This window comes from Euprymna scolopes, chromosome 42 (genome assembly GCF_053919585.1).
Source record: "Euprymna scolopes isolate OS-2025 chromosome 42, ASM5391958v1, whole genome shotgun sequence".
NCBI lineage: Eukaryota > Metazoa > Mollusca > Cephalopoda > Sepiida > Sepiolidae > Euprymna > Euprymna scolopes.
This window is the reverse complement of record NC_136523.1, coordinates 67,657,484-67,801,662: the sequence shown is the minus strand read 5'-3', so window position 1 is coordinate 67,801,662 and position 144,179 is coordinate 67,657,484. Positions and strand designations below refer to the sequence as shown.

At 32.2% G+C, this 144,179-nt stretch overlaps 1 protein-coding gene across 4 annotated transcripts; it reads right to left on the bottom strand.

Annotated features, from left to right (window-relative positions):
- Positions 1–26,675: 26,675 nt before the first annotated feature.
- LOC145267124 (uncharacterized) lies at positions 26,676–108,627 on the bottom strand. 4 transcript variants are annotated; one of them, XM_080123156.1, is made up of 8 exons: positions 108,471–108,627; positions 98,358–98,450; positions 84,997–85,071; positions 54,778–54,930; positions 45,838–45,888; positions 45,308–45,415; positions 39,130–39,261; positions 26,676–27,680 (listed from the first exon to the last, which is right to left on the bottom strand). In XM_080123156.1, the coding sequence occupies exons 1-8, from the start codon at positions 108,530–108,532 to the stop codon at positions 27,467–27,469; spliced, it is 888 nt and encodes a 295-aa protein (XP_079979282.1). In that variant the 5' UTR covers positions 108,533–108,627; the 3' UTR covers positions 26,676–27,466. The 4 variants fall into 4 exon arrangements, with proteins under 4 accessions (XP_079979282.1, XP_079979283.1, XP_079979284.1 ...); XM_080123157.1 differs by lacking the exon at positions 108,471–108,627 and adding an exon at positions 106,355–106,672; XM_080123158.1 differs by lacking the exon at positions 84,997–85,071.
- Between the last annotated feature and the right edge of the window lie 35,552 nt (positions 108,628–144,179).

Genomic DNA, 144,179 nt, shown 5'->3' with positions numbered 1-144,179 from the left:
ATTTGTTAAACTTACAATTAAACAATTGCCTAAAATTATTTGTTCCATTTCTAAAGCAACAATTACCTAAACAGATTTGTTACATTTAAAATTCAACAATTACCTTGAAATATTTGTTACACTTCAAATTACAAATTACCTAAAAAGATTTGTTACATTTAAAATGCAACAATTACCTAAAAATGTTTGTTACATTTCAAATTCAACAATTACCTAAAAAGATTTGTTACATTTCAAATTCAACAATTACCTAAAAAGATTTGTTACATTTCGAAATTCAACAATTACCTTACAATATTTGTTACATTTGAAATGCAACAATTACCTAAAACTGTATGTTACACTTCAAATTCAACAATCACCTAAAAATATTTGATACATATCGAATTCAACAATTACCTAAAAATATATGTTACACTTCCAATTCAACAATTAACTAAAAATATTTGTTACACTTTAAATTCCACAATAACCTAGGCATATTTGTTACATATCAAATTCAACAATTACCTAAAAATATTTGTTACACTTCACATTCAACAATCACCTAAAAATATTTGATACATTTCGAATTCAACAATTACGTAGAAATATTTGTTACATTTCAAATCGAACAATTACCTAAAAATGTTTGTTAAACTTACAATTAAACAATTACTCAAAAATATTTGTTCCATTTCTAAAGCAACAATTACCTAAACAGATTTGTTACATTTCAAATTCAACAATTACATTAAAATAATTGTTACACTTCAAATTACAAATTACCTAAAAAAGATTTGTTACATTTCAAATTCAACAATTACCTTAAAATATTTGTTACATTCCGAATTCAACAATTACCTAAAATGTTTGTTACATTGGAAATTACAAAATTACCTAAAAATATTTGTTACACTTCAAATTCAACAATTACCTAAAAATATTTTCTATATTTAAAATTACACAAATACCTAAATTATTTGTTACATTTCCAATTTAACAATTACTTAAAAATATTTGTTACACTTCAAATTCAAAAATTACCTAAAAATATTTTTGTATATTTCGAATCCAACAATTACCTAAAAATATTTGTTACACTTCACATTCAACAATTACCTAAAAATATTTGTTACATTTCAAATTCAACAATTACCTTAAAATCTTTGTTACATTCCAAATTAAACAATTGTCCAAAAATATATGTTACACTTCAAATTCCAAAATCACCTAAAAATATTTGATACATTTCGAATTCAACAATTACCTAAACATATTTGTTATATTTAAAATTCAAGAATTACCTGAAAATATTTGTTACATTTCGAATTCAACAATTACCTAAACATATTTGTTATATTTCAAATCCAACAATTACCTAAAAATATTTGTTACATTTCGAATTCAACAATTACCTAAAAATATATGTTACACTTCAAATTCAATAATTACCTAAAAAATATTTGTTACACTTTAAATTCAATAATAACCTATGAATATTTGTTACATTTCAAATTACACAATTACCAACAAATATTTATTACATTTCAACTTCAACAATTACCTTAATATATTTGTTACACTTCAAATTCAACAATTATCTAAAAATATTTGTTACATTTAAAATTCAACAATTACCTTAAAGTATTTGTTACACTTCAATTACACTATTACCTAAAAAGATTTGTTACACTTCAAATTCAACAATTACCTAAAAATATTTGTTACATTTCAGATTCAACAATTACCTAAACATATCTGTAACATTTAAAATTCAACAATTACCTAAAAATATTGGTTACACTTCAAATCAAACAAATACCTAAAAATACTTGTTACATTTCAAACTCAGCAATTACATAAAAATATTTGTTACATTTAAAAGTCAACCATTACCTGAAAATATGTGTACATATGAAATTCAACAATTACCTAAAAATATTTGTAACATTTAAAATTCAACAATTACCTAAACATATTTGTTACATTTCAAATTCAACAATTACCTAAAAATATTTGTTACACTTAACATTCCAAAATCACCTAAAAATATTTGTTACACGTCACATTCAACGATTACCTAAACATATTTGTTATATTAAAAATTCAACGATTACCTGAAAATATTTGTTACATTTCGTATTCAACAATTACCTAAACATATTTGTTATATTTCAAATCCAACAATTACCTAAAAATATTTGTTACATTTCGAATTCAACAATTACCTAAAAATATATGTTACACTTCAAATTCAATAATTACCTAAAAATATTTGTTACACTTTAAATTCAACAATAACCTAAGAATATTTGTTACATTTCAAATGCAACAATTACCTAAAAATATTTGTTACACTTCAAATTCAACAATCACCTTAAAATATTTAATACATTTCGAATTCAACAATTACGTAGAAATATTTGTTACACTTAACATTCAACAATTGCCTAAAACTATTTGTTACATTTCAAATTGAACAATTACCTAAAAATATTTGTTACACTTACAATTAAACAATTACCTAAAATTATTTGTTCCATTTCTAAAGCAACAATTACCTAAACAGATTTGTTACATTAAAAATTCAACAATTACCTTGAAATATTTGTTACACATCAAATTACAAATTACCTAAACAGATCTGTTATATTTCAAATTCAACAATTACCTAAAAATGTTTGTTACATTTCAAATTCAACAATTACCTAAAAATATTTGTTACATTTTTAATTCAACAATTACCTAAAAAGGTATGTTACACATCAAATTCAACAATCACCTAAAAATATTTGATACATTTCGAATTCAACAATTACCTAAAAATATATGTTACACTTCAAATTCAACAATTACCTAAAAATATTTGTTACACTTTAAATTCAACAATAACCTAAGAATATTTGTTACATTTCAAATTCAACAATTACCAAAAACTATTTGTTACACTTCAAATTCAACAATCACCTTAAAATATTTCTACGTAATTGTTGAATTCGAAATATATTTCGAATTCAACAATTACGTAGAAATATTTGTTACACTTAACATTCAACAATTACCTAAAAATATTTGTTACATTTCAAATTGAACAATTACCTAAAAATATTTGTTACACTAACAATTAAACAATTACCTAAACATTTTGTCCCATTTTTAAAGCAACAATTACCTAAACACATTTGTTACATTTCAAATTCAACAATTACCTTATAATATTTTTTACATTTCAAATTCAACAATTACCTTAAAATATTTGTTACATTTCAAATTCAACAATTACCTTACAATATTTGTTACATTTCAAATTCAACAATTACCTAAACATATTTGTTACACTTAACATTACACACTTACCTAAAATATTTTTACATTTCAAATTCAACAATTTCCTAAAAATGTTTGTTACATTTAACATTCAACAATTACCTAAAAATATGTGTTACACTTCAAAATCAACAATTAGCTTAAAATATTTGTTACACTTAACATTCACCAATTACCTTACAATATTTGATACATTTCAAATTCAACAATTACCTAAAAATATTTTTACATTTAAAATTCAACCATTACTTAAAAATATTTGTTTAACTTAAAATTCAACAATTACCTAAAAATATTTTAACATTTAAAATTCAACAATTACCTAAAACTATTTTTTATACTTTACAGTAAAACATTACCTACAACTATTTGTTACATTTCAATTTCAACAATTATCTTAGAATATGTGTTACATTTTAAATTCAACGATTACCTAAAAAATATTTGTTACATTTCAAATTACAAATTACCTAAACAATATTTGTTACATTTCAAATTCAAAATTTACCTAAAAATATGTGTTATATTTAAAATTCAACAATTACCTAAAAATATGTGTTACATTTCAAAGTCAAACATTACCTAAAAATATTTGTCACATTTCAAATTCAACAATTACTTTAAAATATTTGTTACATTTTAAATTTAACCATTATCTACAAATATTTGTTGCATTTAAAATTTAACAATTACCTAAACATATTTGTTACACTTCACATTCAACAATTACCTAAAAATATTTGTAACATTTAAAATTCAACAATTACCTAAAGACATTTGTTACATTTCAAATTCAACAATTACCTAAAAATACTTCTAACACTTAACATTAAAAAATTACCTAAAAATATTTGTTACACTTCACATTAAACAATTACCTAAATATATTTGTTATATTTCAAATTCAACAATTACCTGAAAATATTTGTTACATTTCGAATTCAACAATTACCTACACATATTTGTTATATTTCAAATCCAACAATTACCTAAAAATATTTGTTACATTTCGAATTCAACAATTACCTAAACATATATGTTACACTTCAAATTCAATAATTACCTAAAAATATTTGTTACACTTAAAATTCAACAATAACCTAAGAATATGTTACATTTCAAATTACAAATTACCTAAAAATATTTGTTACACTTCAAATTCCACAATCACCTAAAAATATTTGATACATTTCGAATTCAACAATTACATAGAAATATTTGTTACACTTAACATTCACCTAAAACTATTTGTTACATTTCAAATTGAACAATTACCTAAAAATATTTGTTAAACTTACAATTAAACAATTACCTAAAATTATTTGTTCCATTTCTAAAGCAACAATTACCTAAACAGATTTGTTACATTTAACATTCAACAATTACCTTGAAATATTTGTTACACTTCAAATTACAAATTACCTAAAAAGATTTGTTACATTTAAAATTCAACAATTACCTAAAAATGTTTGTTACATTTCAAATTCAACAATTACCTAAAAATATTTGTTACATTTCAAATTCAACAATTACCTAAAAAGATTTGTTACATTTCAAATTCAACAATTACCTTACAATATTTGTTACATTTGAAATGCAACAATTACCTAAAAATGTATGTTACACTTCAAATTCAACAATCACCTAAAAATATTTGATACATATCGAATTCAACAATTACCTAAAAATATATGTTACACTTCCAATTCAACAATTAACTAAAAATATTTGTTACACTTTAAATTCAACAATAACCTAGGAATATTTGTTACATATCAAATTCAACAATTACCTAAAAATATTTGTTACACTTCACATTCAACAATCACCTAAAAATATTTGATACATTTCGAATTCAACAATTACGTAGAAATATTTGTTACATTTCAAATCGAACAATTACCTAAAAATGTTTGTTAAACTTACAATTAAACAATTACTCAAAAATATTTGTTCCATTTCTAAAGCAACAACAGATTTGTTACATTTCAAATTCAACAATTACCTTAAAATATTTGTTACACTTAAAATTACAAATTACCTAAAAATGATTTGTTACATTTCAAATTCAACAATTACCTTAAAATATTTGTTACATTTCGAATTCAACAATTACCTAAAAATATTTTCTATATTTAAAATTACACAAATACCTTAATTATTTGTTACATTTCCAATTTAACAATTACTTAAAAATATTTGTTACACTTCAAATTCAAAAATTACCTAAAAATATTTTTTTACATTTCGAATCCAACAATTACCTAAAAATATTTGTTACACTTCACATTCAACAATTACCTAAAAATATTTGTTACATTTCAAATTCAACAATTACCTTAAAATCTTTGTTACATTTCAAATTCAACAATTGTCCAAAAAATATATGTTACCCTTCAAATTCCAAAATCACCTAAAAATATTTGATACATTTCGAATTCAACAATTACCAAAACATATTTGTTATATTTAAAATTCAAGAATTACCTGAAAATATTTGTTACATTTCGAATTCAACAATTACCTAAACATATTTGTTATATTTCAAATCCAACAATTACCTAAAAATATTTGTTACATTTCGAATTCAACAATTATCTAAAAATATATGTTACACTTCAAATTCAATAATTACCTAAAAAATATTTGTTACACTTTAAATTCAACAATTACCTAAAAATATTTGTTACATTTCAAATTCAACAATTACCTAAAAATATTTGTTACACTTCAAATTCAACAATCACCTAAAAATATTTGATACATTTCGAATTCAACAATTACCTAAAACTATTTGTTACATTTCAAATTGAACAATTACCTAAAAATATTTGTTCAACTTACAATTAAACAATTACCTAAAATTATTTGTTCCATTTCTAAAGAAACATTTACCTAAAAAGATTTGTTACATTTAAAATTCAGCAATTACCTAAAAATGTGTGTTACATTTCAAATTCAACAATTACCTAAAAATATTTGTTACATTTCAAATTCAACAATTACCTAAAATATTTGTTACACTTCAAATTCAACAATTACCTAAACATATTTGTTACATTTCCACTTCAACAATTACCTGACAATATTTGTTACATTTCAAATTTAACAATTACCTAAAAATGTATGTTACACTTCAAATTCAACAATCACCTAAAAATATTTGATACATTTCGAATTCAACAATTACCTAAAAATATATGTTACACTTCAAATTTAACAATTACCTAAAAATATTTGTTACACTTTAAATTAAACAATAACCTAAGAATATTTGTTACATTTCAAATTCAACAATTACGTAAAAATAGTTGTTACACTTCAAATTCAACAATCACTTAAAAATATTTGATACATTTCGAATTACACAATTACGTAGAAATATTTGTTACACTTAACATTCAACAATTACCTAAAAATATTTGTTAAATTTCAAATTGAACAATTACCTAAAAATATTTGTCAAACTTACGATTAAACAATTACCTAAAAATATTTGTTCCATTTCTAAAGCAACAATTACCTGAACAGATTCGTTACATTTCAAATTCAACAATTACCTTAAAATATTTGTTACACTTCAAATTACAAATTACCTAAAAAGATTTGTTACATTTCAAATTCAACACTTACCTAAAAATATTTGTTACATTTCGAATTCAACAATTACCTAAAATGTTTGTTATATTGGAAATTACAAAATTACCTTAAAATATTTGTTACACTTCAAATTCAACAATTACCTAAAAATATTTTCTATATTTTAAATTACACAGATACCTAAATTATTTGTTACATTTCAAATTTAACAATTACTTAAAAATATTTGTTACACTTCAAATTCAACAATTACCTAAAAATATTTTTTTACATTTCGAATCCTACAATTACCTAAACATATTTGTTACACTTCACATCCAACAATTACCTAAAAATATATGTTACATTTCAAATTCAACAATTGTCCAAAAAATATATGTTACACTTCAAATTCCAAAATCACCTAAAAATATTTGATACATTTCGAATTCAACAATTACCTAAACATATTTGATAAATTTCAAATCCAACAATTACCTAAAAATATATTTTACACTTCAAATTCAACAATTACCTAAAAATATTTGTTACACTTTAAATTAAACAATAACCTAAGAATATTTGTTACATTTCAAATTCAACAATTACCTAAAAATATTTGTTACACTGCAAATTCAACAATCACCTAAAAATATTTGATACATTTCGAATTCAACAATTACGTAGAAATATTTGTTACACTTAACATTCAACAATTACCTAAAACTCTTTTGTTACATTTCAAATTGAACAATTACCTAAAAATATTTGTTAAACTTACAATTAAACAATTACCTAAAATTATTTGTACCAATTCTAAAGCAACAATTACCTAAACAGATTTATTACATTTCAAATTCAACAATTACCTTGAAATATTTGTTACACTTCAAATTCAACAATTACTTAACAATATTTGTTAAAATTATAATTCAACAATTACCTAAAACTATTTTGTATACTTCACAGTCAACAATTACATAAAACTATTTGTTATATTTGAAATTAAACAATTATCTTAGAATATTTGTTACATTTTAAATTCAACAATTACCTAAAAATATTTGTTACATTTCAAATTACAAATTACCTAAAAAATATTTGTTACATTTAAAATTCAACAATTACCTAAAAATATGTGTTACATTTCAAAGTAAACAATTACCTAAAACTACTTGTTACATTTTAAATTTAATAATTATCTACAACTATTAGTTGCATTTCAAATTTAACAATTACCTAAAAATAGTTGTTACACTTCAAATTCAACAATTACCTAAAAATATTTGTTACACTTCAAATTCAACAATTACCTAACACTATTTTTTACATTTCAAATTCAACGATTACCTAAAAATATTTGTTACATTTGAAAGTCAACAATTACATAAAAATATTTGATACATTTCGAATCCAACAATATCCTAAAAATATTTGTTACACTTCACATTCAACAATTAACTAAAAATATTTGTTACATTTCAAAGTCAACAATTACATAACAATATTTGTTACATTTCAAATTCAACAATTACCTAAAAAATATATGTTACACTTCAAATTCAACAATCACCGAACAATATTTGGTAAATTTCGATTTCAACAATTACCTAAAAATATTGGTTACACTTAACATTCAACAATTACCTAAAAATATTTGTTACACTTAAAATTAAACAATTACCTAAAAATATTTGTTACACTACAAATTCAACAATTACCTAAAAATATTTGTTAAATTTAAAATTCAACAATTACCTAATAATATTTTTTACATTTAAAATTCAACAATTACCTAAAAATATTTGTTACATTTCAAATTAAACAATTACCTTACAATATTTGTTACATTTCAAATTCAACAATTACCTAAAAATGTATGTTACACTTCAAATTAAACCATCACATAAAAATATTTGATACATTTCGAATTCAACAATTACCTAAAAATATATGTTACACTTCAAATTCAACAATTACCTAAAAATATTTGTTACACTTTAAATTCAACAATAACCTAAGGATACTTGTTACATTTCAAATTCAACAATTACCTAAAAATATTTGTTACACTTCAAATTCAACAATCACCTAAAAATATTTGATACATTTCGAATTCAACAATTAAGTAGAAATATTTGTTACACTTCAAATTCAACAATTACCTAAAAATATTTGTTACATTTCAAATTGAACAATTACCTAAAAATATTTGTTAAACTTACAATTAAACAATTACCTAAAATTATTTGTTCCATTTCTAAAGCATCAATTACCTAAACAGATTTGTTACATTTCAAATTCAACAATTACCTTAAAATATTTGTTACACTTAAAATTACAAATTACATAAAAATATTTGTTACATTTAAATTCATCAATTATCTAAAAATATTTGTTGCATTTCGAATTCAACAATTACCTTAAATGTTTGTTATATTGGAAATTACAAAATTACCTAAAAATATTTGTTACACTTCAAATTCAACAATTACCTAAAAATAGTTGCTATGTATAAAATTACACAATTACCTAAAAATATGTGTTACATTTCAAATTCAACAATTATCTAAGAATATTTGTTACATTTCAAATTCAACAATTACCTTAAAACATTTGTTACACTTCCAATTACAAATTACCTAAAAAATATTCGTTACACTTTAAATTCAATAATTACCTAAAAATATTTGTTACATTTCAAATTCAACATTTATCTGAAAATATTTGTTACACTTCACATTCAACAATTACCTAAACATATTTGTTGCATTTCCAATTTAACAATTACCTAAAAACATTTGTTGCATTTAAACTTCAACAATTTGTTACATTTCACATTCAACAATTACCTAACAATATTTGTTACACTTCAAATTCGACAATTACCTAAAAATATTTTTTACACTTCACATTCACCAATTACCTAAAAATACTTGTTACATTTCAACTTCAACAATTACCGAAAAATATTTGTTATATTTCAAATCACACTTTTACCTAAATTATTTGTTACATTTCAAATTTAACAATTACCTAAAAATATTTGTTATATTCAAATTCAACAATTACCTAAAAATATTTGTTACATTTCAAATTCAACAATAACCTAAAAATATTTTTTGTATTTCAAATTACACAATTACCTAAAACTATTTCTTACATTTAAAAATTCAACAATTACCTAAAAATATTTGTTACACTTCACATTCAACAATTACCTAAAAAATATTTGTCACACTTCAAAGTAAACAATTACCTAAAAATATTTATTACATTTCAAATTCAACAATTACTTAAAAATATTTGTTGCACTTCAAATTCAACAATTACCTAAAACTACTTGTTATATTTCAAATTCAACAATTACCTAAAAATATTTGTTACATTTCAAAGTCAACAATTACTTTAAAATATGTGTAACATTTCAAATTCAATAATTACCTAAAAATATTTTTTACATTTAAAATTCAACAATTGCCTAAAAATATTAGTTACACTTCAAATTCAACAATCACCTAAAAATATTTGATACATTTCAAATGCAACAATCACCTAGCAATATTTATTACATTTCAAATGTAAGAATTACCTAAAAATATTTGTTACATTTCAAATGAAACAATTACCTACAAATATTTGTTACACTTCAAATTCAACAATTACCTAAAAATATTTGTTACACTTAAAATTCAACCATTACCTTAAAATATTTGCTCCATTTCTAAATCAACAATTACCTAAAAATATTTGTTAAACTTCAAATTCAACAATTACCTAAAAATATTGTTACACTTAAAATTCAACAATTACCTAAAAATATTTGTACCATTTCTAAATCAACAATTACCTAAAAATATTTGTTACATTTCAAATTCAACAATCACCTAGCAATATTTATTACATTTCAAATTTAACAATTACCTAAAAATATTTGTTACATTTCAAATGAAACAATTACCTACAAATATTTGTTACACTTCAAATTCAACAATTACCTAAAAATATTTGTTACACTTAAAATTCAACAATTACATAAAAATATTTGCTCTATTTCTAAATCAACAATTACCTAAAAATATTTGTTACACTTTAACTTACACAATTACCTAAAAATATTTATTTCGAATTCAACAATTACCATAAAATATTTTTTACACTTCACATTCAACAATTACCTAAAAATATTTGTTACACTTAACATTCAACAATTGCCTAAAAATATTTGTTACATTTCAAATTCAACAATTACCTAAAAATATTTGTTACACTTCAAATTCAACAATTACCTAAAAATATTTGTTACATTTCAAATTCAACAATTACTTAAAAATATTTGTTACACTTCAAATTCAACAATTACCTAAAAGTATTTGGTAGTGGGGTGATGAGAATTTTTCTACGTAAAACCCAGCCAATCTCACCCCTACATCCAATGTCAACAAAGGCTCTTTTTAACCCTGTCAATTGATACTATCTCTTTTTTGCCACTAATGTCAAGGGTGGAAAGTTTGTCAGTTCATGAAAGCACACAATAAGAACCAGTATAAGGTGGAGTGAGAGAGGCTTTCTATCATCCAGTTAGAAGCTGGGTGATAGCTTGTTGTAGGAATATGTGTGATCCCTAAAATCCTGGAATAGGTGGGATTCAAACTGTACACCACGGTCAGGAGTAATGACTGTAGAACCTCTGTAATGTGATATACCAGTTTGATATAAAGGTTTACACTACAGATTCAGCCAAAATGTCATTTAGGGGAATGGTTTTACTGTGTGAAACGGTCTAAACAGGTCAGGAGATAATAAAATCTCTGACTGACTAGTCATGGTTCAACCAGATCAATATGAACATGACTGAACCAAGCATCTGAGGTGCTGAATGTTCCAAGCGGTGCACAAATATGCTTGTGCACCTTTGACTTTTTGGCAGGAAACGCAAAATTTGTCCAGGCAGTTCCAGAAAAATTTAACTATAATCAACTTGTGTTCAGTCTGTTTTGTGCCAGATTATGTAGAGTGTCCAAGTCATCAGAACAAAAAGTCTCGGTGAAATATTTCAAATATATGCACAGGCATATATTTGAATTTACAAGTTGCAAATTCAGGGTACAACAAATCCAAAGTGTCCATTTGTTATAAGTCAATATCTGAAGAAGATGAGGACAGAGAATTAATAGGAAGGTGAGATAAAGTATCAACTGCTGCATTCTGTTTACCAGAGATATGTTGGATATCACTGGTAAGTTGCAAAACAAAATCCAAGTGATTAGTTTCGTGAGGAGAATATTTGTCCAGCTTAGAACACAGTGCAAAGTGGGCAGTGATCAGTGTGCATTACAAATTAACGGTCCTCGAGTAAATGCTGAAAGTTTTTACTGCAATGTATGTTTCCAAACATGCTGTAATGTTGTTTGTCAGCTAACTTGGTTGTAGCTGTTGTTGGTACTGCTGTTGCAACACTGCATCTACAGCTGTGCCCGATGAATACTGGGCATCAGATACAGGATGTGCAAGTAATGAGGACATGAGAACACAGGAGCATCTATGGTCTCGATATGATGTTTTGTTGAGTGAGTTGGTTTGTTCACAACAAAATTCAGGTTAGTGAACTTCGAGTAGGAGTGTAATAAGGTTTGGTATGGGTCGTCAGCAGCGACAATGAAAGATACGAGGTTTCAAACCCGAGAAAGGAATTCTGTACGAACATCTATCAGCCAATATCTATCTTGAGTGCTGGCAACTCTTTTACCTTGTGTGTGTGGCACTGTTGGGCTTTTTGAATGTCATCTCTCCTGCAGAAGTTAGACCATCTGGGGCTAAGCAGGTTCAGGTGGGTTGGGATATTGGTTCTAAGTCGTCTTTCCAAGAGCAACTCACTTGGGCTGAGATTGCAATCCGTTAGGGTTGTTATATGTGAGCAATAAAAGGATCTTCCGCTTTTTTAAACATTTTCTTCATGGTTTTACACAGGCCTCAGCTGCCCCGTTGCTTTGGGAATAACATAGACTACTTGTGATGTGCTGGAAGCCTTATTTGGATGTGAACTTAATGAATTCCATGGAGGTGTATTAGGTTCCAGGGTCTATTCTCAGGATAGCTGGTATTCCTTGTCTAGCAAATATAGATTTCAGGCATTTTATCGCTGCTTGGGATTTAAAAGATGCTAGCAGGGCAACCTCTGTATACCTGCTGGGTTCTGCCATATACAAATATGTCCTTCTGCATGCATATGATGCTGTCCATGTTGGCTCATATCTGTTACATGCGTTTTTGATAGACCTCACTGGCTGATGAGATCTTGAAGAGAGAGGGGCAGCGATTAAATCGGTATCTCCCAAGCAGTCTGATGAAGGTAGTCAGTGTACAAGAATCTTTTGTAAGTAGAATTTGCCAGTACCCACTGTTAGCCTCCAATTTGTTCATTATTTTACTTTGCCCAGTTGAGCCAACCGTGGGTAACCTTGAGTAATATGTGTGACTCACGTTACACTTTTGTTCAGTTTGATGAGGTGAACACATATTCTGACCTTTCATTTAGGTGATTTTCAAATTTAGTCATTTTGACCCTGAGTCTGGAGATCTGTTCTTTGACAGTGTGGTCAACAGGGAGCAAAGTGGTGTGGACGATTTAAAATTTTGTCATTTCATCCCTGAGACAGGTCCGTTTCTTAATAACATTGAGTTAGGTGAGCAAGCAGAGCAAAGTCCGGGCAATTTTCAACCTTGAGTCTGAGGATCAATCACTAAATAGAGTCAGCGGAGAGGAAAGTGGTCTGTGCGATTTTCAATTTAGTCATTTCAACCTAAAGGTCAGTCTCTTAATGTAGTCAGGCAGGTGAGCAGTGCAAAGTCTACGCAATTTTCAAGTCTAATCATTGTAACCATGTCTAAATGGTATGGAATCAGCAGGGAGTAATGCAGTCTGGGAATTCACAATTCAGTTATTCCAACCCTAAGTCCAAAGGTCCAGTCACTTAACAACGTGGAGTTGGGCGGGCGAGCAGAGGAAAGTCTGTATGATTTTCAAGTTTAGTCATTTTAACCTTGTCTGGGAATCAAAGGGGTCTGTTTTCATTTCAAACTTAAGTCCAAAGATCAGTCTCTTAATGGCACAGAGTCAGATGAGTGAGCAGAGCAAAGTCTGAGTGATTTTCAAATTCAAACCCTTCTTTTAACAGCATGAAGTTGACAATGAGCAAAGCAGTCTTGGTGATTTTCAAGTTTTTCATTTCAACTTTAATTCCAAAAATTAGTCTCTTAACAGTGTGTAGTCAGGTGAGCAGAACAAAATATATGCAAGGGTGGCATTGAGATGAAACTTGTCAAATTGCCATTTCTGATATTTTTGGGAGACATTTTATAATCCAAAATGCCAGCTTTTTCAGCTAGTGTGTTTTTAATGGCTGTTGGGTGTCATCCCAATTATTAGGGAAGAAAACAGCTTTCTTCTTTATCAATTCAATATATCCACAAATAATTGTGTGTATTAAATAAATATCATAACAACCTTTCTTAACATCATCATCGTCAGTATTGTTAAATCCAACGACACTGTAACATAGGTCTAAAGATCGATCTTTTAATGACATGGAGTTGGTGAGGAGCAAAGCGGTTTGCTAGATTTTCAAGTTTAGTCATTTCACCCCTGTGTCTAGGACTCAATCCATTAATGGCATGGAGTTAGCATGGTGCTGGTCTGAGCGATTTTCGAATTTTTGTTTGAATCATAAGTCCAAAGGTTAATCTCTTAACGGCATGTAGTCTGGCATGATGTAATTTTCAAATTTAGTCATTGTAACCCTGAAATTTGAGATTGGTCTTTTAACAGAGTGGAGTTGGCAGGGAGCAAAATGGTCTGGGCAGTTTTCAAGTTTGTCATTTCAAGTCTGTGTCTAAAGGTCATTCTCTTGTCTTCTGAAGTGGAGTTAGATGGGCCAGCAAGGCAAAGTCTGCAATTACCAACTCTGGAGTTTATCATTATCAAATCATGAGTAGCTAACGAACTTTTAGGTTGATACCTCTCATTTCTTCTCCTTCATCTATTTTACTTCTCTCTCTACCACTTGACTCTGAGCCAATTTTCGCCAGGATCATCTCACTACATAACTACATACAAGGGAAATTTTGCTTTTATTCCAGCTACTTGCAAGAGCAACCTTAACTTTCCAGCCACTTGCATCTCACTGACTAACCACCAGATCTGGGGGTTCGTGCGATGCCAACGTCTGATGTACTTCTAAATGAAGAAGGTGGACGTTCTAGTGTTGATCAGCACCTTTACCTGCATGGTCTCTATCAACACATTACAGGGGAGTCCTTTCTTTTCAGTAAGAAGAGAGAACACCTAGGCTCTTCTTTACATGTTTTGGGTATTTCGCTATTGTAGACAGCAGAGCCCATAACAACATTCCTCCCTCAGATTTGATTTATCTGATTATCTAAACCTCTCTTTCTATATCGGTTCGCCTCAGACTCCTTACTTTCAGATGATCTCTTTTCTCCCTGTGGCGTTTTCTCCAGTCAGCAGAGTTCTTATGTGGCTAATCTCTTCATTTTTTAAATTGGCAATGGATGGAGAAATGGCTGTTTTTGCCATACATCCAACATGCTTTGGGTCTAGTTCTTTTCAGGGCCACCCTGCTTTTCATTTTCTGTCAGAATGACCCATTGGTTTTTCCCCGACTCTCCTTAGTGGCTTTGCCTTGTGCATCAACATCTAGTGTCCTAACCTCTGATTCTCTGCTATTCTGCATTATCAGCTCTTTTGTCCGAACTGTCCACATTTGATACAGTTGACCCAAATGAACAGGGTTTGCCACAATTATTGGGACACTCTCTTGCTTGATGCTCCTCACATCTGCAGGCCCAGCATATCAGTCCTTCCCTGCTTGAGGTGAGCTTATGGAAACCATATTGAAGGTACCATGCCCTTCTCCTGGGATTTGGCCTCCACAACACAATCTTCTACAACATTGACCCTAGGTTTTGCTTTTGGACTCCTTCTGCTCTCTACCTTTCACTCTGCTCTGCTGAACAAACAGGATGTACTCCCTCTAAGGTGCATGAATTATTCCTATCCTGCAGCATATCAATGTATTGATTAGAATAGCTTGTGTCACATCCGTGTTACAGTACTCTGCCTTTATGATTTTGGGACTGCCAACTTCCGTATCAACGTTTATCTATTGACAATATTTAATCAGGATAGCTCCCGTACGGCTTTTACTGCAATTCTTTTCACCGTTGTATTCTTTTTTTAACCATCAAAAAAGTTCATTTTTGGACTATCTTTATAAACAGTGCATATGAATTTAGAAACTGGCCTCGTCACACCTTCACAGGCCAACAGCACAAGTCACCAGCACATCTCCCCCCATAAGGAGGTATACTTACTTCCGATATCGGTTTCTCCATCTTCATAGGTAATTTACAACAACTTTCCTTGCCCAACTAATCTTCCTCTATCAAATATCCTATCTTGAGAACCCATCATTTATCTCAATATTGCTAGTATTACCCCGGACAACAGAACTACTCATATTATTGAGATAAGTATTATTTATTAATTTATTTTTTTTGTTTAACGGCATATCAACCTTTTGTGGGTTATTTAATGCCACATCCAGTCAATTTGGGAATAGTATTCGATGTTGTATCCAGTTATTTTATGAGATTTTTATTCTTCAAGCTCTTTGTATTTTCAATCGTTAGTTTGTAGCTTTTGATTTGGTTGTTTTATAGTGGATTTTGTCATTTTTGTTCTCTGCCTTGCAGAATATGATTGGATTTTACAATGGGAGGGGGGAAAGGGTTACAGTATTATTAAGTCCTGCATTATGAATGTTGATAGTGTTTTATATTCAAATTGTCCTCATTCTTAAGGAAGGTTTCTTGGACATAAATAACCAAAGGATTAAATTTGGTTTGCAACAATAAAATTTCATTGTAATTTGCCTTCAATCCACGGTAATTCCATTGGATTTTCTTGTAATTCATGAGGATTTTTTTTTTTTTTTTGGTTTGAGGAGTAACTTCAGTTTCCATATCTTCTAATTCCGTAAATCTATTTGTAGTACCTATTTACTATGCCTCCCCACGGGACAGAGTTAGACACCAGGGTCGTTTTTTAACGTGGAGAAAAGGTAAAAAATAAAAATTGTCTCAGTCGTGAAGGATTTCTCCTCCACCGAAAGAGAACAAGAAATAGAAGTGCAGCATCTGAAGAACAGATACTACACTTTGATCTTGTCCCGAAGGCCAAGTAGTGGCTTCGGTTTGTGGTAATTTCTTTATATTATTTTGTTTTTTGATAGATGTATTTTTTGTTTGTTTTTTTTCACCATGGGGAGACGTATTGGTAACCTGTGTGGTTTTCTTTTAACTGATTTTGTTTTTCCTTAGTTTTGTCTTTTTCAGCATCTGCACGACGTACTGGTGATTTTTGTGGTCTTTCTTTTGATCGACTTTGTTTTCTTGGATGTTCTGATTTTGGTTGAGAATTTGTTTTATTGGTAACATTAGTTTGATGATTTAATGGGATGATTAATTTTTGATATGTTTGGTTTGATTTCATTTATAAATTTGGGCCAATCGTTTGGTCCCAATTGTAACAATTTGTTTATTAGTATTTTGAGTCTTGGTTAGTGATGTTGGATTATATACAACTTGAGAGTACATCTTTTCCTTCTTGTATCCATCTACTATTTTCCTGGCTTCGAGGAAGGAGATGTTTTTGGTATGTTTTATTGACACTACTTCCTTTTCTTTCTTCCAGATTCTGCATAGCATAAGCAAGATGGTTTAATTTATTTTATTGCGGACTATTATCCTCATCTTTTTAGTTGTTTCACGACGATTCGGCGAACTATTCCTCTGGCCTTCGTCAGGCTGCGACGGGATAGAAACTCCAAATCTCCTAACTGCATCCTCAGCAATTACTGCCTTCAATAATAAATAATACTCATCTCAATAATACATTCCAATTAAATAATATCTATACCATTCGTTATGAACCTGGCCATAGAATATTAGATAATAAAATAAACGTGGATTTATAAATCCAACCCTGATCGCCCTTTGGGGCCTATGGCGCAGTGGATAGAGACGTTGAATCTCTACAGTTCCAAGTGAACATTGTATGAAGATAGCAGTTTCGATCCTACCCAAAGCTGGCCAGAGGCTTACTTGGCCAAAACGTGGTGAGGTGACAACTATGGAAGGCTGAGGATGCAGTTAGGAAATTCAGAGTTCCTATCCCGTCACGCTTAGCACCTGACGAAGGCCAGAGGAATAGTTGGCCGAAACTGTGAAACAACTAAAAAGACGAGGACACAATAAAATTGATACCCTCAACTCCATGAAAAGTTGAATACAAAATCAAAATCAAACACAAACAGAGCAAAGTCAAGAAACAGAAGCAAACAAAGAAACTTATCCTCTTCTTGGTTATCTGCTTGTTCTACTGCTCAGTGGCTGTTTTGGCAATTGATTACAGTTTGTAGTCTGGCTATGCTTCTCCCCCTTTTTTTTTCTAAAGAAAAAAAAAAAAAAAAAAAAATGGACGAAAAAATGAATATCTGTTGTATGTCCGTCAAATGTATCCCAAGATTTTGATTTCATGGTTGTAATGGCATCCCTTCTCTCCTACTACAACGTCCAATGAATGACATAAAATTCAGCTGTTCTGGATCCCGTTGGTCACTCGGTACCTAGTGATCATATGATACCTGCTTTGAAGTGAACGATCTGACAACTTCAGCAAACACTTCATTCCTTCATCCTACATCAAAGTGGAATTGATGTGGGGCGCTGACTAGTTTCTTATATCATTGGGAGATGCCACACTGATTGCATTTCAATGTACAAACACCTTTACAAATATCAATAAAAGAGGAACTGCCCATAAAGTTCAGCAAATTTTGGCTGTTAGCATCACACATTAAGAAATGCACATATACATGCATTTAAAAAAAAAAAAAAAAATTTTTTTTATTAGATTTTTCACCGCAAACAAGACACATTGCCACTTTGATGTAGGGGCACAGGCTACAGGGGTACTAGGTGGGGAGTTGGGTAGCCAGATGTTGGTTCCCGTTACACTTGAACTTCTGCATATCAGTACAATTGGGGAAGCAGGAACCTGGCAGGGAGTTCCAAAGTCTAGTGGTTCTGGAGAAGAAGGCTCTCTTACCTCTAGGGATCTCTACTGTGAAGGGGTGGGATTGTACTGCTTGTCGGGTTTGTCAGGGGTATAAGTGTTTGCAGCTCGTCGGAACATACACCGTTAAAGTACTTGTAGAACAGGCAGAGGGATGCTACATTAGGTCGATGGGACAGAGGCTGAAGCTTGGATGATAGTTCAGGACCTATTAGGTTGGCGACTCTTTTGGACCTTGTCTAGGAGTGAGACACTAGTAGAAGATGCACCGGCCCAAATATGACAACAATACTCCATACATGGGCAAATGGTGGCCTTATAGAGGTACAGGATACTTTCAGGGGTCAGTAGCTTTCTAGCACGGTAGAGAGAACCTACCTTTTTCACAGCAGTCCTGTTCTCAATGTAATTGTTCCAACTCATGTTTCCTGTGAACATTATGCCGAGGAGTTTAAAAGATGTGCTTTCAGATAGAGTCTTTGGCCATTGCTATTGGTGGTAGAGAAGGTTTCTTGTAGTTATTGAAGAAAACAAGTTTAGTCTTGGCAGCATTAAATGTGACCATCCATTTTTGTCCCCATTCCACTACAGATTGGAGGTCATCCTCTAATGTTTCTGTCATTTCTTTAGATATGTGTTCATTTGTTTTCCTGTTGTGTCTGTTATAGAGCGTGGTGTTATCAGCATATATACCCATCTCACAGATAATTTTGTCAGGGAGGTCGTTTATGAATATTAGAGGTCTAAGGAGGCACTCCCACATTTATATCATTGTTTAGATGTACGGCCATCGAGGACAACCTGGATTTTTCTCTTATCTAAGAAGGATTTAATTATGTTAAGTATTCTTCCAGTGATACTGTATGATCTGATTTTCCTGAGAAGACCATCGTGCCATACCCTGTCAAAAGCCTTAGATATATCTAGAGCTACTGCTCTACCCTGCCCTGCTTTGTCAAGTGAATGGTATATACGCTCGGAGATTACAGTTAGGATGTCTGCTGTGGAACAGCCTTGCATAAATCCATATCGTTGGTCAGTAAGAAGTTTAGCATCTGTAAGGTGATAGACTAGAGCTTGGTTAATTATGAACTCAAATATTTTGGCAAAAAGTGGGAGAAGCCTAATGGGGCGGTAATTTGCGGGGTCAGTTCTTTCACCAGAATTCTTGAAAACTGGTATCACAGAAGCAGTTTTCCAGCAGGCAGGAAAGCAAGATTCATTAAGGCATTTGTTGTAAAGTTTGGAGAGGATTGGAGCTACTTCAGCGGAGCACTTTTTTAATAGCACAGATGGGATGAGATCAGGTCCACATGCTTTTGCAGTGTCAAGATTTTTTATGATGGCATGAGAAGGGGTGATTTTCAGATCGTCAAGTGTGGCGTCTGTCTGCAAAGGAAAGTCTGGGAGAGGGTGGTTAGCAGGGTCTAGTGTGGAGTTGGAGGCAAACATGTTAACCTTCTCGGTTACTGAGCAAACAACTTCATGATTGGGGAAATTGTTGATTGCTCATTATTTACTACACTATTATAGATTTTCCAGAAGTCCTGATTTCTGAGCTTCGATGCCTTTTTGGGTGGTTTCAGTAAATTCTCTCTTAGCTGTCGCTATTTCTTTCTTACAGTTACTTCGCTTCTATATACTTCTGTCTGTTTGAACTGGATTTATATCGGTTAAATCTGTGGTACGCGTGCTGCAAAGGCGCGATGGCAGCTGCACACGTGGAAGTAAACAAATGGGGAGAGTGGGGCTCGCTATAAAATTTCCGTGTGGGGACATGTGCTTCAATTGTTGTTTTGAAACATTCAGTGGTCTCATTTGCGCACTGTTCAGCGGGAAGTGAAAAGATATTTCGCCATGGGGCGTCTCTAATGAGATCCCTGATGGCTTCCCAGTCGGCCTTTTTATAATATCTCGTTTTGAGCAATGGCTCTTCCATTTTGGCCCTAGAGCTTAGGGTAATTTCAACTATTATTAGTAGGCAAGAAAGTATTACTTGTCTAAATTAATAACCTTGTTATGGAAGGCTCATCAAGGAGCTACCTGATTTTTGTGAATTTCTACTGAAGTAAAATGCAAGACAAAGTGAAAACCCTACAATATCTACCGATTTTAATCGATCTAATTAGATGCAATTTAAAATTAACTCCAAGTAACTTTTTTTTCTTACACAGGCATCACCACATTATCAAAGCCAAGAGGCCACTCAAGGATAAGGGTTAAAGAGTGTACTCATCCATTAACTTTCTGTCTATCATTTTCACCTTCTCTCACTGTATGTTGTTTGACTCCTCTCACACTCTCCTATATAAATAAAACAGTAGATGTATATAAATTTTAATCGATTAACTATTGGTTATATAACACTTATTAATAGGAAATAGTAATCATACATCATGTATGGTTTATAATTGTTGTGGTCTAAGAAATGCTAAACAGAAAATGCGACTTTACGGAGAAGATATGCCAAATTAATATTCATGAAGAAAAAAGAAGTGACGTATATGGTTTAAACAGAAAAAAAATGTTCAATTTTCTACAGAGAACAAAAGACAATGGAAAATTTATTTTAACCCTCGAGAGAACAAAAAAAAAAAAAAAAAAAAAAAAAAAGTGAACAATGGAGTCCAATTTGGAATAAAACAAATTGAAATCTCTTTTCGTAGCAAAAATCCAGTCAAGTATTCATGTTGTCCTGAATTCTCATAATGGAGTGAATGCGGTTTTGATCCTTCGTAGAGATAGACTATCACAGTAACTAAGGACAAACAACAAACAAAATGAAGGAAAAGGAAATGTATAGTATGAAGGAAAAGTCATTGGAAGATATAAAACCGGAATTCCATATACATCTGCCTTACTTTTAATGCTAGGTTTATTTATATAGGTTATTTATATAATAAAAACCCTTCCCAATATTTGCTGATGAGGAAATTTTGTTTGTTAAAAACACTATATGTAAAAATTATTGTCCGTAACTTGATGTCTACCATAATAAAAACACTGTTTGCCGAAACGATCGTACAAATTATTGATTTTGTTGTTGTTCCTTCTTATGAAACGGATTTTTAATTTAATTATAATTTGATTTTTAAATTTATCAATCACATTACTAAATATTAAATTAGCTCTAGGATATTTACCTATCGAGCTTATTATATATCTAAATTACAACAAGCACTTTTTCTTTCCCTGTATTTTAATTAAACTAGTAATTTTACTATTAAATTAAAATACACTCTGCTCTTTAGACTATTGTTCTAATCTCCTTTAAATTATATATATATATATATATATATATATATATATATAATAAGGTTGACCATTTTGTCATATCTATAAATGTTCAACTGTGAGTGCATATTTTTATGAGTAAAAGGTATATCTAAATGTATCATGCATATATTATATATATACATACATTATCTAGTGAATGTACAGCACACCTATTGTGTGCATATTATATATTATCCTGAAATAAATGTTATTGAATATATTAACAAACACACACCCACTTCTCATGTTGCAGGATGCTGAAATCAGGCACACATCTTGTTTAGCTTCCTTTTCTTGGTTACCACACTCTTACTTCAAAGGAAAACCTGCCATCCAATCATATTTTTGTAACTCACATCTGCTATCTAACTGACTGAATTCTAAAGCCTTTTATAAAATTCCAACTGTAAACATGTTATGGAGAGGTGTCCGGGTGATCAAGGAACACAGTAAATCAATCCCAGAACAGGTAACCTATAATAGTGTTACGGAGTGTATCCGGGCAAACAAAAGAACAGAATGGGAAATCCTGGGATTTAAAACAACCTATATCCATGACGTCAATCGGGCAGGAAAGCTAACAAATATTAAATGGACCAGACCAAAACCAGCAAAAAGTACAATAAACAAATACTAGCGGAAAACAAGGTAAACAGGTCAATCAACAGGAACTATGACTCAGAGTTGCAAAACAATAAACAAGTTGGCAAGAAAAAGGTCAACAGGTCAAAGTGATATCAATAAAAGAGCAGAGAGAAATCAGTGGGGGAGATACAAAGCAAAAATACAGGTTGACAGAATTCTGCGACAAACCCTCATCCCTAACTTTCACCGCGATGATGATAGTTATCACTGCTACTTTTGAAGTGTAAATAAACAAATCTGTATTAGAAACAATAAAATGTTCATTTTAAAATGAAACAACTGTCTATTTATACAACCAAGACAATCATAGCAATTCATATATGTAACAAATGTTTTTGTTTTGCTGGCTTAAACATAGAAACTTTTAAATATTTCATTTTGATAACAATTGCAGACCGCTGCCATGTGACATTGTTGTTGGATGTAACAATAATGAGGATATTGATGAAAAGAACATTGTTAAAATTATTATATACACAATTTTAAAAATTACATATACACAATTTTTTGACATAATGAATTGATGAAAGAGAAAACCTTTTTCCTTCCATGGTAATTGGATTGACATAAACAGCCATTACAAATACACTAACTGAAAAAGTCTTGGATTATAAAGACATCTTGAAAAATGTCAGAAATGGTGCCTTTTGGCAATTTGATAACTCATCTCAATGCCACCCTTGTTATAAAAAAACAAGTAATCTTATTTCTGGGGGTGACTGAAATTTGTGGGCCACCTAAAACATAGGTTAGATATGAGTTTTTTTTCAGAGGAAAAACAAGATTCAAGTGATCATTAATTGCTGTTGGTATAACAAGACCGACACTGCAACATCCACACCAGGTGTCTCTACCCTTGCTGAACTGCACCCGATATGACAGGTGCTCTTTTGATCATACGTTGTCTCGTCACAAGTTGGTCTAGTGATAGTCTCCACATGTGTTTCCCTGGTGGGGCGCTTTGCCTCTCGACCGAATCATCTCCTATCCTGTTTAGTCTCAAGGTACATTGATCCCTCCACTGGTCCCTGCAAAATGAAGAGAGTCCTCACCACAAACAAAACTTTGGTTTCTAACAATAACAACTATTTATTAAGTTCATTGTCATCACGGCTACTGTCTAGATTGAGGTGACTGACTATAGCAGTGAACGATGTATAACCAGACAGATTTCCCATTAACACAGGGTAGTTAACATCAGGCCTCGACGGCCCCCAAGTTGGGAGCGCTTGACCAGCTACTCAGTTTGCTGACTACGACTACTCTTTTTTTTAAATTCCTTTTTCTGAATCCAACCCTTTTTCCTCACCTCTCCCTTTCAGAGTAGTTAAAAAATTCTCTCTCTCAGAGCCTCCCCTTGTCTCATCCACTCAACATCTTTTCTCGGAAGGTGGGTGGTTGCTTTTGGCAGTCCCCTGGGTTTCTTTCGTCCAGCACTGTGTGCGACCTTTATCTAATGTCACTTCTAATACAAACATCTTTGAAGCCCATAATGATATATTAGCGGTGGGTCCTATTTTGCTAGCTAAGCATTTCTCTGCACTCCTCCACCCCATCCCGTCAAACACCTCCCCTCACCACAATATGCACCTTGCTGCATGCATTCATGACATCAGTGTCACAGTTGGGAAATTTGGTTATCCCTAAAAATAACCAATTTATTTTTTTTACTTCTATGACATAGCATTTGAGAACAACCCTTGATTATGCAAATGAAGAGAAAGAGAGACATTCCAACATGAGTAATGGTGAAAGGTAGAGAGCTAATAGAAGGTGAAGGCAATGGATCCCTCCTGTTGAGTCACAGATTTGAGGAAGAAAAGGAAAATTTTTTTTTCAGGGTTTAAGATTTTCAAAAACTAATATTGGCTTACTAAGAATTATGAAATATTAGTTAGATTGGGAGGCGGGGGTCAAGCCCACCTAATTCTCAATATAATGAAAGGCAAAAATCGCCTCAAGGACATGATCTGCCTTACTGTTGGGGGATCCACACCATTCAGTCCTCAACTTTACTAATAGAAGCCACTAGTTTCTGGGCAAAAACTTGAATGAGCAGAGTTTTGTAACTTTCATTGAATAATAATTCTGTTATTTTTACATAATAAGCCCAGTTATCTACTTGTTATAATTTTGGCTCAACAGATTGCACATTCTATCAGAAGCAATGTCTGGAGAATGGCAGCCTGTTCAACCAGATACTTTTATCAACCAGGATCCTCGTGGAAGAAACAGCCCAGTACCAGTGACCAAATCTCCATATCACCAGCTGGATGTTTGAGAGAAAGGGAGTACAGCTGTCCGAGGCAAACCGTTATTCAACACTTGGACCAAACGAGATGCATCAAACATTGTTGCCTGTCTATTTAATTTGCTCGACTTTGAAAAGATAAATATTCAACATTTTTCGCTCGCATGTGGATTAGGCCTTTTTGTATAATAAAAGCGACACTAATTCTGGTGGTATTTTTTTCCAGTCGCGATCGCCGGAGATGTCCGAAAGCAATCAGCTTTGACCCCCCCCCTTTTATCTGAAAAATAAACTGTAATCAGTTAATATATATTCTGTGTTTATTTCTTGTCACCATACACTTAATACTTCACTCAAGAAATAAGCTCTTTGAAATAAAATTTTCTTGGATACCAGGTTCTACGTTGTGAGTGTGTACCACTTAAGACTAAAAGTTATGGTGAGCACCTCTGGTTTTCATAACGAATGATATAATAGTCTCTAGTTTTCAAACAAGTGGCTGTGTGGAATCCTTATATATTTCAGAATGGGTCAGTTAGAAATGAAAAAAAAAAATGTATGTATACCATAAGGAAAAAACCAAAAGGATGATACAAGCAAACTAGAGTCGTAATTTAAACTTTCAGCACTTGAAATTTATGAAGTAGAAAATATCAGATTTAATTAGTAAATTTTTATATACAAACAATACACATTTAAAAATGCATCTCTTTCAGGACAAGGAAAAAAAAAAAAAAAAAAAAAAATGCAGTCGACGTCAAAAAATGCAAACAAAAATTTAGATTTGAGAAATTTGACAAAACGTTTGCTTGCGTGAAATAGGGGGGGGGGGGAGAAAGAGAGAGAGAGAGAGAGAGGTATAATTAAATAATATAAAATCAACCAAAATACAAAAACTATTTACAACAGTTGATCGAATATTTTAAGTAAATTAGACGAGACTTTGCTTTCAAGGTTTCTATCAATTATACTCTTAAATTCACCTGGTTTTTGTTTTATAAGCTTTCAATTCTAAATTGTTACACTGAAAATGAATTCATCAAAAAATATATAACATGGTAAAAAAAAAAAAAAAAATCAGGATATTCTTTTTGTAAGATTACACTTTCAGCATTATTTTCTAGATAATGCATCCTTTAACAAGGACTGACCAGAGCTTTAATAAACGTCTTAAAAAACAAAAACAAAAACAAACCGTTGTTCATTTCTATATTACAATTGTATATTTCTTCTATATTACATTTGTTTTTGAATAAAATTATAGTTAACTATGCTATTAAATAAGCGAGGCTAAATTCATATGACTGAAATGACTAATAAAACACTTGGAAAGCTTATAGGGACATGAAAAGTGCAAAGATCTAGATTATGTTAATAAATAAATTAAACTAAGCATTACTATGATCCATCTCTTGTTTGAATGTATAAATATCATGCAGTAAAAAGCAACAATAAAAATATCGACATAAGAATTTAATGATTCAATATAAAAGTCAGGTTTCACATATTTTATGACATCGGCAAAGACATGTATTCATTCATAACTAGTGGAACCAGAGATTCCACAATTTCTTCTATGAAAGTTAGAAAAAAGGGTTAAAAGTTTAAATACTATAAGATGCAATATTATGGTTGTGCTAAAGGCCGAAATAAGAATTTATACAGATGAAGACGCATGCATATCCTCACAACGTATACAGCTTTTGATCATAAATTTTATTTTTAATGCATTTTATCCAGAAAGATTAAATTAGAAGAATTTGAAATATCTGAGTTGTCTAGATGGCGACAAAAACAGTGGCACATTGTTTAGAAAAATACTCGCCTAATGTCTTTCACAAATTTCACCTTAGTACAACATACAATACAGCAAAGTCTCACTCAAAATATTGAACTTGTTATTTAGTGGGAGGAAATTCTGTTAATGATTGGAGATATATATTTATTAAATTTATTTTCGTTTATCTCCGAGATATCATGCCATCATACATTATATATTTGGGATAAATAAGATTAAAATTAAAAATACGATTACATTAATTAAATCAGAAACATTCATTTTTTGATTGAATGGTAAGAGATCACATAAGATTTTTTTTTTTTTTTTTTTAAAATGGAGATGTAAAGCCAAATGATAAAAAAAAAAAAAAAAATGACTTTTGCCCAATTCACTGAAAGTTTGTTTAAAAAAACAAAAAACAAAAACAAAACAAATTAAAACACAAATTCAATGTTCAGTAATTTTGGCATCAGATTGGAGAAAGAGGTGCATTCACACTATGCTGTGAAGATTCCTTCAAGGGAGATGACACACTCGCCTTACACGGGGAGGTTGGAGGAGAGTCAAGAGACAAATCAATATCGATGTCAAAATCAACATCTTCCTCAGCTTCTCCCACTGTTCCTTCACTGTGATTTACACTTGAAGTTTCAGATGAATTCACAGATGCAACCGAATTGGACCTGCAACAGAAGAAAAACAAAAATTAGAGTATAAGAATGTACGTCAAGTTTTTTTTTTCTTCGAAAGACAAGTGTTGTTGGCTTTTGTTTATGGTTTCCATTGTGTAGACACATTTGATGGATTCGCAATAAAATAAAAAAGCAGGCATAGATAAAGAAATTCTGATGCTCTTTCAAATTATGCATTTTCTGTTTAGAACTGGATGGATGGATGGGTTATTTAATCAGCATGTCAACCTTTGTGGGTCATTTAATGCTGTTTTTTTTTTTTTTTTCCTTTTCTTTCAACCCCTTCTGGCCCATTCAATGCTGAATGTAGTTATTTTGAGGATAGTATTTGATGTTGTATCCAGTTATTTTATAGGAGACTTTTATTCTTGAAGCTCTTTGTATTTTCAATCGTTAGTTTGTAGTTTTTGGTTTGGTTGTTTTATAGTGGATTTTATCACTTTTGTTATGTCTTGCAGGATGCTTTTGCAGAATATAAGGTTTTTGCGGGTTATATTTTTTTGGAAGAGTCCTATTTCTTTAATGTAAGATAAGATTTTTCTGGTGTTGTTCTCTTTGAAGATTATTTGAAGATCTATTTCTTTATTTGATTATTTGAAGATCTATTTCTTTATAGTGTTTTTTCCTAATTTGTGCATTCAGTTAGTAAATGTTTTACAGTAAGTGGTACTTGACAGGGAATGCATTGGGGTTGAGTTTCTCCTTTTAGGAGGTAGGAATGGGTTAAGTGTGTGTGACCTATTCTAAGTCTTGTTAAAATGACATTTTGTTTTCTGTTTGTTTTTTGATAATCCTGCCTTCTCTCTCCAAGTGTGGGTTTTATATTGTATAATTTGTTATCTGTATTTTTATTCCATTGACTTTGCCATTTCCCAAATATATGGCTGTTGATCAGGGGTCTAATATCCGTGTATGGGATCCTGTACCCATCAAGATTCAACTTCATTGCCTCCTTAGCCATAGCATCAGCTCTTTCATTGCCCTCGATTCCCATGTGGCTAGGGATCCAGATGAATATTATTTTCTTTTGGTCGGTAATGAGATTTATTTTGTTTAGGAGTTTGATAATTACGGGGTTCTCTTGTTTTCTATTTTTTATAGCTGTTAAAACGGATAAGGAGTCAGAGAATATAATGAATTTTTCTGAGTTTTCTTCAGCAATGATATCCAGTGCTAAATCTATGGCTCTGGTTTCAGCACTAAATATAGAGGCTTCATTTGGAAGTCGTTTGCTAATTTTTGTATTGTTGTAGGTAGCTGCACATCCAACTCTATCGTTATCCTTCGAGCCATCTGTGTATATGTATGTATAGTCAGAGTAGCATAGCTTGATATTTTCAAGTTCTTCTTGAAATATGGCAGGATTTGTTTTTGATTTTTTATTTTCATTTAAGTTCAGCATTACGTCTGGTTGTCTCATAGTCCATGGTGGGTTTTCGGATATTACAGTATGGTGGATATTTGTTATTGGAATTTGAGATTCTTCTATACTGGTTTCCATTCGAAGTCCGAAGGTTTTTATGGCTTTTTCTTTCCTGTTAAATAGGTTCCTATATTTGGGGTCAAAGGTACATTGATAAGCGGGGTTTGTTGGGCAAGACTTTAGTTTCAGGTAGTATTGTAAGCCAAGTTTTTCCCGTCTGAGCTTTAGGGGTGTTCGTGAGCATATAGGCTTTCTTTGGGGGATGTTCTATATGCTCCCAAGATTAGTCTTAGTCCTTCATGGTGAATGGGGTCAAGGATATTTATGTAGGAAGGCCTTGCTGACCCATAAATGAAACAGCCATAGTCCAGTTTCGAACGAATTAGAGTCCTGTATAGTTTTAGGAGCGCTTGTTGGTCTGCTCCCCAGTCTGTGTTAGCGACAATTCTTAATAATTGTAGTGCTTTGTGGCATTTTTGCTTTAAATATTTCAGATGGGGAATAAAATTCAATTTTTTGTCAAAAATGATCCCTAGGTATTTATATTGATCAGTAATATCATTTTTTTTGCCATCGAGTTTGAGGGTTGGATCGTTGTGCATTTTTTTAAATATTACATGCACTTCGTTTTAGACTCAGAAAATTTAAGACCATTTTCTGTGGCCCACCGGTTTATTTTGTTTAGGTTCAGCTGCAACTTGTTTGAACATTTTTTGATCTACAACAGATCAAGAAGTCATCGACATATCGGGAGAAGTTGGTTCCAGGACTTGGGCATTTGGTAATATTGTTAATCTTTATATTAAAAAAAGTGACTGATAGTATGCTTCCTTGTGGGACCCCTTCCTCCTGGTTTTCGAGGTCAGAAAGGGTGGATCCCACACGGACCCTAAAGTTCCTGTCAGATAAAAAATCTTTTATTAGTTTGGGTAGTCTTCCCTTTAGACCTAGATTGTGCAGGTCTTTCATAATGCCATATCTCCATGTTGTCTCGTACGCTTTTTCCAAATCAAAGAAGATGGTCGTTTTTATGTACCCCTCTCTAATGTTGCTTGTTTCCATATGTCAGGGAGTTTACCCCTGATCCAAATGTCATTGAAGATGTTTTGGAGGTAGATTAAGGATTTTTGAAGTAGTTGTTTCAAGAACTCGTAGTGGATCTCATTTGGCCCTGTTGCAGTGTTGTGTGAACTGTTTATGGCGTCGGTTAATTCAGATAGGGTGAAAGGTTTGTTGTAGTCTTCTACATTGTCTGAGTTGAAGTTTAGTTTGTTTCTTTCAGCATCTAGTTTGATTTTTTTGAATTGTGGTTTATAATTTTTGCTAGAGGAGTTTTTTTGAGAAGGTTTTTGCGAGTACATTTACTATATCCTTTTTGCTGGTTATTTTTGTATTATCTTTTGACAGGTGTTTTAGCGGTGTTGGTTGATTTTTACCAGCTATCTTTCTAACCATATTCCAGATTTGTTTTGTTTTGGTGTTAGAGTTCAGTTTGCTGATATAGACTCTCCATGACATTCTTTTGGCCTCCTTAATTGTTCTACGGGCTTTTGCTCGGTTTTGTTTGAATTGGTCTAGATTGTGGGTAGTGGGACGACTTTTAAGTTTTCGCAGTGCAGCTTTACGTAATCTTACCGCCTTTTGGCAATCTTCATTAAACCAAGGTCTTTTATATTTTTTGGATTTGGAGCCTTTGGGTATACATTGCCCAGCTATTGACATCAACGTATCAGTGAAAAGTTCCATAGAGTTCTCCGGTTCATCTTTGTCTATTAGTTTTGCATTGCATTGGGTTTTATATTCCTCCCAATTTGCTTTGTTTAGCTTCCATCTGGGGAGGTTATCTTCAATCGGGATTGAGTTTTCAAGTATGATGGGAAAGGGATCGCTACCACATGAGTCATCATACACTTGCCAGCTGTAGTCCGATCATGTGGCTGGGTCGCATAGCAACAAATCAATGGCTGAGTATGTACCTGAGGCAGGGTGGAGATATGTATTGGAGTTTTGGTTCATGAGGGACAGATTGTTATTGTTGATTATATTTTCTAGTTTTTTTTACCTTTTATGTTTGTTTTATTGCTTCCCCATATGATGTTGTGGCTGTTGAAGTCTCCTAGTAGGATGTATGGTTTAGGAAGTTGTTCTATTATTTTGTTGACTTCGGCTTCATTTATGGGGTCATGTGGTGGGATATACATGGAGCAAATGTTGATAGTTTTATATAAAGTGGTTTTCACAGCAATTGCTTGTAATGTGGTGTCTAGAGTTATTTCGCTCTGAGGGATGTCGTTTCTAACTAGAATCGATACACCTCCGGAGGCCCTCTGTCCAGTATTGTGTATAAAATTGTATTGGGTGTAGTTTTTTATAGTGATGTTATCATGTGTCTTTAGGAATGTTTCTTGGAGGCAGATGATAGCAGGTCGTAGTTTAGATATTAACAGTAGCAAGTCGTTTATGTTTGCCTTAAGTCCTCGGCAGTTCCATTGAATGATAGTTTGAGTTTTTTTTATTGTGGTCTGTCATTTTATTTGTCTGGGAGTGTTTTGTCTTCTACCTCCATCTCCTCCAGTGTTCTTATTTTGTTTCCTCCTCTTGAAGTTGATTGGGATCTAGATCTCGGTTTGTTAATTGTTTTTTCTTTAGTTTTCGTTTTATTGGGTGATCGTGTTGTTTCATTTGATTTGTTTGTAAAGGTGGTTTTCATTTGGTGAGTTTTTTCTTTGTTTGATTTAATTTGAGTTTTTTGATTTGTTGGTTCTGGTTTTTTTTGTTGTACTCTCTTTTGTAGACTGATTATTTCCAGAGTTCAGGATTAGTGTTTTAATTTCTTTCATTAGGTCTTTCATCTCTTTTATCAATTGAGATAGTTCTTCAGTTTTTATTTCTGGAGAATTTTTTGTATAGCTTTGACAACTTTGATTTGTGTTTATTTTAGCATTTTTGGTTACTTCTGAGTATCTTTTTTTTTTTTTTTTTTTTTTTTTTTTTACACAGTGATCACCACTTATCAAGGCCCGGAAGCCACTCAGGGATAAGGGTTATTGCAAGTACATTAAGTTAGTGAGGAGATTTGCTGAAGTGTTTACTTAAGGGGGGGCGGTTCATTAGGAATTTGTTAACATTGGACTTGAAGACATCCAAGTTGTAGTCCGGAGGGAAGCAGGCAGACGGAACAGAGTTCCACAGGCGTGCAGTTCTAAGAAAGAAGCTTTGTTCATGGAATCCGCGTTTTGATTTAGGCACAGTGGGGGAAATTTTTCAGTGGATTCAGCTAGACGGGTGTTTTTCGTGAAAGATTGGCGAGGGGGGACAAGAGATTGGAGTTCAGATGAGCATCTGCCATGGAAATAACGATAAAACAAGGACAGGCTCGCAACGTCTCTTCTGTGGGAGAGAGGTTGCAGGGTAGAGAAAAGGGCATCCCCCAGTAAGCCACGAAGTCTATTTTGTACTCTGTCAAGGCAGGATAGGCTGTTTTTAGCAGCTCCTGCCCAGATATGGCAACAGTATTCCATCCTTGGACGTACTTGGCTTTTATATAGATAGAGAATTGCATCAGTAGTGAGATATCTTCTCGAGCGGTAGAAGGATCCCACCATCTTTCCAGCGACCTTGGCAACAGACTTGATGTACGTGTTCCATTTCAGATCAGGAGTAAAGGTCAAACCCAGAAGCTTGTCAAAACACGGAGCCTCACCCAGACGAGAGCCATCCATCACAATTGATGCCAGCTGGGGATCAGAGCGTTGATGATGTAAGGATAGGAGTTTGGTTTTGGATGCATTAAAGGTAACCAGCCACATCTTCCCCCACTGAACCACGCGCTCAAGATCAGGAGAGAGAATCAGAGAGAACTTTGTCATTTACAGCCTTTGATGTGTTGCCGTAGATGGTTGTGTCATCAGCATAGATGTCAACGAATGATTTAAGTATGTGTTTAGGGAGGTCACTGATGTAGATCAGGAAGAGAGTTGGGCCCAGGATTGACCCCTGGGGGACTCCAGCATTTATATTGCAGGCCTCCGATTTTTGTCCATCGACCACTACTCTTATGAGCCTATGGGAGAGAAATGATTTAATGATCGAGAAAACATTTCCAGTTATACCGTAGCTGGAAATCTTGTGAAGTAGACCCTTATGCCATACCTTGTCAAAGGCCTTTCATATGTCAAGAGCAATTGCCCTAGAAAGGAAGCCTTTGTCAAGAGATTCACTTATCCTGTGGGATATAACCGTCAGCACATCTGCGGTAGATCTTGCAGAGCGGAAACCATATTGTGTGTCACTAAGAAGGTTATTCCTGCTGAGGTGGTTGACTATTTCTCTATTTAATATGGATTCCAGCAACTTACTCATAACACACAGGAGACTTATAGGTCTGTATTGAGAGGGAGATGACTTATCACCTGAATTCTTAAATATAGGGCAAACTGAAGAGGTCTTCCAGGGAGTCGGAAAGCACTTCTCTTTAAGGCAGCGCTTAAATAGTTTCGTAAGTATGGGAGCAAGTTCTGGTTGAAGCTTTTTTAACACTATAATTGAGATGCCATCAGGGCCAGTTGCTTTACTGGAATCTAGGTTCTTTATTAGTTTGGCGACCTCCTGCACGGATATTTGCATGTTACCTAGCTTGTTCTGTGTTATAGGAGGAAATATGGGGAGTTGATGGCCTTCGTCGCATAGGGTAGAATTAGCTGCAAAGTTCTTTGCAAATAGTTTGGCCTTGTCTGACGCTGACGAGATGACATCTGGTCCATTGATAATGGTTGGTATAGAACGCACACTTCTGTTCAGGATCCTATTTGTTATTTGCCAAAACTGGTGGGATCCAAGCCGCTGATCAGCTACCTTGGATTTAACAGACTGGGCATATAGCTCTCTTGCATTTTTGATTACTCTTTTACAGTGGTTGCTGGCAGACCTGAAAGCAGCTTTAGTTTCAGTGCATCTATTACGTTGGTAGCTATGGAAAAAGCGATTTCTGTGCGCGATAGCAGCAGCACATTCTCCCCCCTCGCCAATCTTTCACGAAAAACACCCGTCTAGCTGAATCCACTGAAAAATTTCCCCCACTCTATATCTGTGAGAACCATGGCTGGCTGTTAGGTTTTTGTTGAAATTTTTTAGATGGTATGAATTGATCTATGCCTACAATTAACCATTCGGTCAGATCTGATACTATAGAGGACACATCCTTTTTAAACATGGAGTGCAGAGGTAAATCAGATATGAATGTATGGAAGCTATCCCAGTCAGCCATAGAGTATCGGTATACAGTACAGTGGAGGGGTACGTCTGGGGGCTTCTTACATTTCGTTTTTATCTTAACTGATACGACGGAGTGGTCGGAGGATCCTAGAGGAGAATGAACAGAACATGAACATAGCTCAGGGGAAATTGAGAGAAAAGGTCTAAGAGGCTTGCATATTGACTGGGTGTATCGGGCACACGGGTGGGTTCGCAAATAATCTGAGTGAGGTCATAAGCAATGGCAAAATCATGACAAAACCTTCCCTCGTCATCTGTCTTATTTGAATGGGTCAGCCATTCCACGTTATAGACGTTGAAATCACCACATATGTGGATGTTAGCCGAGGGATGTGAAGACAGTATGTGGTCAATTTTCTCAGATATGCTCTTAAAGATAGTAACTCCGCTGTTGTGGGGCCTATAGAGGGCAAATATAAATGCAGTGGTGTTAGCAAGTGCAACCCTGAAGCACATATAGGGTAAATTAGGATCTTCTCTAGAGATATCCCTGCCACACGCGAAGCCATCCTTAATGTAGGCACATATTCCATGCCCATGGCGATCTTGGGGGTCAGATTTAGCTGTTAAATTTGAGTATCCGTTAATTATGAACTCGTCTAGGGTAGTGGTCGGTCCTATTCCAGTTTCACTTAGAAATAATATGTCCGGTTTCGTCTCCTGTAATTGGGTTTCAACCTCTGGAAGGTTGGAACGTAGAGCCCTGATGTTGGAGAAGGAGACCTGGTAGTAGGGGTCTACGTTGAAAGATGGGGTTCTAGGTTTAATCGAGTTTTTATTCTGGATATATTTCATGTTGAGGTTTGGGGATTTGTGGAATAGGTCGGCATACTTGGTTAGAGCAGTACAGAGAGGGAAAGTAAGAGAGAAAAAGACAGGAATTTTTTTTTTTTTTTTTTTGTAGCACACAAAAAGGTAAAGCCGTAACAATTACCCACTAGTATGGCATCGAGAGGCCCCACCAGAGACTACTGCATGGTCCAGATCCACTCACCAAATGGCAATACAGCAGTCCCAGTACTTTGTGCCTGCTGATAGGACAGCCTCCTTAGTGGTTAATCCAAGGTTTGGGCCCCTGACTATCAGGCGGATAACGTCAGCCCAGACAAACGTTTACCTCCAGCACCCTTACTAGTGACATGGCCACAAGGACAGACAGAGACAGAAAAATTTCCGACATCTCAGACTACTGGTCACCAAGTACTACCGACCTTTAAGCAGCTTTTTCTTCACCCTTTGTCAGAAAAATCACTCATTGAATGAGGACTGAATGACAAAATAGGAGAAGCGAGAGTTACTGGAGCTGCCGATAACACATCCACTGTATTATCTACTCTCCATCTTGCGTTCATAATTTTCCTGGCTTCTGGGAAGGTTATATTTTTTGTGTACTTTATTGTTGTTATTTCTTTTTGCCATGTTTTGCATCCTTTGAAGTCAGCTGAATGGTTTTCCTTACAGTTTGAGCATTTGGGGTCTTTTTTGCAGTCACTATGTTTTGAGTTTTCACCACATCTTACACAGATGTGCGATTTGGTGCATTTGGATTGGTGATGTCCAAATTGTTGACAATTGTAGCACCTTAGAGGGTTTGGGATGTATTTTTCAACGTTCACTTTTAGGTATCCGATTTTAATCTCACTGGGGGGGGGGGGGGGGGGGGGTTGTGGAGTCAAAGGAGAGTATATATGTATTTGTCCATATAGTTTCTGCATTTCGTTTTATTTTTATTCTTTTTACATCTGGGGGGTGGGGCATTCGCCTAGGCTCAACAAGGATACAAAGGTGATATACTCGATTTATGTGATATCATTTATGAGTACCTGTTTTCCTTTGATGTTACTTTGGGATACAAAGTAATTTAAAGGGTTTGCAGCCATGTCATAGATATTTCACTTAGTCGATTGACCCTCAGCCACCGCTTTCCACCATATATTAGGGAGTAGATGTTATTTATGGGGAAGGGATAGGCATATTGTGTTGATAATAGGTCTATGGGGTGGGCGATATATGGTGGGGCTTGACGTGATCAGCCGATTGGTCGGATTGGTCCGACTGCCCGTCTAGCCCAGTAAGGGCCAAAGTGGTGTGTTGGGAAGTGGGGGTACTAAATCCTGACCGCCAAATCTCTCAACCACTAGGATCCTGTCCTAAGAGTATTACGGGTCGCTACCTATGGCCAACAGGTAGCCTCATTGAGGGACTTCTACTCTCTGCAGGGGGGTAGTCGGCATACTCTGATGCCCTGCCGACAGGGTCCAGTAGAATCTGATCAAATTTTGAAGAATAATTTTTTAATAGAATGTATTTATTATTATTTATTTATTTTTGGTTTGTTTTTTATTTAACCCATAGTTGGGATCCTAACAGGTACTACCACTCCGGGTCAGAGTGGACCTGGGAGCAATGGCAATTAAAGGGTGGCTCCACGCTACCCAAAGCCTGCAAACTGGGGCCTCATCAGATATAGTTTAAGGTCATATCTAGGACCGGGAAGTAGGGAAGGAAAAAGAAAGGAGGAGAGAAGGGAGAGGGGCTGTTGATTTTGTTTTTATTTTTGTAGAACATAAGTTTTACAAAAGAGAATAGAAAACAAAAACAGAAATCGATGTAGGTGCATTTTGTCTCAGAAGGCAGCTTGATCTGGTAGCACCAGGTTTAGAACTAGAATTCATATTTTCAAAATAACATTTTAATTTTGGCAGACAATTTCTTGATTATTTTGGGGACAGATTTTAAAATTAGTTTTTAAAAACCTTGTCAGAACAGATGAATGTAAAAGTTTCAAAAATTAAGTAAATGAATTTATAAATAATAAAGGTTTTTTTTTTTCCATGAAAACTATTGAATATTTAAGATTTGATTGGTAGTAAAAAAAAAAAAAAAAAAAAAACTTTGCGAAGATTAAAATTATGGCAATGGTAGTCTGATAAAAAAAAAAAAAAAAAAAAAAACCCTAAAAACGATGAACTTGATAATTCTAAAATCATATAAGAAAAATACAAAAGCATGAATAAAAGAGAAAAATAATTTTCTCACAAAACCAATCAGCTAGAATTATAGCTGAAATGAGGGACGATTTTCCAACAATGAATTAAAAATGAAATATTACCAAGATCAAACATATTGCAAAGTTACATTTGAAGAAGTCATGAAAAACCAATGTTAAAAAGACAGGTGGGCATAATCAGTGACAGAAACGACCACTAGAAATGATTCTTTCAATTTTGATCAAAATAATTGCAGGAAAATGTTCAAAATTTTAATCCAGCAAATCTTAATCGGTTGCTATAATTCAGTTTCAATAATGATATTCACAAGACACTGAAGGTGTGTGTGTGTGAGAGAAAAAAACAGTTTTAATATGCAACTAGCAGGGATACCCAGAGTTGACTGGGTCCACAAATAGAAGAAAGTTCTGTTTGGACACATTTGCTATACTAAGGACATTGAGCAATTTTTCATCATTATTATATATATCAATTCCATTGTGAGCAACATTGATAAAATTTTCTTGGAAATACAGTTCTACCCCCAACCCCATATCTGCATTTTTAAGAGGTAGCAGTACTTAATCACTTCCCCACCAGACTTTTTGGCAGTTTCCATTCAATCAATCAGATTATGGAATGGGGGAAGGTCTGTTACTTTGAGGGTAGTTTTCTCAGCATGGTCTGTAATGTTGCACAATCATAAAATCTACTTAAATATGATATTTCAATTAAAAAAAAAAAAAAAAAATAATAATTTATAATTGAAATATATTTTTTTTTATATATATATTTCAATTATATATATAAAAAAAATTTATAATTGAAATATATATAATTGAAATATATATATATAAAAAAATATATATATTTCAATTATAAATTTTTTTTTTTTTAATAATTGAAATATCATATTTAAGTAGATTTTATGATTATATGATTTTATGATTATATATTTCAATTATAAAATTTTTTTTTTTATAATTGAAATATCACATTTAAAAAAAAAAAAAAAAAATTTTTATAATTGAAATATATTTAAGTAGATTTTTTGATTGTGCAACATTACAGACCATGCTGAGAAAACTACCCTCAAAGTAACAGACCTTCCCCCATTCCATAATCTGATTGATTGAATGAAAACTGCCAAAAAGTCTGGTGGGGAAGTGATTAAGTACTGCTACCTCTTAAAAATGCAGATATGGGGTTGGGGGTAGAAGTGTATTTCCAAGAAAATTTATCAATGTTGCTCACAATGGAATTGATAAAAGAAAAAAGAAAGAGATAAACAGACATATCGAATTTCCGGTCATGAATAAATAGAAGAAAGGGGTGGAGGGTTAGTGCACTTTAATTTGAAAAACAAAAGATGATAAAAAAACAAAAATGCTGCATCATGGTGTAAAACAGACGAAAACACAAAAAGAAAAGGACGCGAACTCACAAAGAATAAAAGCATGTTATTCACCAGACTACAATGACACAGATGTTATGACATTTAGCTTTTTAAAATGAAAGAAACGATGAGTTGCTCAGGTGTGGTTTGCAAACATTGTTAAAAAGCAAAGGCTCACTGACCCCCCCCCCCATCATGTGTTCAAGAAATCACTCTTTCCAACGGTAAAATACTTGTGCCTGTTTGATGCGGAGATGACAAGAGTTTTTAGTAGACAAGCACGCACACAATTGAGATTTATATAATAGAAGATAGATGGAACAATTCTTTTAACGATATGCAGTAAATACTACTTACCGTGGTATATTATTAATATTGTCAAATTGATGAAGTAAGATACGCCAGTTTTTCATTTGTCCATCCCATGACCTTCGACTGCATTTTTGATATTTATTTGGTGTTTTTGGATGATTCTTTTTACGCTTTGGCCTGAAAATGAACAATGTCATAAAAACTAGATATGGAAACTTGAAGAGCAACTATTTGCAAATAATTGAAAAATAAAATACATTATTATAATAGAGATGACATGCAAGAATGTGAGTAGCAAGAGGGAGAGAGGGGAGAGAGAAAAAAAAAAAAAAAAAAAAAAAAAATCAGAATTTCTTAATCGGGTCATGATTTCCACGTGAGAAGTATTTGGGGAGAGAAATAAAGTCCAGCCAACTTTCTTTAATGTTTTAAGTGTGAATTTCAACCAAAAGGCATTGAGGCTAAGTGAAAATACGATTTTTTTTTTTTTTTTTTTTTAAAATTAAAAAAAGTGAACTGATGCCCAAGTGTGTTAAAACGACAAATCCTCACATTTTTACACTTACAAAGCTAAATGAAGATTCTCGAAAGGATGAAACACTAGTGTCTGTAGTGTATTTAATTATTATAGTAAATAATTATGTCAGCTCCTTCAAGAAACTAGTTTCTTATCGTTGAACACTTGCATAGATCATTGTATAATTAGATCACTCTGTCTGACGTAAAAAACACTTAAAAATAAAAATGTTTAAATTCAATGTTATTTCACGCGGTTAATGGTAGCCGAATGGATATGGTCTTTGAAAATTAAGCCAGAGATGGCTTGTGTTGCCGGGTTCGAATCTATCGACTGGGGTTAATCGTAACCCCCTGCACTGAAGATTCCCGAAAGAATGAAAATGTAGGTATTTAATTATTATAGTATATAATAATAATAATAATAATATATATATATATATATTATTATTAACATTTATAACAGTGTGGTGGGGGATATGAGAGAGAGAGTGTCGCGCGCTATGAAAATATATATGGCAATTAAACAGTTTATACGCAATGGTAAACTTTAAACTAATATAAATTTATATATATATATATATTATACTAGCTGGGCTACCCAATGTTGCTCGGGACCATATAAACAATGAGAAAATTGAAGTTGATTTTGAATATAATTGTTATTCTTTGAAGAGACGAATTTTTAATGTGTATGTATCATTTGCTATTTCGAGCAAAAGAATATTTTACCTACACTAGGACAGCTATTACACATATGAAATAATTGTACCTTCCCTAGGACAGGTAATTTACAGAATGTATATGAAATAATTGTACCTGTTTGGGACAGGTAATTTACAACATATTTAAAATATGTTTACCTACTGTCGGACGGGTAATTTATATACATATATGAAACAATTTCACATACTTTCAACAGGTATTGTACAACATATATGAAATAATTTCTCTTTCTACCAAGGCTACCATGAATTTAAGAAAATTCAAATAATTTTTTAAAAGATGGATAATTAGGATTTCCAAATTAATACATAAATACATTGTGTTGGTTAATGTGTTCGGAACACTTGCTTCATCATAAATTTCAACATTACTGCGTTTCTTTCCTCCCTCACTATTGGCACTATTATTTCAAGATAAATTGTCAGTTTTGGAAGATGTCTTAGCAGGATTTTAAAATGAATGCATAAATACATTGACAAAGTTTAGTGATTAGACAACCCTTGCTCCATTATCAAATTCTACATTATTCTGTTTCATTTTTTCACCACTACCGACAATCAAAATTTTTTGGAAAAAAGACGTCATTTTCAGATTACTCAGCTGGCTTTCACAAATAAACAAATATGTTGAGAAGCTTTGTGATTAGGCAACCCTTACTTCACTACAAAATTCCACATTACTGTGTTCTTTCCCTCCCTACTACTGAAAGCATCATTTTAAGTGAAATTATAACATTTCTTGACCATAACTCAGCAGGTTTTCCAAATAATTACATAAATGCATTGATGCGAATAATCATTAAGCAACTTTTACTTTACCACAATTTTCAATATCAATATAGTTCCTACTACGACAACTGCCAACAACACATTAGTAAGAGAAATGATGTCATTCCATAGTTATTCCATATATTTGGAATATGACACTGGGAGATTGCACCACCCCAAAATGGACATTACTCTCTCCAGCCCCACCCCAAAACTGAAGGTTTGTTAATTCATAGAGAACTCCAGAGCACGTTAAAAAGCAACATAATCATGTGTCTTTCTACTCACCACTACAACTGTGACGTCATTCCCAGAAAAATATTGATCACCTACAGAAACTGATAAATTGTCTGGGCTTCATTACAAACAGACCAATCAATTAACTCACATCGCATTAATTTTCATAATTCTTGGATATGTTACTAATTTAGACAATCATTTTTCATAATTTTAACCCACATTACCCCCCCCCCCCCAAATAATAACTATGTAATAATCTATTAAAAATATACATGAAATAAAGTAATCTGTAAATCGTAAACGGTTTCAACCATTTTCGGCACTGACTGCTTATCCCCCACCACACTGTTATAAATGTTAATAAATTAATGTCTAAAATGTAAAATGCTGCAGCCATTTCCGGGACTGACACTAAGCCTCACGCCACTGTTAAAAATATGAATTAGTAATACACACCGACGAAAAAACGCTTTGGATAATCACAGATTTCAAGGTAGTTCTACTAAAATAGCCATATTTTTTAAACCAAAGCACTTCAAGTCTTCAAATTACTACTGTTTTGTTCGGAAATGAATATACTTTCAAATGAATTAATAAATATGAATGTACATTATATATTTTAAGAGTTTTAAGCAAATAAAGTGATAAAAATGGGAACGTCATAAAATGGCGTTTTCGGTAAGGCTTTGTAATGACCCCCCCCCCGTTTTCTAAAGGTCCGTACCGTGATTGTATGAAGAATTTCGTCATGAAATTTGGAAACCAATCAGAAGAGGTGTTAATCTTAATACTGTCAAGTGTCCGAAATATTTTTGACCATTTCTTTTTTTGTCATGTTAAAAATAAGACTTTAATATGACGAGTATCGAACATTTTGAAAAAAAAATTCTTCGGACACCCAGTAGTAAGTAAATCAATCTTTTTACTATCTTTATCAATTAAAAGTATTATTTTATGTTGAGTAGGACCGCGGTAATTGATAATTTAAAAGGACCTACCCGAAAAAAAAAATTGTTTCTATTTCTCGAATTTGGTCAAATGAAGTTAGTATTACTAGAAGTAGCAGCAGCTCCAGCCTGTAGAATCAGTGTATAAACAACACGCGTTCTTTAATTTTTATTCAAGAACGAATTAAGAAAAACATGAAAATATGAATATAAATGTTCTTATATGTTTAATGAGAGCTATTTTGTTATCAGAATAACATTAGTTTAGAACTATTCGGTTTTCAGAATGTATAATAACAATCCCAACCAATTCGGCATTATGAATCTGTTGCAATTTCTCACATTGCTTGTCAAATTTAAAAACATGGTTAAAAAAACAAAATAAACTTTTGTAGATATATAGCTTGCATTCTTTAAATTAGTTTTGAACAACGAATTAAAACAATGTTTTACTGCGAACAGCCACAAATGTTTTTTTTCAAAATCAAAATAAGTATCAAAATCTCGTTTATACATAGATTCGAAAAAGTTGTCAAAAAACAAATATATAACAAATGTTATCAAAGGCAAGATAAGTTACTTTTCTACCTAACTGGATAATTTTCTAGTGTTTTTATTTAATGTAACATGTTTATTCAGCTCGAAAAACGTACAGTGTTTACCGATGTATTGGAAAATTAAAAATGGCACCCGGCCCGACTCTCTTTGACACGGTAAGTTTGAGAAAAGGAGTTAAAAAAAAAAAAAAAAAAAAAACTATACAAAATACTGTTAAAAACTCACCGAATATATGTCAGCCTAAGTCACGGTAACATATTGAGCGAGTTTCTAGCAGTATTTTGTCTACTTTTTTATTTTTTAATTCTTTTCCCCAAACTTACCGTTTCAAGAGAGTCGGGCGCCATTTTAAATTTTCCAAAACATTGGTAAACACTGTTTTCAAGCTGAATAAACATGTTACATTAAATAAAAACACTAAAAAATTATCCAGTTAGGTAGAAAAGTAACTTGCTTTTGATAACATTTATTTGTTATATATTTGTTTTTTTTGACAACTTTTTCGAATCTATGTGTATAGTAATACCAACCCTCAAAATCTATATCAGTATTCTTGAAATTTTAAAAGCAGTTAGAAAACACATCAAACTACAATTAGGAAGCTTTTTATTTCGTTATTTTTTTTTCTACTTATTAAGCGAAAGATATTTTTACAACCTGCTCCAGCGTAGTATAAACGGCCTATGGAATTAACACCTTCAACCTCGAAAATAGAAATCAACAAATTTTTGAACGCTCTCTTTGAAAAAAAGCTCTCTTAACTTCACCTCTAATCCAAATTATGTGCAGCAAGTCTCCTCCTAAAACACTCTTTAACCCTAACAATAACACTAAGTTCGAGTGGAAAGCCCCCCCCCCCCAACAAAAAATAGACCCTTCCTTAAAGAAAAATACACATCAAAATAAATTGGTTAACTGTCCTAAAATGCTAGAATGGCCAGGAAATGGTGAATTATTTTACATTAAATTTTTGTGAAACTAACCTCTCCCCCCTCTAATATTGTTTTTGTTAGTTTTGTCTCTGTCAAGTTTTCAGTATGTTCACACATAATTTTCCTTAGCTCTACAATTAATTCAAAGTCCGAATGGCAACCCTCCCCATATTCACATTGCATAGAAACCCTCTTAAAACTACACATAATCATCTTAAAAAGCATGCATATTTTCCCATAGAAAAAAAAAAAAAAAAAAACAGTTAACTGTCCTAAAATGCTAGAATGACCTGTAATAGGAAATTATTTTACATTCAATTCTAAAATAATTTGTTTATCTTTCATTAAAGTTTTTCATGGCATTTTATACATAATTTCCTAAAAAGGTAGAATCACATTTTGGAGGGGTGGTCAGAAGGAGTTGAGTGGGGTTAAACAGAAGGTGTTAATCTACAATAATACCAAAGAAATATTGCAATATATTCATTTTTAAATGGTCTTATGTTTAGATTTAAGTTTTTTGTACATAAAGCACATTACAATTCAACTTTGAGTTCTCCAACTTCTTTTCTGTTTATGGATACATGGCATTTTTAAGGAATTGCTGCATATTTATGCACATTTACTGCAGATTATTTGGAAACCATAAACTTTGGGAGATTTTCAGTTGCATATTCCGATTCCTTGTACAAAAATACACTTATATGGTAAATTTCATTTCTTAGTCTTGTGTTTTAACAAAGATATGACATTTTTACTGAAAAAGTAGTGTAAAAAATGTGACGAAACACATATGGTCTTAAAGAGGGAAAAATATCCAAACGTGTGAGGCACAAAAATAGCCATAACTTCCTTAATTTTAATCAGATTTTAAAAATTTAAAAAGATTCTTTCTTAGCTCATCAAGCTCTTTCTATGCATACCAATATCGAAATATTTCAAGCTATTTCAATTTTTTCATGTGTATTGCTATATGAATGAAATGCAGTAATGTTTAACTTGTAAACGGTTTTGGTCATTTTCTGGACTGATTTTATATCCCCCACCTCACTGTTTTAAAAGCATACAGGAAATAATGTAATGTCTAAATCGTAGACTGTTTCAGTTTTTAATATTAGATAAAGTAATTTTGAGACACTAAACTGCTTCAGCCGTTTCCGAGCCTGACTCCGTATTCCTACTCCTTTTAAAATATATATGAAATAAAGTATTTTCGAGACCATAAACTGCTGCTTCAGCCATTACCAGGGCTTACTCCATATTCTCCTCCCCACCTCTTAAAATATATGCTGTGCCAGTTATTTTGTATTTTTTTTATTTTTGGAGGAGGTAATGCCTGGTAAAAAAAACTATATTACGCTTACTTGGCCTTTTGGCTAAGATCAAAGTGTAGTATCTGTTGTGGTAATTAAATTCTAGGTGGAGTGGAAATAATGGTATATGAACAAAAGAAAATTATTTTTTTTTGTATGAAACAAATATTTTGTAAACATTCAGTTTTGTTTATGAATCCACAAAAAAATGGTAAAATACTTACTTTGGTATCAATTTGGTAAAGTTATCATATCCAATTGTATTTTTGCCATAATCGATATCTTTTTGTCTTCGCATTAACGTATTTGGATCCATTTCAACTTCTTCCAAACTAAACAAAAATTAAAACATATGTACTATAAAAATTATGACAATATCATTTTTCCATTGCATTTCTTTAACAATTAAAATTCCAGTGAAAACAATGTTGAATTTGGGTACAAAATGCCATTTACTTCAGAAATCAGATACTGAGAAATTCATGATCATAATATTCAAATTTTAAATGTTTCCGAAAGACAAATTGCATATTTTTTTTTTTTATCGTACTGATTAACCAATACTTTATTTACTTAATTTAAATATGAAATTTCTTACAGTATTAAAGTTAACTTCATTTGAATTGACTCAAAAGTTCATTTTTTTTTTTTTTTTATATATCTCCATCCCTTCAGATCCTGAAAGATTTATGAATATTCATAAGTCTTAAAAAAGTCTTGAGATTTTCTGGAGGGGAAACAAAGAAACACTTACACATGTCCTTCCTTATTTGCTTTTTTATCCAGTTCAAGTTTCCGACAATATCTGAAAAAGTGAAACGAAATACAGGAAAATAAAATCAGTTTTATTTAAAAAAAAAAAAAAAAAAAAAATGCGCTGTCATTCATCTTTAACAAAGAATATTATATATTTGGAAAAGCAATAAAATAATTTGATTTGAGATATTTATATATCTAATAGATTTCTGACATTAAAGTAGAACATGGGTAAAAACAGCAAAACTTTCATAAAACTTAATATTTTTCAAGTTATATCTTTGAAATTAGTTGGTTTTTTTTACAGGTTGATTTGAGTCAATGTGAACTGAATGTGGGAAAGGGGAAAGAGAGGTAGGCAGGAGTTTGATTATAAAGATGTCATATAGTCTTAGATCTAGGGCTATGCAAGTGTGTTAGATGTGTTATTTTTTTTGTGTCATGCTTACAGCCGAGTCGTTTAATTGTTATGAATTTCCATTTCTTGTAATAAAGAATTCTTCATAAGTTTTGGTTTCTGTTTCAATTATAGCTGATGGCACTCCAGTAATCTATTTTTTTAAAAATAATTTTAATCAAGGCTTCATAAGTTTGGATTTTGGTAAGTTTATCTCTCTCTCTCTCTATATATATATATATATATATATATATATATATATATATATATATTTTTTTAATAGGTTGAATTCTTTGCATGGGGCTCTAAAGTTCACTATGGAAAGTGAAAAGGACAATTCGCTTCCCTTCTTGGATATTCTTGTCGAATGTTCAAAGGGGAGGGGGTCTCACTACAGTTCATAGGAAGCCGACATTTACTGGCCTATATGTGAACTGGTTGTCTTTTGTACCAAAATCACGTAAGGTTGGCTTAATACTTTGGTACATAGCGCCCCCATGATTTGTTTGCCGAATAGATTAGATGCCGAACTCGATAAGATCAGGGAAATATTCATCGATAATGGTTATCCTGTTGACCTTATTGATGACTGTATTTTTAAAAAGGTTGCGGATTTTAATTCCCCCAAAAAGTTTGGACCTTTGAAATGTCCGGTTTGTTCAAAACTACCGTGTATTGGGGATAAGAGTAATAGACTATCCAAACAGATTCGCAGAAGTATTTATGACTGCTTCTATCCTTGCGTTTGTTATACACTACGAGACCTGTTTTTCCTTCTTTTCGCAAGGATAGTTTGCCTTACATCCAAAATAGCAATATTGTTTGTTTGTTTGTTCAGTTTATTGGCCTATCCTGCATGGTCATTTAAGGCCAAATAAGTTCATTTTTTTTTTTTTTTTTTTGGATGTCTTAGTAAGGTAGGTGTTCTTTATTTTCCAGTACGTCAAGGTAAGATTGGAGGAAGGTCTGTAAGAGATTTGGGTTGAAAAATTTTTTTTTTTTTTTTTTTTTTGGTAGATTTATACTTTGGAGGAGAGGTTTACCTCTTTCAAGTAATTTAGAATTGTTTATTCATTTATTTTTTCAAAGAGATCTTTAATATTGTTAATGCTGTAGTGTTTTTGGCGTAGGGGGGGGGGGCTAGGTCAATGCAGTTAATTAAAAAATGTTTAATGGTGTAGTTTTCTTGGCAAGGTAAGCATTCAGGTGGATTTTCTCCTTTTAATAGGAATGAGTGGGTGATATTTGTATGCCCTGTTCTTAATCTTGTAATGATTACTTCTCTTCGGTTTAGTTTAGATTTGGGATTCCATTCTCCAAGTGTAGGTTTGATTTCTTGTAGCTTGTTTTTTGTATAAGTGTTCCATTGTTGTTGCCATTTTGTTTTGCTTTATTTGCTATACAGGTTTATGGTTGGTTTAAAGTCAGTGTAGGGGATTTTTATGTTGGAGATTTCCAAGTTTAGTGACTCTTTAGCAGTTAGGTCAGCTTTTGTGTTCCCTAGGATGCCAATATGGCTTGGGATCCAGCATAGGATGATTTGTTTTTGAGTATGAAGAAAATCGAGTTTGTTTAATAGATTAGTTATTAGCGGATTGCAAATGTTCTTTTCTTTTAATGAAGTTAGAACTGATAAAGAGTCCGAAAATATTATAAACTTGTTTGCTTGATTAGCACTTATAATATTAAGGGCCAGGTTTATTGCTGAGGCTTCAGCACTAAAGATGGAAGACCTATCAGGTAGACGTTTTTGGATTTTTCTTTGCCGATAAATAGCAGAGCTTCCGACTTTTTCTTTGGTTTTAGCTCTGTCAGTATGTGTTCATAGTCCGGATAGTCATGTATTTTTTCCATATAGATGGATTTGATTGTGTTCGATTTGGGGTGTTTAGAGAGATCTAATAGTATAGGAGAGTGGTTTGGATGTTTGGGTGGGTTTATAGCAGTTTTGGAAAGCCAGGGTGGATGTTTGAGTGTAGAAGCTTTGTGGATTTGCGAGATGTTAATTTTGGCTTCGTTTTTTATTTCTTTCATACGGAGACCATAAGGCTTGATTGCTTTTTCCTTTCTTTGGAATAGGATTTGGTGTTTGGGGTGAGAGACACTCTGGTATATAGGGCTCGAAGTGTTAGATGCAAGTTTTGTATAGTATTGTAGGGCTAATTTTGTCCGTCTCATTTCAAGTGTAGGTTCATTCGCTTCTGCATAAAGACTCTCGACTGGTTTAGTGGGAAACGCTCCAAGTGCTAGTCGGAGTCCTTGGTGATGAATTGTGTTCAGTTCTTTAATGTAGGATTTTCTTGTTGTACCGTAGATAAAGCAGCCATAGTCCAACTTTGATCTTATCAGTGTTTGATAGAGTTTTAGAATTGTTTTGCAATCAGCTCCCCAGTTTGTATGAGCTATGGTTCTCACAAGTTGCATTCTTTCCTTAAGTATTTAATGTGGGGTATGAAGGTGAGTTTTTTGTCAAAGGTGATTCCAAGATACTTGTATTGATCCGTAACTGTTAGTCTATTATTGTTAATTTTTAGCTCAGGGTCAGGATGCATTTTTCTATGTTGGCAGAAGTGAACACATTTTGTTTTTGTTTTTGAGAAAAGCTGAAGCCATTTTTGGTAGCCCAGCTAGTAATTTTGTTGATGCATAATTGTAGGTGTCGTTCAATAGTGTTCATATGTTTGGCCTTAAAACTAATCATGAGATCGTCAACATAGATGGCATAGTTTGTTCCGAAGTTTATGTTATTAACTATATTGTTTATTTTCACATTAAAGAGTGTAACTGAAAGAATTCCACCTTGGGGAACTCCCAATTCTTGTTTTTGAGACTTTGATAAGATGTTTCCGAGTCTTACTTGGAAGGTTTTGTCACTCAGATAGTTTTTGATAAATGTTGGCATTCTGCCTCTTAAACCTAGTTCATTCAGGTCTTTTAATATTCCATACTTCCAAGTGGTATCAAAAGCTTTTTCTATGTCAAAGAAAACTGTTACCACATGTTCTTTGAGGATGAAAGCTTCTCTAATATAGGTTTCCAAATTTATGATATGGTCAATAGGGCTTCTGCCCTTTTGGAAGCCTGCTTGGTGTTCAGAGATTAGGTGATTTCTTTCTAGATATCAGGATAGTCTTCTATTGATCATTCGCTCGAGGGTTTTGCAGATGCAACTAGTAAGTGCAATGGGACGGTAGTTTATTGGATCTGAGGGGTCTTTTGAAGGTTTAGGTATGGGAATTATAATGGCATGTTTCCAAGTGTCAGGGAATTTTTAATTGATCCAGATATCATTGAAAATTTTGAGGAGGTATTCTTTTGATTTCATTGGCAATTCTTTTAGGAAGACATAGGGGATTTCATCTGGTCCGGCTGTTGAATTATGGATGTTTTTGAGAGATTCTTCTAATTCGTACATAGTAAGGATTTGATTGTAGTATTCAGTGTTGTCTGAATGGAAGCGGATTTGTTGTTGTTCTGCTTGGTTTTTGAGGACTTGGAATTCTTTGTTCCTATTAGTTGGTGAGGAGTTTTTGGCAAAGTTTTCTGCTAAGATTTCAGCTATTTTTTCTTTGTTAGTGATTTTGACATTGTGATGGATGAGATGTTTATTAGCTTGTTTAGTGTATTTCCCAGTAATTTTGTTCCATATTTCCTTAGGTTTGGTGTTTGAATTTAGTTGGCTAACAAGTTTGCCATGTTAAATGGTTCTGCAAGCTTTGACTCGGTTTATTTTGTAATTTTCTAAATTTTCTTTAGTTGGTTGGCTATTAAATTTTCTGAGTGCTGTTCGTCTGGCTCTGAGCGCTTCTTTGCAATCTTTGTTATACCAAGGCTTGTTATATCTTGTTGATGGGGAGCTTTTAGGAATAGTTTTCTCAGCTATAATATTTAGAGTATTGGTGAAGTGGGTAATGTCATCATCTTTTGTTAAATTAGCTTCTTGCACTAGGTCTGTATGGCACATTTTTTTGAAATCTTCCCAGTTGGCCTTATGCAAGTTCCATCGGGGTGTTTTAGTGTCATTCTCTGGTTCTTGACCTAGGATGATCGGGAAGTGATCACTCCCACAGGTCTCATGATGTACATTCCATTTATATTCTGGGAAAAAACTGGGTTCTGATATAGTGAGGTCAATAGCCGAGAGTGTTCCAGAGCTAGGGTGAAGATAGGTGTTGGTTCCGTTGTTAAACAAACATAGTTGGTTTTCATCTAGAAAATTTTCGATAATTTTACCTCTTCTGCTTGTTTGTTTCCCCATAGTTCATTGTGGCTATTAAAGTCACCCATGAGGATAAAAGGTTTAGGGAGTTGTTGGATCAATAAGTTCAAGTCTGTTTTATTTATGTTTTCATTAGGTGGCAGGTATAGGGAGCAAATTGTTAGCGGTTTTCTTAGACTGATGGTTACTGCAACGGCTTGTAGTGTTGTATTCAGTTTGATTTCGCTTTGAATTATATTATTATTAATTAGAATGGACACTCCTCCGGAGGCTCTATTTCCTTGTTCGGGTATATAATCATAAGTTGTATATCGTTTGATATGTAGTGTGTTCTGAATTTTCTTATAAGTTTCTTGTAGGCATATGACTGCTGGGTGAAAAGAGGCAATGAGAAGGTTCAATTCGTCGAAATTTGCCTTTTCACCTCTAATGTTCCATTGAAGGAATACTGGTTTATAGGTCATTGGTGGTAAGGTAATGATCCTCTGTGCTGTGTTTTTTTTTTTTTTTTTTTTTTAAAAAGTTGATTATGGATTTTAGTATTGGTGTTGATATAAGGTATGGATTTGGTGTAAGTTGTGGAGGGTTTTCAATTAGCTTTGTTTTTTTTCTTCTGTTTTTGGCTTGTCTTCTGTTTGGTCTTTTGTTTCGGGATCTGGAACTAGAATTAGCATGGGACCTTATGTCCGTTTTGTTTTGGTTTTTCTTTTGTTTTGACGTTGATCGATGGGAGATTTCTTGATTTAAGGTTTCTGTTTGTTGGTTCGGGTATTCTGTTTCCATTTCATCTTCAGTTTGATTTTTAGGGATTGGGGTTCTAGTTCTGGAGTTTGAACGGGACCTTATAACTGTTTTGTTTAGGTTTTTCTTTTGTTTTGGTGGCGTTCGATAGGAAATTTCTTGTTTTGGGGTTTCTGTTTGATATTCAGTCTCCATTTCATCAGTTTCTATTAAATTTTTGGTGAGGATTTCTATTTTTTTGTTTTGCTGGTTTATTAATTAGTTTTAAGAAAGTTAGCTCTTGGGGATATTGGCTTTTAAGAGGGGAGGTTTGGGTTTGGGAGGAGTTAAATACTTTATTGGGTTCTTTCCTAGTTTCTAGTTTTAATTTTTCTAGTTTTTGAAAGTGTTGTATTTTTTAGTTTTTTTTGGAAGTTAAGCAATTCGTTTGGTTCTAGATGTACCAGTTTTTCAATAAGTTCATTGTATTTATCAGGCTGGTTGGTGGGATTTGTTTTTTCTGTTATTTTCGCATATGTTTTATTTCTAATGACTCCTTCCACTATTGTCTTCGCTTCTAAGTAAGAAATGTTTCGTTTATGCTTTGTGGCTAAGATTTCCTTTTCAGTTTTCCATCGTTCACAGCTTTTTGAGTAGGCAGGGTGCTCACCTTGGCCGTTTATACATTTGGACTCATGACATTCTTGTTCATTGTGACTTATTTCTTTAGAGCCACATTTAGCGCACGTGGGATGACCTCTGCAGGCATCTCTATGGTGACCGAATTTTTGACAGTTGAAACATCTCAGAGGATTTGGGATGTATATTTCAACTGGTTCCATGGTGTAACCAATTTTAATTTTAGGTGGAATTTTTGGAGTGTTAAATGTAATAATATAAGTATGGGTTGGTATTTTTTCTGAGTTTTTCTTTATATAGATTCTTTTAGAGTCAATGACTCCTTGTTTGCTCAGTTCGTTTTGGATTTCTTCTGGTGAAGCCAGTGATAGTTCCCGGCTACGGATAACTCCTTTGGATTGATTTAGTTTATTGTGTGGGGTAACTTTAATGTTAATATTATGGAAAGTTTTCATATTTTCTAAATTTAGGCTTTGTCTCAATTTCTATTAATAGGTTACCATCTTTAGTTTTTTTTTTTTACCATTTTAGGATTTATTTTCCTTGTTAACACCTTTTCAATGAGAAAGGGGATAATTTTGACATTGCCGTTTCGTCCAAAGATTCTAATACATAGTATTTAGGAAAATCCGTATTTTCCTCATTATCTGAGTCCGATAAGGCGCGTTTGGGTTTTTTTTTTTTGTTTTGACATAAATATGGATAAAAGTTTCTTTGCCTGTGTTCCCCACCCACCTCAGAGCCCAATATTGGGACTTGTCAAGGGGGAAACCCATTCGCCTTGACAGAGTCAGGGCTACACAGGAGGCAGTATACTCAGTCAAGTAAGAAATACCGAGCATCTGTCGTTACTCAATTTTTCACTACCCAAATCTAGAGTGAACAAAATTTTGTGATTGCAGCCGTGTCGAGATTGGATTCTACACTTGCTGATTGACCCTTGGCCAGCGCTTTCGAACGTCTACTTTAGGGGTGAGGTTTATCAGTTTCTATGGTTTTGTTTAAGAGGATTTCTTTTGCTAATTTTAAATTTCTCAGTTTAGTCTGAACCATTGATAGTAGACGTAGTGCTTGACCTGACCAGCCGATTGATCGGATCGGGCCCCTCCGACCGCCCGTCTAACCGAGGTAAGGGCCAAAGAGATGTGTTAGGAAGAGGAGGCTCATGAACTCGTCCTCCAGGACCTTTAATCACCAGGATTCCGTTCCAAGGTGTCACGGGTCGCCACCCACGGCCAACAGGTGGCCCCATTGAGGGACTTTTACCCTCTGCAGGGGGGCAGTCAGTGTATTCTAATGCCCCACTCACAGGGCCAATAGCAATATTGTATATCAATTCAAATGCCAGTGCGATGCTGGTTATGTTGGGCGAACATCCTTGCATCTTTGGACTTGTATAAACCAGCACGTTCCATCTTAAATCAGACAAGGGAGGATGGAATCTGGTAGTCTCTGCAGCCTTGGACTATTGGCCAGCATTTGGTTGATAATCCATGCTGTGCCGATAGATATAAAATAGAATGGTTCGAGGTGCTACATAGAGCGGACTCCAGAAAACATTTAAAGATTTTGGAGTATGTTTGTATCGCGGTGCGTAAACCTTTGTGCCGGCAAAAAGAAACAGCGAACGCATTGTTTCTCTTTGGGAAACTTTTAATTTTTTCTCCCCTCATTGTGCCAATATTTTAATCATTTTTAAACGACAATTTAATTTTAGTTTGCCCCCATACTTTTGGCACATTCAATAGTTCCCCATTAGAACTTTTAAACTTTCGAGATATTTTGTTACGCTATCGATTTTCCTCCTGACAAGATGATAGCCGAAAGAGCTCTAGAGAAACTTCCGTGTATTTTATTTAAAGCTTTATACAAATTTTATACCTCCAAACATTTATTTTCATAAGTTTTGATTTCAATTCAAGCTGATGCACCTAAGTCACATGAATATAGTTTGTTTTTATTTTTGAAATTGCAACTTTATGAAAAGAGAAAAAAAAATTGGATAGAACATTAACTCTATAACATATACGAAATCTGAAAAAATAAAATATATTTAAGCGCACTTTACAATCGGGCATCCCTGCTAGCTTAGAAAAATATTTTTGCAGTTTTAACAATCTACAATAATATCAGAGCATCTCCATTTATGCTGAATATCTATAGAATGCCAACATCAATATATTACATGAGTGAGTCCGCTGTGGAATTTCCAGAGGTCCTGCTTCAATTATATTGTTTTAGCCGTGCAAGTGTGTGTATGCAGGTGCATAATATAATTCCCCATCAGCAGTTATTGTGTGATTACTAAATTTTCACAATTTATTAAAAAATTGCAATTTCAGGACCATCTTAATACATTCTTCGGAAATAATTTTTTTTTTTTTTTTTTTTTTTTTTTAGAATATATAATCATTTTTTTCTTTCTTTTACAGCAAGTGAAAATGATATTCCATTTAAATAACCAATTACGAGTTTATTTTTTGATATTCAATGAATACATGCTAGCTTGTTTTGATCATATCATCTGCTATATTTGTTTGGAATTTATTATTTTAATACAATATTTTTCATTTCTCAAAGTAAAGACTGATATTTCAATAATGAGACAAATTCCATTTGTTATGAAAAAAATGTCCCACAGAATTTCTTTAAGAAATTTATCAAAACCGCTACAAAACGAGAGTAACGGCGAAGACATGAATTAGTCTGTGATTTCAAGTAATTTTCTTTGTCAATTTTGAACTACTTTTCAAGTTTAAATTCTGAACAATAAGTCATAATTTTTTTTATGTCATAAATACATTGTGGAATTTGATTTTGAAATATCAAAAATTTTAACTACTTTTAGAGAAGAAAAATATTGCACCAATAATTCCAAACAAATAAAGCGGATGCCATGGTAGAAAATCGAAAATATAAACAGAAGAATTTCTGATAAGAACAATGATAAAGACAAAACCCACTTTTTTGCACCTCTATATTCTTTTCGTGCACGGTGTTCAAAATCTTGCACTTTGAATTCCCAAGCACTATTCAAACTTTTGTCAAGCTCAGAATTAGGAGTGGACTTTTCTGGAATGTCACTTGTTGGAGAATTAACCTGGGAAGGTGATGACCTGCAGAAAGAAAAGAAAATTGGGTTGGAATCAAGTTAGGATTGGTTTTCAGTTTCCTGAATGAGAGTAGCCAATGAATAATAAAGTCAAAGTTTAACGGAAAAGTAACCCCCCCCCCCCCCATCATGAATTCATGCCAACATTAGTTTTAGTTTTCAGACAACTGATAAAATTCTAAAAAATGTGATCTTAATAACATTGTTCAAACACTAAGAAACTATATTCACTTACATAGAAAATTATCAAAAATGGAATATATCCCATCATATTTAGTGGTGGAAAATTTTTTATAAAAAGCACATTGATAAATAAAAAGGCTTAACATGAGTGAACTCATTCCACAAATGGGTATAGCCTATCATGTATGGAAGGGAAAGGGTGGCCATCAACCACCTCTGGAAAGTGAGAATTTGAAAGAAACAGCTGATATGCCCAAGAAACCAACGATAGAAATGAACACAATATAGGAAACACTGAAGCAAGCATAAGGAGTTCAACTGCAAGCAGAAGATGACACACACAGATGTACACATTATCTTGAGGTTTGGAGTTCAATACTGAGCCAGACAATTGGAACACATTTCTAAGCAGAAATCCGTCAAAAATTTGTAAATACAGAATTTTCTTCACCTTCCCAATTTTTTTTTTTTTTTTAAATTAAATAGCATTTTACGCCCTCATCAGAATTTTCAATGTTTCTATGGAAATCTGTTTTTTTTTTTCCTTTCCAAAATTAAATTTACTGTGCAGTTTTGTGTGTGCAGTAGATTTTTTTTTTTTTTATGAAAGAAAGATATCTCCCAACCAATTAATACAAAAACCCACACACATGCCGAAAGGTTAAAGGTTTGTAAGTGAATTTTCTTAAAACTGAAGTGATGAATCTGGCTAACAGTTTATAAGGGACTCTGGCCAGAATCCTTGTTCTGTAAGCCGGAAACAATCTAATACTGTGACTACTGTGGATTCACAAAAAGCAGAGACCTGAAGATTAAATAACCTCCGAATCCTAACTTCAGGTGTAGAAGATGCAGGAGACACGCATACCCTATTGACTGTTGTCCCCACAAAGAAATGGTATTAAATGACCATACCCAGGAGGTAGTCGATCCTTTTATTTAGGAGATATGCAGATGGTGAATGTAAACTCAATATGGCAAAATTTCCCAAGTTGATGTCTCAGATAACACCATATGCTCTCCTCTTGCATTTTGAATTCCCAAACATTCAAACATTTTGCAGTAAAATGTTTAGTAATTGTGCCGATAGCATCACATGATGGTATTGTGGCAATGAATGCTGTCATCTCTCACCTGTCTGCATGATTAAATATATTCATTTCCATAGAAACATTGAAAATTCTGACAAAATCCAACACATTAAGTTAATGGATTTGCTGAAAGCACAACATTTACATAGCATGGAAGATATTTTAATGACTAATCTGTTACACTGATATGATTATGTGAAACATTCATCCTCATAGATAAACCATTGCAGAAGAATGTTCTAAATTGCAGGAAGACTGATCAACCAAAAACTTGGAAAAACTGTATAGAAGTTTAGAAATGACGAACATGCAAGAAATGGAACGAGCTTGTATATTACCAGAAAACGTCTTGACACTTGAACAAGGGAAAATGAATAGAAGTTATGAATTATCAATGAAAATCACAACAGGACAATTAAATCCTTTTTTTTTTGTTTTCATTCAGAAGGCAGTCATCTTCAGTGGCTTTTGTTAACTGAAAAATTGCTTCCATTTTTCAGTTTATGAACAATCAGATTTCACCACAACCAAGACAACACATTAACAGATTTTTAAAACTTTTTTCACTGAATAAAAGAATATTTAGAAGTTTGTCTTTATAGATAAAAAGCTTTTTATTTACAAATAATTTTCATTTACTATTATTAAGTATTTACCGAAATAAAAACAAGTGACGCATGCATGGTCCACCGTGAGTGCACAGTGAATGAGGCATAAAAAAAAAAAAAAAAAAGACCAAGTTCACCCCCCCCCCCAGTCCTCAGGAGACGTAAAATCCTGGTGAAAATTAACAAACGGTGCGGTTTTAGACCCTAACATATGTAAATTTGAATTCTACACAATGCAAAAAAGAAATGACCAAGTCTTTCCATGTTTAAGCATGCATGGTTATTCACATGTTTCTTACAAAGCCGACCCTCTAACCTAATTTTTGTAACCCACTTTACAAATAACATTTTCCATTGTCCGGTTTTGAATTCCTTATTTTAATTTTTATAACAGAAACAAATATCATTACATTCCTTTTTCAATAAACAGATATCTAACTATTTTGTGTGAATGTGGAATTGCCATTGTTTACAATGGCAATTCCACATTCCTTATTTTCAATAACATTCTGTATTTATTTTAACTTATGAAATTCTCAATTCCAAATCTAGCTTCGCAAGTTTGAATACTTGACTATCCCTATTTCATATTTACATTTAACTAATTCCCTATTTTTTTTTTTTTTTTTTACTTACATGAAAAGTGGACATTATCATATAACATTTGTTTTTGACAACTTTTTCGTACCTCTGTGGATTGTAATACGAATCGTTACTTCATTTTTCTTTTGTTGTCTTAACTGCAAAATGCTGTTTCAATTTCAAATAAGTATATATATATATATATATATATATATATATATATATAGCGTGTGTATTCGATGGTAAATAAGTTAGCAAATTTAGTTTTAATTTAAAAAGCTGTGTTACGAAAATTCCAGGTACTTGTGTACTTATTGAACCGTGCTGAAATGGCCATTATTTTAAAAGCCATTGTTAACATGGGGAGAGGAAAATGTTTTGTAACTATTCTGTACTTTCAGTTAACAAATTAATAAAATAAAAATATTGTAAAACTTTAATTTAACTTGAAAATGCTATTTAAAAATAACACGGTTCAATAAATGTACAAGCACCAAATTCCATAAATTTGTTGATTTCTATTTTCGAGGTTGAAGGTGTTTATTCCATAGACCGTTTATACTACTCTGAAGCAGGTCATAAAAATACCTTTCGCTTAATAAGTAGGAAAAAATAAAAAAATAAAAAAAGTAAAAAAAAATAAAAAGCTTCCTATAATTGTAGTTTGATGCGTTTTCTAACTGCTTTTAAAATTTCAAGAATATTGATTTGAGGGGTTTTATTAGATTCGAAAAAGTTGTCAAGAAAAAAATTTATATACATTCTGAAAACCGAATAGTTCTAAACTAATGTTATTCTGATAACAAAATAGCTCTAATTAAACAAGAATATTTATATTCATATTTTCATGTTTTTCTTAATTCGTTCTTGAATAAAAATTGAAGAACGCACGTTGTTTACGTTTATACTGTGCTATCACTAATACCTCAGCTTCTACTACTAATACTACATTTGTCCAAACTCGAAAAATAGAAACTTTTTTTTTTTTTCGGGTAGGTCCTTTTAAATTATTATCAATTACCGTGGTCCTACTCAACATAAAATAATACTTTTAATTGATAAAGATAGTAAAAAGATTGATTTACTTACTAGTGGGTGTCCGAAGAAATTTTTTTTCAAAATGTTCGATACGCGTCATATTAAAGTCTTATTTTTAACACAAAAAAAAAAAAAAAAAAAAATATTTCGGACACTTGACAGTATTAAGATTAACACTTCTGATTGGTTCCCAAATTTCATAACGAAAACACCATTTTATGATGTTCACATTTTTATCACTTTATTTGCTTAAAACTCTTAATACTTTTAATTCATTTGAAAGTATATTCATTTCCGAACAAAACAGTAGTAATTTGAAGACTTGAAGTGCTTTGGTTTAAAAAATATGGCTATTTTAGTAGAACTACCTTGAAATCTGATTATCAAAAGCATTTTTTCTGTCCGAGTGTATTACTAACATAAGTGTCCATTTTAGCCACTTTAACCTGAAAGGCACCCCTGGGGTAAAGGATTCAAGTTATCTTTTTAATAAAATTTTCTAATCAATTTATAACTTGTGTCATATTTTTTAGGGATATAAATGACCAACAAAAAGAATAAATAAATAAAAATTAGATGAATCTTCCAACCTAACATTGGGTTGGAGCATGGAAATTACCAAAAATGGTCTCTTCTCCGGCGTCAATGGATCCTAGTGTTTCAAAAACTAGAGAAACAATTCAGTTCTACAAAAAAAAAAAAAAAAAAAAAAAAAAGACCTCAAATGCTCAATTTTGCGATAACATTATCTCCCGTGTTTCATGGAAACTGTATTTTACCACCAAATCGCTGAAAGGCAAAAATTGACAAAAATATGCCCAATAAACCTAATTTTTTCAAAGTAAACCAGAAATGCCAAGCTTGCTGAATTTGATCAAATATATTGTATTGCACTTTTGTGCAAAAAGCAAATCTAGGTTTCAATCAAAATTTTTGCTGATTTTTGATAAAAATCCTTAAGATTCATATTTTTTTCCACCCGAAATTTGGCACAAAACAATAAAAATTTCAAAGTGCTACAAGCCAGATTTTCTCCAATGTATATTTTCTGAAAATATAGATTTTATGTCTTAGAAAATCCATATATGGTGAAATTTGACCTGTGGCAATTCAAGAAAAATGAATTTTACACAAAAGCCAATTCTCAAATATCTAATGCAGAATGTTTCCAGAACGTCCATTTCCGATTTAACATTTTCTTGAATATTTTGAGATCAAAAGTTCTGATACTGAAATTTCACATGGGAAACATTATCAGATTTACCCTTTTTATGTTATTATCAATGCTTTTTATGTCATTTAATAATTATTTTTCTAGCTATGATTGGATGCATTATTACATGTAAACTACCACATATTGTATAATACCAGACCATATGTTGCATCATGCCACACACATTATTGCATATATTGTCAGTATGCTATACTTTTCTTTAAAATGGGACTTTTATTTAATCTGCCAAGTGCAGAAACCAACTTCAAACCTCCAGATTTGCATCACCCTTTACCTATTCTATTTAGAAAATTGCCCTACCTAATCGAAAAAGAAATCAGCCAGTGGATTTGATATGGATTAGTGTTCCACCGATTCTATACAAACTACCTGCTCATTCTTAGGAACTCATTGACATAAACAATGTCAATGAGTTTTAACAAATCTGGTTTTGAGGCTAACAACAAAATTCTCAAGCTAACAATTTGGAAGACGTGATAAACAGGTTCAGATCCTAAAGTAAACAACATATGAATGCAAGCTCAGCAAACATTGCAGCAGCTATAGCCATTGTACACACAACTGCAAGAAAACCCACTCAGTCTCTGAGCAATGACGATGAGAAACTATGTTGATGATGTGATGTTTTGTATATTGTTGAATAGGTGAACATGGTTTAGTCAGATAATAATGTTGATAAGAAATTGGAAGTAAAGTTACCAATTTTTAAGCGTGCGTGTCGGCATAATACCATATTACTTCTTTCTAGACTCGGCCTACTACCTAGATTTTGTTTTGTCCTTGGTCCTCCAAAACCCAGAAATCTATCATTAATAAGTACATTGAACAAGTCATTTCTTTCCATTATGTAATACTCTATCAAAGTATCCTCAACCACGATCAGGGGGATCATTTTAAGCCAAATATTGTCCAAAACAACATGTTTCCGGTCCATAATGCCCAAATATGAGTATGGACCCAGACTCCTCAAAAATTGAAATTCTTGAAAAGGTTTTTATCACTGTAATAAGCTCAGTAATATGCTTCTAACAAGCCCTCAACCCTGATTATAAGGGGGATTATTTTTATCCGAGACACTGACTTATTTCCAATATTTCACCCTCTCAGCTGACTATGAACCAAGGATCAAGAACTCAATTTTCATAACCAAGTGGCAAGTCCTAAAAAAACTAGTGAAAGCATACACAATGCTAGAATGGCTTGAAGGGATGCGTGAATAATTTTTACACTAAGAATCAAATGCAAAACTGATCCTGCATTTTAAACTAATATACATATTTTCAAGTTTTTAAAAGGTGTTCATACAATTGAGTGAAAAACAATTCATTTGGGGGAGGGAGGGAGGGAGGGAGAGAGAGAGAGAGAGAGAGAGAGAGAGAGAGAGAGAGAGAGAGAGAGAGAGAGCACAAATATCTTTTCACATTAAAAAATATTAACAGATTTTTTTACATTAATTTTTGCTTTTCAATTTATTAAAAATTTTTTGTGATGACTTACATTTTTAATTCATTAAAATTGGATTTTTGAATAGAATGTTCAAAGTTTTTTTTTGTAATAAGTTTAAATGAGAGAGAGAGAGAGAGAGAGAGAGAGACAGAGAGAGAGAGAGAGAGAAACAAAACTAAAACAAAATAAAAACAGGGGAGAAAAAATAAATAACATGTCTCACATCCCTGATATCTACAGTAATGAGGATTGAATATTCAACCCCCAGGTCATTCAGAACTGATTATATTTTCCACTTATATCTGTTGCACCACAACAGGTCCGTAAAGAGGAAGGTTCAATCTTCAGGACTGATGCTAAAAGTGCAAGTAAAAAGTACTTAAAACTTCTGATGGAACAAGAGTAAGCTATCCATGTAGATTAAAAATGTTTTATTTGAAATTATGTAAAGATTCCTTGAATTCAATAAAATTTACCTAAAGGTATATTTACTGAAATGTTGCGAGAATAAGATCGAAGATAAGAACAGTAGTTAAAAAAATAATGAAATGTTTTGGGATAAGTATTTATGATAAAAGGACAGAATATTTATAATTTTTATTAGAATAAAATTATCTACTGAACTTACATAGTTTTGTTATGTGGAAATGATTTCTAAGAGTTTTTATAAATTCCTACACATTCTTAATTGAAGCCATGTGAGTTCCAGTGTTAACCATTCTGTACTTTTACCACTCACTTTAAGGGATATATATATATAAAAAGCAAGAGACAAATATATCTGTGGCACCAGATTTCATTTATGAAATTGATAAAGATACAATCCTTAAGCAAAACAAACCTATCAAAATAGTAAAAACTCCATATAGTTAAAGAGTAATTCATATAAGAAATACCATTGGCATCAATAAACACTCGCCTCATAAACATAAGCAAAGATACTAACCAATCTAAAAATGGAGAAAAATTTATGGTATAACCCTCCATACATACAACAATCCTGAAAGAACTTTAAAATTCTAGATACCTAAATATCCCCATAAATAGTTCTATATTCAATAAAAATAACGTTAAAATCTTTTTCCATTATGCCAAATGTAGCACAAACTACAATTGACTCGAACAATAGAAAAATAAATAACCACAATCTGCAACTAATTCTTTGAATTGTTGTCAAGCCTCCTGCCAATGTTAATTTAATGATTGTATGCAGTGACAATTTACTCATGTACTGTAATCTCCTTTAAAGATTAAAAACTCCATAGAAAGTACTCAAAAAGAGTGATGCAGTTAAATCATAACACCCCTCTAGAATCCCTCGACTAACATATCCCTCCATTAAATTTTACAAGAAATTCACTACCCATGACACTGGACTCTCCATACCGTACTACTAATCCTGATGACCCTATTGCCTCTTCAAAAATTTACACTGTTCGTCTATCACTTCAATATAAATGAGAGGAAACAAGCATTTCCTCTCATATTCATTTAAAAGGGGCAATACTAACACAAAGAAACTTTTTTCAACCACACTAATTAAGAGCCTTAATTCCAATAATATACCTTTCTCCTAAAAAGATGGTCCATTTTGAGAAAAAAAAAAAAAAAAAAAAAGGCACTTTTGTAGTATACGGACAGCTGCCATTCCGATTCCGATACCAAGTACGATTCCGATTCCTAGGGAATTATTGTTTTGAAATATACCAGGTAGTTTTATACTTATGGTCGGTAGTTCCCAAATATGTTCCCTAACTTTGGAAGAGATATTTTATGTCTACACCGTTGTGTTTTAGTTTAAATAAAATTATTATATAGTAAACTAAACGGAAAAATTAGCAAAATTTATTTTAGAGAAAATTTATTTTACTTAATTGGAATACAGAAAAAAAAATCTCAAAGAAAATAGAATTCATCCTTCAGAGAAAAAACAAATAAAATAGAATTCATATAACAGAACAAAAACAAGAAAATTAGAGAATAAATTAACACGATTCATTATTTTGGTCCTCATAATTAACAGATTTAATGAATTAAATAAAAAAAAAAATAGCGGAAGAGAAAGAAAATATATACTAATTAAATATAAAAAAAAAATAAATATTTAGTTTAATAATTTATAAATGAACGTGCGTAATGAAAAAAAAAATATACCACGTGACATGGCGCCGTAGATACAAAATAACCTTTCCAAAGTTAACGACCATATATGAGAAATACCATTAATCAAAAGTTTTTGTGTTTTATACCAAAAGGTAGGTATAGCGAAAAGTTACAATTAAAGGAATTTCAAAAACGATTTTTTGTTTGGCTATTGATAGTTGTATTTGTGATGGCAGTTCTTCAGACCTCCATAATTCACAAGGAGTAGTTAACACCTATTATTTTTTCTTACTTTTTCATTGCTTTTACACGTTGTTTCCAACGTGAAGAATAAGTTTAGCCAAACTAATTTTGAAATAGGGTATATCAAAGGAACACATAAAAATGATACCACTATAAAAAAACAAATGAAATACTAGATAAAATTGAGCAAACATAATTACCAAAATTACAGAAAAAGATTAAAAAAAAAAAAATGTTGAAGTTTGTTGAGTGAAATGAATTATTGAAAGAAAATTAATTGAACTAATAGAAATGTTAAATAAAAAAAATGTCACATTTCAATATATTTTTAATAATTAAATTCTCAAGGTTGTCGAAATTAAAAATTAAGTGATTTTTTTTTTATTAGACTTCTTTCGAAGCTTGTTACCTTGAAAAATACATTTAAAACCCTGTTTTTTTTTTTTTTTAAATAAATTGAAACAAACGCAATTAAAAAAATTTAATTGATAATTGAAACTTTAAAAACATATTAAACATTGAAAAATTACTTATCTCACAAATTAACGTCCAATAAAGTAGATCCAGTCTTCATACAGGAATTCGGTTATAATAAATATATCTTTCCCAAACTTAAAAATTAAATCTTTTTTTTTTTTGGAGAGAGAGAGAGTGCTTTAAAATCGCCGGGGAGTGCCGCCTAAAATTTTAAAGAAGTAAATTTTAGGAGTTTAGTGCCTTTCAAAGACGGTTATCATAATTTATCATCATTTAATTTCCTTTTTTTCCTCCCACCCACACCTTTCCACGTGGTTCAGTAGTTAACCAGTGCTCCTGTTGCTGTCAGTCAGCTATCTTTACCTAAGTTTTAATTTCTAGTTAAAAGAATTTTTCATGAATAGAATCAGCATTTTTAAAAATTATTTTTTTAGTTGTATATATTGTATTTACTCTTTGAAGTTAAGGAGGGTTAAAAAACTTGGTGACACCTAGATGGTGACGTAGGCAAAAAAAAGACATTGCAATTTCGACCCACACTAATAAAACTGCTCTGAGTGACTAGTAGGTAATTTTTTGTTCCTTTTCTTTTTTATTTTGCTCCTCCAATTTATTTGGATGCTTCATAGTTAAATGTTTTAACATGTTGGTTGTGGTCATGCTAGATGGTTTTATTCCTTGCGATATTTTAATTTGACAGACTTTGCAAATGGCTTTCAACTCATCATTTTCATCAACTTCAAAAAGTTTCCATGCAAGACTTTTTTTTGGACTTTGGGCCATATTAGAAAATTCAGTTTATCTGTAAACAAATAGTTTACTATTAAATTTTGTTTTAAAGCTAGTCACTTATTTGGATAATTAATTGAAAATAATCCGCTAAAAAAGACAAAAAGAAAAAAAATATAAAGGGATGGGGCAGTAAATTGTACCAACCAGTAGTTAACAAAAAAAACTTATAGAATTTAATTTTTGAAACCAATGTATAAAAGTTTACATAATGAAATGCAAATATGTATTTCCTTTTGAATTTTTTTTTTGGTTGACTGTGTTCAATTCACACATGGTTAATGCGGTTCAATATTGCTAAACTATAAGTCTTAAGTAAAATTCTATTTATAAATACTTTTTAAAATGAAATTATTTAATTAATCGTAAATATTATTTAGACATAAAAATTAATTCATTACAAAACCTTTTAAAATATATTAATTTTTTTCGTTCGGCAAAAAACTGCGCAAAACACTTTTAATTTTCAATTTAAAATTCTAGAAAAAAAATATATTATTCTGCTTTTAATATAATCAAATTCAGGGTTTTCTTTCTAGAGAAAAAAAAATAATGGATTTTATTTACATGAAATTAAAAAAAAAAACTTGACTGAATTGAATTAATTACCCTTAAATTAACGAAGGGGTCATTTAATAACTTTAGGTTTGGAAAAGATAGGTATGGGGTCGATTTTTTTTAAACTTCAAAAGAAGCCGACAACTGTCAAAACTTTGCGAAATAATACGTGATCAATTTCATTTTAGAGATATTTCTTTCAGAAGCCTTCTTTTAAAAAAAGAAAAAAAAAGTATATTGTTCTATTAAACCTTTTACTGTTTAAATAATTTGACTTTGCTCGTTTTATTTTAAGAAAATATAAGTTGAAAAAGCATTTTCATTCAGTATTAGATTTGTCAGTAAAAAAAAAAAAAAAAACAATCGCCAAAAAGATCAGCGTTTTTTTAATTTTTACTCGCAATGTAGAGCCCTGCATACTTCTTTTCAAGTTAACTCTTTTGTAGTTTTGATTACAATAGATCTGAATGAATGAACCTTGTAAGGGAGGGGGCACTAAGCATTGCCCTGTTAATAATGAATTTCTTTGGTTTCTTTTTATAACATGCTACATTTCTCTCTTGCGGTTAGAAATATCAGGGCATTTTTTTCTTTTTTTCAACATCAGACTAAAAGAATCGTAATGAAGGAATCGGAAAATTAAGGTATTTTTTAACGATGCAATTCCGATACCTCCCAAAATACACGATTCTTACGATTAACGATTCCGATTAATCGTCCCACCACTAATATATATATAAATAAATATATATATATAAATAAATATAAATATATATATATATATAAATATATATATATATATATATATAAATATATATATATATATATATATATATATATAAATTAAAAAAAATTTTGCCTACCAAACTTGTCATTTTTTGGTCTATAAACCAAAATATATAAGGGTATTCAAACCAATGCAAAACTTTATATTTGAGAAAATTTGTGCAAAAGCGAAAAATTAAAAAAATGGAATTAACCAAGTGATGATTGAACAACGGCATTATAAATATTGTAATAGCTTTTTTCTTTTTTTAAAAGCCTTGCAGCAAACAGGTCTTCATAGCTCAGGCATTAACATCAAAGGAAAAAGTAAATAATTTGGTTTCATATTTCCCTTGAGTGTTTCCAATAAGAGGAATCGATTTACTAGGACTTTGTATTAGAAACAAAGCATCCCTTAAAAATCTTTAAATACTAAACTTTTTGAATTTTGGTTAAATTTGTTAGTTTGCAATTGCTGATAATCCACTCAAAAAATTGAAAAAAGACAAAATTAAAAAGAATGGTACTTGTGGAGAATTTTGACCCGAATCCTTGGGATTTTTCGTCAATTACGGTTAGGGCTCAACCGACAATCACTAGATTAAACCAAGCATTGTTCAAATCGAAATTCTTTGATTTTTTTTACATCTGTTAATAAGAAAATAATTTGTACATTCTCTTGACGGAAAAAAAAAAAAAAACCCCAAAAAACTTTGTACTTTCATTTACAGTTTTCATAAAAGTCATTCATATTTTCTTATATATATATATATATATATATATATATATATATATATATATATAAAAATTGCATGCAAAAAGAAAAAGTTTTCTTGAAAAATTTAATTTAGGGGAGGAGGAAAAAAAAAAAAAAAAAAAAAAAAAAAAGTGGCGATGATCCATAAAACGAGATCCTAAGTTTCAAAGATGGCGACAGGTCTGTCAATTGAAGTATGGAAGCACAAAATTGATACAATACTTCCACTATTCTTCAAAACTGCTTATATATTTGGACAAAATATTAAGATTTTTGTTGTTGATATTTTTTTCTAACATATTTACATTTTCTTTTTTAAATGTACTGTATTTAAATATACTTTATTTACATAGATTGCGCAGGTTTAAATAATGTATATTACGATCGTCGCAGATTTAAAAAATGTTATTTTTTATAGTCAACTATATTTTACGTTTATTTTTTTCACCCACCTTATAATAAAAATTCGTAAACTTTATCAATTGATTGTTTTTTTAATCGCATAGAAATATCTAAACAATTTGGCAAAATATAAGCATAGTTATTTGAAAAAGATATATGATTAAAAAACACAAAATCAACTGATCAAGAAAGTTTACATATTTGTATATATTTTAATTTTAAAGGTGGGGAAAAAAAACTAAATTATAGTTAACTATAAAAAATAATTCTTTTTAAATTGGTGACGATCGTAATAAACTGTGCAGGTTTAAAGCATACATATAAAGTATATTTAAATATTCCAACAAAAGCCTAACAGCCAGCCATGGTTCTCACCAGAATGTGCTGCTGCCATCGTGCACAGAAATCACTTTTTCCATAGCTACCAACATAATAGATGTACTGAGACTAAAGCGGTTTCAGAACTGCCAACAACCACTGTAGAAGAGTAATAAAAAAAATGCAAGAGAGTTATATGCTTAATCTGTTAAATCCAAAGTAGCTGAGCAGTGGCTTGGTTCCCACCACCGTTCTATCCCAACCATCATCAATGGACCAGAGGGCATTTCGTCAACAAACAAGGCCAAACTATTTGCTAAGAACTTTGCAGCTAATTCTACTTTATGTGACCAAGGCCATCAACTCCCCCTATTTCCTCCTATAACAGACAACGCGCTATGCAACATACAAATATCTGTGCATGAGGTCGCTAAGCTAATCAATAACTTTGATTCCAGTAAAGCAACTGGCCCTGACAGCATTCCAATTATAGTGTTGAAAAAGCTTCAACCAGAAATTACCCCCATACTTACAAAACTGTTTAAGCATTGCCTTAAGGAGAAGTGCTTCCCAACACACTGGAAAACCTCACCAGCATGCCCTGTATTTCAGAATTCAGGTGATAGATTATCTCCCTCTCAGTACAGACCAATAAGTCTCCTGTGTGTCATGAATAAGTTGCTGGAATCAGCAGAAATAACCTTCTTAGTGACACGCAATATGGTTTCCGTTCTACTAGATCTACAGTAGATGTGCTAATGGTTATATCTCATAGGAATAGTTAATCTAGGCTTCCTTTCTAGGGCAATTGCTCTTGACATATCAAAGGCCTTCGATAAGGTATGGCATAAAGACCTACTTCACAAGATTTCCAGCTACAGCATAACTGGAAATGTTTTCTCAATCATTAAACCATTTCTCTCTGATAGGCTCATAAGAGTAGTGGTTGATGGGCAGAAATCAGGTGTCCATCCTGGGTTCAACTCTGTTCTTGATCTACATCAATGATCTCCCAAAACACATACTTAAATCATTCGTTGACATCTATGCTGATGACATGACCATCTATGGCAACATATCAAAGCCATAAATGACAAAGTTCTCTTTGATTCTCTCTCTTCAGATCTTGAGTCTGTGGTACAGTGGGCGAAGAGGTGGCTGGTTACTTTTAATGCATCTAAAACCAAGCTCCTATCTTTACATCATCAACACTGATCCCCATCTGGCATTAATTGAAATGGATGGCTCTCGTCTAGGGGAGGCTCATGTTTTGATAAGCTTCTGGGATTGACCTTTACTCCTGACCTGAAATGGAACACATACATCAAGTCGCTGGAAAAATGGTAGGATCCTTCTACCGCTCCAGAAGATATCTCACTTGCGATGCAATTATCTATCTATATAAGTACACAATGATGTGATTATCTATCTATCCAAGGACGTCCAAAGATGAAGTACTGCTGCCACATCTGGGCAGGAGCTGCTAAAAATAGCCTATCCTGCCTTGACAGAGTACAAAATAGACTTTGTGGCCTAGTGAGGGATGCCCTTTTCTCTTCCCTGCAACCTCTCTCCCACAGAAGAGATGTTGCGAGCTTGTCTTTGTTTTATTATTTCCATGGCAAGTGCTTGTTCGAGCTCTAATCTCTGCCCGCTCCCCCGCCAATCGTTCACGAAAAACACCCGTCTAGCTAAAACCACTGTCAATAATTTTCCCCATTCTTTATCTGTGCATAGATTCCATGAACAAAGCTTCTTTCTTCGAAGTGCACGCCTGTAGAACTCTTCTGTTTGCCTGTTTCCCACCTGACTACAACTTGGAAGTCTTCAAGTCCAACATAAACAAATTCCTGATAAACTGCCCCCTTAAGACACTATCGAATCCCCATTACTAAAGATTAGTACGATATTATCTCATTGATTACTGTACATACAATAACCCTTATCCTCAAGTGGCTTCCGGGACTTGATAAGTGACTATGATGTAAAAAAAAAAAAAAATAAATAAATAAATAAAAAGAAAGGAAGAAATCCTACACTTAAAACAAGAGAACGTAAGTATATTTAAATATCCTACATTTAAAAAAGAGAATGTAACTATATTTACGCCCCACCCCAAAAAACTTCGTTTTATGCACCATTACCATAAAAATAAATAAATACAAAATGCAACTTTTGAGCAACTATATATATATATATATATATATATATATATATATATATATATATATAAGGGAGTAGTCACCAACAATGTGTATTTTTTAACATTATTTTATTATTCCGTGTCTTGGTTTTTCATTGGGAATTATGTTTGGATCATTGTAATGTTTTTAAGTCATTGAAATCGTTTTTACGCGCGTTTCAGACGTTCTGTGATGCGTCCTCGTCAGAAATTATTTTAAAATGTGTTGGAGATTTAAATATACATCTTTCTTTCGTTGGAATTTCTTAACCTATATATATATATATATATATATATATATTTATTTACCAGTGGTGAAAAAACCGGACTAGAGTGCTCAATGTGTAGTCAGAGCAGTATATAGGAAATTTATTACTGTGAGTCCAGAATGAGTTTACAAATTGTTTCAGCTAGAGGAAAATCCTCAAAGAGAGGAAAAATCCAACTAGCATCATCAGAATTCATAGATGGACTAAGTTATAAAGTCAAATAAAAATGGAAAGATCGTAGATAAAGGGGAGTTAGAAAAGAAGGGGGAGTGGTGGGGAGAGGACGTTGGAGTTTAAAGTAGTAGGAGTGTATTAAAAAAAGAGGGGTTTATAATTAAATATTAATTATGTGTAAATTCTTATATACGTGTTTTTTAACGGTTTAAACTTAAAAGACGCTACTTTTATTGATAACGGCATAAGTAACAGTTAATTTAAAGGATCACCATGGCAACAGGTTGGAGAGTTAATGTTAGTGAAGGAACGGGTTGAAAATGGGGTTTAAAGTAATTTAGCCGGGCGGGGAGAGATTGAAAGATATTTATTGTTTATAAAATGGAAAGAAAAAGAAAAGGAAAAATAAGTTAATGAATTATACTTTACAGGTTTATTTTGATAGTGTAATGATATATATAATTAAATATAATATATATATAAATAAATTAGCCGGGCAGGTAGAAATTATACGTTACAGGTTTATTTTAATAAAATAAAATAAAATAGGTGAAAGCTTAAGTAAGTAACTTAAATAATAGAAAAAAACATTTTTAATAAGTAACACACAAATACAAGCACACGCATAAATATGTACAGCAAATGCACATACGTAAATGGGGGAAAAGCACATGCGTGATTACACATACATACATATATATATACATATACAAACATACATACACAAACACATATATATATATATATATATATATATATATATGTGCACACATACACAGATACGTAAAAATACACGCATATATACATATATAAACATATATGCAAATACACATACATCCAGATGCACACACTTACACACACATATATATATATATATATGTGCACACATACACAGATACGTAAAAATACACGCATATATACATATATAAACATATATGCAAATACACATACATCCAGATGCACACACTTACACACACATATATATATATATATATATATATATATATAAATAAATATAAATTAGCTGGGGGGGGGGAATTGAAAAATATTTTATAAATAATTTTTAAATTTTCAGGCGTTGTAGTTGAAGGAAAGAGAGAAGGAGAAAAATATAAATTAATGAATTATAAGTTACAAGTTTATTTTACTAATATAGAAATAGGTAAGAATATCAGTAAGTTAATCAAATAATAATAAATTCATAAAATTATTAGGGAGATATTTATAATAAGTGAATAAAACACATACAGAAAATCACACACACACACACAAATACACATGTAGAAGATACGTACACAAATATATATATAAACACATACATATACACACATGTAGAAGATACGCACACAAATATAAATACATATATATATATACATACATATACACATATATATACACACACATAAATACATACATACACATATACATACATACATACATATATATATATATATATATATATATATATATTAGCTGGGCAGGGAGAGATTGAAAAAATTAATTTTTTGTTTTTAATTTATTATTTATAATTTTTTGAATTGTCGGGCGTTAAGTTGAAAGAAAGAAATGGGAAATAGAAGGGTAAATATGTGAATTATACGTTATAGGTTTATTTAATAAAGTAAAAAAAGTAAGGATATCAGTAAGTTAATTAAATAATAAAAATTAATATAATTATTAATAAAATGTTAATAGTAAGTAGATAACAAAAACACACAAATACATACACATGAGTACACATGTAAAAAATGTACACACATCAATGGGGGAGGAGCATGTGCTTGAATATATGTACAAACACAAATACGAAATATATGTAAATAAGCTTCGTGTTAAAAAATATGATAATTATTATTGAAAGAATTAGTAAGAGGTAAATATAAGAAAAAAGTGTATTATATATGTTATATGTAGATGGTAAATTAAATAATTAATTAAAATAGAAGGTAAGTAAATGATTAGTTGTTAACAAGTAGATAATAGACCGAGAGGCAAGTCGAAGGATACCAATTGTGATAAGTACATAATTGAAATATTAGAAATCGAGACCTAACTATGGAAATAGCCAATAAGAAACTATGGGGCGAGAACCTTTAAATAATGACATAAGGAGTGATTAAGGCAAAGGGGGGGGGGATACAAAAATGAGTTAGGTAAAGAGAGATGCAGCTAAAAAATGGTGGGATAAATAGGTGGGGGTTCTGTGGAGGGGTTCTTTTAGAATGAATGGGGGACTATATAGTTTAGGTTGTAAATAGGTGTGTGTAATTCGTTAGTGTTAGATTTTAGGGGTGGGTTATAGTTATTATTAGAAGGGTGAGAAGTTGCTTAAGAGGTGGGATTTATAATGTTTACAATTAAGTGAGGTTTCAGTTTTTTTTATTTAGAAGTTTATCTATCTCTAAAATTAGTAATCAGTAATTTTTCAGTTAAGCATAAATAACATGGGGAGTTTAGTGATTTACAGGTACTAGCTCTATTAAGAATTTCCCAGCTAATAATTGGGGTGAGGTTGTTTCGGGTAAGTAGTAGATAGTGGTTAGTTAATGAAGTACTATTGGGGTGGTTGGGGTTATTTAGGGAGCATTTATGCACTCTAAATCTGTCTTTGAACGTGGTGCTTGAGAGGCCAATGTAAAATTTTTTGTTTTGTGGGTCTTCAGCAGGGGCAATAGTTGCTTTGTAAACCACATTTGTTGAGAGACAATTTTGCTGGAGCGGGCATTGGGGTTTGTTAAGGCAGTTACAGTTATTTTGACCATTGTTATTATAGTTGTGGTTATTTAGTATTTTATTGTTGTGTTTTTTAATTTTATTTTCTAGATTATTTGTGCAACTGTAGCTAAGCTTAATAGTGTTCTTATTAAAAATTTTATGTAGAATATTACTAGGGGGGAAGTGGTGATTAAGAAGCATGAAGAATTTTTTACCTAATTTAGTTTTTATCATATTATTATAGGGAGGGTTAAACCAGGACTTTGCGGGATCTGTTATTCCTGTTTGTATTGTTGGGTTTATTAGGGTCCAAGTATGTAATATTAGGGTTGGAATATCCAGATTCCTTTAAAACATTTTCAAAGAAGGGTTTGTGTAGGTTAAAAATGCTGGAGTTAGATGAGTTTGTGCTAAGCCTTTTTTCTATTGATTTAGGGATATGTTTAATAATGTGTTTGAGGTGGTTGGACATAGGGTGTATATATAGGGGGTATGTATTATTTTTAGTGTATGGTTCATAAGTATTATTAGGGAGGTTAAAGGTAACATCTAGAAAATTTACTGTTTTTAAGTTGGAAGTTACTTCAATCTTTAGATTCATATTCTTCAGTTCCCTGATGATGTTCTTTTTAATGCCTTCGCACTTTGGGCCGCTTGCGTTTTCAACAATGATAAGGCCATCATCTCTGTAAAGTCCCACGTTTCATTAAAATAAACCTGTAACGTATAATTTCTACCTGCCCGGCTAATTTATTTATATATATATTATATTTAATTATATATATCATTACACTATCAAAATAAACCTGTAAAGTATAATTCATTAACTTATTTTTCCTTTTCTTTTTCTTTCCATTTTATAAACAATAAATATCTTTCAATCTCTCCCCGCCCGGCTAAATTACTTTAAACCCCATTTTCAACCCGTTCCTTCACTAACATTAACTCTCCAACCTGTTGCCATGGTGATCCTTTAAATTAACTGTTACTTATGCCGTTATCAATAAAAGTAGCGTCTTTTAAGTTTAAACCGTTAAAAAACACGTATATAAGAATTTACACATAATTAATATTTAATTATAAACCCCTCTCTTTTTTTAATACACTCCTACTACTTTAAACTCCAACGTCCTCTCCCCACCACTCCCCCTTCTTTTCTAACTCCCCTTTATCTACGATCTTTCCATTTTTATTTGACTTTATAACTTAGTCCATCTATGAATTCTGATGATGCTAGTTGGATTTTTCCTCTCTTTGAGGATTTTCCTCTAGCTGAAACAATTTGTAAACTCATTCTGGACTCACAGTAATAAATTTCCTATATATATATATATATATATATAATATATATATATACACACACACACACACACACACACACACACACCGTTTCAATAAATTTACATTTTTTTTTTGAGCCCGAACCACAGTTGGGGTCAAAATCTGCAAGAGTACCCCCACCCCCCCATATAGGGTGTGTGTGTGTGCATTGTACACATTAAAAAGGGTGGTTCTTCATCATTGTAGTGATATTGGCCATCCAAAAAGTTGGTATTTACTTAAAAAATAAAATAAAATAACTACTTCCATTTTATGTCAATTTCAACATGTTATCTACCTAATTACCATGTCACAATTATTTTGGTCTTCCTTAATTACATGAAAAAATGATGTCGGCTATGTTTTGTCATGTGACATAATAAACACAAGAGAAATAGCTAAAATTTCTAATTTCTTCAAAACTATTTAAGTTTTGGATATTTTCATAAGTATGACATCATTATTTCGATTTCTGAATTTTGCTACAATAACAAAGAAGCACCAAAATGTTGATGAACATTCTCATTAATTATATTTGAAAGCAACATTTTCTTTGAAAACAGTTTAGCAAACTATTTCATTTTTTTTAAAAACTTCTACAACATTTTTATATTCTTTTCTTTCTTCCTTCTGAATTATCAGCCTCCCACTTTGTTGGTTTATTCTTTAAAGTTTTCTTTCCAATTTTTGAAAAAAAAAAAAAAAAAAAAAAAAAAAAACCCCACTACACTTCATACAAAAAGAAAATTGGCTAAATTTGTTACTTTACGAGATTTTCCATTGCGCGCTTACATAAAATTAAACCCTCATGTTTTCCCCTGTCAACCTCAGGAAAAACGGGCAGTGAACATGCATTGAATGATTTAAACAGATATACCCTTTTAATTTTTTAATTTAAGATATTGCACTTCACAATTCGGTTGGCATTGTGTGGCTTACATCTACACCCTGATTGCTTCTCACATGGACAAGTATATGTTGCAGTCAGAAAATCAGAAGGTCTACATCTGCACAGAAAAAGAGACACTTCAAAATAGTGTGAACATTGTTTTTTGTGTCCCATTTAAACAAACTAACAGCAACATGTAGCCGGGTATAGCTAGTATAATAAAAATACAAAATCTGCATTTAAACATATTTTATGACCAGGCAATCTTTCTGTTAAGTTACATTATTGTTTCGGCTACACGGCCGTTTTTTAGGCTGTCTGTAGCGTCCTCAAACTTTTACAGAAATGTCCACTATTTTTCCGACCTCATTCACTCTCCCACTCTTTCATCCCAAAATAGCGAACATTTCTGTAAAAGTTTAAGGACGCTACAGATGGCAAAAAAAAAAAAAAAAAAAAAAAAAAAAGGCTGTGTAGCCGACACAATAATGTAACTTAACAGAAAGATACGGTAATAAAAAATAAAACGCATATTTGCTCTACAACAGTATTGAGCGCTTTCTTCAGTTTTTATTAATTACCATCTCCATTAAATATATATATATATTTATTTATTTTTGTGGAAATGTTTCTATTATATTTTGACCAATTATACCAATTTGTAATTTATGAAGCTCAATGTGATTACAGAGCATAAATAAATGGCAAAAGTCTATATTCTAAATTTCATCATATTGAACATTTTACAATTTCTTCCCTTAAATAAATTAAATTGACATTCACAATTCTTGACAGCAGCTATTTTGTAGCGCAAAATCATTTGTTTAATTATATCAATCAAGGAATCTGTTCTTTAGAAGAAATAGCAACTTTCAATCGATTAAAATAAAATGCATTTGGTCATGACTACAAAATCCAAAAATTGGAAGAGTAGTTGCAATTACCTTTTATTTTTTTCTTTTAGTCCACCATTTTGAATATTCAAGCAAACTCACTAAAATTTAAATTTTTGTATTAATAAATTGTCTTAATTTTGATATATACTATGAAAAAAATATTTTATTATCCATAATTAAAATACATATATTTACTTAAATAATATTAATAATTGTAATAGATATAACATCAATGTGGGGAAAACCACTCATATCAGACAATTGCTATTCATTTGGACACTCCCTTTTTGTGGAGAGTTGGTTTTCCCCAACATCGTTGAGGGGGGGGGGGGAAACAAATAAATGAAACGGTGTAAAAGCTGAACTCGGCTCCAGCCAATTTCATTTCTGCAAGTCAACTTTTTGATTGACATCCTTAAATTTAAATGCTTTTCACTTCCTATGGCTTTGTAGCGTTATGGTAAAAGTTAATCTTTTCTTTCATTTTCTTTCCCGCCTTCGGGTCTGTTACGGGTTTGAAAATATATTTAATTTTTATACAAAACTTATTACAAAATATATTTTATTTCCGGTAATAATTGTTGTTTGATCTAAATTTAATTATCCACACAGAATATTTAATTAAATTTATTATTACATTAACTATAATTCTTTTGTCATTTAATTATTTTTAATTAATCTTACATGTCTTAATATAAAATTTCCCTTTGTAATATTTTTTATCATAATTTGTTTAAAATCAGTTAAAGGTGGATAATTCAATTTCTAATTTAAATGAGTTTTAATTTAAAAATAACTGGCCCTTACAGAGTTTCTATTACAGTGTTCAAAAAGTTTCAACCAGAACTAGCTCCCATACTTATGAGGGAGCATGCAATAAGTAATGCCACTGACCTACTTCCCATAGCAGTAGAACAACGAAACTTGGCACAGTTATTAGTCTTTCTCTACATAGGAACCACCCAGAGTTATGCATTTCTCCCATCGTTTGATGCAGCTCTGGAGACCGTTTTTGTAGAATACCCCAGGTCGGTCCTCCAACCACGACGTGACTTCAGAAATCAAGGCTGCATCATCTGGGAAACGCTTTCCTTTCAAAAACAACTTCATGGCTGGGAAGAAGCGAAAGTCAGAGGGTGCAAGGTCAGGAGAGTAGGGAGGATGGAGGATTTCATAACCACACGTCCGTGCTTCTGATTTGGCGACATGCGAGTTGTGGACCAGAGCGTTATCCTGCAGGAGAAGGGTACCTTTGTTGATATTGCCCCACCTCTTGAATTTGATGCATAATAGGCTCTTGTAATTGTGGTACCCTTTGCCAGGAAATCTGTCATCATTACTCCGCCCTGGCACCAGAAGACTGCGAGCATGACCTTGCCGGTGGAGGGCTGCACCCTTGTCTTCTTTGGAGGTGGTGAGTCCAAGTGCTTCCATTGCATTGACTGGGCTTTGATCTCTGAATCCTAGTGATGGACCAAGGTTTCATCCTGTGTAATCAGTCTTTTGAAAAACTTTGAATCATCTTCTTGGCACATCTCTAAATTCATCCTCGACCACTTAACGCGTTCTCACTTCTGGAATGGTGTGAGCAACCTGGGAATCCATCTGGCAGACACCTTATGCATATGGTCATGAATGATGGTTTCCACAGACCCTGTACTAATCTTGACATCTTCCAAAATGGCAGCCTCAACTTAACGGACAGATGCCCCATCAATGGCAAAAGGGGAATAACAGAAACCACAATTAGTTTAGAGCTGTAATTTTCCACATAAACCGTAGAGATATAAATCATTGCACATGCAAAATTTCATCTGGAAGTGGGTCAGGGGCATTACTTATTGCACACCCCTCGTACAAAGCTGTTTATGCTTTGTCTTAAAGAGAATTGCTCCCAAATACTCTGGAAAAACTCACCAGCATGTCCTGTATTTAAAAATTTAAGTAATCTGTCATCTCCCTCTTCATACAGACCAATTGAAGCTGCTGGAATCTGTTAAATAGAGAAGTAGTCAACCACCTCTGTGATATACATTATGGTTTCTGTTCTGCTAGATCTACAGCAGATATGCTAATAGTTATATCTTATAGGATTAGCAAATCTCTCAACAGAGGCTACCTTTTTAGGGCAATTGGTTTTGACATATATCTTTGATAGGATATGGAATAAAAGTTTACTCCACAAAATTTTTAGCTACGGTATAGCTGGAAATGTCTTTTCAATTATTAAATCTTTTCTCTGATAGGTTCATAAGAGTAGTGGTTGATGGGTAGAAATCAGAAACTAACAGTATTATTGCTGGAGTCCCTTAGGGGTCCATCCTGGGCCCAACTCTCTTCCTGTTCTACATAAATGATCTCCCAAATCACATCCTAAAATCATTTGTAGGCATTTATGCTGATAACACTAACATCTATGGCAACACTTTGAAGACCGTAAACGACCAACTTCTGATTCTTTCTTTTCATGGTGCAATGGGAAAAGAGGTGGCTGGTTAATTTTAATGCATCTAAAACCAAGCTTCTATCTTTCCATCAACGCTCTGATCCCCGTCTGGCATCAATCGAAATGAATAGCTCTCGTCTTGGGGAGGCTCCATGTTTTGACAAGCTTTTAGGTCTGACCTTTACTTCTGATCTGAGATGGAGCACGTACATTAAATCCGTTTTTTTTTTTTAAAACTATGTTTTAGAAATTTTTATCTAGATTTATTTTGATCAACTTTTATAAAATTAATGCCATTCTTTCCTCTCACATGTTTGTTCTGCTTTTTCATATAAAAGCGAAACTAAATCAGCGGCGAAAGCATCTTCCTGGTCTTTCGTGCTGGGACATCCAGAAAGCAATTAGCTTCGATCAATGTGGGGTGGGTGGGGAAACCCCTCATATCAGACAATTGCTATTCATTTTGACACTCCCATTTTGTGGGTCTTGGTTTTCCCCAACATCGTGGGGGAAACAAATAAATGAAACGGTGGAAAGTTGAACTGGCCTCCAGCCAATGTTTGTTCTGCAAGTCAACTTTTTGATTGACATCACTAAATTTAAACACTTTTCACTTCCTATGGCTTCGTAGTGTTGCGGTAAAAGTTCATGTTTTTTCTTTTCCGCCATTGGGTTTGTTACGGGTTCGAAAATATTTTGTTCCTTTTTAAAATACTTGGGCAATGCCAGGTACCGCCGCTAGTCTATATCTTCTATAAATATAAAAGCGAAAATGCGTCTGTGTATGTATGTACACTTTTTGTGTATGTCTGCAAAAGGCTTTTTTTCAGGGCCTGCTCGCTTGGCCCCCTCATTCTTATAACTTTTTATATCATGTCTAAATCATATCTACGAGTTAAAGGGAGTCGCTTGTCTATTTAATTTGCCCGACTTTGAAACGTTAAATATTCCACATTTTTGGATCGGTCCGTGTTACTTTCATTTTTTAGTATAAAAAAAAAAAGCGAAACTTGATTAGAATATTCAGCTCCCTAGCCACGGCCAGCGGTCTCCAGAAAGCGATGTAACGTTTGGTCAATGTTGGCTTTTCACCGTCATATCAGGCAGTTGCTTTCATTTCGAGACACTTCCCCAATAAATGGGGGAGCTGCTTTTCGTTCCCCAAAGTTTGGTAAAAGCTATCCTGCACAAAATTTTAACTGCTGAACAGCCATTGCTTACGTCATGTTTCAAGGTCAAACATCACGCCACTTAACTTCCTTGCACCTGTATATTTCACTTTATAAACCTTAACTTAACATGCTTATCAATTCCTCAATAAATTTCGACACGGGTCACGGATTTTCACAAGATTGGTATCATTTTAAATTTCCAACCTTCGCCCGACAAATTGGCCAAAAACATTCATTTCTTCACCCTAAAATCATCAGTTTTCTACAGGGAGGGGTCAGCAAAAGCCATCCACTCATGATAAGTTCGCTTCTACGCATGCACAAATGACGTCGGAACATGATTTATTTAAATATATATATATATATATATAAAAAAAAAAAAAATTTTGTTGACAACGTCTTAGTTCAGTTGCTTAAAGGGCGGCCTCATCATCTAAAGGTTTTGGATTCGAATTTTTATTTTTCAGATTTTTTAAAGTTTTAACGTTCGTTTTTCTATTTTATTTTTACATTTAAAATAGTTTGCCTTATGTTAGTTTTTTTGGGTGTTTTTTTTTTTTTTTCGATTTTTTTTAAAGTTTTAAAAAAAGTTAAAGTTTTTAAAAATATTTACTTCGCTTATTCTTATGTTTTCATCAATTTGTGGCTAAATTCCTTATATCAAACAATTGCTAATCTCCTTTCATTTGGGGACCCCCCCCCCCCAATCATCTTGGGGAAGCGGAAATTACCCCGCATTGAAACAAAGTGAACAAACCCCAAAAAGCTGTCCCGCATTAAATAAAATACTGCAACGTCATCTCGTAACGCTCCCGTGATTACCTCATCTAGCGACTATCTGTCAATCAAACCTCTTTCACTCATTTTATAAGCCTTACTTTAACATTCTAATCAGTTCCTTTTACTACTAGCCTAGACAGTTAAGTGGTTAGCGTTTGTTTCACCTCCGCGTCAAAGCTTCCGGGTTCAATCCCGCCTCCTGACCAAAATTATTATTTTTCTTTTACATCTTTAAACACCCGGGCAATGTTTTTTTATTTAAATTTTAATTTCGCTTATTCTTTGGTTTACCCCCCCCCCCCCGAATTTTTAAACATCGTTTCAGGGTTATTACCCCCCCACCCCTACAAATACCCGGTCACCTCCCAACTAGTGTATGTATATATATATATATATATATATATATATATATATATATATATATATATATATATATATATATATATAAAAGCGAAAATTGATGTTAGTTTAAGTTGCTGGTTTTTTTTAAATGTTTCATTTTGTCTGTTTGGCGTTGGTGTAACTTCCTTTTACACCTCTAAACACCCAAGCAACGTTTTTTTCTTTTAATTTAAACATATTTAATTTTTATTTAATATTTAAAAATATTTACTTCGCTCATTCTTAGGTTTTCATTAACATCCCTCCACCGCCCGGACACACACACACCTCTAAACACCCGGGTATCCACCGATTTTTTAAATTTTAATATCGGAACAGGCTTATTTAAACCATTTTTCACATGTTTTTTTTTTTTTGTTTGTTTTAACGTTCGTTTTTCTGTTTTCTTTTTTTACATTTAACATCGTTCGTTTGCCGTACGTTAGTTTTTTCTCTCGATGGTTTGATTACCCCCCCCCCCCCCCGTTCGTTTTCTTTTGTTTTTACTTTGCTTATTCTTAGGTTTTCATTAACACCCCCCCCACTAATCTCTCTCTCTCATATATATATATATATATATATATATATATATATATATATATATAAAGCGAAAATGTGTATGTATGTTAGCTTTTTATGTCCAAGAAAGGCTTTTTTCAGAGAAGCGGTCGGTTGGCTCACAACTTCTTAAAACTTTTTATATCACATAGAAATTATAATATTGCCGAGTTAACAACGGAGCTCGCCTGTCTATTTAATTTGCTCGACTTTGGGAAGATAAATATTCAACATTTGTCGCTCGCTGAATGTGGATTAGTCTTTTTCCTATAATAAAAGTGACACTAATTCTGGCGGTATTTTCACCAAGGGTTGGGGATTACTATCGCTTAGAACTGTTTATATACCCCCTAGATAATATCTACGATATGGAAATGCGCATCATGGCTAGATTTATTTATGTTGACTTTTATGAGATTCGCGCTATTTTGCCTGTTTGTCCTGCTTTTTAGTATAAATAAAGTGAGAGTAAATTCGAATGTTGCGTGTTCTCGGCATCGTGCCGGAACGTCCAGAAAGCAATCAGCTTTTGATCAATGCGGTGGAAACCTTATATCAGACAATTGCTTTCATATGGACACCCCTATTTTTTTTATGGGGAACTGGTTTTTGACCCAACATCTTGGGGAAACTCGACCAAAACAAAATTCACTACGGGATCGATGTTTGACCTAATTCACTTTTAACTTAATTCATCACTTTTTTTGCTTTCGCCTCAAGGATTCGACCCCCCTCAAACTTTTTTTTTTTGGTGGGTTTTTGGCCACCGCTAAAAAAAACTTTGAACATTGTTTTTATAATATTTAAACAGGGTTATTTACCCCCCCCCCCAGCCTCTAAAAATCCGTGCAATGCTGGTAGTACTTTCATAAATCAGAGCACATTTTCTGTAGGCTGTTTTTGAACCCAGTCAACGACGGGTACTTTTGCTTGTCTATAAATATAAAAGCAAAAATGTGTGTATGCATGTCTGTATGTTCGCTTTTTGTGCATGTCTGTAAAAGGCTTTTTTCCGAGAAGCTGTTTGTTGGCAGCCTCACAACTTCTTAAAACTGTTTATATCACATATAAATCATAATATCTACGAGTAAACAACGGAGGTCGCCTGTCTATTTAATTTGTTCGACTTCGGAAAGATAAATATTTAATACTTTTCGCTCGCCACATGTGGATTAGGCTTTTTTGTATAATAAAAGCAGCACTAATTCTGGCGGTATTTTTCTGGTCGCGATTGCTGGAAATATCCGAAAGCAATCAGATTTGATCAATGTGGAAATATTTTCCTTATATCAGACAATTGCTATTCAATTTGGACAACCCCCCCCCCACATCCTGGGGAAAAAAAAAAAAAAAAAAAAAAAAAAGCGTTCCGCAGTAAATGTTGACCTCATTAAGTCATTAAAACGTGCACCTGCCAATCCTAAATAGTTAAATAAATTCAAACGTGTTTCCGTTAGTATTTTGCGGTGGCCCAATGGGTAACGTCGCACAGGGGTTTTTCACACTTTAATTTCTAACTTCGCCTCAAGGGTTCCATACTTACCTACCAAAACATTTTATTTTAACACTCCCCCCCCCCCCGGTTGACTGCACACACCTCCAAACACGGGAAACGCTGTCTGTGTTTATGTATGTATATGAGTATGCATATATACATATTTCATTTTAGCTATTATAATTGCAAAGTGATGTTCTGCCACTGGTGGTCAGGCCCCTTCTCTTAAAATCTGCTTTGATTTGACATTGTAATTCTTGGTAATCAATTTTATATCATCTTTCCCCCTCTTCCATTAACCCATCTAAACTAACCTTATTTTTCTTCCTCTCTGCCCATCCTGATGCTTTTTTTCTGCCCCAAATGAAAAAAAAAACTCATTTCTCATTAATTTCATATTTCAATTGATTGTGATATGAATATACATTTTAAAACTCATTTTTAAAATCAACAAAAACTTTGCTGAATCTAATATACTCGACTTTTTGCTGTTTATATAGATTGTCTCAGATGTTTGCGAATTGCCAACATGCAAAATTCTAAGATTAACCCCAGACTCATTGCACATTTGACTATTCTTTAACTTGCTATTTCAAACTTTACTTGAAAAATCTCATAAAATTTGATCCCCATTTTCTTATTTATCTTTCACAACTTATGGATTCTTGTCTTTACCTTTATTTGTCCTCATTCTTCTAACTACTTTAATGTCCTTCTTACTGCTATATATTTACCGCTTTTTGCCCATATCATTTCTAAGCAAATGTCTTTAAGCCATTTTATAAGTTATTTATATAGCTTTTCTCATCTTTTAGCTCGGAAATGCTATGATGATGACTGATTTAACTTTTCTCATCTATTTATTACTAGCAAGGATACAGAGAAGAAATGAAGTTCCATTTAGACACACTACATTCAGGATATGGAGCACTTTTTCATTACTATATGTACATTCCATCAATGTTGACACCCATCCCTATCCAAGTATATGAAGGGGAGGGGGAGAGGCAAGAGTATTTGATCACTATTTTAATGTAATAATTTCAAAAACAAGATACAGCAATCCAACCCGATAAAAAACATGAAAATGTACCCTCCCCACCAGATTCTTCGGCGGAAGGAATAGAAAGAGAAGCTATTCTCAGGATAAGGAGCAGTTTTGGATGACTATATACCAATTTAAATGAATTTCTTAAATGCTGCCTCAGTCTAGAAAAATTTTTCTTTAGTCTGTTGCAATGACAGTGCTACTTTACAGTCTGTAAACTTTAGAATTTGTTTTATATGTCTCCTTCAAAAATAGGAGTTAAACTTAAAAAGAAAAAACTTAAAATAGTTCAATTTTAAAAATAAAATAGAAATATTTTTTTAAATTAAACGTTTTGGTCTTTAAAAAATTACTTATTCTGTTATGAAAAGAAATAACTGCTTGGCATGAACCTCAAAACGCTAAGACCATAAGTGAACACACCATACATTACGCCAACATCTTGACGGTGCAAATTTAAGTTTATAAAATGAAAATAGGAATGCACAGTATTCATTCATGTGTACATTGTAATTGTTAAGAGACTGTTGAAGGCATGATTTGAGTCAGAGGAAAAGGTTGGGGAATCACTGCTTTGTTCTTGCTTTATATCATTTTTTATATTTGTTTTGTGTATAGCGAGAGAGAGAGAGAGAGAGAGAGAGAGGAAAAAAAAAAAAAAAAAAAAGCAACTTTTACTTTGAAACCAAATTTGTATTTAGTTTTAGCTCACTGATGTTAACTACTCTACCAGTAAGATTATAAATTATTTGATCTTGATTGATTGCAGACACTGAACTAACAAGAAATAGTCACAATGGAAGTCCTATGCTAGTTACATTTTCTCCAGAATCCCTGTGCACAAACACTGGTCGCATCTCAGCAATCACAAGGTAGCTTATACATCTCAATATGTGAAAAAAAAAAAAAAAAAAAAAAAAAAAAAAAACTTCACTTTAAACGTTGCCTAAAGTATAATTATATGGCAGTAATAAAAAAAAAATTCGAGTCATTGGCTAAAGTGTAACAATTATATTGACAAACAATATAATTTTCATTATATATATATATATATATATATATATATATATATATAAAAACAAAAGAAAAAAAAAACGAACTAAGCACTAATTTACTGCTGTATGATAAATAGAATTGAAATTTCAAAATACCATTCAGGTGTAGATGGAAGAGGTGGAAATTCTTGAGGTTTGTATCTGAAACGTTTCACAGAAAGTTTTGGTCCACTGCAAAAAGGAAAAAAAAAAAGTCATAGGGATAAAAAAAAAAAAATAATACTGAAATTACAAATTCAAGTGAAATATCAAAGAGGGAGGCAGAAAGCATTTCTAAAACAGCAAAGTCTGTAATTTACCCCATACGCCTAGCTAAATCTCATTTCATTTACTGTATGTACAGATTCTCAGATCCTAAAGAATTTTGGTCTTTCTGTACTTTGTCAAGATTCGTACATATTTTTAAAACAAAATGTGATATATAAAGAGATATAATAAACCAAAAAGCTTAGTAACTGACAACAAAAAGTCACTTTCAGTCATCTCTATTTTATGAAGTAATTTTAAAGGAAGTTCTCTACAATAACTCAATTATTTAGAACAGCTCATCACCACACTAGTCTATTTTGTATCATTTTCAGTTCCTGTTTGGTTGAAGCTTTTCTTTGAGCTTAATCGGTTCTTTATTTTTTTTTTCACAGGCTGACTTTCTGAAAGCATTTGACTTTGTCAGAGTCAAGTTACCATAATTCTCAAAGGTCATCTGCTGATGCAGTCAATGACATAATATTACTTTCCAGTCTGATTTTCTTCTTATTCAATTCTTCTACTTGCTCAAGTTCTTTCTTTTGAGTTTTTGTCTGTTTCTTGGTTTTCCAGGTACATTTCATGGCTGTCTGACTATGGGAGCATGAAACAATGAGATTGGTTATTGGCACTTGACACATCCCTTCTGCTGCTATAACCTGGTCAGATGATGACCTATGCCACTAGAGTAATCTTTCGAGTTCTCCACTTTTATTTCCTTGTTTACTGAGAATCTTCAAAATTGGCCTGGCCATAGAAGAGTACCAGTAACAGTCCTCAGAACTTGAAGCAGTTTGCTGTAACAGGGATCAGCCACGTAAGTTATGAGCAGTTGGTCATCTTTATTATATATATATATATATATATATATACTAGCATGGGTGCCCGGCGTTGCCCGGGTGTTTGGAGGTGTATGCTGAGCAAAAAAAAGGGGGTAATTTTTTAAACTTTGACCCCTATTATGACCCCTGAAAATTTATTGTTTTGGGCTCAAATCAAGTTATTAAGTTAGATTCATGTCCACGAAAGCTATATCTAAAATTTAAAGTGTGTAGACCCAAAATTGTCGGAGAAGTTTGGTAGAGTTCTCAAAGCTCAAATCGTTGAACTTTGACCCCTTAATCGCCAAATTTCTGGCTAAAAACCGATCACATAGATTTTTCCAAATCTCAGTACCCTGTATATCAAATTTCGAGTCTGTAGACTAAAAATTGACAGAGTTATTTCGTAGGGAAATGTACACAGACACACACACACACACACACTTTAACTTTTATAGATATATAGATTTAAAATTTGAGTCTGACAGAATGACAAAATTATATTGCAAACCGATATATTAAACAAACGAACTTCAAAGAGACAAATGAACACATAAGTAAAAACAATTTGTATTAGAAAACATTTATTATTCCACGTCTTTTTTTTACAGACCTGACGACTGAGGTTCGCTCTTAATAAAAATTGTTTTTTATAGTCTTAATTTTGACTTCCTTTTTCATAAAAAACTAAAAAAAAAAATCAAGAAAGAAAAGAAATTTAATTTTATTTTTTCATTAATTTCTTTCTGTGCAAAGCAATTCTTTCAAACTTACTCTGTTTCCAAAATGTTTTTATTTTATTCCCCTCCCCCTTCATTCATTTTCCTCCGCATCCTGGCAAGATTACTGTACACATAGATTCGAAAAAATAGTCAAAAACAAATATATAAATAAATGTTATCAAAGGCAAGATAAGTTACTTTTCTACCTAACTGGATATCTTTTTTGTGTTTTTATTCAATGTAATATATTTATTCAGCTCAAAAAACATACAGTGTTTACCGATGTGTTGGAAAATTCAAGATGGCGTCTCACACCCTCTTTAACACCGTAAGTTTGGGAAAAGGTGTTATAAATAAAAAACTATACAAAATACTATTAAAAACCCGCCGAATATATGTCAACCTATGTCACGGTAACATATATTGAGCGAGTTTTTAACAGTATTTTAACAGGGCACATCGTAAAAACTGACCCATTAATTTTCCTGAAGTAAAAACTATATAGTTTTTAAACTTTTAAAACTGTACATTATAAAAAGAAAACTGTTCGAGTGATTTTTTTTTTTTTTTTTTACATGGGTGTCACCACTTATCAAGGCCCAGAGGCCACTCAAGGATAAGGGTTAATAGGTATACATTAGTCATTGTGATTTTAGCATAGTAAACAGTGGGAATTTTGTAACTTGGATTACTTGAAAAAGAAAACTGTTCGAATGATTGAAAATGTAAACAAAATAACAATGTAAATATATTGATAAGAAAAAAACAAAAACAAACGAAGTTTCCGTTTCAGGAACCCGAGTTTAATTTTATGTCGTAATCATTCAACTCGTTAGCGGTTTTATTCAGCGATTAGGGATAACCATACAACATATCTAATTACCAAAGCGATTTTTTTTTAATTTTTTTTTTTTTTATTAAAACTAAACCTGTTTAGTTTTAATGAACCAATTTTTTTAAAGCCAACACTTTAGTTATTTTGAGAGCGTGCAACTGCACCCGAAAGGTTGATTAGGAAACTCCAAATCCTTTTATGACTCGGAAAAAAAAGGGCTTTTTATCGGCTTAAATGATAAACTAATGTTAAATATTAGTATTTGCCATCGATTCTGAAATAAAATGAAATCCTGACATTGTGATCATTTTTGCAGGTGTTATGTGCCAAATATTGAAATAAGAATGTTTAAATTCAATTATTGTAATTTAAGTCTTTAATTTTAAAGTCGATTTTATTTATAAAATATCTTTTTAGAAATCAATCTCAAAAACAATCTGAACAATAAATCTCTTTTGTTATGGCTAAGTTTTTGTCAAGGGTAGAAATTATAATAGACAAGTATTCATCCATGATGACATTTTACCGATTTCCTGGTTTACAGGTATTCTTGCTAAATTTCTTCGAAAGAATTGACATAAACAATACTTCAACTAAATACGTATATTTCATGCAATAATGACTTATTTCTTCTGACTTTTCCTAAACTAAACATAAAACATCGGTTAGGGTTAGTTTAACATTCTGTAAAAGTACCTTCCGTTTTTTTTTTGTTTGTTTTGTTTTTTTGTACTTCTGCAGAGAAGGTAAAAAACCGATAAAAACTGGATATATTTTTCGTGTTTTTATTCAATTTAACATGTTTATTCAGCTCGAAAAGAATACAGTGTTTACCGATGTGTTGGAAAATTCAAGATGGCGTCTCACACATTCTTTAACACCGTAAGTTTGGGAAAAGGTGTTATAAATAAAAAACTATACAAAATACTATTAAAAACCCGCCGAATATATGTCAACCTATGTCACGGTAACATATATTGAGCGAGTTTTTAACAGTATTTTAACCGGTTTTTTATTTATTACACCTTTTTCCAAACTTACCGTGTTAAAGAGAGAATCGGCCGCCATCTTGAATTTTCCAATACATCGGTAAACACTGTATGCTTTTCGAGCTGAATAAACATGTTAAATTGAATAAAAACACGAAAGATTTGCCTTTGATAACATTTATTTGTTATATATTTGTTTTTTGGCAACTTATTCGAATCTAATTTAAGACCACGAGTGAAATGAGAAAAAGAAGTCAGCGGGTTTGGTTGCCATAACAACGTGACGGTAGTGAACGTGTGTGTGTGCGTGTGTGCGCGTATTTCGTGTAGTTTAGTTTCGCATAATAGTTTCGTATTTTTTTAATTTGTAAATAACAAGTTATTAAAAAATTAAACCCTTCCAAGATGGACAATAAATAAAGCCATAATATTTTATGGTAAAGGTAAGAGCGTAGAAACGATTGTTTTTTAGGAGATGTGATTATTGGATTAACCAATCAGAAATCGTCTGTGGCACACACATCTGTTTTTATAGATATATAGATATATATATATATATATACACACACACAAAATTAACATTGAAATTTGTTTTTCTTTAAAATAAATAATAATAATAACAACAATAATAAAACAAATTTCTTATTTTAAAATAAAGGTTTTTGGTCTCAAACACACATGCAAATTGTTGGGAACCAGAAGTGAAATGTTCCACTTTCATCTTATGGAATTTCTTTGGTGGAAAACAGACAAGTATTCCCTTGCCATCAGGGATGAACACAAGACCTGATTTTTTCTTCATTATTTAACAAGGTAATTTAATTTTTGTAGTTTTAGCACGGTTTCATTGTTACAGTTTATTTACTGTTGCGTAGGTTTAACTACAGGGTGGAACAATGAAATTGTCGCCCTGGAAAAGATGACACGATTATATTTCTGTTTGATGAAAATTGGTTTTCTTTTTTTTTTTTTTTGGTTGCAGATCACCTACTAATTGGTCAGTTGTATACAAATCCCAAGAGCAATAGGAACTTTCTATCATGTTTGAAAGTAACACAATGTTAAACGAGCGAGATGAGCCGCTGTACAAAATGTACCCCCCCCACCAGATTCTTTGGCTGAAGGAATGAATAGAAAGAGAAGCTATTCTCAGGATAAGGAACAATTTTGGATGACTATATACCAGTTTAAATGAATTTCTTAAATGCTGCCTCAGTCTAGAAATTTTTTTCTTTATGTCTCCTTCAAAAATAGGAGTTAAACTTAAAATAATTCAATTTTAAAAATAAAATAAAAATATTTTATTTTTTAATTAAAATAAATGTTTTGCTCTCTACTGATCTTAGTTATGACAACAGGACCATTGCCAGCACCCTCAAAATACAAATCCTACCAGCTCAATGCTTCAACGCATCGGGATACCCAGTTATGGTCTTTGATGTGATTTTAAGCGAGGGCCATATCATGCCATTTCACATCTTTGAAATCGGCTCGAAAGTCAACATCAAAGTGTACCTGGATGTGCTGAAGAGTGTGGTGATGCCCTGGTGCAATTAGGTGGTCGCTGGCAGACCCTGGGTGCGGCAGCAGGACTCGATGCCAGTCCACAAGTCCAAAGAGACCCAGACTTGACGTAAGAAGGAGCGCTATGACTTTGTACCCTTGTTCCCCCTACCTGAACCTGCTAGACTACTTTGGTCATACATCGAGAACATCACCTCCCACAACACCAAAGCCAGCCAGATTGCTGCCATCTGCTGAGCTCCCGGTTGTGGAAAAAGCATGCTCCCAATTCCTAACACATCGAAGCGGTGATTGAGGCTGAAGGCGGCTACATTGAATAGATATCAGCTTATACATAACCAAGTTACCTGAATTGATTTTTTGAATAAAAGTTTTAAAATAAAATAAATGTTTTGTTTATAGCGACAATGTTATTGTTCTACATCGAAGAATAAGAAACTCGAAAAGAGGGGATGACTTTCAAAAACATCAGTGAAAAAAGCGCCCCCCTCGTGTAGAAAAGTGCCCAGTTGAGGTGAAGGAATTAATGTTTTTTGGCTAATTTTCTGATATTTGTTGTCTGAAGGGCCGAGGTTCAAAACAATACCGATCACCTGAAAATCTGTTGCCTCTGGCAAAGGTGTTAGGCAGAAATACATACATACATTTAAACAGACAGGTGAGATTCAAATTATAGATTAGCCTGGGTGCCCGGCATTGGCCAGGTGTTTGAAAGTGTGTGTTGAGAAAGAAAAAAAAAAAAAAAAGAAAGTGGTAGTAGGCAGGCAGGCTCAAACCTGTATTGTGAAGGAGGAAAAGATTGTAAAAACGCAACGTCTTTGCCGTTGCATCCATCGCCAAACGAAGTGGTGAAAGTTTAAATTAATGCTAGTTAATTGAAAAAGAGGGAATGACTTTCAAAAATACCGGGGGAAAAAAGCAACCACTTCCTGTAGAAAAGTACCCAGTTGAGGGTGAAGGAATTAATGTTTTTAACCAATTTTTCAATATTTGTTGTCTGAAGGGTCGAGCTTCAAAACGATACCGATCTTGTGAAAATCGGTCGCTTCTGTCAAAAGTTTTAGGCAGACATACATACATTTAAACAGACAGATGAGATTTATATTATAGAAGATGTCTTTTAGTATTTGACGTTTCTATTTTATTAGTTACTAGTGGGGGAGCCTGGCGTTGCCCAGCGTTTTGGAAGTGTAAAGAGAAAAAAGTTTTGGTAGGAAGTAGTGTTGGGACGATTCCTAATTTTTATACGATTCCGATTCCAGGAAAATATTGATTAACGATTCCGATACCAAGTACGATTCCGATTCCTAGGGAATTTATTGTTTTGAAATATACCAGGTAGTTTTATACTTATGGTCGGTAGTTCCCAAATATGTTCCCTAACTTTGGAAGAGATATTTTATGTCTACACCGTCGTGTTTTGGTTTAAATAAAATTATTATATAGTAAACTAAACGGAAAAATTAGCAAAATTTATTTTAGAGAAAATTTATTTTACTTAATTGGAATACAGAAAAAAAAAAAAAACAAAGAAAATAGAATTCATCCTTCAGAGAAAAAACAAATAAAATAGAATTCATATAACAGAACAAAAACAAGAAAATTAGAGAATAAATACACACGATTCATTATTTTGGTCCTCATAATTAACAGATTTAATGAATTAAATAAAAAAAATATAGCGGAAGAGAAAGAAAATATATACTAATTAAATATAAAAAAGATAAATATTTAGTTTAATAATTTATAAATGAACGTGCGTAATGAAAAAAAAAACAAAAAAAACAATATACCACGTGACATGGCGCCGTAGATACAAAATAACCTTTCCAAAGTTAACGACCATATATGAGAAATACCATTAATCAAAAGTTTTTGTGTTTTATACCAAAAGGTAGGTATAGCGAAACGTTACAATTAAAGGAATTTCAAAAACGATTTTTTGTTTAGCTATTGATAGTTGTTGTGACGGCAGTTCTTCAGACCTCCATAATTCACAAGGAGTAGTTAACACCTATTATTTTTTCTTACTTTTTCATTGCTTTTACATGTTTCTAACGTGAAGAATAAGTTTAGCCAAACTAATTTTGAAATAGGGTATATCAAAGGAACACATATAAAAATGATACCACTATAAAAAACAAATGAAATACTAGATAAAATTGAGCAAACATAATTACGAAAATTACAGAAAAAGATTAAAAAAAAAAAAATGTTGAAGTTTGAGTGAAATGAATTATTGAAAGAAAATTAATTGAACTAATAGAAATGTTAAATAAAAAAATGTCACATTTTAATATTTTTTAATAATTAAATTCTCAGGGTTGTCGAAATTAAAAATTAAGTGATTTTTTTTATTAGACTTCTTTCGAAGCTTGTAACCTTGAAAAATACATTTAAAACCCTGTTTTTTTTTTAAAATAATTTGAAAAATAAACGCAATTTTAATTGATAATTGAAACTTTAAAAACATATTAAACATTGAAAAATTACTTATCTCACAAATTAACGTCCAATAAAGTAGATCCAGTCTTCATACAAGAATTCGGTTATAATAAATATATCTTTCCCAAACTTAAAAATTAAATCTTTTTTTTTTTTTTTTTTTTTGAGAGAGAGAGTGCTTTAAAATCGCCAGGGAGTGCCGCCTAAAATTTTAAAGTAAATTTTAGGAGTTTAGTGCCTTTCAAAGACGGTTATCATAATTTATTATCATCATTTAATTCCCCCCCCCCCACACACACACCTTTCCACGTGGTTCAGTAGTTAACCAGTGCTCCTGTTGCTGTCAGTCAGCTATCTTTACCTAAGTTTTAATTTCTAGTTAAAAGAATTTTTCATGAATGGAATCAGCATTTTTAAAAAAATATTTTTTTAGTTGTATATATTGTATTTACTCTTTGAAGTTAAGGAGGGTTAAAAAAAAAAATGGTGACACCTAGATGGTGACGTGGGCAAAAAAAAAAAAAAAAAAAAAAAAAAAAAAAAAGACACTGCGATTTCGACCCTCACTAATAAAACTGACTCGTTGGTAATTTTTTGTTCCTTTTCTTTTTTATTTTGCTCCTCCAATTTATTTGGATGCTTCATAGTTAAATGTTTTAACATGTTGGTTGTGGTCATGTTAGATGGTTTTATTCCTCACGATATTTTAATTTGACAGACTTTGCCAATGGCTTTCAACTCATCATCTTCAAAAAGACTTTTTTTTGGACTTTGGGCCATATTAGAAAATTCAGTTTATCTGTAAACAAATAATTTACTATTAAATTTTGTTTTAAAGCTAGTCACTTATTTGGATAATTAATTGAAAATAATCCGCTAAAAAAAACAAAAAGAAAAAAATATAAAGGGATGGAGCGGTAAATTGTACCAACCGGTAGTTAACAAAAAAAGAATTATAGAATTTAATTTTTGAAACTAATGTATAAAAGTTTACATAACGAAATGCAAATATGCATTTTCGGGTTTGTATTACTGTACACAGATTCGAAAAAGTTGTCAAAAAACAAATATTATCAAAGGCAAGATAAGTTACTTTTCTACCAAACTGGGTAATTTATTTTGTTTTTATTCAATGTAACATGTTTATTCAGCTCGAAAAACATGCAGTGTTTACCGATGTATTGGAAAATTAAAAATGGCGCCCGACACTCTCTTTAACATGGTAAGTTCGGGAAAAGGTGTTATAAATAATAAACTAGACAAAATACTATTAAAAAAACACCGAATATATGTCAAAATATGTCACGGTAACATATATTGAGTGAGTTTCTAGCAGTATTTTGTATAGTTTATTATTTATAACATCTTTTCCTGAACTTATCGTGTTAAAGAGAGTGTCGGGTGCCATTTTGAATTTTCCAATACATCGGTAAACACTGTATGCTTTTCGAGCTGAATAAACGTGTTACATTGAATAAAAACCCGAAAAATATATCCAGTTAGGTAGAAAAATAACTTATCTTGCCTTCGATAACATTTATTTGTTATATATTTGTTTTTTGACAACTTTTTCGAATCTATGTGTACAGTAATACAAACCCGCATTTTCTTTTGAATTTTTTTTTGGTTGACTGTGTTCAATTCACACATGGTTGATGCGGTTTAATATTGCTAAACTATAAGTCCTTAATAAAATTCTATTTATAAATACTTTTTAAAATGTAATTATTTAATTAATCGTAAATATTATTTAGACATAAAAATTAATACATTACAAAACTTTTTAAAAATATATATATTAATTTCTTTTTCGTTCGGCAAAAAACTGCGCAAAACACTTTTAATTTAAAATTCTAGAAAAAAGATTATATTATTTTGCTTTTAATATAATCAAATTCAGGGTTTTATCTTTCTGGAGAAAAAAAAAAATAATGGATTTTATTTCAATGAAATTAAAAAGAAAAAAAACTTGACTGAATTGAATTAATTACCCTTAAATTAACGAAGGGGTTATTTAATAACTTTAGGTTTGGAAGAGATAGATATGGGGTCGATTTTTTTGAAACTTCAAAAGAAGCCGACAACTGTCAAAACTTTGCGAAATAATACGTGATCAATTTCATTTTAGAGATATTTCTTTCAAAAGCTTTCTTTTAAAAAAAGAAAAAAAAAAAGTATATTGTTCTATTAAACCTTTTACTGTTTAAATAATTTGACTTTGCTCATTTTATTTTAAGAAAATATAAATTGAAAAAGCATTTTCATTCACTATTAGAAGATTTATCAGTAAAAAAAAACAATCGCCAAAAAGATAAGCGTTTTTTTAATTTTTACTCGCAATGTAGAGCCCTGCATACTTCTTTTCAAGTTAACTCTTTTGTAGTTTTGATTACAATAGATCTGAATGAATGAACCTTGTAAGGGAGGGGCACTAAGCATTGCCCTGTTAATAATGAATTTCTTTGGTTTCTTTTTATTTCTTTCTTGCGGTTAGAAATATCAGGAAATTTTTTTCTTTTATCAGACTAAAAGAATCGCAATGAAGGAATCGGAAAATTTAGGTATTTTTTAACGATGCGATTCCGATACCTCCCAAAATACACGATTCTTACGATTAATGATTCCGATTAATCGTCCCACCACTAGTAGGAAGGTAGACTCAAACCTGAAGCCTTAACGTAAAGGTGGAAAAGGGGAAAAAGCTGGCATTTTACCCGCTCGGCCATGACGAGAGAGGAATGAAAAGTGTCTTAATTTAACAATTAAAAGTTAAATGACAGGTGCGTGACTTAATAAGGTCAAACATCACGCCATATGAGGAAACTTGACTTTGGTTGCAAGCCAGTGTCTGTGTTTCCCCTAATTTGTTGGGAAATAACCAGCTCCCTATAGTCCAGATGAATAGCAATTGTCTGATATAAGGGATTTCCCCCCACATTAATCAAGCCTCATTGCTTTTCTGGACGTCCCTAACCAAGTATTTTGCTACAGGTTCAGTTTTGCTTTTATACTAAAAAGCCAAAGAAACATGCGGAGAATGAGAAATACTGCGAAAATAGCGTGTAAAAGTCGTTCAAATTAAAAATACACGTGACTCCCCTTCGTAAATCGTAGATATTATAATCTAAATAGTATATAAAAAGTTTTAAGAACGAGTTACCTCACCAAGCACTCCGCCCCCAGCCTTTGTCGGACATACACAAAAAAATGCACACACACATTTTCGTTTTTATATTATAGACTAGCGAGGGTACCTGGTGTTACCCAGGTGTTTGGAGGTGAAAAAGAAAAAGAAAGGAAAAAAGTGTTAGTAGTCAAGCAGGTTTGAACCCATGACGCGGTGATGTGAAAGCAGGAAAGAAAGTGAAAGAAAACGTAACTTCTTACCGCTACACTACGAGGCCATAGGAAGTGAAAAGCTTTCAAATTTAGCGATGTCAATCAAAGAGTTGACTTGCTAAGTCCAGGTCCAGAAATAAACACTGTTTCATTCATTTATTTCCCCACATTGTAGGGGAAACCAAGCTACCCTGAAAAAAAAGGGGGAGCTCTCAAATAGCAATAGTCTGATATGAAGGATATTCCCCACCAAGACGTGCCGGCCACAAAGGCTAGCGAGCGAATTTGATTCAATTCAGTTTCGCCTTATACGAAAAAAAAATGCTCAAAATAAATGTAGAGATGACTGTTCGCAAATCATAGATATTACAATCTAGAGAGCATATAAAAAGTTTTAAAACATAGTACCCCCCCCCACCACTGAGAATCCCCGCGAAAAAAGCCTTTGCTGGACATATATCTATTTTGATTTTATGTTTAACTAGTGGGGGTACCCGGTGTTTGGAGGTGTGTATATACCCTGTTTTAATATATTTATATATAAAAAAAAAAAAAAAAAAAAAAAAAAAAAAAAAAAAAAAAGTTAAAAAAATTTGGAAATACAAAAAAAAAAAAAAAGGTACAAAGAGGAAAAAGTTTAGGTAGGAAGCTAGGCTTGAACCCGAAGCATTGAAACTAAGCATTGAAGAAGAAAGAAAGCAAAAAAAAAAAAAAAAAAAAAAAAAAACCCCTCACACGTTACCCCTACGCCAAAGAGACATACAATTGAGAATGTATAAAATTAAATCTTTAAAAACACTTGCAGGTGGTTTAAACTAACGTCAATAGTTTCCAGGTCAAACATGACGTCACTGCATAGCAGGGAAAGAGAAAATGAACGAATGATTTTTTCGGCACCCATCCTTGTAGAAAAGATGTTTTGGTAGGTAAGTATGAGAATCGAACCCGTACCCTTGAGTTGGAAATTAATGTGTGGAGAAAAAAAAAAAAAAAAAAATGGCGACGTTACCCATTAGGCCACCGCGACACATACAACATACTCAGGTTTGAATTTATTTATTAAACTATAAAAACAGGCATGCGCAATAAAAGTTAACTCTGCTGCTTCCATTTGACCTAATTAAGGTCAAATAGAAGGCACGCAGTGGTTTACCCAAATGCGACGCACTTTCCCCAAATCGTACATATTATTATTTAGGACCCATATAAACAGTTGTAAGCGATCGTAACGACATCGGATCCGTGTGCGAGAAAAGCCTTTTGAAGACATACACGAAATGGTCACACACATTTTGCCTTTTATATATATACATAGAGAAGATATTCTGACAAATTTTTACTGACCACGTGTATGATTTTCAAGCTCATTTTGATATTTTCAAGGTAATTATAGAAATAATGCCTTTGAAGACAAAGCTCAAAAAGCCTAAGCAAATCCTGTTTATCCACCGGATTTCCATGTTTGCTTTGGCATGCCGGGCATCAGACAAACTGGAAGAATATGGAGAGTGCCGATAAAATCCCAAAACACTAAGAAACTATGATACTAATTATGATAAAAAAAGAAAAAAAAAAAAAAAAAAAAAAAAAGAAAAAAAGAAAGTTTCATTTTTTTCTCCAGCTTTAAAACAGTTTTAGCTGTAAGAATGACTTCTTTTTTTTTTGTAAGAGATTCGGGTAGCATGCATTTTCTGCACCTCAATTCGGATGGTATTAATTTACTTTCTCGGCAAAAGTTTATGACTGGCGTCTAATAATTCATGTAAGGCCATTAAATTCATTTTCGTGTTCATTTCTTATGACTGAGTAACATCAAAAACTAATGTTTTTCTTCCAATTTATTAAAAGTAGTTCACTGATTTTTATTGGCTAAGCACGTTTGTTATCGCTTTTTCATTGGCTGATCAACATTAGTGCTCAACGTCAGTTATGAAAATCCGGTGCATAAGAAGTACTATATTTTCTACTTGGACGGATTCTTTCTTTGGATAGTTAACTTTAAAAAATTACCTTCGGTATGAAAATGCAAATTACAAAAAGCCTTTTCTACTTTAGTGACAATACACCTAGTTTCACTACTATATAATATATAATGGCTACTTTATAGGTGATGTAACTAATATCTGTTTAGATCCTTATTTTGCTGTGGACAAAGATTTCAATTACAGACCATTATAGGATGAAGGCACAAGAGAAAAGTGAACCATTACACAAATTTATATTTTTGGCAAATTTCTGATAATACTTTAAACAAATCAAACATATGTCAATGACAAAATGCGCGCCGTGAAAAGTCACATCTTTTAAGGTGAAACTTAATATGTATGACCACAGAACACTGGTATTACACAAGTAGTAGCTCACGCTCAAATTAGTCCAAGTACTAGGGACTAGGCAATTTTGGCAGACCATATATACTTATTGCTGGACGACTCTAGCCCCTTTTTCAAAATTTTGTAGAAAAAGAAAAAGTTCAGACCATATTTTTCTAAACAGCTGAAAAGAAAATATAGAAATTAGTTGCAATAAAACTTACTGAGTATTCCGACCCGATTCTCCAACCTTATTATCTCTGCGTAAAGGGCTTCTCAGAGGACTGCAATTTTCATCCATCTCTCTGGAACTCCCTCTGAATAAAAAAAAAAAAAAAAAAAAAATCCAATTTAACAAAACCCACAGAAATGTTTAGTATAAATTTTATGTTTATGATATATCTTAAGTTTATAACCAACTATTAAATTCTTGCTTTCGCATAAACATCTTTTAATAATGGAAATTTGGTATCTGTCTCAAGATGAAACTTATTTCAGACTACTGTTACCATGCTTTAAGTTTTATGAGGATTGGGTAGTATCCATTCTGTGGCAATGATATCATCCTAGTCACTACCCCACCCCCTTTAATGCATATCTGTAGCAGTTAAACTATTTACTATAAGCGGATCAATGCCCGGTTCCACACTGACCAATTGGTTGGCAAGGCGCATTGATTTGAACTGTCCCCTTAAGGACTATTTTTTAGCCCCTTTGGGATCTCAGCTGCGATCGCCAGCAGGGTTGCCAAAAAAAACAACAAAAAAACAAAAAAGCTCAAATAGAAGATCTAAAACTTTTAGATCTTCTATTTGAGCTTTTTTTTTTTTTTTTGGGGGAATTTTTACTAATTTCGAAATGACATGTAATTAGGTAATAATGTTTTTTAGTTAAAAAGTATTTTTGAGTTTTATTCGTTGCAATTTCTTCGGTGATAGTATGCCATTTAATTTTTTCGTTGATATTATATAACAATTCTATTAATAATTATAATTTATATTATATAATTATATTATATAATTTATATAATTTAATTTCTTCAGTGATATTATATAATTTGTAATTTAATTTTTTTTATAAAAATTGTGATTTCATAATTTGTTTCTTACACAAGCAAAACCTCCCACTAACCAAATAGCAACACATTAATATTTGTGAAAAAGTAATATTTATTTGCAAAAGTCAGATATATTAATATTCGCAAAATGATAAAACAGACAAATTCATATCTGCACATATTTCCATAATTAATATTTTATCCTGTTACTGCTGTGAAAAAAGTCATTGATGAAATCTGACAATCATTTTGGGAGCTAATTAAAAATTGATTTTTTTTTTTTTAAAAAAATCTAAACTCTGTAAATTAGAATTTACAATTTATTATTCAACAAGGAATATAATTTGAAACTTATAATTTATTGTGTTTGTATGTGTGTTAGGGAGTTTCCATTCTGTCTCCACTTGGATCTTCCGACCACTCTGTTGTATCAATTAAGATAAAAATGAAATGTAAAGTCTTCAGACGTACCTCTCCATCGTACAGTATATCGATACAATATGCCAGACTGGAATAGCTTCCGTACATTTATATCAGATCTACCCCTGCGTTCTATGTTTAAAAAAGATGTGTCCTCGATAGTATCAGTCCGAAAAAGTTCCAGCAAAAACCTAACAGCCAGCCGTGTTTCTCTCCAGAATGTGCTGCTGCCATTGCGCACAGAAATCACTTTTTCCATTGTTTCAAACGTAATAGATGTACTGAGACTAAAGCTGCTTTCAGAACTGCCAGCAACCATTGTAAAGTAATAAATTACGCAAAGAGTTGTATGCTCAGTCCGTCAAGTCCAAAGTAGCTGAGCAGTGGCTTGGTTCCTACTAGTTTTGGCAAATAGCAAACAGAATCCTAAACAGAAGCATGTGCTCTATCCCAACTATCATCAATGGACCTGAGGTAATCTCGTCAGCATCATACAAAGCCAAACTCTTTGCCAAGAACTTTGCAGCTAATTCTACCCTGTGCGGCAATGGCTGCCACCCCCAATATTTCCTCCTGTATCAGAAAACACGCTATGTGATATAAAAATATCAGTATGTGATGTTACCAAGCTAATCAAAAACCTTGATTCCAGTAAAGCAGCCGGCCCTAAAAGTATTCCAATTATAGTACTCAAAAAACTTCAACCAGAACTAGCACCCATACATACAAAACTGTTTAAACGTTGTCTTAAGGAGAATTGCTTCCCATCACCCAGGAAATCTCATCAGTTTGCCCTGTATTTAATAATTCAGGTGATCGGTCATCTCCCTCTCAGTACAGGCTAATAAGTCTCCTGTGCATCATGAGTAAGATGCTGGAATCTGTGTTAAATAGAGAAGTAATCAACCATCTCAGCAAAAATAACCTTCTTAGTGACACATAATATAGTTTCCGTTTTGCTTGATCTACAGTAGATGTGCTTACAGTTATAGCTCATAGGATTAGCAAATCTCTTGACGGAGGCAACCTTTCTAGGGCAATTGGTCCTGACATATCAAAAGCCTTTGATAGAGTATGGCATAAAGGTTTACTTCACAAGATCTCCAGCTATGGTATAGCTAGAAATGTCTCAATTATTAAATCATTTCTCTCTGATAGGTTCATAAGAGTAGTAGTTGATGGGCAGAAATCAGAAGCTCACAGTATTCAGGGTTCCATCCTGGGCTCAACTCTCTTCCTGATTTACATTAATAATCTTCCAAATCACATCCTTACATCATTCGTAGACATTTATACTGATGACACTACCATCTATGGTAGCACATCTAAAACGGTAAACGACCAAGGTCTCTCTGATTCTCTCTTCTCTGATCTTGAGAACGTGATACAGGAGTGGCTGGTTACTTTTAGTGCATTTAAAACCAAGCTTATATCTTTACATCATCAACGCTCTGATCCCCATCTGGCATCAGTTGAAATGAATGGCTCTCATCTTGGGGAGGCCTCATGTGTTTGACAAGCTTCTGGGCTTGACCTTTACCCCTGATCTGAAATGGAACATGTACATCAAATCTGTTGTCAAGGCCGCTGGAAAAATGGTGGGATCCTTCTATCGACCCAGTAGATATCTCACTGCTGATACAATTCTCTATCTATATAAGAGCCAACTTCGTCCAAGGATCGAGTACTGCTGCCACATCTGGGCAGGAGCTGCTAGAAAGGACTTATCCTGCCTTGATAGAGTTCAAAATAGACTTCATAGCCTTGTAGGGGATGTCCTTTTCTCTTCCCTGCAACCTCTTTCTCACAGAAGAGATGTAGCAAGTTTGTCTTTGCTTTATCGTTATTTTCATGGCAAGTGCTCGACTGAATTTCAATCTATGCCCCCGCCAAACTTTCACAAGAAACACTCGTCTACCTGAAAACACTCAATAATCCCCCCCTCTTTATCTGTGTCTAAACCTAAACCTAGATTTCATGATCAAATCTTTCTTAAAACTTCACTAGGTGTATCAGAATTTTTGTAGGAATTTTTGACACCCCTAACACGAAACTGCGAATAATATAAAAATCTCGTAATTTCTCTGTTAAAAGTGGGTTGTTTATTTTCTTTATGGATTATACTTCCAAAATAAACTATTAAAGTTGTTTTAAAAGTAATAGAAATATTTTTTTTTTTAAAACAGTAATGAATTTTCCGAACTCAATATTTTTCAACTTTTAAACTTTAAAAATCTATCAAAATGTTTCTATTGATTCTATTTTTACGATATTTTCAGGGTCAATGTGAAATTTTATGCTCTTTCCAATAAACCGAATATTTTAGACAAACGTTGTTTTTTTAAATTCACGCCCCCTCCCCCCCATTTTCAAGCGTCTATTAAAAAATAAATAATTAATTTGCTCACAAATTGAAGAGAAAAGGTCAAATATTCAAAAAAAAAAAAAAAAAAAAAAAAAAAAACGTAGTGTTTTAGAATTTTACCTGTAAAGTTTGAAGTTTAAAACTTTTTTTTTTTTTAAACCACGTTATTTGTTTCTTTTTTTTAATGGAACTTTGGTCCTTGCTCCTTTAATTGAAAAAAAAAAAAAAAAAAAAAAAAAATTAGGGCTTGAATTACATTTTTCGAGGAGTTATAAGCTTGGAAAGATGAGGTGGAATTATTCACTATTTTCACGAAATTTCTGACACACCTAGAACTGCACGCCTGTGAAACTGTCTTCTGTTTTCCTGCTTTCCAGCTGACTACAATATGGTTGTCTTCAAGTCCAATGTAAACAAGTTCTTGATAAGCCGTTCACCTTAAGTTAACAAATTTACTGAATTTCCATTACTAACAATTACTATATTGTCCAATTGACGACTGTACACTCTTTAATCCTTATCCTCGAGTGGCCCCTGGGCCTCGATAAATGGTCATGCCTATAAAAAAAAAAAAAATGTATGGTACTTATGCAGAATGCTGATTGCACTGAAATAACGTTATTATTTATAAACCTATTCTTAACGTGGGAGGATGGGCTTTTTTGTTAATTATTCTGACAATTTAATAAACAAAAGTTATCGTAAAAATTGAATTTAACTTGAAATTCATGTCTAAAAAAGCACGCACCGGACTCAGCATAACGACTAAATTTATATATAAGGTACAAAGTGTTTTTTTTTTTTTTTTTTGTTAATCTAGCGGGTTTTTAAAATCTGTTACGAAAAGTAAAAAATCTAGCGATTTTCTGGAGATTTTATGTCCCCAATCTAGCGGGTTTTGAAAATCTCAGTTGGCAACACTGATTGCCAGAGAGACGCCAGAAAGCGACCTATACAGACCTCTCTCACTGATACTTGTTGACGATTGAAGTCTGATGACAGACGACACTTTCAAACATTTACACTTTCTCTCCAGTCTGAGATACAATCTCGCCTTTTTTAAATAAACCCTTTACTATTGTTTTGTTAAAAGCAATGTCATTTGGCCTTGTGTTTATTCAATTATTAGGAGAGAATGCACAACATTTTCCTCCCGTATGTCTATCGTTCTGAGAAAACTTCAGACATTCTAGGGGGGAGAATTGCAAATTTGCAGTTCTAAATAATTAGGAAAACTGAAATATTTACGTGCCAAGCAAGGTTTATTAATTTTCAATATCGTAGCAAAAAAAAGACATTAAAATTATTTCTATTAAATTCCTCTTTATTCTAGGAAATATTCATTTTTTAATTCTTAAAACCAAAGCATTATTTTAATTTTAACTAAATCCTTAAATTAACTTTATCTGAAACTTATTTTCAATTCAAAATTTTTGAATGGAAACTACGAGTCACTTTATTAATATTAACAGATTGTAAAATCAACAGCGCACAAAGAAATTATGGACTCATAATTGTTTCAGTTCAATTGGTTTAGAAATTATATTTTTGTTCTAACAATGAAGAAACAAGTAATATAGGTTACCTGACGATTTTTATTAATGAGAAGCGAAGATCAACAAAAAAATTATTCACATTCGTTTGGTAAACATTTTTTATTTGCTCATTGATGAAAAACGGCATCGATTTAAAAAATCTTTGTCAGCAGTAAAAATTGATGCGAGTGCAAAAACAAACTTGGCGACTAGTAAAAAAACAATACAGAATACAGACCCGAATATCCTTAAAAAAATCAACTTTTTAAAAAAGGCAAGTACTACTCTACTTGGTACATTCTTTGCCGTTAAATTGTAAATATTGGATGACGAATCTTTAAGATAACCAGAAATGTATATAAAATAATCGGACAAAACTAAAAAGACGGTGGACAATGTGCCTCCTTATATTTTTTCGTCTTTTTTTCAGTGATTATCGATTGAACACTAATCATAAAAAAATCGATACTTATGCACGTTTGTTACCGCTGAATTAACATGGGGACGGGGTGTTCTGTAATTATTCTGCACTTTCACTTAACAAAAAAGAAATCGTAAAACTAAACTTGAATTAAACTTAAAAATACGATTTTAAAAAATAGCGCCGCCGCCGCACGCAACGTATGTAAATAAGCAGCAAAAACTCAATATTTAAATATTTCCAAGGGGCGTTTAGTAGGTGTGTCAGAAATTTCGTGAAAAATATTGAATAATTCCACCTCGTCTTTCCAAGCTATAAATAACTCCTCGAAAAATGTAACTAGCATTAACCACACACATACCTCTTCATTTATCAATAAAGATAATGATATCAAGACATTTTATCTAATGTATTTCATATTGTTTTCTACTGGTCGCATTAAATTTTTGCGAGGAATCGTAAATAAGCATTAATCATTTTTTACGCAAATTTTTACCTTCTTTTCACCTTTAAAGTACCGGTTTTCGGATATGCTGAAAACGAATATCGCATTCACATCTGATTTAGATTGCTTTATATCCGGAATACTACTTTGGTGCTTGTGCACTGCACCGGCACCGCGCTATTTTTTTTTAAATAGTATTAAGTTAAATTGGTACTAGTACATTATTGATCCGTGCTGAAATAACGTTATTTAAAAAGCCATTCTTAACATGGGGAGGGGCGGGTGTTTTTTTTTTTTTACATAGACGTCACCACTTATCAAGGCCGATAGGCCACTCAAGGATAAGGGTTAAAGAGTGTAGAGTAGTCAAAAGGACAATATAGTAATCGGTAGTAATGAAAGTTCGGTAAATTTGTTAACCTAAGTGGAACGGCTCATCAGAAACTTGTTCACGTTGGACTTGAAGACAACCATATTATAGAAAGCTGGAAAGCAGGAAAACGGAAGACAATTCCACAGGCGTGCAGTTCTAAGGAAGAAACTTTGATCATGGAATCTATGTTTAGGTTTAGGTACAGATAAAGAGTGGGGAAAATTATTGATAATGTTTTCAGCTAGTCTAGTGTTTCTTGTGAAAGTTTGGCGAGGGGGGACCATAGATTGAAGCTCAGTCGAACACTTTCCATGAAAATAACGATAAAGCAGAGACAAACTCGCAACATCTCTTCTGTGAGACAGAGGTTGCAGCGAAGAGAAAAGGACATCTCCCACCAAGCCCCGAAGTCTATTTTGAACTCTATCAAGGCAGGACAAGTCTTTTCTAGCAGCTCCTGCCCATATGTGGCAACAGTACTCCATCCTTGGACGTATCTGGCTCTTATATAGATAGAGAATTGCATCAGCAGTGAGATATCTACTGGATCGATAGAAGGATCCGACTTATAATGAAGCTGTAGCTGGAATCGTTTTAAAAAATAGGCATGATAATCATTATGTATAGAATTTATATTGAATGTTTATATTTACTGTCATTTAATTCAGTTTTATTTGATGATACTTTAACCTATTCTATACATAAAAACTTAAGCTTTACAATTGAATAAAAAGACAAAACTTTGAAATAAGATTTAAAAAATAGCGCGGATCAGTAAGTACTAGCACCGTTAAAGTTTTACAAGATTTTTTTTTTTGTTCAATAGTTATAAAACCACCTCCTCTCCCCATGTTAAGAATGGCTTTCTAAATAACATTATATCAGCACGGTTCAATAAGTGCATGCATTATTATTTTTTTTGGCAGAATTGGAGTTTAGGTGGCGATTAACCTTGAACCCAAAACAAACCAAACCAAAAACGAAAGAGACAAATATCGATTTCACCCGTTTGTATCAATGGAAACAGTGCCCATTATCGTTCAGTTTACAAATAAACTTATTTTTTGAAATATAAACATAATTTTTTTGTTTTATTTCAAACAATATTCTAAATTTCTTTTAATATTGATCTATTTTAATATTACCCCCAATCACTCCATGTTCCGGCTTTCGGAATAAACACCCTCCAACCTCCCATGTTAAGAACGGCTTTCGAGGTTGGTGGGTGTTTATTCCGAAAGTCGTTAACATTTTTTTTTTTTAAATTAAACGTGGTTTACATTAAGCGCTCTATACCGGTGTCGACCCGTCGTATCCCTTTTTGTGATAACAGGGTTTGAGACTATTTGTCCATCTAAACAGCAAATCTGCCCACAAACCTATAAACTTTACAGTATAAAGTCATCATTTTGAAGGAAAATGTTAAGATGGAAACCAAGTAAAAATTTACCCAGTTCATAAACATTTCAGTTTTATTTTTGTTTGATCTGAGAAAAAAAAAAAGAAGTGCATACACACATTTCAAATAAAGACCGAAGAAAACTATTTTTACATTTGCTTAAAGAAAAAAAAAAAAAGCTACAATATTATGTTAGTCATCCGTACCTTATTTGTCTGACGTCATTTCTGCCGAATGGCTTCATAAAGTGCGACTCTTAACAAAAGCCGTTTTGTCTTTCTGCCAAATTTTCCAGGGTTTTAGGGCGAGCCTAAAAAGTATCTGAGGGGATAGGCGAGGGTATTTATTGACAAAAATAATTTTAATTCATTTAAACACGGAGAGGGTTAGAACGGAGGAAAAATGAAAAGTTATTTAAGTAATTAACGGCGATGGCCTGGCCATTTCATGACTAGCAGTCAAAAACATTGCCGTTTGTTGTATCGGCAACAGTTCGCGCCCGAAATATTTCAAAACCGGTAACAAATGTTTTGATCCGCTCTAATAATTTCAAAGTCTATTTTTAATGGTGCGACTTATGAACAAAATTTTAATTTGATTGGGTGCGAAAAGAAACATTTACCATCAAAAGTTCTGTAAACTGAAAGAAGGGAAGGCATCTATGCAATTGTAATTTATTTTTTATAGTGATATTATCCATTAAACCAAAATTCTACAAATGACCAAACTCCCACGAAATTAAAAAAAAGTGAAATAATATCTTGTGGGGATATCGATTATTAGAATTTTGTCAACCATTTACTGTAATGACATTTTAACCGAACAAAAAGTTTTCCCTTCACCCATGATCTGTGTGGGGTGGGGGGAAAAAAGGTTGAGATATGGCGCCATTTTCCCACATTATAAATATTTACTAGTTCATATCTATATAAATTTAATATATTCAGCATTCGCTGTGATCTGTAAGAGAGTAGTTTAGCAGTAAAAAATATATTTATGGCAAGAAAGCTATACATATTTCATAATCGGGAATAAAATTAAACTTTTTATTAGTTTTTCGGTGCTAGTGCACTTACTAATCCGCGCTACTTTTAAAATCGTATTTCCAAGTTTAATTTTTTTTTTAATTCAATTGTAAGGTTAAAGTATAGATTAGGTACAAAACATGTTAATAATGGCTTTTTAAATAACGTTATTATTTCAGCACGGATCAATAAGTGCACTAGTATCAGCTTTTCTTCCAATTAAAGCTAAGATGTTTAGTACTTAAAAATGATCCTAGAATTACAAGTTGAAAGTATCGTTTAATCTAATGGTAGTACCATTAGATTAAACGATACTTTAAACGATAAGTTATGCATCTACGATGTGACAATATCACTATTTAAAAAAAAAAAAAAAAAAAAAAGTAAATTGAATGATCCAGATTGACACTAATGGCGGCATTTAAAAATAAAGAAAACGGAAATGTCTATGATGTACGTACTAGTGACGGAAAGAAGACGAAATATTAAAAAAATCATGTAATTTGATAAAGTTTTCTTTTAGGTATTATTATACAAACACCGTGACAGCGAATTAACCCTAACCCTGTCACGGTGTTTGTATAATAATACCTTCTTTTATTCAAGCAAATCAAATTTTACGACTAAACGAGTTGTAATGTTTTTGTGGGCCATTACTGAATCCAATGAAATAAATAAAGGGAGACTACTAAAATCGAAGTGTCGAGGGTGAAAACTAAGCCTCAGGTTCAATGCAGCTTAAAATCGCAAATTTTAAGTTTCTTAATAAAAAAAAAAAAAAAAAAACCCCTACTTGATCGATTTACGTAATTTGTGGAATATGATATCCGCTGTGTAGGGTAGGTACGCGATAGAAGTTTTTCTTCATTTTTGTTTATCAAATTGTTAGGTGAAAGTACAAAAGTACCCCCCCCCCCTAATGTTAAGTATGGGTTTCTAAATAACGTTATTTCAGCGCGGTGATATTATATATAAGGAAATTTAGGTGAAAAATTTATCTGTTTGCGAGAAAGAAAGAAAATATTTTACCGCGTTTTTTTTTTTTTGTTATTGTTTTCCTCATTGAATTTGCGATATTATGAATAAAGTTACTAATCAGCAGTTAAGTGCTTTTTCATTTCATATTTTACTGGTCGTTTCAAAACTGATAGAAGATTAAACATCAAGTCTTAGGCAGTTTTAAAAACATTTTTCTGGATTGATATATTTTATAAATAACTTATTAAATATCCCCGCTGCCCAAACACAATACGAAAATATAATTACTTTTTATAAGTAAAAAAAAAAAAATACAAACCTATTTCTTCGTGGAGTAGTGGTCATCCTACATTGAAGAACCTCACCGCTGAAATTTGCCATGTTGTACTTGGTAAAACTTGAGAAGGAAATGAAATTTTCGCGCCAACAAAGCGAGAGTACACGCGCACGCGCACAACGTGTGTGTGTGTGTGTGTGTATTTTTTTTTTTTTTTTTTTTTTTTTTCCCCCTCATTAAAATTAAACTTTTTCTTTTTTTTTTTTTTTTTTTCAAGTAAATGGTTTTTTGGATTATTAAGAAAAAAAAAGACTAAATATTGATATAAAAGAAAATAATATTATTTATTGTATAAATATATTTATAAAAATGACTTGAATTCAACATCTTATTCTCATTGGTCAATGCGTTGTTGTGTTTAAACTTGGTGGCGCTAGATCACACATCCCGTTCCCGTCACTCATTCACTTCTTTTAACTATTTCTCTTTCTCTCTTTATTTATTTCTTTCTCTCTTTACTTATTTTAAGTTCTTCATACTTATAGTATTTTTTGTAACCTTCTATAGGTCCTAACCAACAAGCATATTTTTAAAATAGACACTTCTCTAACTGGCACACGTCTTTGTTGCTTGCTCGTCTTTATTGGAGGCGAATATCAACAACGTTATTTTATTTTTCAGTATATATATGTAAACGCATGTTTATGTAGGGCGAATTTAATGTCAGTTTTTCATTGTATATATTTTTAGTTTTCTCAATTTTAATCTTTAAATTTAAACGGAACTTCCAAAGCCGTTATATTTTTAATTAAATCCATTTATGTCGGATTCTAAGTATAGTTACTTCTAAAAAAAAACTAAAATATTTAGGTTTGTAATTTTCCTAAAATAAAATTACATGATGTCCAACAAAATGCAGAAATCTTTCCGGAAGATAGCAAGCCTGAACTTCAACAGAAATTTCACGTCACCAAAATCAACGAACGATTTCTCTGGTTCCCCGGTCACCAATTTGGCAATAAATCTCAGCGAACTCACTACTGGAAGGTAAAAATATTGATATTTTCTAGTTTCTTATACCTGTATTGGTACTTCTACTGAATTTACACTGATTTTTATTTATTTTTTTTTATTACCTATAACCCAATTTTGACTTATAAGTTTGTTCGGTTCAGATTCTGTAGAAGCACCAAAAATTTCTTTGTGACTTGTTAAAGGCATTGTTAGGTTACTGCTGTTTAAAAAAAAGGGTTTGTATTACTGTACACAGATTCGAAAAAAGTTCTCAAAACAAATATATAACAAATGTTATCAAAGGCAAAATAAGTTACTTTTCTACCTAACTGGATATATTTTTCGTGTTTTTATTCAATGTAACATGTTTATTCAGCTCGAAAAACATATGGTGTTTACCGATGTATTGGAAAATTCAAAATGGCGCCCGAGTCCCGACACTCTTTAACATGGTAAGTTTGGGAAAAGGTGCTATAAATAATAAACTAGACAAAATACTATTAAAAAATCACCGAATATATGTCAACTTATGTCACGGTAACATATAATGAGCGAATTTCTAACAGTATTTTGTCTAGTTTATTATTTATAACATCTTTTCCTGAACTTACCGTGTTAAAGAGAGTGTCGGGCGCCATTTTGAATTTTCCAATACATCGGTAAACACTATGCTTTTCGAGCTGAATAAACATGTTACATTGAATAAAAACACAAAAAATATATCCAGTTTGCTAGAAAAGTAACTTATCTTGCCTTTGATAACATTTACTTGTTATATATTTGTTTTTTGAGAACTTTTTCGAATCTGTGTACAGTAATACAAACCCCCCAAAAATGCAAAATATTTTTCGTTTCAAATGAAAGTCTTACAGCAAATCGAATAATGTTAACTGCTTACCTTTTTATTTGAAATTTTTAAATAATCGAATTGTATTTGTAATTTTATAGTTCGAGTTTTTTTTTCCGGTATTAGTGCACTTATTGATCCGTGCTGAAATGTTTAGAAAGCCATTCTTAACATGGGGAGGATGTTTTGTAGCTATTCTGTTCTGTACTTTAACTTCACAATATATAAAAAAAGGATATAAAATTTGAAACTTGAAAATACTATTTAAAAAATAGCGCGGATCAATAAGTACATTAGCATCTTTTCATACACCACATGGTGATTTCATGTGATACTTTTTCTAATCCTATTTCAGTTTTCGTCGTAAATCGACACTTCTGGAGTTTACATATCGTACTAAAATATTTGGTACTCGTGCAGAAAATTATCCGTTCTGAAATAATAACGTTATTTAAAAAGCCATTCTTAACATGGGAGAGGGAGTATTTTGTGCTTATTCTGTACTTTAACCTTACAATTGAATAAAAAAGACCGTACTCATGCAGAGAGTGATCCATGCTGAAATAATAACGTTATTTAAAAAGCCATTCTTAACATGGGGAGGGTGTTTTGTACCTATTCTATACTTTAACCTTACAATTGAATAAAAAACAAAACTTAAACTTGGAAATACGATTTTATAAATAGCGCGGATTACTATTATTAGCACCAAATATTTAAACTTATATTTTTAGGAGAATCTATTCTGTATTTTAAGACTGTGCATTTACTCTGGGGAAAAATATTTTAAATATAAATAAGACTTAATATTTCATTATATACCAATGTTGATATAAAATTACCAAATTCCATTAGAAATCGCGTATATCAAATGATATTTTGTATTTAGAAAGTTTAAAATTTAAATTGGTTTGCCCAAAACCAGTTTAAATAACTTGCTACGTAACTTTAAATTTTATTTTCGCTTTCTCGTGATGATTAAGAAAGAAAAGCCCAATCCCCATAATTTACAATTTTTAAATCTGCCGCCTTATTTTATTTTTTTGTTTTGACCTACAAAATGGTTTGTTGATGTCGATGCAACCAATCGGCGAATCTGTTACATTTCCCAAATATTTACTGATCACGTTTCGTTTTTGCGTATGAGATCTTTATTCATATTTATAGGCCAGTTCCTATTTATTTTCAAATGTTTCTCCAAAACGGGGCCCGTATCAACACAAATGCTTGCTTTTTATGAAAAGATTTGAAATGGCCGAAGCACGAAGCAGTCTACGATTGAAAAAATAAAATGTAATCGACAAATCAAAACAAAAATAATCCAACGTTTAAGGTTAGATTTAAATTTTATCGCATCAAAAATATTTAATTCACTTACTGATTTGAAGAAAATTATTAAACTATTTCTCGGACGTTGTCGAGTAACCCCCCCCCTCTAAATTCCACAATTTTCACTTTTTTCTTGGGCGGTTCAGGTTTCAATTATAACGTTGGTCGTTAAATTGATCACGATGACTAGATAGATACATACATAGATAGGATAGAGGGTGATAAAGAAATCTTTCTTTCTTTGTTTTTTAACCCCTCCGTTCTAACCCCTACCTTCCGGTCATATCAAAGAAAGTGCCCATTTTTCATCGTGGTCACAAATTTCGTGTTCAATTTAGTTGTTCGTGTTATAATTGAAAACTGAACCCCCACGTGAAAAGTTTTAGAAATTTTTTTTTCAATTTTTTTTTTTTTTTAATCTGAAACTTACGCCTGTAATCGATATTAACGGGGGGAAACAAGCGAAAATTGGAATTTAGAGGGGGGGGGCACTAGGTGTATCAGAATTACAAGAAACTGCGAATAAAATATAAAAATCTCGTAATTTCTCTGTTAAAAATGGGTTATTTTCTTAATGGATTATACTTTCAAAATAAACTATTAAAGTTGTTATAAAAGTAATAGAAATATTTTTTTTTTTTTTTTTTTTTAAACAGTAATGAATTTTCTGAACTCAATATTGTGCAATTTTTAAACTTTAATAATCTATCAAAATGTTTCTATTGATTCTATTTTTACGATATTTTCAGGGTCAATGTGAAATTTTATGCTTTCCAATAAACCGAATATAATATTTTAGACAAACGTTGTTTTTTAAATTCACCCCCCCTCATTTTCAAATTTCTATTAAAAAGTAAATAATTAATATTTACTCACAAATTGAAGAGAAAAGGTCAATAAATAATATATTCAAATTTAAAATAAAAAAAACGTAAGTGTTTTTTAGAATTTTACCTGTAAAGTTTGAAGTTTTGAACCTTGGTCCTTGCTCCTTTAATTGAAAGAAAAACAAAACCATTAGGGCTTGAATTACATTTCAAGAGGAGTTATAAGCTTGGAAAGACAGGGGGTCGAATAATTCACGCCTTCTATTTTGAAATGTCTATTAAAAAGTAAATAATTAATTTATCTACCAAAGTCTTATATCACAAATTGAAGAGAAAAGGTCAATAAATAATATATTCAAATTTAAAACAACAAAAAAAGAACTGTTTTTTAGAAATTTACCTGTAAAGTCCGAAGTTTAAAACCTTTTTTAAAAAAAAAAAAAAGTGTGTGTTTTTTTTTTTTTTTTTTTTTTTTTTTTTTTTAATGAAATCTTGGTCCTTGCTCCTTTTAATTGAGAGAAAAAAATTATGGCTTGAATTACATTTTTCGAGGAGTTATAAGCTTGGAAAGATGGGGTGGAATTATTCACTATTTTTCACGAAATTTCTGACACCCCTCGCCAACTACTTCTAACATGTAAGGGGATGGCGGTCATTTCCAGTCCATAAATAGCAATTGGTGTTATGGATCCTGTATTTGGCTAAAATCAAATGTAATATGTAAATACTTTTGATGCTACATTTTATCTTTTCTGTTCTCGGTTAGTGGAGAAATCCTTCTAGACTAAGAATTTTTTTTTTTTTTTTTTTTTTTTTTTTCAGTCCTACCTACGAGAGCAAATTTAGACAATATCAGTTTTTAAATATAGGAAGATTCAATCACCCCCCCCTTTTTTTTAATGAAACCTTGGCCCTTGCTCCTTTTAATCGAAAAAAAAAAAATTAGGGCTTGAATTACATTTTCGAGGAGTTATAAGCTTGGAAAGATGGGGTAGAATTATTCACTATTTTTCACGAAATTTCTTATACACCTAGAACATTCTCCAAAATAATTTATCTATAAATCTGACACGCGACAGACAAAATCAACTCAAAATGAGAAGATGGCCTCCTAAAATCGAACACCCTGGCTTTGATCATAGTCAGAAAAACGTAATTCATCTGTATACCTACATTTTTTTTTTCTATTTAAATTTGGAAGAAAAATAGTTGGAGATTAGTTTATAAGTTACCGTATGTAAATACATTTAAAGTCAACTAAGAGAAAAAAAAGAAAGAAAACGTCAGACTTGAAAAATTTTGCCCCCTCCTTTTTTTCATTGGATTATCGAATGGTCTACCACTCTACCAGATTATTAAAAAAAATGAAAGTCAGTATTTCTATTGGTGCTCAGTTTCCAATTTACCTTCTAGTAAATCGATCATCTCTTTTAGATGTTTTTAGACCAAATTTCGCGAATTTAGCTTTTAAAGTAGTTTGGCCTTTCATTTTTTTAATTTCCCTTTTAAAAATCTCGAAAGAAGAAAAAAGGCTAAACTATTTTAAAAAATGCTAAATTCGTGAAATTCGGCCTAAAAAGCTATGCTCTAAAAAGATTTTATTTTATAATCGTGGTATTAGAAAAGGTGCGTCAGAAATTTTGTGAAAATAGTGAATAATTCCACCCCATCTTTCCAAGCTTATAACTCCTCGAAAAATGTGATTCAAGCCCTTTTTTTTTTTTTTTTTTTTTTTCAATTAAAGGACCAAGGTTTCATTAAAAAAACAAAAAAAACAAACTTTTTTTTTAAGGTTTTAAACTTCGGACTTTACAGGTAAATATCTAAAAGTTCTTTTTTTTTTTGTTTTAAATTTGAATATATTATTTATTGACCTTTTCTCTTCAATTTGTGATATATATAAGACTTTGGTACATAAATTATTTACTTTTTAATAGACATTTCAAAATAGGAGGCGTGAATTATTTGACCCCCTGTCTTTCCAAGCTTATAACTCCTCTTGAAATGTAATTCAAGCCCTAATTTTTTTTTCAATTAAAGGGGCAAGGACCAAGGTTCCATTTAAAAAAAAAAAAAAAAAGTTTTAAACTTCAAACTTTGCAGGTAAAATTCTAAAAAACACTACGTTTTTTTTTTGTTTTAAATTTGAATATATTATTTGACCTTTTCTCTTCAATTTGTGAGTAAATTATTTACTTTTTAATAGAAACTTGAAAATGGGGAGGGTTAATTTAAAAAAGCGTTTGTCTAAAATATATTCAGTTTATTGGAAAGAACATAAAATTTCACATTGACCCTGAAAATATCGTAAAAATAGAATCAATAGAAAAATTTTGATAGATTTTTAAAGTTTAAAAATTGAAAAATATTGAGTTCGGAAAATTCATTACTGTTAAAAAAAAAAAAAAAAAAAAAAATATTTCTATTACTTTTCAAACAACTTTAATAGTTTATTTTGGAAGTATAATCCATAAAGAAAATAAATAACCCACTTTTAACAGAAATTACGAGATTTTTTATATTTTCGCAGTTTCGTGTTAGTGTCAAATTCCTACAAAAATTCTGATACACCTAACTGAGCACCCGGGCGGCCGGGCAGTGAGTGCACCCCTACAAATACTTAAATATTGACTACTTTTCTCTATCATTTTTGTAATAATCTGGTAGGTTAGTGTTTATTCGATAATAATCCACTGAAAAAATAGAAAATAGAGGGGTAGATTCTTCAGATCCTACCTTTCAAAAAAACCATACCACTAACGGGCAAGATCGAATTTATATCTATTGGAAATAACGACGCTAGAATTGCCCGGCGTTAAATTTATATGCGAAATTGAATCTCGCTTTCAAATTCTATATTTATTTATTTACTTTTTTTTTTTTTGTTCATTCGTAATCACCATAAAATAACTCGGCGACGTTGGCGAGATTTTCACCCCCTCCCTCTAAATTCCATAAGTTTCACTTTTTTCTTAATATCGATTACAGAAAAAAAAATTGGGTGATCTTGAAGATTCGCCTTCCTTTGTTTACAAAGCCATTTGGCGGAAGTGACGTCCGACATATTTTTAGCTACGGATGACCAAAACCGTAAAAAAAAAAAAAAAATGAACTTTTTTTTTTTTTTTTTTTTTTTAATATATATTCCCTCTTTATTTGAACTTAATGGACTTATTTTTTTTTTTTGTTGGTACTTAATGACGAGTGTAGACCCTGCGCAAACATTTGTCTATTTAGCCATGAAACTTTTTCAGGTCAAAATAAATTTTTAAAGCTCCCAAAAGTGCCAAATTGATTTTATTAATTCATTCTTTTATTTTCATTTTAAATTTATTTTTATTTTATCCAAATATTTTTTGTACATTTATAATAAAAAAAAAAAAAAAATGCTTACGCAACTATTTGAGTGGACAAAGGACTCTAAAGAAATAATTTAAATTATAAAAATCGATGTCCTTTGTCAACTCAAATAGTTGCGTAAGCATTTTTTTTTTTTTTTTTTTTTTTTTTTTTTTTAATTGTACAAAAAATATTTGGATAAAATGAAAAAATGAATTTAAAATGAAATAAAATAACAAATTTAGAATGAAATAAAAATGAATTTAAAATGAATTAAAATAAAAGTATGAAAATTTACACAAAGAAAAAAGTCAAAACAAAACACGCTAGATTAATTTGGAGTTTAAAATCAATTTGGCATTTTCTTTGTCTTTTTGAAAATTTTGGTCTGAAAGTTTTTCATGGCTAAATAGACCAATGTTTGCACAGTAGGGGATTGCCAAACGATTAAAGATTGGACCGCATGTTTCCATGACGTCAGATTTGTGTGTACTATACGAACTATGGAAAAGCAGAAGAGACTTAATGATTTTTAAAACCTTTGTTTATCTTCTTCAAACTGCAGTCAATAATTAATCTTTATAATTTTGTTAGGTTTTAAGATTTACAGTTTAATGATTAACATTATAAACATTTGTATATTAAATAAAAATACGGTTTTACTGAATGTTCTTTTGGTTACCTACGGGCTTCCATATTTTGTTTGGGTAAAGAGACAAACAAAATATGAGTGGGGAGGCTACAAAATGCTTAATATTGTGCAACCCTTATCCTTGAGTGGCCTCTTGGCCTTGATAATGTGGTAATGCCTATGTAAAAAAACAAAAACAAAAAAAAACTACAATATGGTTGTGTTCAAGTCTAACGTAAATAAGTTCTTGGTGAGCCGTTCTATATAAGTTATCAAATTTACCAAATTTTCATTACTAAGGATTACTATATTGTCCAATGTCTACTGTACACTCTTTAACCCTTATCCTTGAGTGGCCTCTTGGCCTTGATAAGTGATGATGCCTATGTAAAAAAAAAAAAAAGGCCTCAAGTTTTGACAAGCTTCTTGGCTTGACCATTACTCATGATCTTAAATGGAACACGTACATCAAATCTGTTGCCAAGGTCGCTGGAAAAATGGTGGGATCTTTCTATTGATCCGGTAGATATCTCACTGCTGATGCTATTCTCTATCTATATAAGAGCCAGGTACGTCCAAGGATGGAATACTGTTGCCACATCTGGGCAGGAGCTGCTAGAAAGGACTTGGCCTGCCTTGATAGAGTTCAAAATAGACTTCGTAGCCTCATAGGGGATGTCCTTTTTTCTCTTCCTTGCAACCTCTATCTCACAGAAGAGATGTTGCGAGTTTGTCTCTGATGTATCGTTATTTTCATGGTCAGTGTTCGACTGAGCTTCGGTCTGTAAACACTATCAATAATTCCCCCCACTCTTTATCTGTGCCTAAACCTAAACGTAGATTCCATGAACAAAGCTTCTTTCTTAGAACTGCACGCCTGTGGAATTGTCTTCCATTTTCCTGCTTTCCGGCTGACTACAATATAGTTGTCTTCAAGTCTAACGTAAATAAGTTCTTGATGAGCCGTTCCATATAAGTTATCAAATTTACCAAATTTTCATTACTAATGATTACTATGTTGTCGAATTTCTACTGTACACTCTTTAATCCTTATCCTTGAGTGGCTACTTGGCCTTTATAATGTGGTGATGCCTATGTAAAAAAAAAAAAAAAAAAAATTTTTTAACTGGTTTTAATCTGGCGTTAAAATAGTTGACGAGTCGTGTTTATATTAAAACTTAATATTTAAAAAAAGAATTTACACACAATTAAAAATCTATGTAAAGGAACATTTTGAAATAATGGAATTTTAATCGTTTTAATCTTTTAAAAATTGTTTACAAAGTTTCTTTTTCTTGGCAGTTCAACTGATTATAGTATATTAATTCGAAAAACGCTATTTAAAAAAAAAACATTATATTTATATCAATTTTTTAATTGCAACGTCAAAGTAAATTTTTGTTCAATATGTGTATTTAAATTTTTAAAAAGTAAATATATTTTACTTATTTGAACTCATAATAGAAATTTCGATAGATTTAAATATATTTTGTTCGAATTTCGAAAAAAAAATATGGGCGGGGGTGGGGAACACGCATTAAAAAAATATTTCCCCTCGTATATTTTACGAAAACTGCAATTTATATGTAATTTCATTCTAAAAGGGATAAGTATCGAAAATTTCACAAATCTGACCATTATGTAGTTGATTTTTGCTAGATTTATTAAATACAGGTATGTTTTAACATTCGGAATGTCTACTACATAGGAACGTTATTTTAAAGCGCTAATTATGTAAACACCATTTTCGTGTCGCAATTTAATTTTCATTCGATGAAAATTTTTTTAAATTATTGGTTTATTTTGCCCTTTTAAATGGTGCAAAAGTTATACTGATAATAATTTATAAAAGTTACATCATGTTAGTTTTGGTAATCTGTAGCTAAAAATGTCGGACGTCACTTCTGGCAAATGGTTTTGCAAAGGCGAATCTTCAAGCTCACCAAAAATTGAAAAAAAAATTTATAACTTTATGTGGGGGTTCAGTTTTCAATTATAATGTACTAAATTGAACAAAGTTTGTGAGCACGATGGAAAAAGAAAATGGTAACTCATGTGACCAGAAGTTAGGGGTTAGAATGGAGGGGTTAAAAAAAAGATTTGTATCTAACCCCCCCCCCTCACTTATCTATGTATTTATCACGTCGTTTCGCTTCAAAGAATCCCGCCTCACTTGGAAATTACAAATATATATTTGAAATGGTCACTATTATAAAAATGGACCTTTTGCTCAATTTCACAAAAGATAATGAACGAATCTTTGTGCCAAGTGACAAGTTGTGTTCTTGTGGACATTCCATGTCTATACAGACATGTTCAGCTTTCAAAAATAACAATGTTTGGAGATGTAGCAAATACAAAAAAGGATATCAATAAGGTGTGGAACCATTCAAAATTACCACTAAAAACTATCAAACAAGTAATGTTCGATTTTGTGTGTCAGACGCCTGTGACCACTTCAGGAGATTTTAATGGCATTACAAGACGTTGTACCATTCAGTCGTATGCGTTTTGCAAAGATATCTGCAACTTTAAACTGATAAGACAGAAGATTGTTGGGTGGAACCCGAACCTTGGATTAACCACTAAGGAGGCTGTCCTATCAGTAGGTGCAAAGTACTGGGGCTGCTGTATTGTCATCTGGTGAATGGATTTTGGACCATGCAGTAGTTTCTAGTGGGGCCTCTCTATGCCATACGGGTGGGTAATTGTTACGGCTTTACATTTATGTGCTAAAAAAAAAAAAAAAAAAAAAAAAATTTCTTTTTTTCTCTCCTGCTTTTCCTCTGTCCTGCTCTAACCAAATCTGTCAACCTGTTCCACAAATCCCAAATCCTCAACATGAAATATCTCCAGAAAAAATTCACGAATAAACCTAGAACCCCATCCTCCAATGTAGACCCCTACTACCATGTCTCCTTCTCCAACATCAGGGGTCTACGTTCCAACCTTCCAGAGGTTGAAACCCAATTATAGGAGACGAAACCGGACATATTCTTTCTAAGTGAAACTGGCATAGGGCCGACCACTTCCCTAGACAAATTCATATAATTATTAGGATACTCTAACTTAACATCTAAATCTGACTCCCAAGATCGGCATGGAATATGTGCCTACATTAAAGATGGCTTCCCATGTGGTAGGGATTGCACTTGCTTACACCACTACATTTAGATTTACCTTCTATTGTGTCCGCAACAGCAGAGTTACTGTCTTTAAGAGCATATCTGAGAAAATTGACCACATCCTGTCTGCTCATCCTTCGGCTAACATCCACATTTGTGGTGACTTCAATGTCCACAATGTGGAATGGCTGATCCACTCTAACAATGCAGATGATGAGAGGTTCTGTCATGATTTCGCCATTGCCTATGACCTCTCCAAGATTGTTTACGAACCCACTAGTGTGCCTGATACTTCCGGTCAGTATGCTAGCCTTCTAGACCTTTTTCTCACAACTTGCAATGTTCATGTTCCGTTCTGTCCCCACTGGGATCTTCCGACCACACAATTGTATCAGTTAAGATAAAAATGAAATGCAAGAAGTCTTCAGACGTACTTCTCCACCGTATTGTATATTGATACTCTACGGTTGACTGGGATAGCTTCTGTACATTTGTATCTGATCTACCCCTACATTATATACTTAAAAAGGATGTGTCCTCCATAGTATCAGACCTGACCGAATGGTTAATTGTAGGCATAGACCAATTCATACCATCCAAAAAATTCCAACAAAAACCTAACAGCCAGCCATGGTTCTCCCAAGAATATGCTGCTGCCATCGCGCACAGAAATCACTTTTTCCATAGCTACCAACGTAATAGATGCACTGTGACTAGAGCTGCTTTCAGGACTGCCAGCAACCACTGTAAAAGAGTAATAAAAAATGCAAGAGAGCTATGTGCTCAGTCCGTTAAATCCAAAGTAGCTGAGCAGTGGCTTCGTTCCCACCAGTTTTGGCAAATAGCAAACAGAATTCTGAACAGAAGCGTGCGTTCTATCCCAAACATCAATGGACCTGAGGTCATCTCGTCAGCATCAGACAAGGCCAAACTATTTGCCAAGAACTTTGCAGCTAATTCTACCCTATGCGACCAAGGCCAGTAACTCCCCGTATTTCCTCTTATAACAGACAACACACTATGCAACATACAAATATCTGTGCATGAGGTCGCTAAGCTAATCAAGAACCTTGATTCCAGTAAAGCAACTGGCCCTGACGGCATTCCAATTATAATGCTGAAAAAGCTTCAACCAGAACTTGCCCCCATACTTACAAAACTGTTTTAAGTGTTGCCTTAAAGAGAAGTGCTTCCCAACACCCTGGAAAACGTCATCAGTATGCCCTGTATTTAAGAATTTAGGTGATAAGTTGTCTCCCTCTCGGTACAGACCAATGTCTCCTGTGTGTCATAAGTTGCTGGATCTATATTAAATAGATAAGTTGTCAACCACCTCAACAGAAATAACCTTAGTGACATACAATATGGTTTCTGTTCTGCTAGATCTACAGCAAACGTTCTAGCGGTTATCTCATAGGATTAGTCAATCTCTTAACAAAGGCTTCCTCTCTAGGGCAATTGCTCTTGACATATCAAAAGCCTTCAATAAAGTATGGCATAAGGGCTTACTTCACAAGATTTCCAGCTACGGTATAACTGGAAATGTTTTCTGTCATTAAATCATTTCTCTCTGATAGGCTCATAAGAGTAGTCGTTGATGGGCAGAAATCAGAGGCCCTCAGTATTAATGCTGGAGCCTCTCAGGGGTCCATCCTGGGCTCAACTCGATCTACATCAATGATCTCCCAAAACATATGAATCATTTGTTGACATCTATGCTAATGACACGACCATCTATGGCAACACATCAAAGGCCGTGAATGACAGTTCTTTCTGATTCTCTCTCCTCGGATCTTGTGTGTGGGTTACAGTAGGGGAAGAGGTTTCTGGTTACTTTTAATGCATCTAAAACCAAGCTTCTATCTTTACATCATCAACGCTTTGATCCCCTTGCATCAATTGAAATGGATGGCTCTTGACTAGGGGGAGCTCCATGCTTTGACAAGCTTCTTGGCTTGACGTTTACTCCTGACCTGAAATAGAACACGTACATCAAGTCTATTGACAAGGTCGCTGGAAAAATGGTAGATATCTCACTACTGATGCGATTCTCTATTTATATAAAAGCCAAGTACATCCACATCTGGGCAGGAGCCGCTAAAAAAACTGTATCCTGCCTTGACAGAGTACAAAATAGGCTTCGTGGCTTAGTGGGTGATGCCCTTTTCTCTTCCCTGCAACCTCTCTCCCACAAGAGACGTTGCGAGCCTGTCTTTGTTTTATCGTTACTTCCATGGCAGGTGCTTGTCTGAGATCCAATCCCTGGTCTCCCTCCCCCCCCCTTGCCGATCTTTCATGAAAAACGCCTATCTAGCTGAAACCACTGTCAAAAATTTTTCCCACTCTTTATCTGTGCCAAAACTAAAACGTAGATTTCATGAACAAAGCTTCTTTCTTAGAAGTGCATGCCTGTGGAACTCTGTTCCGTCTGCCTGTTTCTCACCTGACTACAACTTGGATGTCTTCAAGTCCAACATAAACAGATTCCTGATGGACTGCGACCCCCCCCCCCCCAAGTAAGACACTTTATCAAATCTCAACATTAACGTACTGTACACACAATAACCTTTATCCCCGAGTAGCTTCCGGGCCTTGATAAGTGGTGACCACCTTGTAAAAAAAAAAAGAAAAAAAAAATGCATGAAGTGCAAGTGGACGAAAGTCTACTTTTGAAAAGAAAAAATGGTCAATGTCAAGTTTCTTTCCAACTCAAAAAAAACTTTAGAATGACGACTTGTTTTTGGTGGTGCTGAAAACGAATATCACATTTAAATTTGGGGCTGATAGTTTTCATATGAAAGAAATTACTTTTTCAAAAAGGAGGGGGGGGTCACTTTCCTATATAAACTTAACGTAAAATGAGCACCCGCCTTCTAGCCACAATGACAAATTTAACTGATATTCTTGTTCAGCACCCTTGAAAACCGGCACTGATTCGTTCATTTTTTCATCTCCTAATTTATGCTGCCAGTAAGTTTACAGAAACATACTTTCGTTTTTCGTTCTGTTTTCATTATAGAACTTGTATCGTTGTTAACGGGTGCTTCTGCAGTTTAATATTTCACAAAAAATTCTGTTTACATTATGTTCTGAGGGAGGGGCTGCCACACCACCACCTGCCACACCACCGCCCCCTAATGTAAATAGTTTTTTGTGAAATATTAAACGACTAGTGGGGGTACCCGGCGTTGCCCGGTGGTTTGTAGGTGTGTGGTGTTAAATAAAAAGAACCGGGGGGGGGTAGGATCGAACCCAAAGTTTGAAAATAAAATCGGCCAGCCAGAATGAGTTGGTGAAAGATGTTTGAATTTATTTAAGAACCAAATTGACAGGTGCGCGTCCGGAAGTCATCCAGCGTTACGACGTCAATGATCAGGTTTGTTTGTTATAAGTGAAGTAAAATAAGAAAACAGCGTTAAAACTTAAGGGGGGGGTAATCAAAACATCGAAAAAAAAACACAAAAAAAACTAACGTAAGGCAAACAAATGATGAAAACAGAAAAACGAACACGTGAAAAATGGCTTAAATAAGCCTGTTTCGATATTAAAAATTTTAAAAATCGGTGGGTACCCGGGTGTTTTTGGGTGTGTGGTGGGGGGGTGGATAAGTGAAGTAAAAAAAAAAATAATAAAAATAAAACAGAAAAACGAACGTTACGTGAAAAATGGCTTAAATAACACTGGTTCAATATTTAAATTTAAAAAATCGAAGAAAAAGACATCTCACACCACGATTCAAACCCAAAATGTTTAGATAATGGACCAACGTGTTAACCAACTGACCTAACGCGATGTACCATGAAATTTGTTCAGTTTTTCAACTATTTAAAGTAAATCAGGTCATGACGTCATCTGGTGCATGCATAGAACCGGCCATCGTCACGATAAGACAGTTTTTGTTTTGTGCAGTTTAATTAACCGTTTTTCCATAAGAACTTGTAAATTTTTTTACAGTAAATGTAAACAGAATTTGTGAACAGTTCTGCTCGGTTAATGTCAGCGCGTTGCTTATATAAAAAAAAAAAAACCCGATTAAACTGCAGAAGCACCTGTTAAAAAATTTACAAGTTCTATAATTGAATACACTTTCCAAAAAAGAATGAGCATGGTTTTGTAAACCACTCGTGGAAACTTAATCTTTTAGATCAATTAAAAAGCATTAAAAACTACGAAACACAAAAATTAACCACTTTATTTATTAATTTATTTTTTAAACTTATTTCAAATGTCTGCTAAAGATTCCTCCGCGATGCGACAAGTCACTTTACTGCGCGAACCCATGCATCATGTTGACGAAAGTGGTGAAATGCTGCAAAATAGCCCCAGGATCCAGGGGTTAATACCATGCAAACCATAAATTTGCGACTGGTTTAAATGTCAGGTTCGCTTTTAGCGGCCTCGATGACCCCTAAAAGCACAAACTAGAATGGTCGGCGTTGTTACAGTTAATAAACATTTACCCATTTTGATATAATAAATGTTGGGTTTCAAATATTTTGTTCAAAAAAGTTACTTGTTTGTGTTATATGACCAAAAAGAAATTGGAATTTTTTTAACTTCCATTTTCAATAAAAAAAAGATGGAATTACACGAGTGAGTCCCCCATTGCAAAATATGCACGACTACAATGTTGTATGCAACGTTAAGTGTCAGAAACTGACATTAAAAATGTGTGATAAAAAATTAAATAATTCTACCTATCTTTTGAAGCTTATAACTACTTGAAAAATGTAATTCAACTCCTAATTTAAAAAATTTTTTTTCAATTAAAGAAGCAAAGACCAAATTTAAAAAAAATAACAGGTTTAATAGCAAATTATGCCATATTTGGTTTAAATCTCTTTTAAAAAAGATTTGAGGAAAATCAACGAAATTTTACTTCGAATATAAAATCCAAAAAATCACTTACCTATAAAAAATTATTCAATGGGTACTTCCCTTCATTGTTAAGAATTTATTCATATATTTTAAATTCCATGTATTTTAAATAAAAGAATTTTATACTATTTGAAAATACTGCCATTATTATGTAAGCATTTTTACAGTGTTAGCAAAACGTTGAACCGGTGTTTGTTGTTTTGAACTACGGATGGACAGAAGGACGTAAAAACCACACGTTCGTGTTAGCCGTCTAGCCTTGTGGGTGAAGAATGTGTTCCCATAATTGAAAAATAGTCAGATTTTATAAATTTTTGCCTTTTTAAAAAAAAAAAAAAAAATCGAATTTTTATTTTTTCTCAAAGAAATACATGAATTTTTTATTCAATATCTTTTAATTCTTTATCGAGTGAATTTTTTTTTTAAATATGTAAAAAAAACAAAAACATTGAATGAAATAGAAAAAATTGTCGTCAGCGTCCACTATTTACTTGACAATCTAAGCATAACATAAAAAATCAACGTGGTTTGAAAAAAAAAAGGATTTACACTTAGGATTTACAGGTAAATTTCCAAAAAAACTTTTTTTTTTTTTTTTTCTTTCGTTTTAAATTAGAATATTCTTTTATCTTCAATTTGTGATATATAAAACTTTGAGTAAATTATTTAAATTTTAATAGACATTTCAATATGGGTGGTGAATTTAAAAAAAAAAAAAACGTTTGTCTAAAATATATTTGGTTTATTGGAAAGAGCATAAAATTTCACATTTACCCTGAAAACATAAAAATTGAACTAATAGAAACATTTTGATAGATTTTTAAAGTTTAAAAATTGAAAAATATATGACTCGTAAAATTCAGTTGATTTCATTACGTAAAAAAAAAAAAAAAATGGTTGCATGAAGGCGCGCCGGCAATTTCTAAACACCGTTTTTTTTTAAAATAAAAATATTTCTATTTTTTAAACAACTTTAATAGTTTATTTTGGAAGTATATTCCATAAAGAAAATAAACAACCCACTTTTAAAAGAAATTGCAAGTTTTTTATATTTTATTTGCAGTTTTGTGTTAGATGGTGTCAAATTCCCCTAAAATTCTGATACACCTAACACAGTGCATTGCAAAGAGTGTTCCGTTTTTGCTCTAAAAAAAAAATTTAGCCTGTGTGGCCTTTTTTTCTTAAATTTGGCTTGATTTTTGCGCTTTTCGGATTCATTTTTGGACGGATTTTATTTATTTTTGCCGCTGTTTTTCTCCTATCGAAAAACGGTGAAAGTTTTTCTTGAATATAAAAACAAACTTACTCGAGTATAACAAGTTTTTGTTTTACTTTTTATTCAAAAATTAAAATTTTAATTTGACTTCGATTTTCAATTTTTTTTCCAGATTTAACAAACCAAATTATAAAAAAAAAAAAAATGCACTTATATTAACCGTGATTTTTATTTAAAATTTTTTTTTTTTATTTAGTGCCTCCAATATTTGAAGTGTTTCTAATTGTTAAATGTTTGGAACTTGTGCCCATACCCATCTCATCCAGTCACATACATATTAGGGATACTTTAAGTAGATACTCCTCTCCCCTCCCGCTAATAAATATAGTAGATAATACGGATTTCACATGTACATGTGAAATCACAGAACCAATGAAAATGGCTTGCACTTATTGATGCGTGCTGAAATGTTATTTAGAAAGCCATTCTTAACATGGGATGGCGTTATGTACTTTCACCTAACAATTTAATAAAAACAAAACTTTAAACTTGAAAAGGCACTTCTGCATGACAGTGCCATGAGGTGAAGGTGTGTATTTTAGTTTCAAGAACGGCCAATAGAGGTCGTGTGTCATTTGAACAGGGGTCGATAAATCATATTGCTCATTTGAAAAAAGTATTAAAAATTTCTACAAATTTTTATAAATAAATAAAAACTATTAAAATTATATTTTGCTCTATTGACAAACCAAAAATATTTATACAATCTTGCCGTGAAAAAAGAATTTGTAAAAAAGTCTTAAAGGTTTCATGTTTTTAAAACTATATTTTGCTAAAATTATATTTTGATAAATTTTTATACAATCGTGAAAAAAGCAAAAATGTTGCTATATTTGATACAATCGTACAGGAGAAAAACCTAAATGATTCTAAAAACAATCTATAAATGTTTCATGTGTTTAACATTTTATTTTCACTTTTAAATCGCTTATTTAAAAGAAATATTAAAACATTAAAATTTTTATTCAATAAATCATTTGCTTCTATTTTTGTTATTTATTTTGTTATATATTTTTTGCATTCTTGGAGACACTTGTGTATATTTTGAGGTTCACAGAACCGCCGGTAGAGGGCATTTCTCATTCAAAGAACAGGGGTTGATAACTCGTCTGTCGCCTCATAGCACTGTCATGCAGAAGTGCCCTTGAAAATACTATTTAAAAGAAAATAGCGCGGATCAATAAGTGCACTTGTACTAAGTGCAGGCAATTCTAATGGCTGCTTAGGTATGTGACCTGGTTTTGAACGCTGGTTAATCATATTTAAATTTTTGATTATGTTTAAAAAGATTACAGCTTAAAGTTAATTTCTCAAAGAAAAAATAGGGTGTGAAATAAAAAAAAAAATACATGGAATAATTTTATCTCGAATCTAAAAAAAACAACATATTTCACATAAAAATTCATAACAAAAATGGTGTTTACATTTTTCTGGCAAGAGAAATATAAGTTTTCTGGAATTATTTGCAAGTGAAGTATTAAGTTAAAATAAGGAATAATACAATAAATGTACTTGACTTTTGCTAAAAAGGGTAATAATTATCCAAAAATATGGCCATGATAGAAAGATGATTAGTTTTGTGTCAAAAAAAAGTCATGGCGGCAAAATTCAAAGTGCGGAAGCACTAGGTGTATCAAAATTTTTTTGGAATTTTTGACACCCCTAACACAAAACTGCAAATAAAATATAAAAAAAACTCGTAATTTCTCTTCTTAAAGTGGGTTGTTTATTTTCTTTATGGAATATACTTCCAAAATAAACTATTAAAGTTGTTTGAAAAAATAATAGAAATATTTTTTATTTTTTAAAGATGTATTTACAAAGTGCCTGCGTGCCTTCATGCAGCCTTTTTTTTTTTTTTTTTTTTTTTTTTTTTTACGTATTCAAATCAATTGAATTTTAGGAGTTAAATTTTTTTCAATTTTTAAACTTTAAAAATCTATCAATTTTTCTATCGGTTCAATTTTGAAAATATTTTCAATGTGAAATGTTATGCTCTTTCCAATAAACTGAATATGATATTCTAGACAAGTGTGTTTTTTTTTTTTTTTTTTTTTTTTCACCCCCCCCCCATTTTGAAATGTCTATTAAAATGAAAATAAATTTTCTCACCTCAAATTTATATATCACAAATTGAAGATAAAAGATCAATAAATAAAATAAGCCAATTTAAAACAAGTTATTTGCAAATTTACCTGTAAAGTCCAAAGTGTAAAAACCTCTTCATTTTTTTTTTTTTTTTTTTTTTTTTTTTTGTGTGTAAATGAAACCTTTTATTTTGTAGAATTACAATTTTTTTTCTATTTCCTTCAATGTTTTTTTTTTTTTTTTTTTTTTTTTTTTTTTTTTTTTTTTTTTTTTTTTTGCGGTTATCAAGGCTATAGACTGGTGCTAAAGAAACCTTTTATTTCATTCTAACTCTGCAGGCTTTCCGATAGCTTTATTTTTTAATAGAAAAAAAATAAACACTTGAAAATAAGTTAGAACACACAAAACTGATCTAGTTATGTAGAAAGATAGCTTGCCTTTGGTAATATTTACTCCCCCCCCCCCCCTTCGTTTTTGCTGTCGGCTACTCTAAATGCATTGATAAATTATTTTTTAATAAAACTACAAATGTATTAACTGTTGGAAAGTCAATTTAATTGACTCAATTAAATTCAGTGAATTTAATTCCCTAAGTTACAATGATAATTTATTCATTATAAAAGTTCAAACAATTATTGATAGAATTTAAATTTTCATAAACTTTAAACGGCATAAATGTTAATTAATTTCATTAATTATACTGACAATTTATTCATTGAAAAAAAAAGTTAACACTATTATTTAATATCTATACTAATTCAAAGTGGAAAGGAAACAATTTATAATTGAAAAAATTAACACTTTAAAAAAAAATACAAACTTACGTATTAATTAGTTGGAATGTTTACGTGAAATTTAAAGTCGACTTTACACAATTTGAAATGTATGTGAAAATGACATCGGGTAGTTGGAGGGAAAAGGTAGGAGGCAGAGGTGGAGAGGGTAAAATGGACAGGTTTCCTTTTCTTTTCAAGAATGGGCATCCGTAATTACCGACATGGAACGTTTGTATAAATTTTTCCATTTTTTAATTTATTTTTGTATGTTCCTGTTTGTAAATTTTTTCTAATTGTTCAACATCATAAATGTTACACCGCAAGTTTCACATTCTTGCAAGCAAGGAAATTTTTAAAAGCTTGCATATAAAAATTATGCGATGCCTGTGATTTAAAAAATTTTTATTTTTTTTTGCAATTAAAATTTTATTTTTGTGAATATATTAAATATTATATTAATTCAATGGTAATATCAGTAGTTCGAGAAATTCATTTTTCTTTGAGTTATATCGAATTCATTAATATGGACTTTAGGGGCTCTTTTTCATAATGTTCCTGTAAAAATTATTTTATTTTTGTTACAAATTACGATGCTTTATTTATATAAAAAAACAAATATATTTTTTATTTACTACTGAAAACCATAACTTTAAAGGTATTTTTTGTTTAAACAAAATAATTTCCACTAATTTTTAAATAAAAATTAGTTCATTATATTCCCCGATCGTTATTTGATAAAGACTGAAAATTTTGTTAATTTCCTGATTTAAGTAAAGGGAGGGGTCAAAATGTTTACATTTTGAGCGTCGGCATTCATTTTGCCCATATCTAACTTGTACGAAATAATTTTACTGTTTTTTGATATGAGAAAAAAACAGCGACATTGTAATGAAAACTCAGTTGTACAACCATCTTCATTCTGTGACAGGTAGGTACACGATAAAGGTTTTTCTTTATTTTGGTTTATTGCTGCAAGTGCTAATCTAGACTTACTAATTTTCTTGTTAATAATTACCTATAACTATAATTAGCAATACACATGAAAAAATTGAAAATGGCTTAAAATATTTCAATATTGATATATATATATATATATATATATATATATTAGAAAGAGCTTGCTAAGCTAAGAATCTTTGGATTTTTCAAAATCCAATTAAAATCAAGGAAGTTATGACTATTTTTATGCCCTGCGTGTTTGGATATTTTCCCCTCTTTAAGACCATAGGCATATTGTCACATTTTTTACGCTACTTTTTCAGTAAAAATGCTATATCTTTGTTAAAACAAGATATATAAGTGTATTTTTGTGCAAGGAATCTTAATATGCTACTGAAAATCTCCAGAAATGAATGGCTTCCAAATAATCTGCAGTAAATGCGCATAAATAATATGCTGCGATTGCTTAAAAATGCCATGTATTCATTAAAAGAAAAGAGAACTGAAAGTTTAGTTGTAATGCATTTTATGTGCCAAAAACTGAAATCGAAATCTAGGATTGGTTAAAAATGAATATATTGCAATATTTCTTTGGTATTATTGTAGATTAATACCTTATGCTACCCCTCCCCTCCCCATCTGACCACCTCTCCAAAATATGTGATTCTACCTTCATAGACAATTGCATGTGAACAACTTGAAAAACTTTAAAAGATAAACAAAAATTATTTTAGAATTTAATGTAAAACGATTTCCCATTTTGAATCATTCAAGCGTTTTAAGGCAGTATCCCCCCCCCCCCTCTTTTCCTATGATAGATAAATCCTGGGTGTTTGTTTTCTAAAAGGCGTTTATGCTTGGTTTTAAGAGGGTCTTTGTGCAATTATGAGAAGGTGGGGAGGTTGCTATTGACTTTGGGTTAATAATAGGGCTAAGGAAAATTATGTGTGAACATCCTCAAGACTTGATAGAAACAAAAACAATTTTAGAATTTAGAGTGGAGGTTGGTTTCACATAAAATAATTCACCATTTTATGTTTTTATGGGAGATTAATCATATGCCCTTTAAACGTTTTTACGCTTTTTTTTTTTTTTTTTATGCTTACGAGCTCAGGCGGTCTGCCACTTGTACTTAGCGTTATTGTTAAGGCTAAAGGTTTTAGAAGGCTTGCCACTCATACCTAGGATCAGACATAGAATTAAGTGAGTTTTTTTTTTTTTTTTTTTTTTTTTTTTAGAGGGTGTTTGATACCCATTGTGAAACTTTACAAGAATTATGACAGACAAAAATAAATGTTTAAAAAAAGTGACATCCCTCTAACAGAAACATGATGCTTGGAAAAATATCAAGTATTTAAATTTTATTTAAATATAAAAAAAGAAAGTTTTTGCTAAAGCTGACAAATTGTTAAAAATTTAGAATTAATGTTATTTTGATTTTTAATTACATTTTATGTCTTTTCCTACCGTTTTTATTTTTTTAACTGAGCACCTCCTACAAATATTTAAATATTGATTATTTTTAATTTAATTTTTTTTTTTTTAATTTAAAGTTTCCATTCGATAATAATTCACTAAAAACATTTTTTAAAGGACGAAAATTAGAAGTGTGTACTATTCGTACACGTGAACCAAAACAATGATAGTTCACATTGTCTCAAAATATTTTAAAATTTACTACTACCAATTGTTAAAAATATTTGTATGGTTGATAACAAAATAGATGCTTATGTCAACTGCTCATCAAATCTAAGGGAGATAACTAGCAGAGATATAGCAAAAATAAGCATATTTGCAAGTTATAATTTGGGACGCTGAAATAATCAGAACAATATAAGAATATTTAATGAAAAAAAAATGAAACAAAATAAGGTTACACGAATACTGTATCTGCAAGCGCTGAGTGAAGTTGAAAACATTTCAGTTCTCGTCCCCAACAATTTTCGGATGTGTCTCTTGGCAGGAGACCAAAAACCTTCAGTTAAAAATAAATTTGTTTTTCTTTATTTTACTAAATCGTAAAAACTAATGAAAAGCATATAAATTTCAATGCTAATTATTTTTAACGTATCTTTAATAGTTAAAAACAGCAATTTAGATGTTAATTAATATCTAAATGTATCTTCATCTTGCCTTCAATTGTCTGTGTGGATCCTGTGATCAGGATTGACGAAGTTAGTATCATGGATGATTGTGGTATGTTCATAGATGCCGTTTTCATACTCGCCTAAAGTATTATACGCAGCCCAACCATCAGATATGATACGCGTTTTCGGCAAAATCTACGATCGAATTATTGGGAACAATGTTTCTCTGTTATATTACATTTATTGGCTTTTCTTTCTACTGCTCCAAAGATCCAGAGCCCTGTCGGTGGGGCATTAGAATACGCCAACTGCCCCCTTGCAGAGGGTAAAAGTCCCATCAATGGGGGCTCCTGGATATGACCTTAAACTATATCCAATGGTGAGGCCCCAGCTTGTGGGCTTTGGAGAGTGTGGAGCCACCCTTTAATTACCATTGCTCCCAGGTTCACTCTGACCCGGAGTGGTAGTACCTGTTAGGGTCCCAACTATGGGTTAAATAGAAACCGACGTGAAAACAACAAATATATTCTATTAAAAAAAATTTTCTTCAAAATCTTTGGATTCGGTATTAAATAACCCGAAAAGGGTTGATATGCCGTAAAACAACCAACCAACCAACCAAAGATCCAGACTCCGTCTCTAAATCTACCTCTGTTGTATTTTCGTTTAAAGAAGTAGGATTCATCAATTTCTACTTCTTTTGGTGTGTTATCTAAAGTTAACCCTCCCAGCAATATTGGTTTGCTTAAAATATCCTGCTCACAAACTTCTAATAAATTGCTTCCAATCTACAACAGCATGGGATGCAATTCTATTTCGTTGTTTTGTGCACGTTAATTATGCGCCCCAAATTATACCTTGCAAAATGAAACAGAATAGTAAAAAAAAAAAAAAAAAATTAAACTTTAATCATTGACGGTTTAAATACTTCAAAAAAGTTTTAATCATCCTGACGCTGACTAATTACCTAAAATAAAGAAAAACAAATTTGTTTGTGTGTAATAATTTTTTTTTTTTTTTCCGGTTAATATTCTTTCATTGTTCTACTGATTATTTCAGCGTCCCAAATTATATCTTGCAAAATATGCTTATTTTTGCTATGTTTATGCTGGTTATCTCCTTTAGATTTGATGATCCATCAAAATAGCTCTAACTAAACATGTAAGAAATTTTTTTATAACCAGATTTTCAATTAAAAAATCGATTTGGAATAAAAATTAAACAACAAAAACAAAACGTCTGTTCATGCAATGTTATTGCTACTGCTAATACTACAGAAGTCTTGATTCAAATTCATAACTACTTTTTTGGATGTTTTTAAATTGCTATGTACCACTAGAGAAAACATTGTCCAATCATCTTAACGAATAAAGATAGTAAAAAGATTGTTTTATTTGATAGTGAGTGTCCAAAGAAAATTTTTTTTTCAAAATTTTCAATACTCATCATTTTGAAATCTATTTTTTTTTTTTGTTAACCATAAAAAAATGAGTGGTCAAATGAATTTCGGACACTCGAAAATTATTAAACATGACATCTTTTTTGACTAATTTCCAAATTTCATTAAAAAATTCTTAACAGAAACATGGTACGAATGTTTACAAATAAGGGGGTGTCGTTAAAGAATCTTACTGAAAATGCCGTTTCACATTTTATCACTTTATTTGCTTAAAACTCTTTAACTATATAATGAATGTTATTTACTAATTCATTTGAAAGTAAATTCATTTCGAACAAAACGGTATTTTGAAGACTTAAAGTGCTTTGGTTTTTAAAATATTACTATTTTAGCAGAAACCCCTTGAAATCTATGATTATCCAAAGCATTTTAATGGCGATGTATATTGTTACTATGATCCCCCCCCCCCAAAAAAAAAAACAAAAAAATAATCCAAAAAGCGCAAAGTTTTCTGATCTGGAAAAGAAATGGGAATTCTCCCTGCAACATTGTAGTCAGTGCGTATTTCGCAATGGGGGCCTCACTCATGTATGTCAGCCCTAAAATAGGTACGCACAAGAAAAAAGTTCATTTTGTTTCCGATTCGATTTTTAAGTTTTATGTGCAGACAATTTTTTTTTAATGGTGATTTGGTTAGGGTATTCCGACATTGACATATGCCAAATACTTTGTATTCTGTTTTGTTTGAAGTTTTGGTAATTAGGGAGGGTAAAGAAATTTTTTTTTTTTTTTTTTTTTCCTAACCCCTACGTGTACAGAAATGGCCTCCACTGATAACATAGAATTATATGGCTTAATATCTGGAAAACTACTAGGTTTTCATCTAATTTTAAATTGTCCGCCAAAGATTACTACGCTATGTGAGAAGGCATTTTGGTGCGTGCGCAAATGCACATTTAACAGCCTTCGTTTATGCTACCACACGTTTGTGCATAGCATAAACAAAGGCTGTGAAACGGTAGAAAATAGTCCCAGGGTTCAGAGATTAATACCATGCAAACAGTAAATTTGCACAGAAACGGGTATGTTTTGTTGAAGCACACCGAAATTTACAGAATTTTTTTTTTTCTCTCTACGAAAGTGAGACGGGTTGTAAATACCTTTCAATCTTGGTTTCTAGTTAAGCAATTACCACTTGCCCATCCCCTAATCAAAGAAAAAAATCTTTGCTATAATGTACTTATCACGGAATGTAAATATCATACAAAAAAATCATAAGTTGATGAAGTAGTTTTATTTTTAAAGAAAATCAGTTTTATGCAAATTTTAGTTTTTCAATGCTCCTCCTTCTTATAAAGTCTCTCAAAAGTTTGAATTATTTGGGATTATCTCCCTTCAAAATGAGATCATCGATCAGCCATATAATTTAATTTTTGTTTTCTTTAAAATTACTTGATTTGTGATTTTTGGGATATGATATTTTGTAGTTTGTACATGAAAGATTTTTATTTTTAGTATTTTTCTTTCATGGCGAGATATTTTAATTTTACAATTTAAGTGGTGTTATTTAATTTATTTTTTTGCCCCCCCCCCCTAAATTATTGGAGAGGAACCTATGTTTTCAGTGGCATCCATGCGGCCGTTAATCTGGACAATTGCCAGATAACCATCCATTAGTTTTATTTTACCACCAATTGTATTTCATTAAATAGATGTACACAGTAAAACTTTTTTGCGAAAATTGTTGCGTTCCTAGGGGCTCAAGAGGTCAAAATGGCCAAAAATGGCACTTTCTGTCCCATAGCGTTTGATCCGTCCATTAGATTTTCCTGAAACTTGGCCAAAATGGGGAGGCCATTGTTCTTAATATAAATTCAGTATGGGTAACCCTGGCAAAATCACATCCCTCTGGGACTTTTAGGGCTAAAAAAAAACATGCCTTTTTGGAGTTCTGTTTTTCCATATTACTTAAACTTGATGTGTTTGTCTATATAGTGGTTTTCCATGGTGCTAAATTCAAATGTCTTAAGGCATTAAAGTGCACCATTCGTCCATTTTTCACTGGAATTCGGCATCCCCTGGAGCTCAAAAGGGGGTCACAAATGCCCCCAAATGTCAAAAAATGACACACCCCATAAGCTTTGCCCCATCCATTAGATTTTTCTGAAACTTGGCGAAAATGTGATGGCAAAGTTGGTTCTTTACACTTCTCACATTCATTATTTCTTCACTATTTTTTTGTGGTGTCATCTCGCATGCAGTACCAGAGGGGGATCACACATGCACAGCTTTTTTTTTTTTTTTTTTTTTTTTGGTAGAGGTAAATAACTTAATTACAAAAAGTTATGAATTATTTTGAATGTTTACAATTTTAAAAGAATTTGGAAGCATTTATACTGTCAAATACAAAGTTATTTCACTGACTTTAGAATCATTTGCAAATTCAATTGTTGAAAGCAAAGAAAGAGCAAAGTGTAGTGTTTGTTCTGGTACTGTTCTTAATTTGGTCAGTGAAGGCAATCTTTCTAATCTGAAGCAATTTTTATTTTTGTTCTAATACAGTGTACCCTTTTTAGGAGCTGGGTTTTCCCACATTAAAAACTTTGTATCTAACTCTGCTTATGTGGAGAGGTAAATAGAAACTCCTATGCAATGTTCACTGCTGAAATGAACCTTCCATTTTTTTCGTTTAGACCAAATTGTTTGTGAGACTTGCGCTTAGAAGTGATGGTTAATTTATGAATCGGAACTTTCTTTGCCCCCCCCCTCCAATGAGATTCAATTCATATTTGTTAGGTGTTTGTTTGAACACCTGAAGAAATTGTGATGGAGTTATAAAATTTAGAATATGGATCAATTTCATGTAATCTAATATATAAAAAGATGTCCACCTGTCTAACTAGATAATGTTCAGGACATAATCAAAATGTGTTTTTCTAAGGAAAGTCATGCTTAAAATTTTAATAAAATTACTGACACCGTTTTTATACAAAAACAAGCTCTATCACTGTCCCTAAATTCATGTGCCCCCACCACCGCAAAAAGTTATATCTAAGTAGCATTCAAAGATTTCTTTTTAGATAATTTTCATTAACTTGCATAAAGAGCTATGTAAAAGATGCTTAAAACGATTTGAATTATGCAAATGTCATCAGTAGTTCAAAAGTTATAAGAATTTTAAGCGGCAAAATTTAGGCTTTTCTGTGGACATTTTTCTTAAGATAAAATCGGCTAAATTATGGACCTCAACATTCCGCGAAATTCGATAATTTCGCCACCATTTATTTTTCAAGCTAATTTCATGAAACTTGGCACTCTTATGGAAAACTGTACTCTTTCAGATTATGCAGTCAAATCTGATGTATCTCTTTACCATAAGCCATAAATTATAAATTCAGATGTGCAAATTTCAATTTTTTAAACTGGCGCATGGTATCATAGTGAGTGTCTATTTATGAACAAAACTAAGTATTATAGTTGTATTTAGATATAGCTTTATTGAGAATAGGCATTTTCCTGCCTCCTCACCAAAGGAGAGCTTAATCTTGGGTGTAGCCATTGAATGCCTAAAGAGCATTCATGGCTGGTATTTACTATTCCCTCAAAGAAAAAAAATTGAGTAGATATGAATTAATCTCAAATCAAAAATTTTGGATTTCTGTAAAAGATGGAAATTCCCAATGTTGATCAGAACTTATACATTTTGTGACCAGTACAATTTTCAATTTTGTAAATTCTCTCTATCTGGCCCAAAATATACTCCTATTTTTGAGATGCAACCATAAATCGTACTCTACATGAATCCTTGATGTAGCTTTCACAGTACCAGGATACCAGGCATCCTGATAAACAACTATATATTCATCAGTTGGTGGTAATTTTTGTCATATCTATTCTGTTGTCTTACTAAAATTTCAATTATGTAAACAAAAATAAAACTGTAATTTTTTACCGTTTCCACCTGAACATTTAAAATGATTACTTTTATAGGTTTTAGGGTATGCTGGAAACGAATATAGCATTTAAATTTTCTGCAAATATGTATTTTATCAGATATTAAGCAATGTCATTTTTTATGTTATCACTGGTGGCCATCTTGGAACTGCAAACGCAACCGTGAGAAACTATGCACAAATGTGCATACCAAGATGGCCACCAGCAATAACATAAATGACATTGCTTAATATCTGGAAAGCTACTTATTTGCGGAAAATTTAAATGTGATATTTGTTTTCAGCATATCCAAAAACCTTAAAAGGTAGGTATTTTAAAGAATGTTAAGGTGTTAAAAAGGTAAAAATTTAGAAAATGCATCACAATTAAATTCTTTATCAAACCTCCTAATTATTTAGATATCCTCAGTTAGAAAACTGTTTTGTTTTACAGATTCGAAAAAATGGTTTTGACAATGAGTTAAAAATTTAAAAAACTATACAAAATGCTATTAGAAAACCACCCAATAAATTTTTTTTTTTTTTTTTTTTTTTTTTTTTTGGCCACTAAGAAACAATTCTACCTTAGTACAAGTAAGAAATTATAAATATGATAACAGAAATGCATGTACTTTGTACATTTTGTTAACCCTTTCAGTACATTGTACTAAAAGAATTTGGCTCAATATCGTTTGGAAATCAAATTTGAAAAACTTCAAAAAATTTTTAAATTGACAAACTCAGAATTAAAAATGAAACTTATTTTTTCTGCTTTCGTTTTGAAAGCAGAGAAAACCGTTTTGTATTTTTAAGAGAATACAAACGAAATTCGTTAATATTAGGCAGCTCAGTGCTGGTCAGCGCATTAGCACGTGAGCTGTTTTCCTGTTAAATTCTATAATTTCTATAAAAGATATAAAGAAATTTCTGCACATTAGATAATTATCAAATATTTACATATTATACATGAAAATAATTCTGAAACTATTATCTATATGAAAACTAATATGTACCAATTTCTTATGAATTTTGAAATATTCGTCAACTTTGCTCGGTCGTAACTTTACTTCCTGTAGTCGTAAAAATAGAAATCAGTCTGGAGATTGTCTTCTATGTTTATATAACCTGTAAAATCTCAGCCATATCCAACTAAATTTGACACTGTGCATGTGTATCCAAACGTAACATAAAATGTGAACATTGAAAAGTTTCCCATTTTGCTGTCATTTTTTACCGTTTTTTTTTTTTTTTTTTTTCATTTTTAACTTGGAGCATAAAAACACTGAACGCATAAAAGAAAAAAAATAATCATTGGAATGCTTATTCCATTCCCTTTCCATCAATGTAATTTTAAAAATTGACCCACAAATAAGATATGACTTGTTGAAGCACATTAGTTATGTAATATTGCCGATGTCCATGAAAATACAGCCTATGCTTGTAATGCTACATATTGTTTTTGGTCCCTTGATTTATCGGAGAGGGACCTATGTTTTCAGTGGCGTGCGTCCATTATTCCAGACAATTGCCAGATAACTGTCCATTAGTTTTCCTAAAATTTTGCCGCATCTAGTATGGGTGACGCTGGCGAAACTCTGGTTTGTGTCCCTGGAGACTTTTAATGCTAAAAATGCCCCCTTTTTTTTTTTCCATGTTTCTCAACAAAAGCTTTATGTCTATATAGTGGTTTTCCATGGTGCTGAATTCAAATATACATATCTTAAGGTGTGAAACTGCATCATTGTCCATTTTCACTGGGATTCCGCATCCCTAGGAGCTCAAAAGGGGTCACAAATGCCCCTAAATTGCAAAAGACACTTTTACCCCACAAGTTTTGCCCCATCCATTAGATTTTTCTGAAACTTGGTGAAAATGTGAAGGCAACGTTGGCTTTCTTCACTCTTTTTCATGGTGTCATCTTGCATGCAACATCAGAGGGGGGCCACGCACACCGCTTGGAGGGGGGGGCCTAAGGTCTAAGTGCTATTGACTAAGTACGTTGAAAAAAGAACTTAAATGTCGATACCTTCGAATCAACACTGTATCTGCAAGAGATTTTTAAGGAGTGTTTTACTCAACTGCCTAACCTCTCCGTCCAGAATTTGAGCAACTATTGGTTTGCTCTATTTAGATGCGGCTAGACCAGCTGATTGCCAAAACAAAGTTACACAGAATGAAGTCTTGGATGCATTGGAGCAGGTCAACTGCAACTAATTTTCAAGATTTGATTGTTCTCCCTTTTTAATTATATTTGAGACTGCACTAATTCTGACAGATCTGTTCATACATTTGCTTTGAGTTGATACCACCAGCAAAGTGAAGAAAAAAATGAAAAACCAAGCCGTATGCATTCAGTCTTTTAGTGGACTGTAATCCTCAACTTCATAGTTGTTTGACCATCTTTCGGTCAACTCCTCCTCTAGCCTTCTTTAGGTGATTAATCATGACGGGATAGGAATGTTGAGTCTTTGTTACTGCATCCCCAGTAATTACTGCCTTCCATAGTTGTCTCACAATGTTTTGAACTAATCCTCTGGCCTGTTTGGGTAGGATTGAAATCGCTATCTTCAGACAACGCTCACCTGGACCATAGACTCAACGCTTCTATCAACTGTGCTTTGGGCCCCAAATTCTACCCAGGCAGGCCAGAGGATAGAATAGAACTCTAAGGAACACCAGCATTGATAGGAAAAGAGAACGATGTAACACTAGTGTTACTCTCATGCTTTAATCGGGAAGAAAAGACATAATGTCAGGAACTTTACCACGATGTATCGGGTTGACAAAATTCTTGCAGTTTTAACTTAAATTCTGATGAACGATTCTGGCTCACACACTTATTGACAAAATTAGTACCATCAGAATACACTTTTACCAACGCAAAATGATTATTTATGCCAGTAACTTAAAAATCTTGTGTTCTGGTGGTGATGAAATTGCTGAAGGCGTTTTTGAAGCATTTCTTCTGCAAAAAATTGTCAAAATGCTTGAAAAAGTGGTAGGTGAGGCAGTTTCATAGCCCAATTTGTTCAACTTCTGCAGGGTTGGTTTAGCAATGTGCAGTTGGGTAGTGTCATGCAGAGGAATTGGGCCTTTTCTGTTGACGAATGCTAGGTCTTGAAGTTTCTGATGCATTACATTATATTTTTGGAGTGATAATTATAGAATCAAGAGACATCAGTTTTCCAAGGAAAATCTAGAAGAACACCAGAATCAAAAGAATTGTGAACAAAAAGATGAGCAAAGAGATCAGCCTTATCCTTAGAAAATGATATAACCATTAAATAGAAGAGGAATAGCAGACTTGCCACTATTAACCACACTATTATTAACCAAAAATTATGAGCCAATATTTTCAGATGAGATGGTCATGAATCCTTTGAGAGTAGCTAGTTATACTGTAAAAAAAAAAGAAAAACTTACAACTTTTCCATTGATTTGTGCTATTTGTACTTTTGAGTTGTTCCATGAGTGAATGAGGAGTTACCTGTTCTCAGACTAGATTATCATTCCCATTCATTTTTGTTTGACTTATCTAGAATGCTTCATTTCCCAGAAAATTTAACTTACTTGCTTATAAGCAATTTTATAATTGTTTCTTTACTATGAGATGATCAATTTAAATTTATATTTTATCCCATGTCATTTTGAACTAGCCTGGATGCCCGGTGTTGCACGGGTGTTTGGAGGTGGATGTTGAGCAAAAAAAAGAAGTGACGTCTTTGCTGTTGCACCCATTGCCAAATCAGAAGTGACGTAGGTTTAAATTAAGGCTAGTCAATCGAAAAGAGGGGATGACTGTTGAAAATATTGGTGAAAAAAGTGACCCCTCCCTGTAGAAAAGTGTCCAGTTGAAGGTGAAAATTGTTTTTAGTCAATTTTTCGGGGTCGCTTTTTCCGATATTTTCAAGTCATACCCTCATTTCGATTGACTAGCCTTAATTCAAACCTTGGGCGTAACGGTAGACTTTTTTTTTTCCTCACATTCTTTTCCTCCTTCGCAGTACGGGTTCAAGCCTGGCTGCCTGCCTACTACCATTTATTTTTCCTTTTTTTCTCAATACACCTCCAAACAGGGGCACCCAGGCTAGTTACTTAAATTAACATAAAAGAAATTAATACCTAAACACACGCACACATTTAAAAATTAGTACTCTGAAGAGTCTTTGTTTGTATTATTTGGATTATTCAAACTATTGTTCATCTTTAATGTTCCCACATTTTGGCCAGTGTAACCGGACCTTTACTCATTAAACATCTTTGTCAAAATAAAACCGTTTCTCTACAAGATTAGTTAATTAAATTCTATGAGTGTACACTCAAAAATAAAATAGCTTCACTTCATTGTTCACACATTATAAAGAGAAACCTGAAACTAGAAACTTTCAAAGTGTTGATCAAAATGTCTCACCAAAATGAAGTGGGTTTCTTCCCAAATTCAGATGAGTTACTTTGATATTTGTTTTCTTTCCAATAACACTTAAAAATGTATCTAGCATTACTGCATGTAGTAACATACATTATAAAAAAAACGACCCCCTCTCTGTAGAAAATGCCCAGTTGTGGGTGAAGGAATTAATGTTTGTAGCCAATATTTCGATATGTTGTCCAAACAATACTGATCTTGTGAAAATCTGTCACCTGTCGAAAGTTTTAGGCAAACATACAAACATAAAAAAATGGCTTCCTTCAGTCTTGACAGACTATGGATACCCACTATAAGGGTGCCTATGCGTGAAATTTGTGGCAAGAGTTGCTCAATCTCCAACCACATCTCTTCTGAGTCGACATTGTTGAATACCAGTGGCAAGTGGAGGTTCAGGGTGACTGGAAACAATGCTGAGATAAGTGGAAAGCACATACAGCACATAGAATTCACAAATGGTCACCCATCTGGTACTAGCCAGGCTCAACGGTGCTTAACTTTGGTGATCTGATGAGAACAGGTGTGTCAACGTGATTGTGCCGTATACATACATTTAAATGGACAGGTGAGATTTATATTATGTCTCAACTGGTCAATTGTTTAAATGATCTGGTTAGTGTTTTAATAATACATTAGGAATGATACTGTTTGCTTTCTAATTTAATGAGTCCGAAAAATTAAGATTTTCAGGCTTAGCTGAGAAAAATACTAATTTACAAGTCTAATAGATAAGAATATTTAAACATTTTTATAATTTTAATTTATGCAAATCAAATAACTGAAAAACTGAATTATCTTATCTCCCTCCTCAATCCAGTAATAGAGCAATTGAACAGAATTCAAGAATTACATTTCAAAGAATGGTTAATCTAAAGGAGCTGCTCTAAATGTTTTGCTGACAGTGCATGTATAAGGAATGATAATGATGCTCAGAGTTGAAAATTCTTGTAATTTCACCAAATTAAATTCTGTTTTAATGAATATAATTAGCTTGCAGTAGTAAGGGAAGAAAAATTTTAACCCTTTGGACTTTGACCCAATTAAGCAATAGTCAGAAAGATAATAGGTGATAAGCAAAATCATTTGGTAACATTATTAGGAGGCCAAAATATTGACTTTTTTTTTATATAGCTATGTTGCTTGGCCGTGCAGGGTTGGAAAGGTTTTAAAAAAAAAAAAAAAAAAAAAAAAATTGTTTATATTTCTATGTATTTAAAAAAAAAAAAAATTTTTATATATGAAAACCTTGTCCTTGGAACGCATAGGTAACATTCTATTGTGTCCTTTAGAGTTTTTATGCGTCTGATGCCGGATGCATTGGAATAAAGCAATCTCTTCTGCTAGAATCAAGGTGTAGCAATACTAGACCAAGTTAATTTTTATTTTTGTTGGCAATTTTGGATTTGAGTTTCCCTACATTTAAAAAAAAAACAAAAAAAAAAACAAAAATCTGATGTTGTGGCCAACTTTCCTCTCATGAGGAGCATAATCAAAAAGGAACTAATAATTCTAGGCATCAACATATGTCATCAAAAAGTACATAAATATGGTAACCTGATATTCATATTGTAAAAAGTCAGAAATTCAATTGTCACCTCATCCCTTTATTAGATTGGTGCAAAAATGTTTTTTGACATTCAATTTTCCGAAGATCATAACTCCTCTCATAATAAACTTTATTAATCAAAATAAGAATCATTAGAATTGACACATTTTTGCCAATGAGAAATAAGTTTACTTATCCCATTAGCATAGAAATTCAGAGTTCTGGAAGCGATGAAGTCCTTGAAAGCTGGTTTGGCATCTCTGATTTTAATGCATTTTTAGTGCAGGAAGTTGTCTAGATACTTGAAAAAGTGATAATCGGTAGGCGAGAGGTCTGATGAATATGGCCGACACAGCTCAATTCGTTCAGCTTCTGCAGAGTCAGTTGAGCAACATGCAAGCATTGTCATGGAGAATTGGTCCCATCATATTGACCAATCTCGGGCAGATAGATTGGAACTTCTGGTGCATTTTGTCAATTTGTCAGTACTTCGCTGTAATTGTTTTGCCCGGATTCAAGCAGCTGTGATGGATGAGATTGGCCGCAAGTCACCAACCTTTTTGGTGCAATTTCGGCCTCAGGAAGTGTTGCGCAGCTTCTCTGGCATCCAACTACCGAATTAAAAAGTACACGTTTCTTTAGCATTTATTTTGTACTTTATTCTTGCTAATTTATCTTAAATTTTTTATATTTCTACAGAAAATAAGATACTTTTTCTCTAAAACCCAATGCATTTCTTAACTTCTTTATCCAAACAATAAGCTAATTGTCACAAAAATCTAGTCGTCTAAGGATTAAACAGGAACAAATACCAGCTGACAGGAACATTATGGGAGTACTAATGTCGATCAATGGTATGGACTGTTTGATTACTTTTGGAATGGTCTATAAGAATTTAGCATTGGATTTGAAGATCAAGTTATCAGCAGAAAAACACCTGTTGCATTCTGTTTCATAAGTGGAGAAACTTTTGCAGCAAAGCTTTGTCCATGGAAATTCTGCCTGCTATTAGATATATAAGGAATGAAAATCTTTTTTCTGTGGTAGAAAGTGTTCTTAGTGACACTCAATATGGTTTCCGTTCTGCTAGATCTACAGCAGATGTCCTTACAGTAATATCGCATAGGATTAGCAAATCTCTCGACGGTGGCAATCTTTCTAGGGCAATTGCTCTTGACATATCTAAAGCCTTTGATAGGGTATGGCATAAAGGTTTACTTCATAAGATCGCTAGCTATGGTATAGCTGGAAAAGTCTTCTCAATTATTAAATCATTTCTTTCTGATAGATTC

Excerpts from the sequence above, each read along its gene's own strand:
- LOC145267124 (XM_080123156.1), bottom strand. The coding sequence starts at position 108,532 with ATGGCAAATTTCAGCGGTGAGGTTCTTCAATGTAGGATGACCACTACT. Across the intron at positions 98,451-108,470 it reads ACTACTCCACGAAGAAATAG|AGGGAGTTCCAGAGAGATGG; the intron begins GTTTGTATTTTT and ends TTTTTTATTCAG. Across the intron at positions 54,931-84,996 it reads CTTCCATCTACACCTGAATG|GTCATCACCTTCCCAGGTTA; the intron begins GTATTTTGAAAT and ends TTCTTTCTGCAG.